We start from the raw sequence: 142,292 nt of genomic DNA, 5'->3' as shown, positions 1-142,292 counted from the left end.
GGGCCGACGGCGACACGAAGGTCGAGGTAGCGAGTTTGGAGAGCGTCGTCTTTTGAGAGGCGCGTTTGTCGGTGCTTCCAGTCGTTCCTGTCGCGTTAAGCGACAACGCTCTTGCTTCCCGCGAAGTCTTCATGCCGGCGGTGGTTGTCGGTGTCCCGGAAACTTTGCCCCGCGACGTCGTCTCGGCGGAAGACACGGTGGTAATTGCGGTGCCCGTCGAAGAAGCGAACGTCGAGCCCGAGGTCGCACTAGCATACGACGGCGAAGAGCCAAGCGTCGTCGTTCCTACCTTCATGATTGATGAAGAGGCTCTTTCCGAAGTCATCGGCGAAGAGACGGGTGCCGTGCCCACGTTGACGAGAGCCCTGCCGGGTTCTGGCGAGCCGAGGACTTGGCTGCTTCCGTTGGCCTGCAGCGTACCTCCCAACAAGGCGAGCGCCTCGTGGAGAACCTCCGGCTTCTTGACGACGACGGCGAGCGCGCCAAGGCCGACGACGATACAGAGCACGCTCGAGACGAGCACGACGCGCACCTTGCGGCTGTAGACGGCCGACATGCGACGCCGGATGGACTCCGCCGATGAGCGGATGCGCAGCTCTTCGTTCATGGCGCCGCTCTCGTGAACGAGGGCCGCGGAAGGCCGCCTCGGGCTACGCTCAGGTTCACGGCGGGAGTCGAAAACCCGCCTCGGGAAGTTGCTTCTTCTTCCTCTTCATACTCTCACTCGTTTCGGTAGGGTTTCCTTTACTGACGGCGCGTATGTGTTTCTTCAGGGGATAGCCCCAGAGTCGGGTAGCATTAGAAAGATACATTTATCGATTTAAAAAAAAAAAACTGAAAATTTAGGGAAGAATTAAGTTATTTTTCTCTCTTTGTCATTTGTGAGCGTTTGTATGCTTGTATGTGAAATACCTCACTCGTTAACGTCTCTTTTTATCTGCGACAATTATTCTGTTCTTGTCCGGAAAGAAAATTACCGGGGTTCCCTATGCACTTAAGACGACTTAAAAGCGAAAGAGTGTTTGGGCTTTCCAACACGGCGCTTGTATTTTCACGCGAAGGTCACAAAGACGAAGAGTGAACGAACCGACCGCGCGCCTCGAGCCACAATATTAATGTTTTTGTTCGTGCTGCTTTTCGTACTGTTTCATCGATCACGCCGGTTTTTTTTTCTTGCCTGATGAGGTATACAGTGCTTTCGCCTTAAGAAAAAGAAGTGGGAGGGGGAGGGGGAGGGGGACTATATAGACAAAATATAAAGGTGGACAGATCCAAAGCTCTTGTAGTGTCTCTAGTCTTATACAAGCCTGACACTGTGGGTATGCGCCATTAACCCCAGGCCAATAGTAACAGTTACGAAGACATCCTTTCATCGCTGTTAATTGTTAGTGAGCAGTTTCGGCAATCTATGCACCATTCGTTGTTGTTTCCCAATCCTTATAGCATAGAAAACAGCTAAAGTTACATAAAAGGGTGTCTAAACACGTCATCTTGTTGGAACATCAGCATGCAGGTTAAGTGTCATATGGTTTAGAACCTGTTCACTTTGTAATAAGGAAGAATCAATGGAGCACTATTTCTTATCATGCAGTCGATTCCATTTACTAAAATAAAAACATCATCTCAAAACAGCATTTAATCGAATAGGACTAGATCTTGCTATTTTCTGTCCTTAGGAGCCTCTTCGTAAGGGCATTGTCACAGGGATGTTGTCACCGCTCTTGGTAAACTTGTAAATAAATCAGGGCGATGTTGACGCTAAATTCGCAAATCGACATTATAAACTTATAATGGTTGTTAATGGTTAATGGTTACGATGATATGATGGTTTTGGATTGTTCCAAAATTCCACAACAGGATCTAGAACTTATTCATTTCTTGGCCAATCCTATGGTATAGTGTTCTAGAATAGAACACTTTACCTACGGCGTGGGTGTGAGCCACTAACGCAGGATTTAATCGCCATCATCATCATCATCATCATCCATCTTCGTGACAATCAGGCGATTTTGTGAAGCGATGGTTTCCGCTGGACCTCGCGTATCCCACAGACGCGGCAAGCGCTCGACTTCGACGGGGCTCGGGCTGCCCCTGTACGCATGCGCCCTGCTGAGTGGTTCGATCACGCTGGCCGCCATAGCGGCGGTGCTCGTGCTGCCGGAGTTGGTTCGCGCCCTGCGAGAGCAACAGCGCCACGTCGTCACCGCCGGCACCCAGACGTCGTCCGTCAAACGGAGAAGCGCCGTCGTCGCGAACGTGGAGGACGCGCTGCCCAAGGTCGCGGACAGCTCCCCGCAAGTCGCTCCCGACTACGCCGCGGGAGACGAAGTCGACGCCGTGGAAAATTCGAAGCCGCTAGGCGACGCCGTCCGGATCCGAAGCCGTCTGAACGAGTCGTCGGGTCCCGCCATTGACGCAAGACCGCTGTTTGTCTAGGGCAGCTGCGCCGGTTGCGCGTCGGTGAAGTTTATTAGAAACTTGCTTCGTGAATTCGCGCACTTGATGACTCCGTGTGTATATACGTGGTGTTTAGACATGATATCGAGGAAGTGTCCTTATCCGTCTGTAGAAGTGCGCTCGTTTTATTCTGGCTAGTGCTGCTCTGACGAAAGATTAAAAGTGTGCGATCATATTACTGTAGCTCGATATCGAGAAATGTGTTGTGTGATAAATATTGCCGAGGATCTGTCCCGTACTGATTAATTGATTGAAACCCCAACACTATGGAATATACCCACTCTGGGAGATTGGCCAAGACTGCGTATCATAACATTTCGATGATAACTTGAAGAATGCTAAGGTTTTGGCGAGCTACTTGCCACCACCATTCGAACCACCGGCAAGCTAAATTCAACGACCTCGCTGTGCCGTCAATAGTTGTTTCTCTCGCTCTCTTATTAATAAAAAAATCAAATAATTAAAAAAAGAATATAAAAAAAGAAAATAACAGCTATGTCAACGAAATTCTGCAATTATTGTGCGACTGCGCGAGCAGACCAGACAGCTGTATTAATCTGACGAGAACAATATTGAATGGATATGTTGTTACGAATATTTGTTAAAGTAGAGATTGAAATGGGATACGTTTAGTAGCTCGAATAATACTACAAAGCGCATCAAAGACGCCACCTGTGGCAATATCCCAAAACGGAGGCACCGAAATTTAGTACAGTTAAAAATAAATAAAGAAAGAAGTATAGAAAAAAGGAAGTAGTATTCCGTCTTCTTCTTTTTTCATTTCAATTCAATTGCTGCCAGAATTCTTCGTCGCACATATCGCGCAACTAAGTAAACGTAACCTGTGCAACTGCACCATTAGTTCACGAGGCGGCGGATCACTGTCGGAGGAGCGCGGCATCCATAGCGGCGGCGTGCGGTTACCTGTAAAGCGTGCACTGCCACATAGCGGCAACTCCTGCGGTGAAAACAACCTTGCGCGTTGAGTTGTTCTGCGGACCTGTTTTGAATTTTAAGCCGAAAGCATTAGGTGCCTCATCAGACGCTGACCTTGAAAAACGCGCCGTGGGGTGCAGAAACTCACGCCACCTGTAAGAACTGAAGCTTGGCCGAGTTGAGTTATCCTCTACTTATCATTGCCCACAAACGCTCAATGAAACCTCTTTTTCATCGCCAGACCCAGGCATTATGGGTGGCAGTCAAGTGTTCTACGACCGAGCCATGCCAGCGCTTGAAGCTACTTCGTAAAAAGGGCCCCATACAGGCGTCATGCCGTGCGAGGAATCACGTTAACAGATGTAATATAACGTGGTAGAAGAGTAAAATAACAATCAGGCGTCATACCACTTGAAATGAGTAACGAGCGAGAGGTCTAAAGCTTCCCACCCATTACTAAGCGTCCAGCCATTATTCCTCACCATCATCATCAGCCACACTATCGACATACCGTGCTACTACGTAGGTACACGTATGGCCTTACAGACGCATTGTGGGTACTTTGCTGAAGTCTAGACACCTCTGAAAAAAGTCATACAAAGACAAAAGTGTTCGCACGAAGCGTTCGAACGGTCGATTTAATGCAAAACATGTGTATTTGCTCGTTGCAACTCATGCTTCGGGTTAAATCTAGAGCGCCAGGAGTTCCTTAAGGCGCACTTCAACCTAAGCACACGGGTGTTTTTGCATTTCGCCCCCATCGAAATGCGGCCGCCGTGGATAGAACCCGCGCCCTCGAGCTCGGCATTCCAACACCTTAGCTGCTGAAGTACCTTGGCGGGTAAAAGAAAAAATAATGTAAATTGAAACAAAGTTAGTCAGCTGTAACTGTGAGGAAGAAAATATTACACAATGTGCGTGTATACTAGTAAGCGTATTTATTAGTAAAAAACAAAATTATTCAAAGCAAAATAAGAATAAAAGAATGGTAAATTTTAGCAAGTAAAGCCATTTGTCTCACGTAGAAAATTATACTCGGTGTCAAAGCATTCCTGTGAATAAAATCTAGTAACACGGCAAGATACCACCAATTCCGAGTGGGAAACGAACATTTCCATTGTGTACATCAGCATAGGCACGCGCCGTGCAGTATGTTCTAGTCGCGGAAGAAGAGGGAGGCGTGCACACGACAGTGCAGGTCATCATTATCACCATCAGCCAATCACGAGGGACTTCATCTTCAACGAGCCACATAGCCACACGATGCTTTCACTTCATTAATCCCTAAAAACTTGTGTACAGTGCGGTTGGTATGGGTACCAGGTTATCGTGGCATATTTCTTAACGAGATGGCTGATGCTCTCGCGCGGTGGTCTCTAGATGGTCCTGTAATGACCATTGCTCCTGATACAGCTTTTATTACTGAATCCAGATCCCGCAGATATTCCTTACTTCAAGATTCCATGGAAACTAAATTACCAGGTCAAGAATATGGTCATCTTTCTTTTGCTTGGGATAATAAATGGTGTCCTACGCGCAAACTGGACGTATCTTTTACAAAATTGCGATGCCGTATACCTCCTCTTAGTTTTTATTTAAACAGGTCGGGTCTGGTGCCATCTCCTCTATGCTTTTACTGTCAAGAACCTGAAAACATCGATCACTTCTTGCTTGTCGTCGTTTCTCTAGCCTCAGGGAAAAAAAAAAAACATTTCGAAATGTTATTCAAAAACTGAGGAATTACTCAACTCTAACAATATTCTTTCCCTTGGGGCATCTTCCTTGGGCCACAGCAACAGGAACGTTTGCTTAGCCGTATGCAAATTTCATAGGAACACAATTAAGAATTCCTTGTTAATTATTCCCAATCCAGATTTGGTACATCGCACTTCCTCTCAATAATTCATTGTATTCCATATGATTGATCTATTCCTATTTTTATTGGTACATAAGCTAATAATTCTTCCATTTTTCTATGTACCCTAGACGGCCAATTAGTTCCTTTTCCTTCGTCTAAATTCTAAATCCCCCCCCCCCCCTTATATTAACCGCCGGTTTCATGGCCAATCCCCCATAGTGGGTAAGAGCCAAGCATTAAGGGCCAAGCAAGCAAGCAAACGATGTCCGACTCCGACGAATCCGACGAGGCGGCAAAGGAGACCGTCGGTTTCGCTTGGACATCGCAAACGTGCCAGATACGCATCGTCATCTTCCTGTTTGTGCTGTCCATCTTGCTGGGCGTCCTCACGGCGTACATCATCATTCCGCGCCTCAGAGAAGACTGCAAAAAGTACCACTTGCGAAGGATGCTGTCTAAGAACAAGCGTGGTCTGGCGATCCCCACGAGAAACCGCACCAGCAGAGGAGGCAAGGCCGGAGCGACGAGCAAGGACGTGACCATCGTCTCCAACCACTTTCATGGTTTGACAAGCAAAGCTTCGTCTTCCATTGAAACCCGAGGTCCGTCAGTCACGACAAGAAGTCCTCGAGGTGACGTGGCTGCAGACGCGAGTGTCCTGCCGATTGACCTCCGTCCCGACAACGGAAGTGATAGCGAAGACGTCGTAGTTATCTTGGGATCGGATCGAAGACCAACGATAGGTACGAGTACCGTCGAGGTCACAGCAGTGGACTTCATTAACTGGACCACGTCACGTGAGCTGTCGACGTTTGTAGCGCTAGAAGACGTCGACCCGAACGTCGTCCAGAATACGGCGACGGGCGCCTTCCGAGATGAAACCGCTCGGACGTTCGATCGTGAAGAGAATAGTGTAAGTAACGGGAATTCCGAAGAAAATTCGGCAAAATCTCGGTCCGAAACAATTACAGCCGCTTCGCCCACTAGCATGCCGTCTGATGTTTCGTCCTTAGACAATAACTCTCCCGGGGACGTCTTCGGAGCTGAAGTCACCAGTGAATACTACCTGGTTAGTGAAGCTCAAGGTAGTAATAACACCGAGAATGTCCTGATAACAACGGGCTTGGGCCCACCAGCAGACGAAAACGAACAGCCAAGCCTCGCAGACTTTGGCAGTAGCTTGAGCGGCACTGGAGCCTCTACGTGGTTGGTTGAGTTCTTCGAGACCAACTCTAGCGCCGCTCCAGTTGCACTATCCAATGAGCAGTTTTCTGCAACTAGCTTTTTCGGGGACACCGTCACGTCTAATATTTCAGAAGGACTAGCCGCACAGGCTGAAACCAACGGTGGTTCACATATCGACACGAGCGTGCCTGTCGCCAGCTCTGGTACCGCTACGTCGGATGATCGTCAAGAGCCATTATACTCGTTACTCGATTATTCTACTTCGCACAGAAGCTATTCTGCCGATTTCAAAAAGCACAACTCGCCAAATCAAACCGACATATCCGCTCTGGTGATTACTAGCGACATGACGGCAGATGTGGAAAGGCATTCACGCGTCATCACGGCGGCTAACGGTAACTCGGACGGCACTACCACCGATTATGAAGCAGCATTTGAAGACGGCAATTCTGTGGGCACAGCTAGCGACAGTAACGCTACCCAGTTGCAACAAGACCTCAAGTCCACAAGTATGGGACAAGACACTGCACATTTTAACGACACAGAAGGATTGAACCGATCCCTCACAACCCAGCAGTCGAAGTCGTTAGTTTCTGAAGGTGAAACGAAGCTCTCTGAAAGGGCAGAGACGACCACAAAAACAGGGCCAGGCCACAATACAACAGCAGACGTTCCACTCACTTGGGTAGTCAGTGTCGGTCAGCATGGGAGCGTGATGTCTGAAACATACGTATTTAATTTTACGGAATTCGATATGTACGCAAGCAGCAAGGGGAACCTTGAAAACGCCAGCCAATTCTGCACGCATTGCGATAAGACGACTATCGAGACGTCTTCGCCTTCGAGTGCTTTCGTGCCTAGACGCCTAAGCGAAATGGCATCCACCGAGCGAAGTACTTTTCTTGGTACGGCGCAGCATACCGACAGCGAATACGACGACATCGCGGCATCTGCAACAGTATCATCAGCATCATCATCATTAATCACGAAGCTAATATATGACAAAACCCCTTTTGCGACGGAACCAGATGACGACGCTGAGGAAGAGACGGTTTCCGTAGCCAGATCTGACGTGACAGTCCGCCAAGACAATTACGGTGAGCCCGATGCCATGGACGCTGATGACGACGATACAATGATTCCGGATGGCGGTGTTCGGGAGGTCAGGGAAGCCTTGCGAGGAAACGTACCGTTTCCAAACACTGAACGCCCGCTCATCCAAGAAAGGAATAAGTCGAGAACGATTCATCCGAAAGCCGTGCAACTCTCAAGACGCCGCGAGGCTCGCGCGTAGTCAAACGGGCGTCGTGATTCCAGAGCACGGCCGGCACGGCGTCACGCGAAACACACAGAGCATACGCTAGCGCCACGAAAGGCCGAGACTCACAGCTTGGCGGCAAAGATGGCACTGGGAAGTACTCTCGGGTACAATTCTAGTACATTCTACCTCAGCAGGCAACGGTCACTACTGCATGTGCGCCTTTGATTGTGCTCTGATTAACGCGGCCATTTCGATAATGTGACTGGTGTCTTAACGCTTGGGTTGTAAAGATGCGCTTTCGTTTCCGTGCACCTTTTATCAGTAAATTTCGCCTTATATTCGGTAAACATTTGAAACGTGGTTATTCATTTGGATCGCACATACGTCAAAACGCATATTGTTGGGCTGGCTGGCTCAATGTAGGGACCAACGGTGACATCGAATAGGAGCAAGAACTTTAGGCGACCTCAATGTTCTATTTATGTGTACTTAATGACACTAGATAAAGTTAACCTAGTGTTAATCTAGTGAGGCGAGTCTAGCTGTACTATTCGAGGAATTAGAGGGTGTTCAATGGGATGTAATAGGGCTCAGTGAGGTTAGGAGGCCACAAGAGGCATATACAGTGCTGAAGAACGGACACGTCCGATGCTATCGTGGCTTTGACAGAAGAGAACTAGGGGTGGGATTCCTTATTCATAAAAATATAGCTGGTAATATAGAGGAATACTATAGCATTAATGAGAGGGTGATATGTATCGTAATTAAGTTTAATAAGAGGTACAAGATGAAGGTGGTACGGGCCTACGCGCCTACATCCAGCCATGATGATCAACTGGTTGAACGCTTCTACGAAGACGTAGAAGCAGCAATGAGTAAGGTAAAGACACAGTATACTGTACTGATGGGCGACTTTAATGCAAAGGTAGGCAAGAAGCAGGCTGGAGATCATGCAGTTGGGGAATATGGCATCGGTTCTAGAAACGCCAGAGGGGAGTTACTAGTAGAGTTTGCAGAACGCAATAATTTACGCATCTTGAATACCTTCTACAGAAAACGGGCTACTCGTAAGTGGACGTGGAGGAGTCCTAACGGCGAAACTAAAAATGAAATAGACTTCATAATGTGCGGCCACCCGGGCATTGTACAGGATGTGGAAGTAGTTAACAAGATCCGATGCAGTGACCATAGTATGGTAAGATCTAGAATTCAACTAGACGTGAGGAAGGAACGGCAGAAACTGATACGCAAGAAGCCGATTAATGAACTAGCTCTGAGAGGGAAAGTACAGGAATTCAGAGTTTCACTTCAGAATAGGTATGCGGCTTTAACCGAGGAAACCGACCTTAGTGTTGACGCAATAAATGATAATCTGACTAGTATCATTAAGGAGTGTGCAGTGGAAGTCGGGGGTACAGTCGTCAGACAGAACACTGGTAAGCTATCCCAAGAGACGAAAAACCTCATTAAGAAACGTCAAGCTATGAAAGCCTCAAGTGCAACAGACAAAATAGAGCTGGCGGAGCTTTCGAAGCTAATCAATAGGCGTAAAGTAGCCGACATAAGAAAGTATAATATGGAGAGAATTGAGCATGCTCTAAAGAACGGAAGAAGCCTCAAAGCTATGAAGACAAAACTGTGCATAGGCAAAAATCAGATGTATGCATTAAGGGACAAGGAAGGCAATGTCACAAACAATATGGATAGAATAGTTGAGGTAGCGGAAGAGTTCTACAGAGATCTGTACAGCAGCCGAGACAGTCAGGATGATAACGTAAGAAGCAGTATTAGCGCAGAGGAATCTGACATCCCACCAGTATTGACAGGAGAAGTAAAGAAAGCCCTAAAGGGAATGCAAAGAGGCAAAGCAGCTGGTGAGGATCAGGTAACATCAGACCTGTTGAAAGACGGTGGAGAGATTATGTTAGAAAAACTGGCCACCCTGTATACGAAGTGTCTCTCGACGGGGAGGATACCAGAATCTTGGAAGAATGCCAACATTATCTTGATCCATAAGAAAGGGGACGTCAAGGACCTGAAAAATTACAGGCCCATAAGCTTACTGTCCGTTGTCTACAAGCTATTTACAAAAGTAATTGCTAACAGAATTAATACGACATTAGAGTTCAATCAACCAAGGGACCAGGCAGGATTTCGTACAGGCTTCTCAACAATAGACCATATTCATACTATCAATCAGGTGATAGAGAAATGCGCGGAATACAACCAACCCCTATACATAGCCTTCATAGATTACGAGAAGGCATTTGACTCGGTGGAGACATCAGCAGTCATGCAGGCACTGCGGAATCAGGGCATCGACGAAGCCTACATAAACATAATGGAAGAAATCTACAGCGGCTCCACGGCCACTATAGTCCTCCATAAAGAAAGCGAGAGAATCCCAATAAAGAAGGGCGTACGGCAGGGAGACACGATCTCTCCAATGTTATTCACCGCGTGTTTACAGGAGGTTTTCAGGGCCCTAGATTGGGAAGAATTAGGGATAAGAGTTAATGGAGAGTATCTCAGTAACCTGCGATTCGCTGATGACATTGCATTGATGAGTAACGCGGGAGGCGAATTACAGCTCATGATTACTGAACTGGATACGGAAAGTAGAAGAGTAGGTCTGAAAATTAATATGCATAAAACTAAAGTAATGTGGAACAATCTTGGCAGAGAACAGCGCTTTGCGATAGGTGGAGAGACACTGGAAGTTGTAAAGGAGTACGTCTACTTAGGACAGGTAGTAACCGCGGAGCCGAACCATGAGAGTGAAATAACTAGAAGAATAAGGATGGGATGGGGCTCATTCGGCAAGCGTTCTCAAATCATGAATGGTAATCTACCACTATCCCTGAAGAGAAAGGTATATAACAGCTGCATCTTACCGGTACTTACCTACGGAGCAGAAACCTGGAGACTTACAAAGAGGGTTCAACTTAAATTGAGGACGACGCAGCGAGCGATGGAAAGGAAAATGATAGGTGTAACCTTAAGAGACAGGAAGAGAGCAGAGTGGGTCAGGGAACAAACGGGGGTTAAGGACATCATAGTTGAAATTAAGAAGAAGAAATGGATATGGGCCGGGCACGTAGCACGTCGGCAGGATAACCGGTGGTCGTTAAGGGTAACTGACTGGATTCCAAGAGATGGTAAACGCGTGAGGGGGAGACAGAAAATTAGGTGGGTAGATGAGATTAAGAAGTTTGTAGGTATAACGTGGCAGCAGAAAGCACAGGACCGGGTTGATTGGCGGAACATGGGAGAGGCCTTTGCCCTGCAGTGGGCGTAGACAGGCTGGTGATGATGATGATGATGAATGACACTAACCCCGAGCGCTTGGTTCACTACCCTGGCACATACCGGCATGTCCAGTACGGGTATTATCGCTAATCGTGACGTAACTGACGAGCATGTCAAGTTATCGATGTCACGACCGGTCGTAACATCGATAACAAATTTGACTAACATGACTGACAGGCCTGTCAGTCATGTTAGTCAAATTCGTACCCTTCCATGCTAATTTTCTTTTTTTCTTTTGCTGGTTCTTTTTCTTTCTTTTTAACAACGCACATTCGGTGGCGAATCTGCGGTGCTGCACAAGGAACAATGTTGCTAAGGTCCTCCTAGGTGCCAGCGCTATAAAAAGGAAGATTGAACGGATCAAAAGGCGCACGAACTGAAGGTTTATTTCTTGAACGCGCAGAATAAGTGCCGGTTGCACACAAATAGAAAAAAAAAGAACGCAGAAATACAAAGAGAAACGAAAATGGACGAACCTAATGTGTGTTCAAAACGGGTCCTGCAAGGAAGCAGACACCCTTTTCTGATAGCACAACACAGGCGGACCCAGAAAGGGAGTTCGGATGTCCTTACACCCCCCATCCTCGTTTAATTTGTGAATGTATACCCTCAAGAAGAGGGCCTATCAGGCATCCCGTATTCTAACCTCCCCACCCCCTTCCCCCCTTTCCCATAAGCAGATTCCCTCCTTGGTAATGTCCCGTATCAGCCCCTGTAAAGCAGGTGACACTCACACACATTTTTTGACCAGCCTTTATATCTCTTAGCCATAATTTCTCGTCTCCTATCAAAATACTGGCAAATACCATAGCGTCCTATATCCGAGTCAACTGATCGGCCGTAGTAGTAAGTGGTTATTTCTTCTTATCTCAAAAGCTATGGAGATAGGAAGGCTGGGTGAATCATTTGTCAGAATACCCTCCGATATGCTATCAGAGAAGAGCGTCTGCTTTCTAGGAGGCCTTTCAGTTGTTTTGCCTTTTTTTCCCTGCTCTTTGTACTCGATCAAGGCTCCCCCCATAAAAATAATTACCCCTCAAAATACCCCCTGGCTACGCCACTGCAGACTACCTGGGTCTTATCACTACGGGCTATCAGGAAAGCTCAGATGAATGCATTTTTTAAACGTTTTGCTTCCCCAAAGCTCAATGAGCTAACACGCTTGTTTGCCCAAGAATAGTTGCCATATTTATCAAACACCAGCATATTGTATTCCACCATCAGTCTGTATGTTGTCACTCACGATCATTACACCAGAGAGAAATCTCCTGGCATGCAGCAATAAGCAAAAGTACGAAGGCATTGCTCATTAAAATAATTCTGCATCAATGTCATCTGCCTGCAAAGGCATAACCAGAAACTTTTTTTTTTTGGGGGGGGGGGGTTATAACCTCCCCCAACTACACCAGTGAGTGGAATCAAGACTAGTTCTTAGAAACAAGCACCACTGCACTAAGCGCAATCTAACGGCGCTCGCACATGGTAAGGCACTTGTGCATTCTAGCTCGTATGGTACTTGGGCGTGATCATATGTACGAACTACTTATTTTTATGCAGCCACGTTTTTCTAAAAAGCATTTGGAGACTAACTCAGTATTGTGAGATGTTGCATTGGCATTTATTAATTGTTGGGGTTTTACATCCCAAAAGCATATGATATAATTATGAGGGACGCCGTAGTGGAGGGCTCCAGAAATTTTGACAATCTGGTGTTCTTTAACAGGCACCAAAATCTAAGTACATGGGCCTCTAGCATTTCGTCTCCACCGAAATACAGCTGCCGTGGCTGGGATTTGATCCCCATCGGTATTTGTTTAAACTGCGCAATAATACTAAAGTTGATCACAGAACCACCAGTGCTCGAATTGGCAGTAATGTCTTTATTAGTACTTTGTTACATCATTTTCTTATTCACAGACGTTAAGATAAAGCAGAAAAAAATATGATGTGAAACGCGCTTCCTGCAGCCATTATCGCACACATCAAAATATACACTTTAAACATCCAAGTGAAGCAGCCTTTTTTAATGTCTACAACCACACAACAATTTTGCCGCTGCCCTGCACACACCACGGTAAAAACAATAGACCAACAGAGTGGTAACAGCTTCAAATACAACAGCTACAACAGAGCTAGTTGACACAGTAGGGTTCCTTACTGGATGGCCCAGCCAAACTGCAGTAACACAGGAAGAGTCCAGATTCACCCACTTCAATCGGGCACTGGTAAAACTAGAGCAGCACACAGCTGTCGCTCATGACATGCCTTTTTTTTTCTTTCTTCAAAGTCCGGACAGGGTGCTAGCAACTTCGGCAGCAGGGCTTCTTGGACCTCACCAAGGCTGCAGTTGCGACAGCACACCCAAGCGCAAACTGTTTTCACGACGGCACAGTCCTTGCTGTCTGCAAATCCTTGGGCCGGGGAGCGAGGGAAATAAATAGCACTTTATTACCTTTTACTTCTGCTGACTCCACACGACACAAGCACGGGAGAAAAATGGTAAATTTCACATGAAAGGGAGGCGACATAAACCAGTGGCGTTCGACATTCTGCAAATGGTGATACCGTGGGGATTGACTCTGGGGGTGCTTGACACGACGCTCAGATCTGGAAAGGAAATTACAGCCGGCGTCACAAAATGTGGCTAACCGATACTGCGGCTAAGATGCTGCTAGCAAATTGAGCAAAGTAACAGCACGACGCTTACCCCTTCGATATCCTCGTCGCCACTGACTTCGTCGAACTCAATGTTGTCGTCCTCCTCCTCTTCGCCAAAGTTGACAGTGTCGTTGATTTTCGCTGTAAAAAAAATTGAAGAGATTGTAATGCCTACTTAAAAATAAGTTATTCTCAACACGCTTGCAGTGCACGAAACCAAAAGAGCACTACCCTCAAAACCCTGGACATTTGAAAGCACATTCACATTGAAGAAAATTGCGAAGAAACAATTATAAAACACTAAGAATGACAGCTCTATATGTTGCACTGGAAACGTTGCATACAACATTGCATAGGCTTCATATTCAGGAAATCAACGGTAACACAATCAAGTTATAGCTGCACAGCAGAGATAAGAAAGTGTAACCCAAAACATTTCCAATCCCTGCTGCATTAACCACGTATATTAAATATAATGCTGCTCAAGAGAGATTGACTACCGTAAAATCCCAAGCAAGTGCCCTCCTCCCTTTTTTTTTTTGAGATTTGTAATATGTGCCAATGATTGAGCAAGCGCCCTCCCTTCCCCTCTTGTCATTTTCACTGTTTCATTCACTGTTTTTATTCGCCCGACGAGGCCGAATAACGACAGTGAATGGGGGGGGGGGGGCACATGCTCAAGAATTTACGGTACCTTTTTTTTTTAAGTCTGCTATGTTTAAAGGGACACTAAAGGCAAATAAACAATTTATGTTAGAGTGAAAGCCCAATGTATGACAACTTCTAAAACGGCAATATTATCAACAGCAGTGCCCTACTTACCGAGAAATTAAGCTAAATGTATCACATGACGAGCGCCACGAGTGGGACATTTTCGAAGTGATCCCGATGACGTAGGGAAGTCGGCCTACAATAAATCCCTAGTAATCAAATTAGCAGCAGTAAAAAAAGAACATTCCGAGCATCAAAAGACGTAATAAAATGCTGTTTGTTCGTTTCCGCTTGATTCATGGAAAACAACCTCCGTGGCGTTGCCATGGGGAACGGCGCGCGTGGTTCAAAGGTTCCGTTTTCGCCGAGCTGTGCCTCGCCCGTCTCAGTGGTAGTTTCGGGATCGCGTACTGCCGTGCGTGTTTTGCGCGCTCGTGAAGGTCGCTCTGACAGAAAGTTCGACAAAATGCCGCATGCGTGTGATATTGCCGGATGCCCGAATGGTGCACAACGCCAGTGCTGCAGCAAGGAAACCGGTGTGTCTTTTCACTGGGTGCCGCGGAATGAACCCTTACGCTCGAAGTGGCTTAGTGTCATGCCATTGCGCCAGTGTGCTAAACAGTCAAAACCTCTGCGTGTGTGCTCGCTGCACTTTCGTACTGAGGATTACGAGACCAACCGCAACTTGGTGACGGCTTTGAATGTGCCCATCCGAGCAAGTCTTTGCCGCAGCGCCGTTGTTGCTACTGTGGGTCCCGCTACTTCCGCTCGGCTGCTACTAGTGTCGGCGGCCGCGCAGTAAAAGCGGGCAACGTTGGGCATGGCAGCAGTGACGTATGAGAGTCGTATTTTCAGGCGGGAGATTTGAAGCGCGCTAACGCTATGCGGACGACTAAAAATGTGATTTTATTTCAAAATAAGCACTTCCTTGGCACAAAAGCAGCGTTACGAGGTTTCTGGACCGCTATTTCAACAATCACCGTCGACTTAATATTTGCCTTTAGTGTCCCTTTAATGCTCACTGCTGTGCCCACATTTGATTTATCCTATTTTGTCAGACCTGGTTGTTCAGATCTCTGGCACCTATTACACTACCGAACAAAAGTAGCCATTGGGTGAAACTGATACCTGAAAACAAAGTCCCTTTATACATTCAATTTCAACAGCACTACAATAAAGCACCGTATTTACTCGAATGTAACGAGAGTTTTTTCAAAGATTTTTGCTACCTAAAGTTGACCCTCGTGTTACAACCGAATACCAAAATTCAATTTTTTCTTCCTGGACACAACGGAAAGTCAGTTACAATCGTGGTCGCATTACAATCGAGTAAATACAGTGATATGACAAGGAAAACCAGACTGCCTTTCAATCTGCGGCTTACCGTGCTCGGGCAGTTCTCCGTAGGACTTCAAGTTTCGCGCTTCGTCTGGGTTGTATTTGAGGATGACATCTGCCTTGGCATCTTGATAGTCCCGCAGACCAACTAAAATGATGTCGCCCTGGTTTATCCAAACCTGCAACCAGTATAAGGCGTCACAACACAAGTTCACAACTTGTCATGCAAAATCCGATTGCCTTGTTCATAGCTTAGTATCTGCAACATGGAAATATGCGTGGTATCGATAATATGGTAGTGGAATGTATATACTGATTAAGTAACCTTTAGCACCAAAGGTACACATTGGCAAGACTGTGCTGTGTGAAGTCATGCAGGTAAACAGTAAATTGCCATCTGCACGACAATGGCTCTGCCATAAGTGACACCTGAAAGGTGAGCAAATATTTAGGCTAGGTTAGGTCAAGTGAAAAGTGCCCAAGTCAGTAGAAACAAGGGTGTAGGTTGTACCAGCCATGTCAAAAACAGTTCGGCAAGCTGCAAGTTGTACAGAGTAACTTCTTAAATTTAAGTTTTCTTCAGAGTTGTCACAAGGTTTCTCAGCTGTGCTTCTTTTGCAAGTTGTACAGTTCAAAAATTTGCGAGAAAGTATACAGCCACCAACAGATTTACGCTGAACAGTGTAAACTCAGCTCTTGCAGGCGCTGTATGAAGAAAATGTGAACTATAAAGGGCACGCATCAAACCCAACTTTGGAAGGACAGTGCGTAATGATAGCACATTCAAGGCACTGCCAATAAGAAATCACCCACAATTTCTGCTAGAGAAGTAATGAGGTGCTTAAATGCATACCTGCCAAGTTTGGAGGAACGGAATCCGGGAGATCTACTCAACGGGGGGGGGGGGGGGGGGGGGGGTACTGCGATAGCAATTATATGGACACTGTCAGCGGGATTTTGCGCTCGCCGCTGATCTGTACAGAGTCCAAACCGCTAACATCGCTTACGCATCGTCTGTTTCACGTGCGAGTAAATGCGCGCTAGTGCTAGGGACGAACGCGGTTGAAGCAGAGATGAAACGACCCGGCCGTCACCGTCGCGTGAAGGGCACATGTGGTAATTTCGCTCCGCGTGCGAGGCCTGTCGTCGCTTGCTTACCAGTTATTTCGTCAACTTTGCTCATGTGGCCAGACAAAGCACTGTACGCGCGGGGGAAAACTGTATTTCCGGGAGATTTTCCTATGCCCCGTACAACCGGGAGAAACGTTCAAAATCCGGGAGTCTCCCGGGTAATCCGGGAGACTTGGCAGGTATGTAAATGGCATGTTTGATTTAACTATACCTACACATGGCCAAATAAGTGATGGATAATGTGCACACAGTTATGTACAACTTTGTTTAAAAGTTACTTGCTTTTTTCCTCAGTTTTCCTCGGATGTGACAGAGTCTCTTCATGCCGTCAAAGCACATGGCCTCTAGCCGTCCGTTGCCGAGCATTTTGATAACTTGAGCATATTCTGTTGGAAAAAGGAAGCCATGAAAAGCAAGCTGTTAAGTAGAAGCAAGAGCATGTGCCACTGGGCCAATGAAAATCAACACTGAAATGACCACACACGTTGTAAAGCACTGAAACTTAGTAACATGGGACAATAAAAGGAATACTACTACAGATTAGCACGATTTAAACTGTAGAACTAGTTGGAGTCATACAGACAATTGGTAATTCAGAATACTTCTGCTGTAAGAATTTCTGCTAAGGAATTGTAGGAAGAAGCGGCATGCACCACCATTACACCACGGCAACATATAAAAATGGTCTCTTGACAACTACGAAGTTGGATGGCAATGAGCACTAGGTCTTAAACCCAGTTCAATGCAACAAGTTTAGCACTAGTTTAGGTTAGACGTTTCACCAGACCGAATTTACTACTATATTTATTACACTCTATAGCTTTAACTCTGACCAGGTGCAAGCGTTCCTAAAATGGCTAGCCCCCATGTTCTTAAAAGTTCGCAAAACGCCTTAAATGGATCGTAAATATACTTGGTAGTAGCGTGCCTTACCTTGACCGTCCTCCTTGAAGACGAGTTCTCTCTTTTCTGTTTCATTTTCGTTCTTTCCTCTTCTCCTGTTTTTACCTCCCTTTCCTACGAGCAAAAAGAAAGGAGCGTGAAGGCGCAACCATGACACAGCAGATACTGGAGCCACGAAACACGCAATCAGGTGTCACTGAGAATGCGTAATTCTTTACGAACTGATACAACCATGTATGGCACGAACTGATGAGAAAATGTCTTCATGCCCAACCACATCCCCTAAGTTACGTTTCATGTCATTCTTCGTTTACGGTCATGGCGATGACACCACAGTCGAGGCACTGCCCTACTATTTGGCAAACATCGAAATTATAAGCATCCCTATACCGCGAAAAGCGCTTCGAACGGCTACAGGACCGTTCACCGTGATATGGAGATTGCGAAGGCTTTGTGGAAGAAACAGTGAATCACACTTTCAGACAAGAGCTGACGAGGCAAGCCGTACAGCATACGCATGAAATCCGGTACCTCAGCTCCGGCGTTAAATGTCACGCAGTGTTTGGAACAGCCTTGGTACGCCTTCACGTAACAACAAACAAAAACACGTAGTAGGTTTTTTGCTACTAAAATATAACGCTATGCGCATTACACCAGACCCCTAAAAACACAACCATTGTGAGCCGGTCATCAGTCGCCTCGTACTAGCGCGCAAGGCACAGTTCAACGACGATTCGGAAAGAAATTGAAGGCCTAGTGCTCACCCTTGTTCTTCGGCATGTCAAGACTGCTTAGTTGACGTTTTTCACAATAAAATTCTCACAAATTTGGGAGACCTACTTGCGCAGCACGCAATATGGACGACGCACAAGTCCGGAAAAGATGGCGCTACCTGCGCAGTCTCAATGTTGCTTATATTTGCTGTGCCATGTCGCCTAAATCACCAAAATCAGCAATCAAGAGTCAAGCGTTACCAACGTCACCGCGGGACAGGCAAAATAAAGCCCAAAGTGCAGCCGTTTTGCTTCATAAGACATTTTTTTTTGCGGTTTGGACGTATCTGCAAAGAAGTTTTACTTTGAACAAATTTTTTGTTGTTGTCAATTTCAGCCTCTGAGATTTTTTATCAGCGCGCTAGCAACAGTAGAAACTCACGGAGGCCAGCTTTCAATCCTACACGTTTTCTTGTTTTGGTTTCCCGTATGTAAGGGTGGCGCCGCAGTAGCCACTACTCTCCCTCAGGCACGGGAGCGACTAATAAAAAGCCACCAAAACATGTCCGCGTTGCCAGACCACTTTTTGGTGCTGTCCCTAGGAAATTCCAAGCGAGATGTACCTAGCCTAGTCCCGTGGCTGTGCGTGCGAGACGTCGATCATGCGATTTAACCATGGAAATGCAGGTGGCTTGATTTAATGGACGCACGAATTAAGGTGCATACTTGCTGCTTTCTTCGGGAAGGGCCACTTTTTGACTAAGGGTTACGCAGTTCGCAAGGAGGGGGAATCAGTTTTGTTTCAGCTGAGATCACTGCGCAGGCGTAGCCGCACAGTCCATTAGGTTTCATTTTTGTGTTAACCTGGCTGCCGTATCAAGCGCATTAGTTTACGAAGCTGGTTCTTTTTGGACGACGAAGTTTGAGACATGATCGGAACATGAGCTGCTGTTTGGGCCTTGTTTCGTGGTTCCAGAAAAGCCAGCTTTTCCCAAAAGGCGCCTTAGAAAAACGTTTAGCTCCAATATTCCGTGAGAGTCGCCGAATAATCAATATTGTTGCTTGTTTTAAACAAATGCTTGTGGCGATCGAACCACCACGCGAACGAGCATCACGCCGAAGCCGGCCTCCCTACTTGGAGCACAGTATGTGTGTATTAGGCGCAGCGATGCAGATTGCTTATTTTCTCATCAGATCAGTGGAGTTCCCGGTGCCTACCGAACACATCGTGGTGATGGATCTAGGCCATATCCTCAACCGATATATGTCGCATATGCATGCATGGCTCCCATCGCATGCGTGCGCCGTGCGGTATCAAGCCGATATATGAAACACGTGCCATTGTGAATAACCTTTTTTGCCTAGCTGTTCTTAATGAAATATTTTTTTTTTCATTGCTGTGCTTTTCACATACTCTATCATCAGTGAAAAGGAGTAGCCGGTGCTATACAGAAGCACCAACATCTCCTAAATATCATATGACGAAAAAAAGTATTTGTTTACACCAGGAAAATCAATGCTCCTCACCACATAATGCTTCGCTGAACCGACCAATGTGTTACGAATGCACACTGTCGGCTAAGTGTATATACAGTAAAACTCGCATACATCGGAATCAAATGGCATCGCTAAATAGTTCGATATACCCGTAATTAAAAATGCATAAAATGCCTGTCTGAAGCTTAAATATAGTTGGTACATGTCTTGATATATACTGAGTACGCGCAGCTCAATGAAACGAAGACAAGAGGAGACACATAAACGACATAGCCAGTCTATGTCGTTTATGTGTCTTCTCCTGTCTTCGTTTCATTGTGCTGCACATACTCAGTATATATCAATAAATATTAATGCGTCTCTGACTGTCCCTCGAGACAATTGTTCATTCTAAAGCTGTTGTGAAGCCGTTGAAGTTTTCCCATTACTTATTCTTCATCAACCTGCTCGTGTGAAACGTGTACGTATCGGACCAGACAACACTTTGCGCCACTGAAGCAACCTGGCGATACGTCTTTCCGGCAATTAATTGCAGCCGCAGGTAGCAAGCTTCACAGCATGGCATTTAGTTTTCGTCGCATTACACCCCTGTGTAGCGGTAAAACTTACAAAGCAATTCCTTCATTGTGGAGCGCAAAGAAATCTGTGCTGCGCACGCCGCGCATATTTTGACTCGTACCCTGCTTGTTTACGCCATGCTTGCACTGCCCCTTGGATTCAATGCACTATGTATTTACATTATATATACGTGCTACAAGATGACAGATTCACTACAGTCAGCTTTATGGCACTGCAGCTGTGTTATGCCACAAAGCATGTACTGTGCATCGACGATTCGTTGTGCAGCGAAGCCCACCCGCAGGGAAATCGTAACTGCCACATACGTTACTAGCTGATGCTTTGTCTTCTTTAATTACAAAAAAGGCGCCCACGCAGTCTCCATGCAGTCACCATACGAGCACGCAAACGTCTAATAAATGCGCAAGTGCATAGTAAAGGTTTCTTCAATTCTTCTATCTGCCACGCAAACGAATTAGCAGCAAACCTCTACATTAGAGAACAGACCAAGTCACTTTTTGAAATAGCTTGGAATAGTGTCATGGAGAAACTTAAGTATGCCAACAGAGATTATTACAAGATACCAATGAATCAGGTGGTCTGAAGCGTGCTCGCATAGGGAACTTTCTGCACAATTGCGACGAGGCGCCGCTACGGATGTCTGCATCAAACGCCAGCTGCTACCTTTCAGGTCAAATAATAAATGCGCAGATGATGGATTTCTTAGCACTGCTGATAGTCTTAACAATCTGTATAAATTCAAGCGAACACTCGCGAGGTAACATAAAGCAGGGCATACACAGACATTTTAACGCAAAGCACGCTCTCGGGTGCTTCAAGTTTCACCTCACTTGACGACCGTCGGACACATTGGATTCGAAGGGGATCGCGAAATAATTCGATATATCCATTATTATGAATCGAAAATACGCCAGTTGCTTCGAAGCCGTAAATGTTTTATCAACCACTTTGCGGCAGCGAACCCTTCTCGGCCACGAAGGGCTAGAGCTTCACAGCGTGACGTTTAGTTTTCTTCGCATAACGCCACTGTGCAGCGGTGAAGCTTAACAAGGCAAATCCCTCATTCTGGAGCGCACTGAGTTATACCATGCGCTTACATCGGAACACCACTGATACCTTGAAGAGTGAACTTGTTGGCTAGTTGGTTCAACATAACTTAAGGGAGCAGTGCGAAAGACTGGGACAGAAAAGGCACACATACACCCACACGTAGCGCAGTATGTGTGGTTGTATGTGTGCCTTTTCTGTCCCTGTCTTTCGCGCTTCGTCGTACTTGAGGCTGCTGGTAGTCTTAGCAATCTCAGTCACTTCTAAGCGCATACTTGCGAGGTAACACAGATATACAAAATCTTTAAAGAAGACACGCCATCAAGTTTCAAACAAAAAGTTTCAACTCCGCCTCTCTATCTCTGCTCTCGTCAACTTGACTAGGGAATTTCTGGGTACACCACGGCGCTAGTTTTGCTCGGCAGCACAAGGTAGCCAACATGAAACATGCTTACACCGCTAACATTGGGTGATGTTTAGGTGGCTTTTTAGTCTCGTGCCTCAGGCACTGGCCCTGACGGAGACGAGCGTTTCTTTTCTCACAGACTCCATCCGGGTAACTTGAGATCTGGAGACATTTCGTCCGCTTGCTCCTTGAAAATCCCTGTACGTCTGGGTACTACCTAGGCAACTGTTTATCCCTAAGAAACCCAGCCACTCAGCTGCTTGTTAAGCGCGCGCGGATGGTGATCTGCGGCCGAGGTGTGTTTACTTTCCGTCCGTTCCAGTTGTTACACCCATCGAACGCTTCGAGATTGCCCCTTGCTTTAGTTAAAGGGCCTCGCAATTTCTGAAGATGCCGATCTTGTAGACGACGAACTTTTTGCATGTGGGTACGCATTTGTACTTATAGTAGCGTAGCTGAAAGAGGCGGAGCGCACGTGTTGCGTCCGGGACGCGTGTTCACAGTGAATGCGCTGCGGGCTCAGCTCCCCGAGTGACAATCCACGTATGCTGGCGAAGTGAGAGTCAAGTGCGCTCCGTGAGCGACACCCTGGACGTTACTTTAGCAACTGTTAATCGTTACGTCTGGGCGTAACGCTAGACACCGCCTTTACATCGCGTTTGAGCCCTATGGGTATTAAATTTATGAACAGCGATGGCCGCCTTCTTCAGCTTGAGTAAAAGACCCAATCATGATCAAGAAATTCGATGTGGATCAGGCCCGATTGTGATCGAAAGGGGTTGTGTGACACCGGTATTATGTTTTTCACCGCTTGTCTGAAAAGGCTGAGTGAGGAAATCGGTGTCATATTCTCAAAACGCTGCCTAATGCATCCAGCAAAGCTGCTGTTGTCGTGGCAGTGAAATCATGCCAGCTAGACATGTATTCAAATGTGCATGGTCATTCCTTTTAGAACTGATCTGTTTCATTGGGCTGTAGTTTTCCTGCAAATTATTCGATTTTAATGCAGCTTACGGTCAAAGATTCAGGAAGGATGAAAATTTACTGTCTCGTCCCATTTTTTTATGCACAGTGCAAAAAAAAAGAAAGAATAAATAAGAAATAAGGAAAAGTGCGACAAAAAACTCTGAATGTCATGCGGCATGCCACACACGACTCGTAAAGGTTTGTAAAACTTATAAATCACTTGCCCTACCGCAGGTGTTGAAATGACCACCCTGCATGATCACACACTTTTTAATGCATTTATTAGCATGCACAAATTTTAATGGACAAGTGGCATCGGTATTGCAAATTATTTGACACCATGATGCTGTCACCACATGCTCTAACTAGGACTGTTATATTTTTCATATTAGTGTAACGTAAAAGTTGCCCATGCAGACTTGCAGGGAGTACTGAAAAACCCAAACGACATTACAGACAAGCACAAGCAAGGTTTGGGGCTTTGCGTAGGCAGAGTTGCTTTGGGGGAACGCAGCATATAAATATGCAAGAATTGGGCACACACCCAACAGCCAGTATCAAGCATGCTCTTTACCTTTCCAGTGAGTTCGTAAAAACTTGCTTCACAATAGGTAAGCAGATATAAACACATCACAAAATTGAGTAGAAGTTTTGTTTTATCTGTTAGCAGGATACTGCAGGCCTTGAGCCCAGAACAGCAGGGCAAATGAACAGATGTAGTTATATACTTAAGTTCCTGTGTAGTAACGCCCTCATATTTCAAGTATCATGAATTACCAACTCACCCAATCAGCCATTCTGTTAGGTATAGTGGATGTGTGTGCATGTGTGTGTGTAAATAAGTAATGAACATAGAAAAAAAATAGTTGGTTTAATAAACACATGAAGCACAAGGCTAACGAATACACAATAAGAATAAACAATGATCAATAAAAACATATCATTCACATGCACCAACATCATAAACAAATGTACGACATGGAACCATACAGGTGTATTACAGTTCAAGATTCATAGTTCTCATTCTCTTTGTGGACTGGTGGTAGTTTGTCCCAGTCACTCGATCGTTGAAAAAAAAAGTGTTTAAATGTCTTAGTGATCTCATTCATCTGATAGCTACAGGGTATAGATACGTAAAATGCAGCGATCATAGGCTAGTGAGTGCAATCCTTGCCCCCAGTTTGAAGAACACACACAAAAAAAAATAACCACTAATGCACAGGCCAACCCAGGAAAAAAACAGAATACTTTAGAATTCCCCTAGAAAACAAATACGACACCTTAGAACAAGAAGAAACAAAAGACATAGAGGAAACCACAACTAGACCGATTTCTGAATCTGTAGTCGAAGTTGGAGGTAAAGCATCAATGCAAGAAGTAAGCAACATCTCTTGAACCACAAAAGACTGGATAAAGAAACAACAGATAAGTGGGTGGGCATAGATAAATAGAATTTGCTTAGCTATTAAAGCTATCAATAAGTATAAGCCCAGTGACATATGGAATTATGATATCAAAGAGCAGTGAAAAAGGTGATGGCATCGAAACAGCTACCAGGCAACTCTATAGGAAAGACCGAAATGCATGCAGTGAAAGATAAGCATGGCAATATTAATGGTAAACTGAATGATGTGGTAAACTGAATGAGTGCATCACTTGTTACACCACTAAAACAAGATAATTTATGAGCTCGTGGCGATTTCTATTCAGGCCACATGGTTTTGAGAACACTGAAGAACTGTTTTTGGTGCAAAGTTAAAAAAAGCAATTTGTACCATTCTTTTCCCTCTTAATAACATACTGCCATGAAACCAAGGCGAATAAAAGTCCTTGATTACTTTATCAATAAAAACTGATTCAGTGTTTCAGATTAGCAAGCCTTTAATGTTGAAGTAAGGCCCGTATTCTGAAATGCTCCTTGCCTCAGCGAGGAGGCCATAACTGCTTCAGGACGCCTTGCCATGTATTCTATAACGCTTCTTACCAAGGTTCCCTCACTGAGGCCTTCCTTGGTGCTCTCTTGAGTTAAGGTAGCACTAGGGCAACCTTCGTGCCTCCTTACCTCGCTCCTCGCACTAAAAGGGTGCTTCTCTGCAGTACTTTGTCAGTGACACTGTGTCCGATCTTTTTTTTTTTTTTTCGATCGATTCCTTGTACTTCTGCACGAGCTCTGTAATTATATCCTTCCTATTGCCGATCAAAAATTGCTTGTCGGGCATGTTTTTTAATGTGCGGCTCAACAGCGGCCAAATTTTTCATTAAGGTGGTGCAGTAGAAGAGGACAGCGTACACAGAGACGACGAAGATGGAACGCTTACTGCCAACTCATGCTTTGTACCTCAAAGGGTTAAACATTCTTTAGCGAGACCCGTATTACACCTTTGAATGTGTACCACCCTGTGTTTGTGACATCATATACTACGTCCTACCTTCCCGTGCAGGCAGTCAAAAACAAATGGTGATCCTCCTGCACACAAATCGTTATTGCAGTCACTGCTGTCGGGTTCCCAAAAGCTGTCGAAGCTCACTGCAGTGTCAAATGAAAAAGAACCACATGTCCTGCATGGTTTCCTACTTGTCATTCGGGCTGGCTATCACAGGAAAATATTAGCAACTGTCTTAAAACGGGCGAAATTCAGTGAAAACAGCTCTCAGTGGCACAAAATAAACTTCATACCAGTAAGCACACATAAAGTGAGAACAGCTAAAATGCAAGCATTTATGACAAGAGAAATCAACAAGAAAGGAGACATGGTGAGAAAAAAAATTTCCACACTCCATTAACATTGGTCCTTGCCTTATTAACTGAAACGTCATGCTTCCTTTGTTTAGAGGGTACAGGTATATGTGGCTTTGTTGGTAGGTGGGCAGCTGCAATTTGAAAACAACTACATTTTTCCATTTGTGTGAATGTAAAGAAAATGCTGAAAGTACACGGTAAACCATTCATGTGTGTCACTTTGTGAACCATTAAAGCAGCATATGCGGAATCGGCAACAGACAGGCAGGTACACTCTTGCGACAGAGCATCGCAAAAGCAAAGGTAAGGGATGAAGCAACACAATAGTCAAAGGTCACAGGTTCTCAGTCAGGAAACAAACCAAACAACATAAGTGACATTCCCATTTCTGTTGTTTTGATGTCAAGTACAAGAGCAACACATGAAAAAAAAAACTAATTTCAGTATAACAAAGGAGCAAGCATTTGCAGCTACAAATGTTGGTTGTGTGCATCTGCTCTAGTCTGCAAATGGCAGTTGTAGGTAAAAGAAAGTGCAGTAGCAATTGAAGGGGTGCATTCGCGGAATGGTGAAAGTTAGAGTGCTGGGCTGAACTGAACCAAATGAAGTATCCCATGCCTATAGAAGTGTGTCACCCATCTAGAAGTTAAATGTACCATCTAATCTAATGATGGTGCATTCAACTTCACATTTTGCATTAAGCCAGTTATAAAGTCTCATGACCAAAGGAAAACTTGTCCTAAAAAGGTGCACCTTTACCAACCACCAACTGTAGAAACAAAGTTGCAGGTGCATTCACACCACTGATACACCCATGCGACATGAATGAAAGCAGTCATGCTGCTTCTCAAAACATTTCGCTTCTCTTTATCTACTCACCATGTAGAGTAGACGAATCCTTGTCATTGTATGTGCAAATATTGAACACTAGCAATCTGATGTAACCAGCAGTTGCAAATATTTCTTATTACCACCTGGCGTCTAAGGATCCTGCTCGGCTCTTTTTTTATAGAAGCATGGACACTTTCATTACTTTGAGTGCACGTGCCCTAGATTTTTAGCATCAACTATATTAAAATTCAATCACATGCGCGGGCAGAATAGCTATTGCAAGTACTACCGGTGACACGCAGGCAGTTTTGATTGCAGTCAAGGTTGACCCGGACCGGATTTCTTGATCACGATCATCAATCATTGCTGCTGCTCGGTCCAGACTAATCCGGATCGAGTTTGACGCAGACATCAGTCAAATCGCGATCTGGGAGCCAGATATCGATGCGCAGATCGCAATTAAAAGTGACCGTGTAGGTACACCTGATCAGGATCGAGCCCAATCCCGATCGGTCGTGATCGCGATCAATTGCCCGCGTGACACCGGTATAACGATCAGCGAAGTGCTTTCGTTCATGCCAATTTCCAAAAACGCACAATATTCTCAGCTACACTGATAATGGCAAAGAAAAGGCATCTCGAGGCGTTCGACGGGATTAAAGACAAGGACGGACGGTAAGTGACAGCGCCAACAGCGCGACTATGGTGGCTACCACAGCGCGACAGGGCTACATGGGATCATACACACCCGGCGAGCACCGACGCGCCGTCCGCCAGCAACGTCAACAACACTAGAGTTACTGTAAAGGTAGCATATACAGTAACTCTAAACAACACAAACCTCGCACGCCACAGCAAACAACGAGCAGCTGAGCAAAGCTGAGAGCTCTCCTAGGGATAAAAAGAGCATTGCACGTGTTCCTAGGTAGTACCCAGACATAGGGAGATCTTCAAGAAGCAAACGGGGAAAATATCCCCAGATCCAAGTTACCCGGATGGAGTCTGTGAGAAAAGAAACGCTCGTCTGACGGAGAATGCAAAAGCCGTTGCCACCACAAAGACAAGGCTCCAACAGTGGTGGAAGTGGTGCCAGAAGGGAAATCTTTCGTGCCTTCGTTCTTTTTTTCTTTCTTGTTGTCGTTCTTTTTCTTTCCTTTTTTTTTCTTCATACCCAGGCTAGAACACACCATATGTGTCCACCCGCTACAAAGGGAAAAGCCACAAATCATCATCATCATCATCAGCCGCAGTATCGACTAATCTCGCAAGTGGAAAGTGGAGTATTTAAACGCAGCGAGGGGCGGGGAGAGAGCGAAGTAAACGCCGGTGCGCTGTAGTGAGCCAGTTCGTTCAGGAGACGCGCCGAGTTTACTGCGAAAACCACCGGATTTCTAATAAGAGTCGCACCTTTCAGATAGACGTTGATCAATACAGGTTTTTAGTATGCCGATCAAGGCTGTTTGCGTGTTGTCCGGATCGGACACAACCAAGGGAACCCTTCACTTCACGCAGGAGGTGAGTCGAAAGTGGCATAACGGGATTGCTAGTATACAACTGATATTCGCCCACCTTCGTAGTTCTTAAGCAGGTGGCGGTATTTGTGAGAAAAAGCGTACACACAAACCATGTAGCGCGTACCGATACCATAATTATGTCTCTATCTTTGCAAAACATCGCGTGCTTGTTTTCTTTTGATGTCTGGGCCGGTCTGGGGTGGGCTCTGCACACGGCACCATTACCTTGTGTCTCGTCGGTTTCCTTCTCGAGTGCTTCCGCGACTATCAAAAGTTACCAATGGCCTTGGGTCCCGCTTCCAAAACGACCACTTTGTTTTCTAGCTTGTGTCAGGCGTTGTACTAATCGTACGGCGGTGTTCTTTGCAGGGTGACGGGAAGCCGGTTAAAGTTGTTGGCGAAATTACTGGCCTCAGCAAAGGAAAGCATGGGTTTCACATTCATGAGTTCGGAGATAACACTAACGGTAAGCTGTTTAAAAACACCGGGTAACGTTCAAGTTTCGTTACGCTCATTTCATTGCGGGCGCTAATACGTGCTTGGTAAGCCGCGCCCGCAGAGTTGTTGTCCAAGAGCTGAAGTTCTACGCCCGACATCTAACAGGTGGTTTGCATCCTGCATTATATTGACTTTTTTTTTTCGCTTTTCATTTTCAGGGTGTGTGAGTGCAGGTGCACACTTTAACCCGCATGGAAAGGAGCACGGCGCACCTACTGACGCGAACAGGTGATGTGTCGGGAAGTTTTGATTGACGCATCGGGCCGATGCTGTTTGTCGGCTCATTGCTGTTTTCCTCTGCCCCTTGCACTTCGTAAACAGGCACGTTGGAGACCTAGGCAATGTAGAGGCTGGCGACAACGGAGTTGCGAAGGTGAACATCGAGGACTCTGTAATTTCGCTTTGTGGAGAGCACAACATCATTGGACGATCTCTTGTGGTGAGTGTTATTTCACGCAGTCTCGCACTGACCAATTGATTAACACTAGTAGCACTGAAATACGCATTTACGATTTGCTACAGCAATGTTCAATTTCCCGGGCAAGGCGCCAAGTTCAGTGAAGGATCATTTCTCTGCTGTGTAATTCGACCGTTTTGTTCTAGCAGTAGGCACGAGTGTTTACATACTTGGGCATCACATAGTGACTCATCACAAACTCTTCAACAGGTCCATGCCGACCCAGATGACCTTGGAAAGGGAGGCCATGAGCTTAGCAAGACCACCGGGAATGCAGGCGCACGACTTGCCTGTGGCGTGGTTGGCATCACCAAATAAGCTGAGAAAAAAGCACCTAATATACCTTGGTCATGCGTTCAACATTCGGACTAATAAACGCCATTGTTTTTTTTTTACCAAGAGTCTCTGTTCTCTTCATTGCTTTGTGCAAGATGCATTCTGCATCTTTCGCATGGTAGTCTTCCACAAATGCTGCTCAAGCATACTACACTGTTGCTACAAATAGTCCTCTACAGTAATACCTAGTAAGTGCCACCCTTAAAGCATGTTTTCTTAGGCAGCCAGGCCAGTACAAATTTGTATAAGCCTTTGCTTCAAGTCTCTCATTTGAGCCGCTATTAAAGTTAGTGTTATCCGATATTTTCGTAAGGTGTGCGCGCAATGGCTTTGATAACTTGCCAATTGTTTCATTTCGCTGAGCTAAAATCTATGGGTATTGCTGATGTAAAAAGGGGCAGCCAAAACATCTTCCCATTATTTACGTATTGCTAATAAAGCATCAAAACCCCCATGCGTTGTGCCACAAAGCAAAAAAAAAAAAGCTGGAAGGTTAGTATTGAGACACTGTCGATTTCATTTATAAAGCATTTAAAGCTACATGACTTGGTAGATAAAAACTTTTCTGGAACCCTACCGAAAACTAAATTGTACAATTTGTAATTAAGGGCAAGCAAGCCGCAAGATGTTTTTGCGTGTTTTCAGCAAACAGTGCTATGTCCCATCTTCATGTCTTTTTAAATGACAAGGTGGAATATGGAAAAAGAGGCTAGTGCATGGTTTTACACCTTTGATGAAGACAAGACAGGTACAAACGTGCTCATCTTTCAGAAGACTTGAAATGTAATTTTTGCAGTAAATCAGTTCGTATGTGTTAAGCTTTTCAACAGTGCATAAAAATACAGCAAGAGAAAGAAAGTGTCTTGAACACTAGTAAGTCAACAATGTATCAAAGTGTTTATTGTTTAGCAATGTCATCAAACAAATGCTTTAGAGGAAAAAAAAAAAAGATCACATCAATACAGGTCTAACGAACTATGAAAACATGACAGCAAGGAAGCATTGTATAGGTTACGAGGTTTAAGTATCATGTCCATCAAAGGATTCCTACTTTACATCATTCACACGAGTGCATTTTTGCGTCCCGGTGTGGGCACGTCTTCAAAAAAGAACATTCGTGGAAGGAAGGGCAAGGCCCAAGTCGAGATGTATGCTCTCTTTCGAGACTTTGTTCACAGGGGGAGTGCCCCGGCATGACCTGAAAGAGCCTTTCGATATGGCATCCACACTGTCTCTAAAGGATTGCAAAAGCTTAAAAGTACTTCAGGGAAGCATTCGAAGAAAGCTACACGTGAGCCACAACACAGATTTTTTTTTTAGGACGTTCATTAAGTGTCAACACACACGAGACGGTGGTCAAAATGTGAAGTGGCATCTGACATCCAAGCCTTGTCAACCTGGACGGCCATTAGCACTGGAATGAGACTACGACAAGTGCTTAGTGCCACATTACGCGCTTCCAGCACGACAAAGTGCACGAGTGAAGCACTTCCGAAGAAGCAGAAATATTGTGGTGTGTGTACAGTGGGCCATCTTGACACGCCGAAGTGGCTATGCTGTTCTTGCTGTGCTAATTTGTAAATCGTGCTACTGCCGCTAACTTGACTGCAACATCGTCGGCAGTCAAAGCCTTACAGGGGGGGTTCTTAAACTAAAATACAAATTGTTGGCACTTTCCCCCAGTTTGCTGCCTTCACATCTGAGCTGCCACCTCTTTGCACGCTTCTACTGGCGCCTGTACTTCAATCAAGGCTACAATTTATACCTCAACAGCTTAACGATGAAAGCATACAATATCAGAACCTGTCGCGATGTCACTCCATATGCCTTGTCAAACATAACACAGGTATTGGAGGGTAATTTTTTTGTTTCAGAAATTTTAGAGAGCGCACTCAAGAATTGTGAGGAGCAACGATGCAAACCAGGTATCCCTAGATCAAAGAGTTCTCCTAGGCAAAAGACTAAAACAGAAAAACAAGTATTTCAGTATTTAACTGGTTCCGAAAAAAGCATTAACGTAGACCTGCAAACCAGACATTCCGGTATTTCTGCAGGCAATGAGGCCACATTGGACTGAACATGAGCACTTCAGTGCACATACTATTTACAACCATGATGTACCTAAACTGTCAGAACAACAGGCTATTTGTCATGGGAGTGACAGCTATAAGCTTGCTTCTTAAGCACCCCGCACTACTGTTCAGCATTGAAGGGGGACAAATGAAAGCCGTTCGTACTCAACACGAGTGCTGTTCCAAGCAATGACCACGGGGCCTACAGTTTGGCTCCCACGAAAAACGTGGCTAGCTCCACCAACATGGAAGCACTGTAATCACTGTTGTTCCGTACAGAACAACTTTTAGTGCACAACCCACTTAAAGCAATGTCATGTTCAATTGCGAAATTTGGCTTCTGTTGCCAGACATATGGTCTTCAAGACAAAGTACAACAGCAACGTCTGCATGCTTTCCAAATTTCCTGCACAATAAATTTTCATTGGAACTATACAGGCAACACAAAATTATATGCACCAAGTGCAGTTGGAAAGCAAGGAAAAAGATGGCATGCATGCAATGCTGCATGTAGAGTTTGAAAAACTAAAACATAAAGCTATTCACTGTACTTTTTCATGAACCTTTCAAACTACAGAAACATGCTGTGTTGTATCTGTTCTAACAGAAGCTGTCACCTCTGGTTTGCCATACAGATATGTCCAAAGAGAATAAAAATGAAAAGGTGTTGAGGGCCTTGCACTAGGTCTGTCATAGCCGTTATTTCAGCCTTTTCCATTCAACACACATACACAAGGTGCACTTGGTGCCAAGCTGTTCACTCTTTGCGCAACATCCACGGCTCAAACACACATGAAAGGAGTGGCAGGCTCAGCAAACAAAGTGGGAAGAGAAAGTTTGTAGACGAAAAACTGCATTTGCTGAACACCTAGCAACACCATTTCACAGTGCGCTAAAGACTACTACAGAACGCAGAGAGAAAAATGCAGCAGCTAGACACAACTAAGTGGTTTGAAGAATGTCTGTATACACACACACACACACGAAGAGAACTTTCACTATGCTTTCTTCTCCTTATAGCGCACTGTAGAACACAAATGGTGCTGCACATGGATACCAAGTGGATAGTGCAATTTCAATCAACAGCCATCTGGAGAACAGCAGCCGATGCTGATGCAAGCACAGGGGTGCATGCCAAATGCATTCTTCTTGCCAGCCAAGACAACTGCCAGTCTTTCTGGACATTGCGAATTGCTCAAAGACACAAGCTTTGCAAGATAATCTACTACTGTGGATCATACTTCCGAAGAAACGTGCCGAGCTGCTAACGTAACAGCTCTAGCAAGCTCCTGTTCGGAAACCATACAAAAAAAATATTTGTGGTGTCCTGACTTCTTTCTTGTGTCTGTGTTTGCACGCCCTGTCTTTTTAGAATGAAAAATATCCAGGCGTGGGAACAAAGCAAAGTTTCTGAAGGAGTAATACAACTTAAAATTATTAGCAAAAATCAATCTTTGCCTATAAAAAATCTGATGGCACATAACCGTAGGTACTTCAGTGACAAAGAAAAAAAAAAGAAAACACAATTAACATGTACGACATAGATATACACATATACATATGTATCTTTAATTATACGCTATAGGGCGTCAAGGTGGAACTAAACACGTGACTCTACAGCCACCAATCAGTTCCTCAGGTCAAAAACAGAAGACTTAATACAGCAATTAACGTCCACTTATGCTAACCTGCGCACAGAGGCACTTTCCGAGCTCTTTGAAGCCCAGGCAGCTTTTTTTTTTTTTTTTTTTTGCCTGCTTGTTTCTAACGTCTTACAGCATTTCCTTACCCTGCGCTGCCCCATACAATCCATCGCAGAAGCCCGCCTCTTTCGAACAAAAGCACGCACAAATGCACGTACGCTACTTGATGACAATGAACAAAAGAAAAGACAAGTACACACGCGCAAACATAAGAATGGGTTTCGGATGGGCAACGAATGCACGCTGAACTCTCTACTGACGAGTCCAAGGAAGCTGTCACTGAATGTGTGCAAAAGGCAACAGAGTCGATGTCTTCTTTTGTTTGTGTGTCTTCCCTTTCCTGGAAAAAGCAGGGGCCTGTCAAACCTCTGTGGACGAATGGTGCCGCGCCTTATTGGCCCGTCTCCTGGCCAGTTCTGACGCCGCAACGGGTTCCAGGTTTGGGGGCTTGGGGTAGCTGTTGATAGCTCTGAATGTGGCTGCCATGGCACCCTGCAATGCATACCGTATCAGAATGAAAGCAAAGATCTAGCTTATAAAATTCCAAAGATTTGTGCACTGTACACTTCGACAGCACGTTGGGAAAAAGAAAGAGGGAAGAAAAAGAACACTTACTTTGCAATGGCTTTGACTACCAAACATGAAACCCAAAATATCAGGAAAAAAAAACCGAAAGAAGCACAGTAAAAGTAAGACAACACTAACCTAAGCCAACTTAATCGAGCCTAACCCTATCCAACAAACGACTCTTGACTCAAGATATGAAACTTTCAAGAAAAGCATGAAGTGACAGACTTGAAGAACACTGTCCAATACACGCTCTGCTTGAGGGCAGCTTCTTACCTTCCAGTGACTTAACCATCCCAACCCAAACAAATTAAGATTAGGAGAAAGAGACAAACCTTCACCAGATGAGGCTCCTGATGGGAAAGCCTGCTGACTGGAAGATTATTCTTGTTCACAATCCAGGCATGTCCCAAGACATCAGCTGCCCTGTATCTTTGCTTTGGGTCCACATGCAGCATTTTCTGGACTAGATGCTGTAAGCATGACATAATCTCGGTTAAGAATGAATACGCTGTACAGACAAGTCTGCCCAGCTCTGAACATGGGAACAAGCCAACAAAACAAACCTTTGCCGGACTCGAGATATTGGCCCAGTTTCCCGACATTAGGTCAAACCTCCCTTCTCCAATCCGGGCCAATATATGGTTTGGTGTGTCGTTCGGTCCATTCGCAAACGGTGTGTGCCTGTTGGGAAGCAGAGCATATGAGGATAAGCAGGGGACCTACAATGTAAAAAAGCTGGGGACAATAGTCAACTTTCATAATGCAACAAAGCAAGCTTTGGTGAAGAGTATAATGCAATAGAGAAGAATGTACATTACAAAGTTCTCAAATGGAACTCTTATTTCGCTTTGCAGCAATATGCACTAAGCAGGAGCATGCATGAAGAATTATGAGCGTTCCATTCCTGTAAGTTTCATGTCACTCAACTAAAACATAGTCAAAGCAAAGTAGTTCAAGGTACTGGTGCCACTGAGGCTCCCACTACCATGCACCTGAACTGCCAGGCAATCGGCAAAAAGCATTTACTTCGCAATGCTGCATCACTTCAATGACATCATTGAAACCTGGGCACACACAAGTTATAGGTACTATAACAAAATGTGGTGGCCAGGACATACTTTCCAGCACCTATGGTACACAAGAATACGGCCTTCACGACTGGTTTTTGTTATCCAAGGAGGATGTCACAGAAGGATGTAATATGGATGCAACGTATTGACTCTTGAAATAATTTTCCTAAGCCTATCAATAAAAACTCGGCCGTAGCAGACATGAATGAACTCTCGTGTACTTCCATTTTTTGAAGCTTGCAAACAATATCTGCCGTCTATCACAAGTTTGTTAATATAGACACATGGGCTCAAAGCAGGGCTGCTATTGCCAAAACAAGCTAGCGGCGCCTGATCCATGCATTTTTGACAATCAAAACACTTGTGCGAGCTGCCAGCCAAACAGGCAAGGTAGATGGTCAAGGCTTGACCCTAACCTGTTCGCGACATCATTCAATCACACCCTTATAAAGAGACTATGTGTAGTGGTCTACAAACATTAGTTTTGCTTCACCTGATCCCTTGTATATCACTTTGTAGGAGTTTGACTAAATTTTCGCAATAGGCTCACCCCGCAAGCATGGTGTACAGCAGCACACCCATACTCCAGATGTCACAGGCCTCATCATAGCCCTGCTTCTTGAGTACTTCGGGGGCAACAAAGTTGGCCGTGTAGCACGGAGTCATAAGAAGTCCATTCTCGGCACGCATCTGCTTTGCAAAGCCGAAGTCACAAATGCGCAGGCTCTCCGGACTACCACTTTCGTCTGCATACATGATGTTCGATGGCTTCAGGTCACGGTGAACCACCTGCAATATTGGTCAACAATGCACCAGTTAGTTTTTCAGTGAGTTGCTGAAACTTCTGACAAAATAAATGTGCGTGTCCCTGGTACAATGACCAGAACAAGCTAACATGTACTGTATCATCAGACACATAATAAATGATCACACAAAACTGTAACGGACCAAACTGGCAAGTTACACTACATCTGTCTGGTGCAAGGCAAGCTGGTTCTAGTAGTTCTTAGCAGGCTAAGAGCAACTATGGTAAGGAGCATATTGTGTCTGTACCATGGCAAACCCATTCATCCCTCTTATATCAAGATACTGGAAGGGGAGAATAAGATTCCACAATAGTTATTTGCAGCTTTCCTCTAAAATTTACAAGAAAACCAACAATGGCATTCTCTTCGGTATTCTTCTCAATGTTGCCTTGAGCCCAAGTAAAGCAGGTAAGCATGCATCTTGCAAGCATGCAGCCAGCCGGGCAGCTGCATATGTGCAGGGAACATGGCAAAATTGGTCTGTTACAAAAAAAAGAAAAAAAAGAATGACACCTAACAACAACTGCACACGACTAGCATGTGCATCAATCACCTTAAACACTAGATAGAGAAACGTGAGCGCCAATGTGTTTGAATGCAGAAAAAGGGGAACTGACCCCATTGTCGTGCAGGAACTTCATTGTCTTTGCAATCACTTCCAGTACAGCGCTGGCTTCTCTCTCACTGAAGTGCTTCTGGTTTAGGATCCTATCCAGGAGCTCCCCACCCTTGAGAAGCTCCATGATTATGTACACAGAGGCGGCATCCTGGTAAACCTAGTTCATAGAAAGAAAAATGATAGCAAGTGAATTCTTTGAGCAATAAAACATCTACTGAGGTGACGTCAGAGCAGAAAATTGGATCTGCCAGTACAAATTAAAAGAACAGCAGCACATTTCTGTGTTGGTTTGGGTCAGCTACCCGACTGGTTACCAACTGTAATACAAAAGCTGCGTTTAAATGTTTCAACAATTTTTTTTAAGTTTTTGGATTCTGCCACTATTGATGCACTAACTAATGAATTTGCATGCATCCTAGATCATTATTTTGGCCATAACAGCCTTTTATATCACTTCAGTGACAGACAGTCTTGTTTTTTTGCTATTTGTTTGTAACCTTACAATCTACTGACAAGGTTTTGTCAGCCTTCGAGCACTTAATTCTGATCTCTTTTTTTGTCTTGCTAAAAAACTGAATGTTTAGAGAGTCAACAGTTACTTTCTGAAGTTACAAGTGTTAAGAACGCGTGAAACAAGAAAAGTAAATTTTCTCAGTCATTCAAGTGAGGACTTTGAAGCTTCACAACTGTTCATTCTAAAAAGACAGGGCGTGCAAACACGGACACAAGAAAGAAGTCAGGACACCGCAAACTTCTTTCTTGTGTCCGTGTTTCTAGCTTCTATAATAAAACGCTTTATAGCACCTTATTACACTTTATTGCCACTTTCCCCTTAAATAATTCTGTATCTGTTAAATAAATTAGTTATTCCCTGTAGACTGAACTTATTCGGAACACAGTACATTTTCCACCACCTTTTCCACAGTGAAAACGATCAAGAAATGATTACTTACATCGTACACCGTGAGTATGTTAGGGTGCTGGCCATATCGCAGCAGTATTTCCACTTCCTCTAGACAGTCTCTCTTGAACTTGTCAATGATCTGAAGAATAACAATGCTTCGTTCACAAAACAGTCTGGCCCATAAAAAACAAAGTTCCATTTTATTTGTCACACTTTCCAATAAAAGTGAGTCTGACAGTACAGCTCAATATTTCGACCTTCCATAACACAGACCAAAACCAAAAATTACACCAGCAGCAGTACTGAGATGACTGCCAATGTTAATGTCGTTAGCAGTCACACAATGTAGCTACATATCATACTGCTATCACCGAAATGCATGATTTATGGGCAGTGTGTGATATGTACTTGGGCTGCCATCACCCACTTCCCTCTAGACACGTTGGGCTGTTTGGCAATATCCTTGTGAAGTCCCCTTCTTTTCCGTGGCCTCCGAGATGCACGACGCAATAATATTGCTTTTGTCAAAGGATCGGGCTGCTATGCTCAAGTAGCCTGTGTGATGTGGGTTTTTTAAAGACGATAGTCTTTCTTGGGGAACTTAAACGCAGAAATTTTGGTCTGTCTTTCTGTTTGTCGGCACATCACTCGAATTAGCCACCCGGCCAATATTGAGCCACTTGCCCAAGGGCCAGCCATCTTGAACGGCTGACTAGGTTCATACTTGTGTACATTGTTGATCAAAAAGCAAACATTACGCATATCTGCGGCGCAACATCACTAGGTAAGTATTAGGTGGTGTGTTCCTTTAATAGAAAATACATAGATACATAATTCTAGAGACCCTAGTTTCTTAAGCTGCGCTGAAACTTGCCTTCCTCCGTGCCCTCTGCACGAGCTCATTGTTGTGTTTCGGTTTCGGTTCAGTATTGCACTGTACGAATGCCATGGGGCGCCGCTCTGGCATTCCTGTTTTACCCAGGCGACGTGTAAATAAAAGAGTGTGTGGAGAGTACTCGTTGAGTGCGGACGTTTCTTCTGCTTCGGCGCTTTGCGCCAAACCGCGTGTTCGGGCTGGCTGGCGTCCCCGCCGGTCGCGTTGGTCACCGCCGGTCTTCGCCTGCTGCTGTGCCGGGACTACCAGCCCGCAACACAGCACTCATGTTTCCCGACGTATTGCTAGATGGCATCCATATCTCACGCAGCACCTCTTCTATCGTCTTTAGACGACATTTGCAGCGAAGCACGCAGATACGCGGCCAATTTTTCAATCCAGCACAACAGAAATATATATATATTTTTTTTATGTACTAAACACTGGTGTGAAGAGCATAGGTTGGAAAACTCATGCATGAGTCGACTCACTCAGACACAGATCGAGCCGATGAGTGAGTCCGGGTGAGTAATGTTTTGGCGAGTTTGAATCCGAGTGAGTCCGGTTGACAAAAATATAAGAGTCTGTGCGAGTTCAATTGAGCAAAATTTTGGAGAGTCTGAGTGAGCCCGTAGCGCAAAATATATTTATTGAGTGAGTCTGAGTGAGCTCCACATTTCTTCGCAACCTATGGTTTAATCTACTCAACTTCAGCTTCACTATAAGCCTTATGTCGGCTCACGTTTATACTCGCACCGACTCATACATGCTTCAACGCACTCGTGTTAATATGCCAGCTCAATATTTATTGATCAGAGACGGGAGTTAAGGGGAGGGGGGACACCCTCTCGCAAGCTCTTTCACGAGTAGTTCTTTATAATATTATCTCGTGTGAGTCATCTCTTTTAACAAAAATGTCCTTACTGGATTGCAACCACTGATAACTGATATTTGAAGGTACGAGATCAATAGGTGCCAAATGGAGCACCGATTATGCAAGATATTAATGTTAAAGAGCATTGACACAATGGTCGAAAAAGTCAATTATACGCTAACCAGGGGTGCAACAGCCAAATTAGGATTTGGAGCAATTTTGGGGGCAGCAAAATGTTGCTTTTGGAGCACAAAAATCAAAATTCCAAATTTGGAGCAGTACAAAAATAGGACTTACATTCAAATAAGGAGAATATATGTAAAAACTGTTCAACATCAGCTAACTCATGCGCAGTGCACGTGAGCACTGCTATTTCAATAAAAGCAGTCTGTTGAACCACACTACAGTGCGAACAATGTCGAAGTCCACATTAGCATTTGCAGAGCCTGTTAAACCATTTGAAAGGCGCTGCATGTGCTATTGTGAATCTGCCAACCTGGCGACCTCAAAATTCAGGAAATTCGTAAAGCAGGAGCGAAAGGGGGTGGCGAAGAAAGATAAGTGGCGTACGTTTTTGTTTACCATTTCTCAGGGCCGCAGAAACGTCATACACCGCTCTGAATGATTGCCAGTAATTTTTTCGACATCAGCAATCATACTAGTACTCGTTATTATATGGCGCGTGCACACGTGAGTAATTAAGCAACAAAATGTGTTGTCCTGTGAAAGCGAGTACTAGTAGCCCCTCCTAAATCATAATACGCTTTTTCACACAGCAAAGGTGTCCTGTGGCAAAAGTGGCTTAAAAGGTGTTCTGCACGTGTTCCCGCCCCTAGTCACCTAAGAGGGCGGACGCACAAAGTCTGCCTCATACACTAACTAGGGGGAGGGGGGACGCTGCGATGACCCTTTGCCCCCAGGCTATTCTTGGGATGAAAAATACTAGGGGTGTGCGAATATTCGAAAGTTTCGAATATTCGTCGAATATTACATTCGAAATATTCGTATTCGATTCGAAAATCGTGTATTCGAAAAGTTTCGAATATTCGATAACTTCGAATATGCGAAAAATTCGAATATGCGATTCGATTATCATGCATAAAATAACTCGTCCTCCACATTTCTGCTGCGTTCGTATAGCTAAAAACGTTGCCGAGAGGAGCGATAAACATCGTAAGTACACGGAGGCACGATATCTGCCTGCGACGAGCGCCCCAATACGTATGATTTATTGCTGGTGCATTTCCGACGTGCAGCGCTGTTGGCGATCATGTAACCGTGCATTTTCAATATTATGCGGCCGTAATGTGCCGCACTACCACTCGTTCACTATGCGGGACCACTTCTGAAGAAAGACAGTGACCCACGTAACTGGTGGCGGACTGTTCAGATACCCCAGTCTGACCAAGCGAGCGTGCCTTTTCAGTGGCAGGGGGGGAGGGGGGGGGGGGAGGGTGTCTCCGTTACAAGGGAGCGCCTGCTGCCTGATCATGTGGAGCAACTCATATTCCTTCATGATAACATCTAGCCATTACTTTCATTGTGCCGTGATATTTGCTTGTGTTGTGATGTGCATTGTGCTAGCTTGGACATTGTGTTCTGGAGATAGCAGTGTATGTTGTGTTGCCAGTCAGGCTGTTAATGTTTTTTTTGTTTTTTTTTAAATAGCTACATGGTAAATAAAATATTGGTACTGTTGAGGCATTTTTCCTTCGATATTCGATATTCGATTCGATATTCGAAGGTGGGTATTCGTATTCGATTCGTATTCGAAAAATTTGATATTCGCACACCCCTAAAAAATACATGCTGAAAGCCTTCCATGGGTTAGGATTGCTGGGGTCATAGTCAGCAAGTCAATGCACTCAACAAGATGTCAATTTCCTTTGTTTCTTTTTGCGCTTGTACAGCGGCTGTCCAATGGTTCTCAACATTACAGGAAGAATGCACACAAGGCAGCATACCTTGACGGCATATTCCTTGCCAGTTGCCCTATGCACAGCCCTCTTGCAAGTCGAGTAGGACCCTAAGCCAAGGTCCTCCTTGAGTTCATACTCCTTTGCGATACCTTCCTTGAAGTAAAGGCTGTACTGCAATTTGAAAGGAAATAAAATGGAATAGGTGTACATAAAATTAAGAAAAATGGTTTGAGTAAGATTTCAGGGGCATTTCTCATACGCAGTCATAACACTAACCAGAATCCACTCACAGTCGTTCATATGATGCACTGTTTGCACTTGGATGTGTAGCAGTGAAACAAGCAGCTGACTAAAAAGCATGCATTGCAGCTTGATGTAAACGAGAAAATAAACAGCAAGACACTGTTTTAACGCCAATAGCAATCATGTACGACTCCATGCTAAGTACTCGTATATGAGAAAATAAAACCTGGAGAGAAAGACTTGCAGTGTTTTTAAACATGTAAAAACCTGGAACATATTCCCGACTTGAATGTTATATTTAATGACTAGCACGAGCAGTGTCTTCACAATGTATACTTCCATATCGTACACACATTTTGTAAACGTGCAGCTCTCTGTATTAGCCTCCAACAAATGACAATCCCACACACATAAGGATAAGTTCACAGAGCAGGAGTACATCTTATAAGGCCCAAATGTGCAGCTCGGAGTTAGTTCATGAATGCTGTTATTTCACTTGAACATAAGAATGCACACAGATAGAGAAAACGAATTGATCACTCGGATGATGACACAATAAAAAGTACTAACTCTATTCTACAATGGCTTGCATAAACAACATACAGAGAAATTCACAATTTCTACATTTGTAAACAAACTGATGCATTGTGGGGTGAAAAGAGAGAGCGAGAATACATAACTATGTTCATACTTTTCTCTTCGCGGCTTCGTGCCTTCAGCGACTACTTAAAACAAGATATGGCAAACATTGCCTCCTGAGAAAAGGCCAGCCACTGGAGCGTGTGCCTTGGTGTCATGTTTTAAATACTGTCAATGCAGAAAAAACTCACCCGTTTGGAGGACTGATTGTCCTTGCTTTTGACATAATCTTCCTCAGTCAGACTAGGCGCCACAAAACTGAATCCTCGAAACAACTCGTGGGCATTGGCACTTGGAGGCACTCCAGGAGAGTCTGAGGTGGACACCAGTCATGGCAAAAAGAAAGACGCAATATCGAAAATAACGTTCAGACAGGCAACTTGAATAAGTGAAAAATATAGAAAAGAGCATAAGTATGGGCAAAAAAGGAAATGTTACCTGTAAACTCTTTTGCGCAACACGAGGTTTGTTGCAATAGAAGAAAAGAAAACAGGCGAGGTGAGAAAATGGGTATAGGGAAGAGTAGGCGAGATGGAACAAATTGTTCGTTTCGAATATTTGCACTGGCAGTGAGGAAAGGAAGTGATCTAACAACACCATTGCAATCTTTAAGATGATAGCCTTGAAATAACAATGCAATGTGTAGGTAAAAGGGCGTAAATAAGGCACTGGGGGTGTGCTAGGTCGGGTTGACCACTTTAACATAGAGTATTGGTCAGAAATTTCGAAGTTGCCTAAGATATCAGAACGAAGTTGCCTAAGATACCTGAACGAAGTTGTCTCAAGGCACTATGTGAAAATGAAAAATTTTTCACTAAAGTAAAACATGTACAAGCTATCTTTTCTTTTTTTTTCCCCAGACATATGCATTTTGACCAAACACTTTATATGCACTGCCGTAGTTCTTTTAAAAGCAATCATCAACAGATGAATGAAAGGAGAGCTGCTGAACCAATGAAGTGCCACCCCGTTTCTCATACCACATAAGTGGTTCCAAAAAATCAAAATGCAGTGCTCTTTGTGTAACATATTTTACTACCCCTATACAGTATGCCCTATACCTCAAATAACAACTTTCAGAAACGGGTGAAAATTTTGTGCACTGTAGCCCACATAAACTACATACACCAGAGGTCAACCCAATACATCAATAACCTAACAAAATTATAGGAACAATGCATGATCCCCATAAACAACCTTGTTCTGTACCTGCAATTGCTGCCATTTTCACTGCTAATCAATGCAGTACACCCTACACTAAAGTTTTAGACACACTGCTATCAGCATAGATATACATCTGGCCACATGGGAAATCTTCCTGCCAGGCAGGACACACACAGTTCCTCCCATTGTTATATGGTTAAGAAAGCAGACCACTGTGTACAGTGGTATGGCTAATAAATCAATGTAGTGCGTCAGAAATTGACTGATATTAAATGAGATAGATTCATGGCGATTCTGAGCTCATTGCTGCAAAGCTGCACCACATCACATAGCTTGCTTCTTAACCTACACTTTGCTTTAGACTGAACACTTATGGGTATAATACTCAAATATACACGATGTATTAGGCCAAAATGAACAACTTGTACGTACAGTCTGCAAGCATTTCAGACTGTGCCTTCCTCACAAGTGTACCAACACTTATTATGCACGAGTTCTGCCAACAAGCCTTCAACGAGCAGTTTCTCAAAGCTGGGACGCAGGTACAGAAGCGGCTCTTCCGAAGACCAGTACTATACAAACCTTCTGGAGTCTTCGATGTAAATTCTCGGTCGAAATACAGTGTGTTATCCGGTCTTGAGACAGCCGGTATGAAAGGAGGCACCACTTCCCTTCTGTAAAGCTGGCCCCAGTCAATAGTGGCAAAAAACGGGTGCGCTTTGATGTCGCCGATTGCATTTGGACCGGAGCCTTGCAGAAAGAAAAGCAAGAAAAAAATCAAATACAACGCAAGTCTACAGGACACTAACCTTGCATCACAGAAGTAAAGTTACATAAGTTCTCTTGTCTGCATTCTAGAATATATGCGATCTCTCATTTGCTTACACCAATGCATTTTATTACGACTGCACCCTGCAACAAGTGCAATGTCCTTACATAATCCATGCTGTTCTACTACGTCTTGATTTGGCAAGGAATATTGTCATACGAGTTCAAGATTCAGTGCTCAACATTAAGGGGGCCCTGCAACACCTTTTGAACATGGTCAGAAAATGCTGACTTTCGGCAGTCGAGGCTCCTCGGAACATGTGAGCCAAACATTATAGCGCAGCACGTTGCCAGGAATTTACAATTAATTCTCAAAGTCAGCTAGAAATTGCTCGCTCTTCTCTCGACAAATGATGCCATAAACCCAAATGACTGCACCACAGACCCAGAGTACACAACCATTGGCTGATTTGATCATCGTGAGCTGCACCATTACCACAGCCACCGCGATATGCCTGCACGCTGACAATCAAAGTGAAAGTAAGTCGCGCGTTCGAAGAAAAAAAGAGGAAAAATGCTCAAGGTCATGACGCACACTGACAAATGCATGTAGCTTCTTGCCCTCTTGTCACTGCCCCACGTAGCTTTCAGCACACTCGCTGGTACGAAAGGAGATAGAAAGCGCTGAAAGCATGCGACGAATGTTAGTAACTCCGCTCATACTTAATAGGCACCAAGGTTGCAGCCTTCAAGAAGACAAGTCGGCTTGTCGGAACGTCAGCTACAGCAACCACCCCGTGTTCACAAATTTTTCATCAGTACAAATAGTAGATGTTACTGTAGATGTCATTCTTTCCAGTAGTCTGCGTTTACAACAGATTATTCCGTTGTCCAAACAAACATGTGCCATGACTAAAAGCAGCATACGGCATCACAGCGGGGACTCAAAAGCATTTGTTTCCCAGTCCCAGTTCGTGCACATTCGAGTCCCAATTCGTGTACGTTCGAGTCCTTGTACAGTAATCACATCATGTGATAAATAGCGGACGTGGCACACTAAAGTAGGGACGGAAAAAGCTCACCTAATCTATTCGCAGGGTTTCTCTTGAACAACGCTCGAAGAAGGCTCTGTGCTTCAGGACTGAGGAACTGTGGCATGCTCAACTTGGCCCTGGGCAGAGCAAAAGAACGAGTGTCAAACACACACTCCATGAAGCTGCCATGACAGTAGCACTCACTTGAGTATCTGTATCATTGTCTCCTTTCTATTGGTTCCTTGAAATGGCAGGCCGCCTGTCAGCATTTCAAACTGGAAAGAAAGCAGCAACAAATGATAAGCGAAATATGCTATCAAGAGTGTTTCGTTGATTGTATTCTCTGGTTTTACGTGCAAAAACCATAACATGATTATCAGGCATGCTATAGTGAGCGATTCTGGATGAATAAGTGCATGGGTATTTTTGCATCTTGCCCCCATAGAAATGTGGTCACTGTGGACAAGAATTGAACCCATGCCCTTGAGCTGAGCAGCGCAACGACTTAGTCACTAAGCTGCAGCAGCAAGTTATTTTGCGATAGAAGGCGAAAACCCTAAGTAGAAGCACAAGGTCCTTGCAAACTTGAGTTTTTCAACTCAAGCACCTGGAAACACAAAAACAATCTCACAAGAAAATTAAAGAATTGAAGTGAATGAAAGTGGTTGCACTTAAGAAAAAGCTACACTCTAACAAGTGCTGGAAGCAGAATTTTTAATGAAGTCGTCAAGTTTTTATTATTATTTTTTTTATGAATACTGCTGAAAATAGTGAAAGTTGATGGGGAACTAAAAATAAATAAATAAAGAAAACAGTATTACACTTCTGAAAGTACTATATCCACTGTGAGATCTGAAGCAAACAGCGACATGGTATTATTATGCACAACGTTGAAGTACTGTAAAACTAATACGCAAGTGAGATCACAGCAGCACTTGCACTAACAATGTAGTATAGTATATAATTTCACAAAAGCTGTAAGCTAGCGCATAATATAATTGATATCAACAACTGTCACCAATTATAACCACCAACAAAACAGGACGACACAACGTTTTAACCTTACCATGAGTACTCCGAAAGACCACCAGTCGGCAGCCATTGTGTGACCCTTGCGGTTGATGACCTCGGGTGCCATGTATTCGATGGTGCCGCAGAATGAGTATGCCTTCTGGTCGTTGAGCGCTTCTTTGCTCAGACCAAAGTCTGTTAGGCTTATGTGGCCATCAGAGTCCAAAAGTATGCTGCAACACAAACCAAATGAACACAATGTAGCCAAGAAAGCTTAACAGAACTGCTAAAGCTGGTCAACTTTACAAATTACAACATTCTCAAAGATGTACAGAAAGAAAAGTTAAGTCTCATTTTCTTTTTTTTTTCTTTTTTTTTGCATTTGACAACTGTCGACCAAGTAGGTACACTACAGCGCCTCCTACCGTCGAGAGTACAAGCTTTCATGTTGATTTTTTTAAAGGCCATCTACAATGAAATCTTGGGCTGCATAACAAGCCTATTTTCAGAGTGAACGCATCACCAAAGGCTTGCAAAAAGACGTTTACTTTCATGTCGAAGGAAAATAAAAACCACCATCACCATTTGCTATGTGTAACAACGTGGCCTCAGAGATTAGCTGATGCCCGCCGCTTGTCTCAGCTCACTAATAATATTGGACGCAACATGCTGCGACTTGTGTAATGCCTGGCAACAACCACATGCACATGTGCACTATGTTTGCTTGGGTACTACTCATAACTTGCTCACAAAAAAGTTAGACCAAAACAAGGCCTACTGCTTTATGAAGATTGTTAATTTCATTGCAGTCAATCTTTAATGCAACTAGTTCAAAAAAACCACCAAGTGCTGCTTGGCTTCAGATGCAAAGAAGATAAAGGATGAGAAAGAAAGGAAAAAAAAATTCTAGGGTTTCATGTGTCAGCAACACAACTAACTTAATGTGACCCTTTCATTTATGGTGTCTTCATTGGATAGGCAACCTACTTTTCAATGATTCCTATCAGCAACCATGCAATATAGTTTCTGACATTGCTGAATGTAAGTAAGCACAACGATCTGCTGATGTAATAGATGATACAACACACATCAGTATAGAGTTACATGCGAAATCATTTAATTTTTAACGGGTGCGTTGTAAGGTTTGACAAGCTCGACACACAGATTTGTATGACTGCTGTTAATGAGTGTTCTTTTTGTCATCAAGTCACTAACTATATAAAAACCAATGCATCAGTGTAGAACAAAAATTTCTGCTGATTTCATGATGTAATGCTTTATCTACGGTTCCTATACTAGATCAACATTAGTAATTAATCATCCTAACTATGAAGACTGATGATCTGGCTCAAGTATCTAAGTTACATGTTCCATTTTTATCATTTTATTTGTGATGGGCTTCCAATCTGATCCGAGTAAAATATATAAATATGTATGGAGGGTGTAAAAACACTTGACCTTTGTGACTAAAGTGGAAAAAGGCAAGAAGCCATATTGGGGAATTGCAGATTTAATTTTGAAAACACATGGGGTTCTTCGACATGCATCTAAATACAAGGACATGGCCATCCTTGCATTTTCCTTCCATAGAAATGCGAGCAGGATTGAACCCACAACCTCAAGCTAAACAAGGCTACAACACAGCCACTTGGCTACCATGCCAAAAGGAAAGAGAAAGCCAGCTCACTTCTCCGGCTTGAGATCTCTGTAGATGATGCCCAGGCCATGCAGGTGGTCCAGAGCAAGCGCAAGCTCAGCCAGGTAGAACTTCACATCTTCCTCAGTGAACATGACCTGAAAAAGCACAAAAAAAGCCATTTTTATTGGGCTATATTTTTTTTAAAACTAAATGTAACTGTAGGCAGTTAGAAAACAAAAGAACTTTGAGGGAAAAAAAACATCACCTAATTAAACGAAAGACTGCTGTACTTACAGAATGCATCGTATGATGCAGAGTGTAAATTAAGGTAAAAGAAAGCAGCAGCATTGTCAACTGTAAAAAAACCCAGCAAGCCACATTCTGCAGCTGTTATTTTTATATGCAAAGCAGTCAAAACACTTTTGGCTTTTCGTAGACAGACAGCATGCAAAGGAAACAGAGCTAAATGAGAAAATCTGCAAACTCTATAAAACCGAACTCGGTATACACGTATTACTCAAGTGATGATACACACCTTCAACAAAGAATAAATAAGCAACATGGCAGCACACAAGAATGAATAAACAAAGTCATAACGATGACCTTAACAACGAACATATGCTGAAATGTTGAATACCCCATAAAGGAGCAACAGCGCTCACCTCTTTGCTTAGCCTTGTGAAAAGGTCTCCACCCTTTAGGAAATCTAGGATTAGGTACAGTTTTCCTTCAGTCTGGAAGGCTGAAAATAAAAAAAAAGGGGCAAGTAAGCATCCGTTAAGCATAGTATTGTATAAGCCAATGCTTCCATAATAGGCTGGGAAGAGAAACGTACCATAATGTAGCTTCACCACGAATGGATGCCGCACTTCAGCAAGGATGTCTCTTTCCATTTTTGTTCTTAACCTGTCCCGTACTACGGAAAGAAAGGAAGTCGACATGACGAATGATACGCAAGGGGCACTTCTCGGAACACCAATGTGAAAAATTGAGACAAACCTTTTAACGTTGCTTTCTTCAACACTTTCATCGCATATAATGTTCCTGCATCTGGGCCCATAATCTTCTTCACTAGAAACACCTGGAGGTGGACAGGAACAAATAAATGACGCAGTCATCTAAATGCCCTCCAAATGTTTCGCATTAGCAGTGATACAGAAACAAGTGAGCAAGATGTTTAAACTGCAGCTGAAAGCAAAGTTGAGGGTACGCCCACATCCCCAATGTTTGCTTTCCCATATGGCTCTCTCAACTCCTGTAATCTGGCTGGTCCTTTATGCCCAGGTTACACCCAGTTCGGCGAAATCGCACAGTACAGATAGATAGCACCAGTGTTCTCACGGTGGCACTACTCGACAATGAGGTTACATGGGCACCATGGGGAATGAATGAATGAATGAATAAACTTTATTAAAGGTCCGAGGCGGGGGGAAGAGGAGATTAACCCGTCTCGTCCCACCCTACGTCGATGACGATGGCATGGGGAAGGGTTTTTTTTTCTCTCTGGCTCGGGATAGGCGTAGTGCATGGCCAACCTTGCGTGCTCGGAGGGGAATTTCGTGGGACCATCCCGCAGATACCTTCCCATTCCTTCGTATGTGCCTCCATTTGAGATATCACCCTTGAACAGGATAGGCTTAGGTTTCTGGCAGGGGCAAACATCAATCGCACATTATTCTGGAGTAAAGAGTCAAACTACCTCAATTCCGCAACATGTTACAGTGGCATGAAACACCAATTTATTCAGCTAGCTGACACACTGTATGGAAGGTGCAAATAAAAGCCCTTTTGTTGGCTCGCAATTCAGTGTACCGTTGTTTACTTCATTCCTTGAGGACAAGAGACGGCACAAGGTCCATCAAGAGACAATGTAAGTAATGAAAGTAGTGTCTACGAACACAATCTTTTTTTTTATAATTTAAAGTATTTTGGGAGCTCCTAGAATGTGGCTACACAGGCATGGCCCAAAACTTCAAATTTTATTCACGTAAAAAATAAATATGGCACATGGCTGTGTAGAAATGACGAGGACAGCAGAGAACCTTCCTTCAGCATATGTCAAGTTATAAAAATATTAATAAATTAAAAAAAAGCCAGTGCTAACGTCAGTGCAACACACATCCCATTTATTACCCAGATTTTGACGTTTGGTCCCTTTTCTCCTTCTTAAAACAAACTTCACTCCCTGCCAAGTATAAGATTGCCGATAAGACATAACTAAACCAAGCTCAATACTACAAGTAGTATGTTCATAGAAATCAGCTAAGACCATAAAGGTACTCTGCCTCCACACATTAGTTAATGCACACTGACTATGAAAACAATTAAAACAAAACTCTGACCACGATTAAAAGCAAATAAAAGCACGACGTTTCCCTGACTATGTAACCCTTCACCAATAATAAAATGAACAGGTGCAGCCCTAGCAGCCTGAAGAACTTAATCACTAGAGTGTGGCTTAGGGACCTCAAGATAACAAGAATGTCTCTTTGTCTTGGGTGAACTCGATGACTGAACAAAATTATGTAGAACTTGCCTTTCCAAATGAGCCCTGTCCGAGAACCTTGAGGAGCTTGAACTGGCTGGGATCGCCCTTTGGATGGCCTTCTTTCGTAACATTTGTGAGCTCAATCTCGTGCGTCCCTTCAGCCATGTCACTAGTTTCCATGTCCTGAAGGAAAATAAAACACCCAATTTAAATCAAACATTGTGAAAGATTTACGTCAGAAGGTCTGTTTTCCCTGACGACTGCAGGAATTCGATATAGTAAAAAGCAATACATTACTTCACATCACTACACATAAAGCTGTTCCATAAGTCCATGGAACAGCCCTCCCAAAAGCGTAGTTGTAGGAAATAACGCATAAAAATGTTGGCAGTTGCTTAATGCACGTATCAGTTAACACACACTAACATTTTTTTATTTATTTTGCCTACAATAATTTATGCATTACAGTACTCCGCCTCATATGTATTGAATTGATTACTTTGCTTTTTCTTACTTGGTTGTTTGACAGTGATATGTGTCATGATTGTTTCTACGGGTTAAATTATTTCTTATTTATATTTGCATTATCTTTCTTCGATTGCATGTCACTGATATACCTATACAGCCCCCTTACATAATGCTCCATATAAGGGAATCTGCAACATACATTTAAATAAATTAATACGAGTAAATTGTACCAAGGTCAAGTTACGAAATACATACTTTTTTCAGAATGGTCAAAAAACAAATTAACTAAGGTAAATTAGAAGTAAGGAATCTAAATGAAAGGGTTTCAATGAGAGCAACACTATGTAGGTTTAAGATACACAAGATGCATTTGCAAAAACAAAAGGAATGTTGACCCCTCACCTGGGTTTCATCATTTTCATCGACAGCCATATCTTCACCTGGCGGACCCTGAATAACAAATAACGCAACATTTGTGTTAAAACAATTCATTTAAAACACACATCGCACTGGCGCAAAAGTGACAAGAAATTATAAAAGTCAGATCCCTACCAATAAGAAATACAGTGACGGCTTTAAGCACATTCAAAGAGCGTGCAAACGGACGAGAGGCTCTGTTTAACAATTTCTCACTATCATTTGGTCAACACAACTCTTCATAAATGTGATATTTCTTATTCCTATGGCCTATATTCAACAAGGTTTTATGCTGCAAAATGAAAACCGTTCTAATTAAGATTTTGGGGTATTATCGGTGCCGAATGTTTACAAAAAATAAAAAATGCTTCAAAAAAACACAGCTGCAGCCCTGCTGTGGTAAGCATAAACAATAAGTTAAATTCTGGAGTTTTATGTGTAAAAACCATTATACGATGATCAGGCACTCCTAGTGGAGGTTAGTTTTGTCCAGTGGGGGTCCTCTAACGCGCATCTAAATACACAGATGTTTTTGCATTTCGACCGGTTCGAAATGCTGCCAGAGTGGCCTGGAATGAAGCATGTGCGCTCAAACCTAGCACAAAACATAATACACCTATGTATCACACATTGTTCAAAAGAATGTATTAATGAGTATTACCAGTGCCAGAGTGTACGCCTATTTACCTAAGCAATGCAATACGAACAGATGACCGAGAACAGCTTTCCTTTTATTTTTCAAAATATCCACATCCCCCCCCCGTTTTTTCTTTTATGTCTCTTTAACGAGGCTAATAAATGTGTTAGAAACGAAAGCTGCATTTTACAAATTATTACAAACTCGTTAATGAGTTTACTAAACCAGTCGAGCCAAAATTCCGCGAGGTTAAGCATGAAGGCGTCCATTTCCGAACACCACGTAATGAAAGGCGCGGGCTAGAGATACTGTAAGATGAAACAGATGATCAAATGACAATACTTCAGTATTCCGACACTGGCGCCACGAATATTAGTCACCGTAAGGGATCGGTAAGTGGAACAATGTTTGAGATCTAGAATTCAACCCAAAAGGTGTGATACCGTAACAGAACGTCGGCGCGTGTTTAAAATAAAGGGGACAGAGATATTGAGAAATTACATATATATTCGAAGGAAGAAATATGCCAAGCCCCCGGCCCGTACTGCGCGCAAGCACCTACGGTATGCGTTCCTATCATTCCAGTAGACACACGTACCGTGAAGAACGCGTCAAGCGGATATGCGAGAAGTCTGCACGACGTCAAAGTTCAAAAAAAGAAAAAGAATTTTAACTACGTGACATGCCGGCATTCACAGCTCCCTGCGCCGAGGTTCGTTCGCCCTGCGGAACCTCTATTCAACTTTTCCGATCGTACCAAGTGCCTGTCACGCACTGCTAGACACGAACGGCACTCCTTCAAAGAACGTTAAAACGACGATAGATACGGACATTGAGGGAAAAGAGAAGAACGGGATACAAAGATTGAGATGCGCGCAGGTCTGTATCTTATCAACGTTCTCGTATGGCAGTGCCTGCGACCGAGGATTACATGTTTCAGGGACTTGTCGCGTCAGCCTTTCACACAAGGCAAACACCCGAACACTCGGATCGTGCGGCGATACGCAATCCCGAGACAAGGTAAAGCTCAAGACGGTCGCACGAAAAAGAGCTATTAATAATGGCCAGATGCGCAAACATGGAATCCGCCGTGTTTAAAAACATCTCGCAAACGGGTCTGTCAAATACGCGGGGCGTTCGCCGACATCAGGCAAGTTACAGCGCTACTGCTATGCCAACAAATATCACGGCCACCATGCGAAAACAAGGCAAATAAAGCGAAGCCGGTCAATGTTTGTGTTACAGGGACGTCGGGGCAGCGACGGTAAATAATGAATAGGCGACGGGCTCACTCACCCCGCAGTCCGTTTTGATCTCGACCCAAGGGTCCGCCGCAAGCTGAGCTAACGGCATTATGCTCGCCAGCGTAAATCGTAATATGATTGAAACCTTTCGCCCTCAGACACATATATATGTCATCTGTTTCCTGGCGGTAACTTCCGCCAAGATGGCTTGCGCTTCGGAAGTTCGGCCTTTCAATGCCTTTGCAGCACGGGCGGCGTCGCCAGCCGGCACAAGACTAGCTCATTGGCTTCCGTCTACGCTTCGGCGCGAACACCGAACGCGATGGATGGATGCGATAGATGTGGCACGTCGATTGCGTCGATGCGCTGAAACCGCTGAAACATACCTCGCTATCGAACTTAGTGCCGCCTTGCCGTAACCTTAAAAAATAGGCAGAATCACAATATGGCCTTTGAGATTTGTAAGCGTGCAGTTAGATCTTAAAGGCTATAACTGTGCCGTAATTAGTTTTACTTTAGTGCTAATAATTGCCAAAAGATGACGCCACTAAAATAACAATATTTCACATAAAAGACGCATTTAGTGGACGTCCAGAGTTTTGAAACACGTTAATTGATTTCGAACTAGAGCTTCATTTGCCTGTGTTTGAATAAAGTATATATGTCATTATTTAAGTGTACTATTCAGTTATAAAATAAAATAGGCTGAAAAGTGTTGCTATCAAACGGGCAACGCGCCAACTGCGTGCAAAAACCCTTCATTGTTACGTGGTTACGTCCACGCTTTCTTCACTATACTTTTGGAGCATCTGTGCCGGTTGGCTGTGTTCTGCTGTGGAAATGGTGCTGGACTGCTGCTGTGAATGTTGAAAGACGTTTATGCCACGGCGATTAAACGTTGATCACACGTGTTGCGGGTTTCTGCGGACCGAAGTGAAGTAATCATGCACAGATTTCTACACCAGAGCATCGGCGACGCCAAGTGACACCGTCGATCCGTAGTGTTCCGTGGGTGAAGCAGTCAAAAGCCCTCCTTTTGATATCTCTGCAAAACAGCTTATTCTGCATCAACGCCAGCCTAAACTGCAGGTACCACGATGAAGTTATTCTCACTGCACGTAGTAAATATGTGAACATATGCTCGCATTCATGATCGCTTTTAACTGAACTCATTGTGAGCCTCTTTGGCGACCTCTTAACCACTGAAGTCACTTTAGTACGGGACACAGTTCCTCCACAAGGAAATGAACACCGATTTCGTCCTTGAACGTAAATTATCTTAGATCGGCGCATTGTTTGGTCTGTGTAGCAAGCACAAACCCTTGCTGGAAGTGACATTCGATCTTAATCGGTGCGCGCAATTATCGCAGAAAACATGTCAGAAGACGACAAGCCCGAACTTCAGTACCCGGCCTTTCCCGTGGAGGACACTGGGGAAGAGTACGACTTGGACCTCCCTCCTACAACAGCCAATGAGTACTTGAGGAGAGTGCAGTAAGTGTACCCAACATTTCCAGTATTGCGTGCAATCCAACTAGAAGGGGCTTCTTGAAAATCAGGTGCAACTTAACACTCTCTCATTAACACACAAGTACTCCACAAACAGCCCCCACTGCCAACCGTAATCACATGATCAACATTATCGCGTAAATCACATTATCAACTAGCCCAGCATCAATAAGTAGGGGCAGCCTGCAGGTAACAGTATTGTTGTGTTTTACTGTGCTGAAGTTTCCTTCCTTCTTGCCTACTTGTGAGAACAGGTACTGATGCAAACACCTACAACCAGCTTATTCGTATGGTGCGACGCGTTGAAGATCGGACATTGGCAAAGAGAGGGAGAGTGACAGACCAAAAAGGGACAAGAGGCCAAAATCACATACACAATTAACTGCCGATGCTTGCCTAAACGACTGATGTATAGCGCATCCAGGATGGGACCAGAGCAAGAGACACATAACACACACACAGCACTAACTTTCCACAATGTAGTTTATTCAGAGAAACAGCAGTACATATGCCCTAACCCTGTGCGTGACAAGGCACGTGATCAAACACCAATCGTACATCGAATGCAAATCATCATGTCACACCCAAATATGGAGGGCTTTTGTAAAGCCACATGATGGGTGTGACGTGATGATTTGCATTAGATGCATGATTGGCTCTTTGATCACGTGGCTTGTCACGCACTGGGTTAGAGTATATGTACTGTTGTTTCTCTGAATAAACTGCATTGTTGAAAGTTAGTGATGTGTGTGTGTTATGCGTCTCTTGCTCCGTCCCGTCATGGATGCCCTATACATTGGATGCTATGGATAACCAACAAGCCCGCCGTGCAACCTTAGTTGCATAAGCAAGCTGCACAGAATCTGTAATGAGTTCATGTTGATACAGTGGTATTTTGCCGCAATGATGTAAAGTGCTTCTTTGATCTCCCCGACAAACTTGTGACCGCCACGTGCAAAAAAACTTGGATCGCAGAAGATTGGTGGCATGACCATTGCAATTGTCGACAGTGGTGTTGATGTGTGCGAAGGTAACAGTGTTAGGGGGATGCGATAGACGACCTTCTCAGCACATTGCACAAGTGTGTCCTTGTTCTTTACCGTTTTTACACGAGACACGGAGGAGATGCATGCAGACGTGTGCACAGTTGCATGTTTGTCCGCAGTTCCTTCCTGACCTTTGTGTGAAAATTCTGGTTGTGCAGTGGTCAAACCAGAATTTTCACACTGCACACAGTGTTAAATCAATCACTGCACACAGTGTTAAAGGGACACTAAAGGCAAATATTAAGTCGACGTTGATTGTTGAAATAGTGGTCCAGAAACCTCGTAGTGCTACTTTTATGCCAAGGAAGTGCTTATTTTGAAATAAAATCACGTTTTAGTGGTCCGCATCGCGTTTGCGCACTTCAAATCACCCGCCTGAAATCCGACTTTCATAAGTCACTGCTGCCGTGCCCAACGTTGCCAGCCTTTACTGCGCGGTCGCCGACACTAGTAGCAGCAGAGCGAAAGTAGCGGGACCCACAGCAGCAACAACGGCCATCGAAACCATCGAAGCTTGTCGCAATCGCCGCAGTGGATGTGGACGGAGAACTTGACAATGAGACATTGGCTCGCGACGCTGGGCTCCAATTCAGCGACTTGAGCCCCGATGAACGCGGTATGCTGCTGAGGGCTCGTAGTGCCGGCGTCGTTGCATGCGGCATTTTGTGGATCTTTCTGTCAGAGCGACTTTCACAAGCGCGCAAAACACACGCGGCAGTACGCAATCCCGAAACTACCACTGAGGCGGGACCGCGTGAGCTAAGCAGGGCGCCGGACGAAGCGCAGTTCGGCGAAAACGGAACCTTTGAACCACGCGCCATTCCCCATGGCAACGCCACAGAGGTTCGTTTTTCCATGAATCAAACGGAAACGAACAAACAGCATTTTATTACGTCTTCTGAAGCACAGAAGGTTCTTTTTTTTATTGCTGCTAGTTTGATTACTAGTGATTTATTCTAGGCATACTCTCATACGTTATCGGGATCACTTCGAAATGCCCCACTCGTGGCGCTCATCATGTGGTACATTTAGCTTAATTTCTCGTTAAGTAGGGCACTGCTGTTGATAATATTGCCGTTTTAGAAGTTGTCATACATTGAGCTTTCACTCTGACATAAATAGTTATTTGCCTTTAGTGTCCCTTTAAATCAATTGGCATGAGCTAGGCACACTGCTCACTATTTGCATCGCTGAAGCCGCAAGCTGTTGCACATGCCATCCTCATGCCAGGGCTGATTGTACCTGTCAGCTTGGCGTTTCTCCATGTTCTCGTTACAGAATAGAAGCCAGCAATTGCCCTGATGTTGTCGTGGCGAATTTGGATACTAGCAAGTTTCTGGCAAAGCAAACTGTATCGTTCAGTGATGTAAGTAACAACGATCTTAAAACAATAGCTCTTGTAGGAGCTGATGCTGTGAAGTAGTTATCTGTGTTGCCATTTCAGTCTAATGATTGTCCGCCGCCTCCAGAGGGTTTTGCACCTTCACGTGAATGGCAGAGGAAGCAGGTCTACAACTTCCATGTCGCTAGAGAGGCGAGTATACTTAATGAGCAAATATCGAACTCGGGGAGGGAGAGGTGTGGAAGTTCCTGCACTTTTGCAACCTGCTTTTGCTTTTCTTTTTTATAGAAAATCATCAAACGGAAAGCCCTTTTAAAGAGGAACAAGGAAAAATGTCCCGTGAAGCTGGTAGGTCAATTCTTCAAAGTATTTTCTGAGAATCATCGCTGAACTTTAGAGGAGTACTCTCACCACTTCTCAAAGCTGAGTTCATGCCTTCATACAAATCTCCTGTACACCAAGATGGCTTCAAGCAAGCGTGGAGCTCAGTAAATGCTGACACTAGTGTGACGTCAGGCTACACTATCAACTCTAGTGATTTCACGCACCAGTGTAGCTAGTTATGATGACATCAAATACCAAAACATACAAAATGGCTGCTTCCGCATCACCAACAGCTTATCAAAGGACGCACAGACAGGAGCAGCCGTGGAGACGTCATAATATCTTGTGCAAGCACGCGACGAGAAGCTCGTACCATGTCGCAATGTCAGGGTACAGTAGGTACCAAAACTAGCTTTTACAAACAGGTTGTAATTAATTTTTCAGGCCACACTAACGCTTATCAGTACATTGTCCAGGCTCTTTAGTGCTTGGCCTTTAATGTGACGCAAGAAAACAGCTGAAAATTTTTGTGTGAGTACCCCCTTTAAGAGACAAAGCTAGTTCAGAAGTGCAGTGCTCATGGATCAATACGCAACATCAAAACTTTTATTATAACCACTGGTATGTGCCATTGCTCGAAATGTCACGTTCGCCATGAATCTGGCCACTAAAGCTAATGTTGGCTCTGGTTTAAGCGTTCCAATGCGAAATTAGGTCAATAATTAATACAGTGTGACACATAAAAGGTCTGGGAGGCTTAACCCTTTCGGCCCTGGCGGTGTCAATTGACACCATCACACAAAATTTCCCGTGGCGCCTCGGAAATCAAACCAAAACTGTCCATTCTTGGGGGAATACTTCTTCAATGATCCCCACTGCAAGTGACACCAAAATGGTGACATGCTTGCGGAGCTGGGAGCCACAAAGAAGAAGAAGCTTGACCGAAGTCGTGGGTGACGCCTTGGCGGGTCAGCTGAGGCGGGTAAGCGCAATTTTCGGGTCGACGTACCGAAGCTGTTTCAGTGAGTATCACACTGAAAAATGAGGCGTGGTTCACATTTTGTGTACTCTAGAGAATAACAGGAAAAAAGATGCCATTTTTCTCATTTCACAACCGCTGAGCCCTGATGACGTAATTTGATGTCATGTCTGTAAATCCATTAATACTTGCACCACTGGCTCAATTTTTCGTTTGTGGTCTTCTGAGGTCATAACTATTAGGTAAACAAGCACAAAAAAGATGCCCGACCAAAATAAAAAATACAGGGCTGAAAGGGTTAATACTAGTTCTATGATTATATATCTGCATATATTACGTCACGACCTCTTTGTGGCTGGCAAAGCTCGTTGCCTACAACAACTTTCAAAGAGCCTTCCACAATGATTCAAACATTTGTTGTTCTTTTTTTTTTGCCCTCCACAGCCAAGATTTGAAGAGAAGGACCGATGGAAGGTTGTTTTCTGTGGCTCTGCTTCACCCAGCATTCACCCTCTAGTCAGCATTGTCACTACCATCCCACAGGTTGGCCTATTTCTTATAGTACAGCTAATGACAAGAAAATTCCATGCCTTTTTTTTTAATATGCAGCAAACAATTGAAGCAGTGATCAGCTACAGCGCACGATGGATTGAAGAGGAGGGTTTCTCTGCAAATATGGTATGCTTTTAAAGGTGGATTTTTTGTTGGAATTATGAAAAATATAGATCCACTTTGAAACATCACATATCTAAAAATGACTCACCGAACGTACAAGCTGTTTACCACTTGGGGGGAAATATTGGAGCGCATAGCATCACAAAGCCGTAAGCGCTGCGGTCGTGCGCCGCCAGCAGCTCGCATAGGTGCAGATGCTCGTAGGGCACAGTGTTGAACCGCATCGCCGTAGCAGATGATGCGCGCTGGCTGCATTGTTGGGAAGCATGCTACCGTCAGGGACAGCGCTCGGAGACCAAGCACGTTGTTCGCACATTTCGGTGCCTCTTGTCATTGCGTATTACGGTACCATACACAGTGAAGAAATATATGTGCACGCTGCAGTACCCTGGCTTTTCGGGCGAACATACGAAGCATGCTGTCAAAAGAGGTTTGTAGAACCCCACTTTTGCCAACGAAGGCTCGGAGACTGGCGTCGCACAAAGTTTGGTAAAGATTATCAGCTCAGTTCCCGCAGTAACGATGAAATCCACACACTGGCCCGGGAGTAGCACTTGTGCTTTCAAAAAATGCAGCCTGCGCATGTGTGAGCTGTTGCCTCCGCTCGACTCCAGCGCTCGCCACATTGCGATGCCATACACTCAAGGGTTTTCCCCTAAGTGTGAAACAGCCTGTATATGTAAATGATTACACCCTATTAACATTAAATATCCTTATATACCATGCATGTGTGTGCCTGCATGTGCAGAAGAGAGCCGCTGCAAATATAAACCAGAGATTTATGAACACTAGAACAGTCAAAGTGCCTATGGTAATTGCACCATTAAATCATTTATGTTCGAGTAATAGGTGCACTTATTGATGTACTTATATGTGAACGTGAGATGAGTCAGTAACACATGCTAAATGGCCTGAATATATTTTGTGTATATTTTTGTAGTTGGGAGCACTTTTACTAAGTGTAAAAATTTTTCTGTTAAAGGGAAAGTGGCTGTACGCCCTACTCGCTTGTGTGGAAAAGCCACTGCATCCGGATATGTGTTCTAACATCCGTGCCTTGGCTCGTGCTTGTGCATCAGCAAGGAGAAAACTGGTGAGTAAGAGGATCGGAAGCAACATTCGTATTATGGCTGCATCATGACAGTTTCATTGGCTTTCACTCACTTTACACAAGTGCTTCCTTTGCCATGTCAATTTCCAGGATGTGTTAATATAAACCATTGCCATTTGCTATGCGACAAAACTGCTCAAAGCTTGCCAACTTGATCCAACAGCATGGTATCATCAACAAAGATATTCTTGCCAGCAATTGATTCACGTATTCACTGCCGTTGCAGAGCTCCAAAGATGATCCCAACCTTCCACCTCTGAACCTCATAATATGCCTCATCGCTTGCTACTTCAACCAGACTGACTTGGCTGACAAGTGATGAAATGGGAAGAAAGGCTGCATCCAAGACATTGACACACTAGAAACATCGCCATCCTACATCATGTTTTAATGTTTGTTAAAAATAAATATACATACAAATTCTTTGTGTACATTATTACACAGTCGTCACAAAATGTTAAAAGTACGACACGATAAAAAAAGCACATATGCTTCCTTATGTTTTTGCTGTGAAGTTGTAAAATAACACACGCACGTCATTTAATAACACTGAGATCGGGAGACTTACAGAGCCTTTTTCTTCGGTCACCAAGCACAGGCGTACTGCTCTGAGTACCACTTGGACTAGACAGTGATCGACCGAGTTTTTTTGCAGGCTGCACAGTCTTTGCTGGTTTCTTAAACTCGCCATCATCCGTGTCTGAATGCACCGGTGAATCGATGACTGGCGATGCCAAGTTTTGTGGTGGTGAGCTTTGTACCGAGTCCGTTTCGCCAAGTTCGATTGGAAACCGCCTCCTTGGCGAGCGAAGCCTCCCAGACGTGCGAACTTCAGGAGATGTCCGAGTCTGGCTGTTCTTTCTTATTCTTTTCTTAGTTCCACCCGTGGCATCTTCGTTGGACAGCACACTGATGTCACTGAGATCGGATAAACTGGAACACCGTGACAGCGGGGAATCCGGTGCAACGTCTTCCGTCGGAACGTCTCCTTTTGCCCGCTCTTGTACTTCACAGTTCGCTAGGTCCATCGCAAGCCCCTTTCGTGCCGACTTGTTGGCACGGCTGTTGGAACCCCTCAGTGATGTGGCATCGCAAGAAGACTCACTGGCTGCAGACGCTGTAGATATGTTAAGTGACGAGTTCTTCGGTCGTCCAGTTGGAGTGGCTTTGGAGCTACCTTTGCTGGATCTGAGGCTAGCCAACGAGCTAGCCCGGCTGTTTGTCCGTGTCCCGCTGGGTGTGCGTTTCGAAGAGGTCTTGTCGGCAGTTGCTTCCTCTGGAGGATTAGTCTCGACACCATTTTCTGTGGCAGCAGTTGAATCCGGAGGATTACTCTCAACACCGTTTTCCGTGGCGGCAGTTGAATCGGTGACTACTGCATTCGAAACAGAGAAAAAAAATTAGCTTTCTCGGCACTACAAAAACTTCTCAAAGACCGGCCTAAGTAGGGACTAAAACAGATGCTGCAAAAGTCCACCCCAGGTGAGTGCAAAGAAAGTCATTTGGCTTTAGACTGTCTAGGGAGAGCATGACAAGTGTTGTGGCCATTCACTGAATGCTTTTTACTGATTTTCACTACGGTTGAACCCCTTTATAAGAGACATGCACCGGGGAGCTCTTCTTGTCCCTTACATGAGATGTCCCTTAAAAAGCAGGGTCCCACTACCTCACTTTCTGATCAACCCCTCTTTCGATACAGGCACACTGGTGTCTCTCATACCCGTTTGTCCCTTGCAGCAGTGTCTTTTATAAAGGGGTTCAACCGTATACACAAAGCCAAATAGTAGCTGCAAGTACAAGGCAGTTCACTAGTAAGCTTGTATGCATCTGCTGCACAGTCCAGTCATCACAGGGCAGTAAATATTTCTATCAAGCGCTATTAGCGCTAACCCATGCAGCTAACCATATTCATGCTGCCACCATTCTGACATGCATATGCTTTATTGCCTCAATTTAAGTACGTATGCACTGTGCTACAAACAATGTGCACCGTGCATCCTAATTTTTCACTCCAAGTGCATGTGCATGCATATCAATTGAGGATGTCCACGTTAATTCAGAATTTAGATTCCGTTGGAACTTACCAATATATTAAAATATGCATTTATAATGTGCTGCTTGAATTTGGCAGTGTCAACAGACAGCATTTCTCTATAGCACAAGGTCACTAGACACAACCCTCAAGTAATGTATGTAATACTTGCTTCCCCCAAAAAGGTGCAGTATGAGCACTCCTAGAGTGGCTGGCTGTGAATTTCTTGGGTCACGTCACCCTCTGCTTGTGTGGTGAAATGCTTCTAATTTTTAAACATTGCTATGTATGAGGAGAATGCCACGTGTGCTGACAGGAAGACCAGTTACTAAAGGCTAAATATTTGCTAATGGCCAATACCGCAAAATCACTGGCCCACATCAACATATAAACCATCTTATGGCATTGTTGCCAGAACCAAATTCAGTGAAATACTCTCGGAAAACAAAAAGTAATATGGACAACGTGGAAGCTATTATCTAATGAATATAACTATATCAATCCTTGTCTGAAAAACAATTGCTATCCTTGAAGCATAAATACTAATGTCCTCAGATACCTCACACACTTAGCGTTTGCTTATCATCATAGTTGCCCTGATAACTGCCCAGGATGCTTCAGGAGATGTTGAATGAAATGAATATACCTTGGATTATAGTGGCACAGATAGTTGAAAAAAAAAAAAAAAAAAAAAAACAGATGCCTTGGTTTGGTGCGACTTGATGGAATTATTATTCTGATTAATGTATACAGGCAGCACTTATTCATAGTGTTTAAAATTACAGTCTTTATACCATGCAGGCATTTGCACTTTATTCTATATTCTTCTCTGAGGTAAAATGTTCACAGCAACTAGTGGAATGGCAAGCCTATGGTAAGATGTGTTGCCCCTCACCATGTGGTGGTGTACCCGAGTGTTCCTGCACGTGCATAAGCTTACAAATACAGTGAGTACTGTAGTCTACATGCGAGATACAAAAGGCCATGGACTAACTCTACCATACAAGGTTCCCGGCACTACTGGCATTTCTAAACACCGCACTCGCTTCTAACTATTTCCAGCACGCACTTCCATACTCACTGCAGATTTACAGAATGCTGTTAAAAAATGTTCAACAGCATTTGCCACATAGCCACTGTGTGACTGGACACCCTGACGGTGAAGTTTTCGATAGCAATGAAGAAAAAAAAAAGGCTACTATAAAAATTGATTGTCAGTTCTGCGAAACACAAAAGGAGAAAGCATTAAAGGGATTGACAACTGGCCAGAACGTGTGATTAGAGTCTGGTGGAAATGAAAAGACTGAATTATAGTGACAGATTAAAGTACATTTCTTACTCAAGTAGGATTTATATTTTTGAACTGCATTTATAAGTCACAAAAAACCAGCATGTGGAGCAGCCGAACAGAAGAACCTTGAAGCTGGATTATGGAGTTGCTCACTTTGCTGTACGCCATTCCGTGCACACGATAAAAATCGGTGCTTAAAATTAACGGGGTACTGACAAAATTTCGCGGCTGAGATAGCCCGAGATAGCCTGCGTATATCATCTGCAAAATATCAACAGCGGATATAGCTTGAAAGGTATTTTAAATGAATCTTGAACTCAATTTACAGGTTTGCGTGAGCGATCGACACCCTCGCGCTATTGACACCCTCAAAGGTGACCCTCGCTGACCCCCCTACTTCCCTCAACTGACCACGTTGCACAACAAGTTATGAAAACGTCATAGCCGCCACTCTTTTTTTGCCGCGTTCGCTACAGCAGCCTACTTCTCGGCGGCTGCTTGCGTACCGCGCGGAAGTGCATCACAGTTCTGTGTGCTGACGTGATCGAGCGCAGCACCCGCTAGGTGGTGATAGTTGCACCCGAAGGCTTGTCGTTTTTGAAACCGAAACTGACACTGGTCAGTAATGAAGAGTCTGTAATTATCTGTCGCATGCCACAGCAAACGATGTGCCGTGTTATGACTAACAGGCCCCCAGCAACACATTGCAGCAAAAAAACACGAGGCCAAGATGTTTATGTCAGTACCCCTTTAAAGTATGTATATTATTATCTATCCTCACTCTATTCTTGTGCTGCTTACAAAGTAAAAGGAGTTGCACACTGAGAAGCAGCGCAGCCTTCGTGCAGAGTGCACGCATGCTGCACACAAACACGAACCGCCCACACAAACACGAACTGCTCTCACGGTCACCTCCCACTGTTCGCAGCATGTGTTTTGTGTATACGACTTCATAGTCGCCGCAGATCAAAACATTTAAAATACAGTAAAAGCTCGCTAATTTGGATTTCAAGGGACCGGAACAATTACCGAATGCCGAATTATCAAAAGTATGCATCAAGAAAACAATAAAGAAGTGTATATTACATCACTGCATTTTCATTTTCTGGATGAATACGTAAGCCCAGTGCTTATTTTGCACAAGAGCAGTGTAAAAAGCCTCAATTTTCAACATTCGCGTTTTGGCTCACAATGTGACCGCGGCTCAAGACCCCCGTGTCTTAAAGGGGTCGTGAAACGTCCTCCAAAAATTTTCAACTGCGTGTGTATTCAGAATCCTGGCCGTCCATTTAGTACTATACATCGACTCGTTTGATGTCTGGGTTCGCTGAATTACTAAAAAAGCGCAATTTCGGTTTCCCCGCTCACGTTCCAGTCAACTGTGTAGCTGACGTCATTTTAAGACAGCCAATGAAAAGTCTCTGTCGTTGACAAAACATGGCAACGCAGCGATGTTTTTGAGTTTTAGTTGACCGTGGTTCGTAGCATCATACTGTTTAGATTGTGGTGCCGGCAACACCATAACATCATGGACACACAGCGGGCGATGGCTGACCTTCCCGAACTACAGCGTCGTCTGCTAGAGCGGAGTCGGCTGTTAGGCTTTGAGCCGTACGCCGACGCACCCATGCGGGTGCGAGACCGGCCATCGTCAGAGCAAGACAGCGGCAGCGGCGACGACGGTGAAGAAGCCTGCGCCGTGGAGGCACCTGTATCGAGACCACGTGGAAAAACCTGCGCTAGCGGAAGCCCCGACCATGACCTCACACCTCCTGAGCTTTTTCGGTGGTGCGTCGAGCAAGAGGTTCTGCGTCGGTACGGCGTCACACTTGAGGCGAGCGTTTCTTGTGTCCAAACCGAGACTCCGAAGGACATTGAGGTTGGTTTGGTAGTCTTCTGGCAGAAAGTGGTCGGAACACACGAAACCACTCTCTGAGCCCAGACCATCGGGGCCATCGCGGTTGATAGCTCGAAGCCACACTGCTCTGCGCTGTGGCTCGCTGGGCAGCTTGTGAAAGCGAACGTTGTTTGCACTTTCATAAGTTGTGCGGCACTGTCTGACGACGCACACAGTTGGCATAGCGAGGACTAAGCCACCGAGAACACACAGTAGAACACAACTTGCGACGCTGCACTGACTGCACCGACCGAGCCCAGCAAACCGACGGGAAGGCATGGATACACACGTGAAAGAGCCCGGATGTACTTGAAAGCGGAACCGAGCAGATCACTCACTGTGATTGTACAGCTTAGAACTCAGAGCGCCAAAATAGCTCTGCTGCTTTTTCTTTTTTTAGTATCCTATAATTATATTACTTCAGAGCAAAATAAAGCGAACGCTCTCTTTGTAACTTCTCTTAACATGACGTATCACTGACGTCACATTTTAGTGCTTTTAGCGGCCGACGGTTGCGCATGGTCGCTAGCGATCTCCAAAGAACTGTGATTTCAAATGGGTGTCATTAATTACAGAATGGATATTGTGCCAAAATATTTCGGAATTGGTATGTCTAATCCGTATTAAATCAGGGAAAATTGCAACCGGGAAGTTTCATTTTCGTTTCATGACCCCTTTAAGCCGAAACGAACTCTGAGCCCATCCCTTATGTACCCCCACCGCACGCGCGTGACGATAATTTTTTCGCCGGAAAATTGCCGGCAACTGATCGATTGTTGAACAATGTAGCAAGTGAGTTTTATTCCAGCAAACAAACTGCGGCTGAAGCTCTTCATCTTCAACAGCTTCTAGAATGTTTGCGTTTTGTGACAGCGCGCACATTGCCCGAAGTCTAAACGAAGCTACTGAGTGCCGCAACCACTGTGGACGAAATCGTGGTCGCTAAAGACACGATCATAGCACCCACACAGTTCTGAAGGCACATGCAGCATGCGCGTGGCCTACGTCCAGAGTTGCAAAAACTGCTGAGCACTGCATCTGCTGCTGAATGAACCTGGCTCGCTAATACACAGTCATGGATGGCCACTACGCAGTTCTGAAGGCACACAGCAATAACGATACTGCTTGTCACAGCTTTGATCCCAGTCGCTATCAAAGCAATCGTAGAGAGCGCCCACGCAGTACGTGTGCGCCGAGTGTGAAAACGAAACAAGTTTGCCGCAGCTGCTGAAGCCTTGGTTACTAACAACTCGATTGTGGTTAGGTTGTGAATGGCGACCACGCCTTTTTGAATGCTCACAGCCATTTTGGTTGTTCGGAAACGCCGTTTTTGCTTATTTGCACTGCACATTTGTGGCGCTTCCTGCTTGGTGCGCTCGGACGATCATTCGAATCGACCAAGTTGCAGCCTAATATGACCAAATTAATGAAAGTTTGATGCCATTAAACAATACATATGCTTGCCGGGACCAAAGAACACGTCGGAACTATCCGATGTTCCAAATCTACGGGGGTTGTATTAACGAGCTTTTAATGTATAAATGTTTCACTGCATTTTCCATCTTACCATTCCGTGATTAGATACACTGACCGGTAAGCTTCCTGTTGCGCTAGAGAAAACGGGTGCCATAAAAATTCGCTGTCGGTCCCTTTAAGTATATAGCAGTGATGAACAGTTTTTCAGAACTCTTTTTATTAATTATGTAGCAAAGGGTTGATTATCAAAAAGAAAATGAAGATAAAACACACATTCTTAAAACTCCCCACCTAACCTCCATGCCTGTGCACCAGTCTGATGTCACATATTTCGCAGCTATGTTTTCGTATTTGGGTTGTGATTCAGTAACAGTTCCTGCAACTCCCCATAATACTCGTTTGCTTATCCTGGAATACAGTGGATCCATCTTTAAAACTATAACAATTTAACTAATCCCTCGTTTCACATCATCACACCTCATTCTTTCATCTTTTCCGGCTTACAGACCTTCTTGTCACAGTAAGAGCGGCTCCTTTTGGTACTTAATTTACTAATACAGCTCTGGAGGGCTACAGATACCAGTATCGTTTCTAACGGTGATGGCACGGTGAAATCTCTGACGAGATCATTCTAATCGAATGTTGCTTATAGAAATGTCCTTCACCTTCGGTTACGGCCTCGCCATTGCCATTCTGTTGCTGTGCAATCCCTTCCTCGGATGCCACTTCTGGCAGCACCACAATAGAACGCCGTTTGATGGCCTCTTCTCTGAGCTTACGCGCCGTGTCGAGCAGTTCCCTGAGCTCCGGGTTGGCAGCGCGTGCAGGCGTCTTTGGTGTTGCAGCCGGGTGGCCCTCGGCTGCGGCCTCTTCCTCTTCCTCCCGTTCCAGGCGCCGCAAGTCGAAGGCGACCTCGCTGGCCAGCTTCTTGTCCGCCGACAGCATGTCCTTGACCTCCGCCTTGTAGTCGCGCATCAGCTCGCGCAGGAACATGAGCAGTGACCGCAGCAGCGGTGACCGGGCGGCCTCCAACTTGTTCTTGAGAGCGATGACCACGGGAATCACGTTCTCCACCAAATTTACCCGCACCTACACAAATTAGTGCACAGAAGCTTAGTCGAGCGAACTCCAGCATGCTGTAGGATTTGATGCAACAGCATCTTTGGCTCGGGCATGAACTAAAGAAACAGACCCTCCCCCCCCACAAACATTAATGAAGCACATGCTCTCTCTTCTGTACTCCATAGATGTTCACCTGGTAGTCACACATGCAACAAAACAAAAGCTGTGCAGCAGAGTCAAAGAGCACAAGTATACTACTAGACATATGATCAATTTTAAGAGAGTCGACTGTTGGGCAAGTTGGTGTTTTGACATAGAAGCCATCGTAAGCATCGCGCACCTGTGCTCGTCTGTTCCTTGCTGTGTGTCCTGTCTAGTTGCGCTACTTACGGTGGTTTCTATGACATATGATCAAGCATCACCCCTGCAAAAACAGATGTTCAGTGAAGCTGCACAACAGGCCTCATGTTTGTGCATCCCAATGTGCTCTAAACTCGTAATACAGGTGACATGTGTAGTCAGCCACGGGTAAATAATCTAGAAAAGGTTCCTCCAACAAAAGCATGCTGTACCTGTTCTTCTGAAAATGGTTAAATATGATAGCAAGAGAAAAACAACTTGCCCAACAAGTCTATGTATGGAAGTAGCTTCATATCAGCAAAGTAAAACAGTATAAAGTGCAGCACTGACCGGACTAAGAACTGCATGTACTTAAAGGGACACTAAAGAGCAAAACGATTTTTCTCATATTAGTAAGGTACTCTTTCATGATACCAAAAACACTACGCTTGCGGCGAGAAGACGCTTAGTAAGCGAGAAAACGCGCAAAAACAAAATGTGGGTGGCGACGCCACCTTGAAGTTTCCGCACCATTCGCCGTGACGTCGCACGTTTTGACGGCGCTTACTAGGGACTACGTTGTTCCTAATCGGTAAAAATGGAATACATTGTCCTCTGAGGGGGCCATAGACTTAACATACCAAGTTTGGGATAACTTTGTTCAGCCAATAGCGCCAAAATACAATACACTTAGAAATCCATGACGTCAGGCGGGGAGATTTGGGCGGGAAATTTAAAAATGAAACTTTGAACGTGATTTTCTCCTCTATTAGTAAACCTATGCTGGCGAAAGTAACGACATTAGAGTTCTCAGAGCACAATTTACTAATCTAAACCGATTCATTGTATCTCTTTAGTGTCCCTTTAACAAAGTTAATACATTCTAATGGATACAGCTGACACCTGAGCCCGGCAAAAGCCATAGAGGTACTTACCACAGTGCTAAGTATTGTTTTGCGTGTGGTGTGCAGCAAGGCCTGGGCAGGGTCCTCCTCTGTAGCTGCATCCTCAGCTGCAGCTGCAATGGTCTGCAGTTTAATCTCTTCGGAGCACAGCACCCACAATGTGTCGTGCAGCAGCTCGGGACACTCCTCTTCCATGCCGGGGCCTGTGTTTGTCTCGTCCGCACAGGGCACAAGCACACTCTGGGTCAGTGCAAGGGTCAGCTTGAACCTATCTTCATCCGGCATGTTGAGCAACATGAAGCGGTACAACGCCATACGCTGGTCGCGCCGCCCTTCGCCTTCGAGGCTGAACAGGCGCCGGTCCCGCTCGGTCGTCTCAACAACATTTTCTTGCGACGCCTGGCCACTGCAACCTCGGTAAGAGTTGAAGTAGCAGAGGCACTCCACGAACCGGTGGTAAAAGACATGTGTATTCCGTTTCAGTACACAGTCCACCAGCCCAAACTCGGCTAGCTCGCGAATCTCTCGGTTCTCGTCGGTAAGGGCTGAAAGTAGACGGTAAAAGAGCCGTCCGTGCAGCTTGACAAAATCCTGCTGCAGCAACTGCAGAAGACATGTCAGGACCAAGCTGCGAATAGCTGGAACTGAGTCTTTAATGCACCGTGTCACAACGGGTAAGTACGGATCAACCAGGACGGCGTAACGCTTGCACATGTCAGTCAGTGCGACTATCAGGTTGGCACGCATCATCGGGTCCTGACTACTTGACAGGGAATTTCCCATGGTTGGCACAACAGTCTTTGCGAGCATTTCATTCTGTATGCAGAGCATGCCCATCACGACCACTGCATGTGCACGAACACGCCGTGTGGCTCGTAGGCAGCTTTTTCCGCCACCCGGCAGTCGTGCCCGAGATCGCCTGGCTGGTTTCTTCTCCTTAATGTCATTTTTCTCGGCGTCAGGCTCCGACATGGCAGCATCCCCCCTGGAAACGGGCTCCGACATGGGCTCTGGACTACCCGAACTGGTCATGCACGCTTGGACGAGTTCGTGGAGCTGGCTGGAGACGGCGCGAGGCGCGGGCTGAGCTGCCTCCCCGAGGAGCACGAGATGACGCACCAGTTGCTCTTCCGTGTGTGTGCTGTCCTCGCCCTTGGCTCCCATGACGGCCTGCGAAAGGAATGTCTGGCACTTGTCCAGCATCTGCTTGCACCACACCTGGACGGCACGCTCGCCCAGTTCGGGGCGCTCACGGTGCAGGTTACGCTTGAGACAGTGCAAGCAGTCCACCGTGTTAGCCATAACCTCCACAGGGAGACTCAGCTGGGAGAGCCGCTGCTCCAGATCTGCAATTAGCTCTCGGAGTGCATTTGATGGCAAGTGGCGAGACACTTTCTTGAGGACGATGAGCACGTGGTTGACCGTCTCGTTGGAGGCACGCATGTTGTTCGACCCTTCCGGCTGCTCCTCCCACTGCTGCTTCCAGTAGCTGAAGGCAAAGTTGCCCTGGCCAAGGTCACAGCATAGAGAAAGCTTGGAAAGCAGCAGCCAGACAGAGGCGTCGTTGAGACCCCCGACATAAGTTTTGAGGACGTTCAGCTGATTGGACCGCAACTTCTCAGAACGATTCAGCTGCAGGACAGCTTGCTGGAGGTACTTGTGGTGTTCACGGAATGGTCCTTGAGATACCTAAACGTGGGCACAAGGAACAAAGAAATAAGATACTGTTGTTGCAACTGATGTACACCTGAATATAAGCCGTATGCCAACTGTGTGCATGACAATGCCACACACAAAAAAAATGTGGGGACAGTAGCGTGACGCTACACTAAACCGCCATATCAGCAAAGGCATCACCTCCTTGTTGGAGCTGTTAAGCTACCTAAATGCACCAAAGCAAGCAGTGTGGAAACCCTCACTATGAAATGAATGAAAGAAGGGAGTTGAATCAAAGGGCCCATTTTTTTCCTGACCACACGAAGCCAAAGAAAGCATAGGAAGTTTATTTGTAGCTTTACGTGAAATGTAGTAATTATAAAACCAAAGAAAAATAAGTTTTTGTGGACGAAAAGCAGATCACCACCATCAGGGGCCAAACCCACAATGTTGACACAACGCTTGTGATGCACTACCAGCCTCTCTATCAACTTTCCTACCAGCTTCATTATCTGATGTTACAACAAACTTCAACTCCCATATTTCCAAGGCCACGTTGCCACCCTCTCCCCTTTTCATAACTTATTTCATTCTGCATTTCATGCGAGCCTTACATCACCCGGGCCACTTCTCATTGCACTAGCCACATGTTACAGGCTGATCATCCACATGTGCACACTAAAGCATTCATCACTGTTATTTTTTCCAGAGAGACCAGTGCATGGAATGGACTTTCTGACAATGCTTCTCTTGCCATGTACCCTTAAATTTACACAACATAAGTAACTAGCTGTATTTCACAATTAAATGATGTGACACTCTTTGTTATTATTTATGTAGCCCCCGCTCCTTCCAATGGGGGTCTTCAAGAAAGATGAAAGGAAATGAACACGCCCCCTTGTACCTGCAAAACTGTGCACTGCGCCCTTCGTCCTACACTCCGTTTCACACATCAGGTGCAACACTGTAGAAGTTATGCAAGAAGTTCGGTCAGCAAAATGTATAACTCCGCGTGCCTCGTTCTCGGTTTTTGCCATTGTAAATGCTCACATGAGCCTCCGCGTGACGCGTCGCGACGGCCTGCAAATGAAATAAATTTTAAAAAAAACAAGAAAAACAACAAAATGTAAGCAATCCAGCTATATAATAACAACCGTATAACTGGGTTCATTTATTGGTAAGGCACTAAACATCTTCATTTATTACTCAGCCCAAAAACGAAAAGAAAAATTTATTCTCGGTGGTAAAAACATTGAACTATTTCTTAATGCGAACGCATCTACTGCAGGAAGCTCGCTAGCCTTCACAGAGTTGAACCTGATGTGTCAAACGGAGTATAGAGCTTCTGAGGGAACAACTACTACTTCTGAGGCACTTACCTGGGCCAGCAAACGCCAGGCCAGGTCGGCGTCAGGCCCCGGTACCAAGAGGCACAAGGGCCCCAGGATCAGCTCCTCAACAGCCTCAACAGCCTTCTCCATGACAGTGTTCTCTGCATCCAGAACCAGCGGAAGCGCCCCTTCCAACCAGAACCGCAGCAGCAGCTCCTCCTCTGGGTGCGCGCGCAGGCACTTGGTTAAGGCGTGAAGTGCCTGCTTTCGCACCAACAATGCCAGGTCCAGGCAGCTCTCCTTCAGAATCTGTGCGTGAACAGATGCACGTGTGTGTGAAAATAATCGGCTTCTTTCACGATGCCACGGTGCATGCGCCCTTCCCCTAGTTGAAAAGTTGTGGAAAAGATACCGGTTGTCCAAGCCCCTAACGAAAACCCGACCAAAACAGCAGAGGGCAGCACAGAAAAATGAAAAAGGTGGATTGACGGCTATAGAAAAAGCCTTGATTCAATAATAATGGCACTACTTCCTTCAAGTACAATGTGACATGCAAGGCTGTATTCACTTAATACTTGAACCCCCCCCCCATCACTGAAAACATTTCATGCCACATGCTCTGTTCTTCTATGCCACATGCACTGCACAATGAAGCACAATGATGGTCCATATGCACACCACCAATGCACTGAGCACTTGTGACAACAGTGGCGCTGCAAAAAGCAGTCACTGCCTGGGCATAAGACGAGCGGCCAGCTCCAAACCCCTGAAATTTCTTTTCAATAAAGTTGTATCCCCCTCCTCCTCTGCGGGTGCAGTGAGGGTTCACGTATACAGATCAATCGAACACTGCCAATCTTTTGACATCTAAGACATTGCACGTTTTTCAATCCCTCTGCAATTACCACCTTTGGTAGGGCTTTTGCAACAGATTAATTTCAGTTAGAAAAGATAGACAGTTAAGGAGTATTAATTCTCTCAACCTCAGCAATTTCAAGCACAGAAAGTTTGACGGGAACCTCATCAACAAGCCTTGTAACGGTTTTGATGCACATGTTAAACCTAGCAGCTTAGAACACAGTAGACTCCTGTTAAAACAAACTCAACGAGATCATAAAAATGTTTTAGTCTTGGTGTCTGTTTGGCATGCCGAAGGTGCCACTCCTGTGGGTTCTGAGATGCCCAACGTCACTAGCGTAGTTGTTCAACCCATAGAAACACCATTTGCTTCTAGCTGGCAAAGCCGCCCTCGCCGAGTCTGGCGATACAAGCCTCCTGCTGAGCGAAGTATCTCACATCAATAGTGACTGCAAAAATTTGGCATAGCCAAATTTTCTATTAGTGCTAAAGCATCTGTTCTTTGTGTCTAATAGAAGCAAACAAAACATTCATCAAGTGCTCATATAAAATTTTGCTTGACACGGTTCGTATTACCAGAAGCCCTGGCGTTGACCCACTGCTATTAATTACACCTGATACATAACTTGCAACTACGTCAAACTACGGAACTCTGGGATATGATCTTGGAATGCGACGCCATCACCAAGCACATGGCAGCAGACACCGAGTCAAGATGCGCGGCTCCCGCACTTCCCGTCAACGCCGTACGTCGCAGCGGCGATCTTTATGTGATATCTGGCTGCCGCATAAGAAGTGTAAATCAAATGAAAAAGGACCAGACGTGGGGATGTACTCTTTGCCAAAGGTGATCACAAATCAGTGCGACCGCAAAAAAGAGCTGTCCGAGAAGCAGAGAAGCATATTGTGCGCATAATCAAGAAGGACCTCAAGACTCTGAAAAACGTTTGTATGCTGGCGTCACTTCATAATAGGCAAGTTATGTTTCCAAATCTCCCCACCTTTTTGCTCAGTGTAGCTCAGAGCTGACGAGTGCTGAGTGCGTTATGCGCGAGGTGAATTTTTGTTGAAACGTGACACACCGAAATGAACACAGCGAATGCACCTTGCTTTTCAGGAGCCCCGCTAAGCTCTTTAATGAAACAAGCTCCGACTGTGTGCCAAACGCGTTATTGGACCATGGTCGTATGCAGCAGTCAGCAAAGAAATCTGCACAGCTTGAGCACCATAAAATGCGGGCGGTGAAGAGCTGTAGGCGACTCGTACAAAGTTGTTTCACCACGTACGACACCATAGACTCTGACACTGCAGACACAGAGGACCTGAGTTCCCCAGTCAACGCTGCTTCACCAGGCTGCAGTTTTACTGATCCAACAGGGGTTCGTTATGCCCCAAGCTCGTAATGCCCCATCCACTCATAAATTAATTGTGTGAGTCTAGCGACTTATAGGCCTTCATCTGGTCCAGTGAAACATAATTTGTCAATAATACCAGATAATTTATAATGTCGATATGGGTAACTGTCAGCAGCAGGCTTGCATCAACAGCGGCTTGCGCACCAGCCAGTAGCTCATAGGGATCCACGCCGTCGCACAGGGCGATTCTTCCTTTGTATCTAGCCCGCATTGGTCCTACAAGTTCATCAAGGTATGCAAGGCAATGTCCTGAACGATTCTCCTTCGACATAAGCGCAAGGCAAATGATTAAAACACGTGTGCCACGCCAAACGACCTGCCGCACAAACATAAACACGAAACGTATGTGCTCGACGTATGCATACTGACATAACGTGCAAGTTATGTATGCTGCTATTAATTACATGTGTTTATCATTATGGACTACATTATTACAGAACTCATAGCAAGAGAATGCAGACTTAAATAATCAGTTACATTCTTTGTGAATTAAGTGGCTGTCTGGTGTTTGTGAAACTCAAACCTCTGCTTTTGTTTTCAACCAACTGGTTGAGACGCGAAGAAACGGTGACATCAGATTAGTTCCGGTGCCCCCTCCAGTCCTTTGTGTTCTCCCTTGGCGCAGCTAGTGAACAGAAGAGAGCGGGGAGAGCACAAAAGAACGGGGAGCCACAGGGTGTCCTTCGCTGAAATTACACTCTAATGAGATAAAAAAAGTCACCGTGGCCGCCATGTTTGTGAACCAGCGCAGAGAACCTGTCTGTGACGTCACGTGCAAGCTATGTATAACGAACAACTAATGTTTAATGTGCTCAAATGTGGCAAAAATAAATTCAACTTGACTACAGTACTACTGATGTCTGCATACAGCACAGCAATGCCAAAAAAACTACACAGAATGCCACTAGTAAAGCTCTAGGCAACCTTTGTTGCCAGCATTTGTTGAAACACAGGAAGAGTTGGCAATGTTTCGAGAAACAGCCTTTGACTTCTAGCACAGCTTGGGCAAAGAAGCAGCGCTACCGATGTCCAAGAAGCCATCCATTTGCAGCTGTTAGACAATATCACAATACAACTTTTTGTTCCTGCAAAGCAAACTTCTCTGCAACACAATGAATGCAGCAGTTAAGCAATCTACATTTCACCTAAGGGGGCATGACACCTCAAGGGGTACTGACAATTTTCGAAGCTGAGTTTACTCTGCCATACAAATCTCCTGAAAACAGAGACAGATCTGAGCAAGTGTGAAGCTGAGCAAACGTTAATAAGACAGTTTATTTTGACATTAAAGCAGATTTTTGCATGGTTCACCTACCGACGTCAACACTATCATGACGTCAGGCTATGGTATCAATCCTGGTGACTTCATGCACCAGTATGGCTAGTTGTGATGACAACAGGTACCAAAACATTCAAAATGGCCGCTTATGCGTCAGCAACAGAGCCACGGGGTGGAGCGGTCGTGGAAACGCCACAATATCTTGCGCTATGTTTTAGTAAATTTAGATTGTACATTGTCCCGAATAATTAGCTTTTTCCCGCATTCTTCGCAAAAACGTCTAAACAAGGTCCCGTATATGATATGGCCTTCACTTTCTCTGTCAACAATAAACTTCTTTTAACCAATCGAATGAAACGATTTTTTTCGGGTACCATGCTCACCTCCACATACTCCTCCTTGATGAAGTCACCGCTGGCGCAGAGAACGTTCTGCAGCAGAGAGAGCGCCGCTTTGCGCACGTTCACTTTAGAGTCTTCCGCCCGATACTTGAGCACCTCCATGAGCTGAGAGAGTCTGTCGTCCTCAACGGCCACCTGTTCGCCTTCACCCTCGTCTCCAGGCTCGACCGGGTTGGACACCTTAAGCAGGGGCGTCCACAGGTCAGGCTGTTCATTCGTCACACTCGCAAGCACGGACAGTGCCTTGGTCTTGACCGTAGCTGCCTTGTCGTTGCACCGCTTCATGGCAGCAAGCAGCAGTTCCGACCGCTTGTCAGCCACCCTCTCATCCCATATGAGGGCCAAGATCATCTCGAGGGCGAAGATGCGACGGTTGGCCAACGGCACAGTCGTGAGCTTGATGAACCACTGGACGACTCGCTTGAAGCGCTCCTCCGTCAGCTCGCCCATGATCATGAGTACGGCGTGCGTGGTCTTCAGCCTGAAGTCGGTCCGGTCCACGGCGTGGAAGGCGACGTTGTGGATCAGTATGATGGCCACGTCCTGGAAGCTGTCCTTGAGGGTGTCGTCACACGTCTGCATCACGTGACAGATGAAGGCGACCGCGTTGTCCCGGATGTTCGCGAAGGGCCGGGTCACGGTCTGCGCGTTGCCGGCGGCCAACATGAGCAGGTGCGGCATCAGGCTCTTGGTGATGGTCCGGAAGTTGTCGGCGGGCTCGCCGTGCTGCGGCAGGCACAGAAGCTTGAGCGCGCAGTAGGCGTACGAGGTCAGCTGGCGGTAGTGGCAGCCGCGGAACTGCTGCTCCAGGCCGACGTTGAAACGCACGTCCGCACCGGGAATGTCGAGCTGCGCCAGCTCGCACATGTGTTGGATGAGGAAGTCAGTCACCTCACCGTAGGAGCGCAAACTGAACGTCTGCAGCGCCCAAACGAGGTCCTTCAGCGAATCAGTCATACAGGTCATAAAGTCGAGAAGCATCGACTCAGATATCGTCTCACTTTCGACAGTCGTACTCTCATTTGCGTCAGTGTCGTCAGCAGGGGTAGCCGTGGCAGACTGCTTTCGCCTACCGCGACCGCCACCTCGCGCGCTCCCGCTCTGAGACGAGTTTCTGGCTCCTGTTCCATCTCCGCTCAGGTTGGTGTTCTTACTCGGAAGACGAAAGCACTGGATAGCGCTTTGGAACAGGCTCTCCTGAAAAATTCTGTACGCCGAGCTTCCCGGCACAAGCACCACATTGAAGTAGAGCTTAGAAAAACGCAAGGCTATCTTCTTCTTGACGAGGGTGGCACCTGGCGAGTTACCTTGCCCGATTCCCAAGTATACCAGGCCCAGCAGCGCTTTGTAATGGACGCCATTGTCGACGAGCGTTCTCCAAAACTTGTCGTGACTACTGTCTTCCTCGCCTACGTCGACATCAGTGTCCGAAAAGCGACACCACTTCTGGCAAACGTCGCACGCAGTTGACAGTGCGTCCAAGAGGGCATAGCTGTTTCCCTCGACAGCTTCTAACAAATCGACATCGGGTAGACTTATATCGGTGTACCTGTTATCCCACGCCGCGCTGATCCACGTCTCTTCAACAAGGTCGAAGGGCAGTTCGCCGAACACTGTAAGTGTCCAACTTACGAGAGTGTCCGTGTCGTCCAAGTCCATGGTCGGTAGGCTTAACGGTACACAACGGGCAAATATTTTGACTCAAACGTATGGGCATTAAACGACGAAAACAACCATCCAGTAGCAAAGTGTGCACAACTTCGCCTAACACAAAACTGTTGTTTGCATTTCAAGCACCACGCCTCACGAAAAAGCTTCAGTTCCACCACAAACTAAAATCGCGCCAACGCGCGACGCGCCAGAATGGCAGATTTAAACCAATGCCTGTTCTGTTTTGTCTTGGCTTCCTTTGTATTTATCTTGGCTTTGGCTGGGTCTTGATTGCTTGTGCACTTTCGGTTTCGTTGCTAGATTCATGATACTTTCCGCGTTGGTTGCCGGCATAAGATTTTCTGATAATTGTGAGGAATCCTATAATCGACGACACATTGAAATAACCACAGGATGTTGCTAGTAGGGACTCAACTACAGTGTAATGTTGCGCTTGAGAAAACGCGGAGGCCATCTGGACAAACCGACAGGTTCTACAAACGTTGGAGCAACCGCGACCACAACCTCATGTCGTTCGATTCTCATCCAAAAAGCATCACATCAGATGGCATACAATAAACTGCATCGCTATTCTTCCTTTAAAGTAAAAGTGAACTATTGTGAGGAAATATTTATTTATTTATTTAATAAAAATAAAGCAATTTATGTCACTGTTTGCATGTTTCGTCAAGCATTATTACAATGCATCTGCAGCGGCTGGATCGCTTCTCATACAGCTTTATTTTCTTAAAATTTGTTTTTCTGCAAAATACAAGGCATGCATTACGTGACCTAACGAGCAATGCAGGCCAAGATATGCAAACATTTCAGCGAGAACGAATCAGAGAAAACATGGACCATATATCAGGGGGGGGGGGGCGAAGGTTCATCGCAGTCCCCCCCCCCCCCCCCCCCTACTAAGTCAATGTACGAGGCTATAGCACAGCTGTTAGAATAATTATGTACGGGTGGGTCCACTGTTAAAGGAAACACTTGCGTTTCGGGTATGTCCGGATTTCGCTCTCCTACAAAAGCACAGCTAGTGGCTGAGATTTGCATAACACCACTGGTGGTTGACAGTTCCGAAGCCTTAATTATGATATAATATTAACGTGCACGAACAATCTTTCCGCATCCACTAGCCGTTAGGGGGCCAACAAAATGAAAGTTGCTCATTCGAGTGTTCCCTTTAACAGTGGCATATGCTAACAGAGGCGAGCTTGTGATGTCGACGTCAAGCTCCGCCGTTCTCTTTCGTTCGCTTTATTATTTCTGTTTCTCTCTTAGGTTTAATTGGCACTTACTTCTGTGATTACCGGACTGAACTAACCAACATTCACGTCTGTGCACAAATTGGCGCACGTGCCTATATGCAAAAAAAAGAGGCTCAAGCTGTGAAAGGTCATGCACAGCAGGGAGCACGTGCTCGGGCTCAGCGCGACTGAGTTGGCGGCGACGCGTCAAAAGGCAAAGGCGCGTCGTCGCCGCCCTGAGTAGAAGACAAAGAAGCTAAATACACACATGCTACAAGCAAACGCTGCGCACCGCGTGGAGTGTGCAGCTGCGTATGGCTGGCCGCGCGACGAATGAAGAGTCCGGCTCCCTGTTGGATATCGTCCTCAACAGCAGCCTCTGCTCGGCGGAAGCTAGCTCCTACTCCAGCGAAGACACGGTACGCGCAGAAATCGTTGCGTCTGTTCCAACGGCAGGCCTTGCATGGTGTGAGCGAATCGGAGCTGTGAAATGTGTGTGTGCGTATTTTGATAGCAGTAGCAGGCCTTGTTGTGTTACTTACCTGTAACAGCAGTCACGAACAAGAAATTTTGTATGCAAATGGATAGACGCGTTTCAAGAGCTATTTCGTTTAAGGCCGGGCAAATTAATGCGTCTTAGTATACATCACAAATAAAGACCTGAACAATTAATGCAAAAGTCGGTAAAGTACGCACGATGTATCGGTGATTGGCGCACACTAGAGTCGCACATAAGTATAAATGGGTGCTTAACAACGTTGTGCATAGAAGTCTGAATAACAGCAAATGCCCATGTGCGGGCGTGCCTGCTTTTGAGGTCATTTAAGCGTTATGAATATTTTTTTTTTTTTTGCTTGACGCTGCAATGGACATGTCGAATTCGATGCGAGTGAGTTTCGTTGAAGAAACAATAATGCGACAGAGTGTACCATTGTAGTCACGTGATGTATTTTTGCATTTGGGAGGCGAGCTCGGCCACAACAGGATTCTAAATTCAGTTTCAGCTGCTATCTTTCGCGGTTCGTGCCGGAACAGTGCAGCTGTGCGTGAGAATCAGACAGGAGAAGGACTTGCCGCGTGACTTTACATAGAAAGAAAGAAAGAAAGAAAGAAAGAAAGAAAGAAAGAAAGAAAGAAAAAGAAATAGTATGAACACAAACACAAAAAGCGCACACGCGCTTGTGCGCACGAGACAGAAGAGCAGACGACGTTAGCCCGCGCGGCTTCGGTTTCTAGAGTCACTGCATACGCTACTCGTAGAGTTTCACAGTAACTCAAACTATTTCCCCTTTCCTAACGCTGAGTAGCCGATCAGAAAATTGATTCAGGCCGACCTCTCAGCTTTTCTGTCTCTCGCTCTCTCTATCAATTTCCGTACCGTGGCGCCGCCTGCCGCCTACACACACAGGCCGCCTGAGTGACGAGTTAAGTTGCAAGGCCTCAGTGATTTTTGCGCGCGAAATCACAGAGGCCGTCAACGTGCCGAGAGAGTGATAGAGAATGTAATTGTGGAGAGAAAGAGGCGCTATTTTCAGACGGCCTTTGAGTGCTGCTGCTTTACAGGGACGCGGAGTTGAAGTTTTTGTGGTTGGTTGTGCAGCACAGCGGAGGTCTACAGCCTTTAATTATAGTTTGAGCTGAACGGTCGATGTCTTTGTTGTCAGTTCATGAACAATCGAGATTTTTTTTAAAGTGAACTCTTTCGAAATCGCAACTTCGCTGGGTAAAATATCTCCGCTCGCTGCGGAACAATGACAGGTTATTTTTTTTTTTTTTTGGGGGGGGGGGGGGTGGCGAGGGGATTTATGCATGTTCATGCAGAACTGAAAATTTTCGGGCGGGGGGGGGGTAGGAGATCAACCCCCCCCCCCCCCCCCCTGGCTACGCCAATGTGGGTGACACAAGTTCCGACGCAGTATGGCAGCGCCGACGCTCGGTGACCCGCACGCCAACATGCTGCGTTATTTGAGCTAAAGCCCCTTGTAGCTTTAGCAAGAACGGCACGGTGTGCAAGTTATTTGCTACCGTTCAAGGCTGTCTCGAGTATATTCCGGTGTTACGCAAGCGATTGCGTTTGTTCTGCGCGCCCCTGCGAGGCGCGCTTTTGGCTACCAAACAGCATCCGGTCACTTCCTGCCATATCTAGACTTAGGCTGCTCAACAAGAACAAGCACGCGCAGTAAATAACGTAAAAAAATAATCATCATTACCGCCGTATGTAAATGCTACCGCGTGGCCGTTTCCGGCCGCGGCAAAAAGAAAAAAAGAAAAACGATTGAACACTGCTAGCTGTCTGGCACCAGTCAACTGTTCACAAGCCGACCCACGAACGCGCTCAAATTTGGAAACATTGAAACATTTCCAACTGAGCGAGTGGTTCGCAGGACACTTTCCGCACACACAGCAGAAAGTATATCTTTAGAGTTATATATATATATATATATATATATATATATATATATATATATATATATATATATATATATAAACAATTAGCTCGGATATATAACAAAGGCGGGGCGGTGACATGAATGTGAAACCTGTATACCACATAACGCTTCGTCACTACTCTGAACATTGCCAACAAACTCCGCGAAGTGCAAGACCGCCAGTTTCACGATAAGCGCGCGGTTCTTGAAGCACGTTATGGGCCGATTCAAGGTTAAAGGGACACTAAAGAGAAAAAAACAATTTTTCTCGTATTTGTAAATTACTGTCTCACAACACCAAAATCACCACTCTTATACCGTAAGAAGACGCTTGGTAAGCGAGAAAACGCGCAAAAAGAAAATGCGGGTGGCGCCGCGACATTCCGGCACCAATCGCCGTGACGTCACAGATTTTGATGGCGTTTACTAGGGCCTGCGTAGTTCTTAATCGGTAAAGATTATGTACATTGTCCTCTGGGGGGAAGGGGGAGGGGGGTGTAAGAGACTTAATATACCAAGTTTCAATGAATTTCGTTGGGCCAGTCGCCAAAATACGAAAACTTCACTTTGAAATCCATGACGTTACGAGTGGAGGTTTCGGCGCGAAATTTAAGGATGAAACTTTGATCTTGACTTTCTCCTCTATTAATAAGCCTACGATGGTGAAATCAACAACATTGGTGTTTTCAAAGTACAATATATCAATATAAACCGATTCATTGTTTTACCTTATCTTTAAGGATAACTTCATTAAGTCACATGCGTATGAGTTTTGGTTTGTGAATACGGATGAGAGTATAATAAGAGTCAGTTATGCACTTAGTAAACTGTCATATATGCTGCAAGCTGTCGACTATCATACAGTATACAGGGATATTAGTCAGTATATATATGTGCATATGAAACCCTTGTACGAGCACCCCACTGCTGGAATGCGGTACACCATGCATGTATGGCCTATTCACGTACACCAGGATCCTTATACTACAGCAAGAATGCTGGTTTATCCTCGACATTTATACACGTGGAGCTGGTAAATAAGAGGTCGGTGAGCAGCAGCATATCGAGGCAAAACAGGAGCTCGCGAATTTTTGACAGTTTTTCTCTGCAGCTGCTATACATTAGTAGCCACATATATATAGAAATAAATTTCAACGTTTGTTACGCCGCGAGGAGTTACAAATATTAGGGCTTATATACGCATTTTATACTTTGCTATCTGGAAATCCAGAAGTTCTTTACAGTGATAGGACAAAAAAAAAAAAAAGAGAAGAAAACTGCATGTTTCTTGAGACGCAGGTTCACTGAGTCGTGTCGGTTGTTTCCTTTCTTTTATCTTTGTCGCTGTTTCTTAAAAGGGCATGTGTCGAGGCGTCCCTTCCCACCGTTCGACGTAGCAGCCAAAACCACCCCTTTTTTGTCTATTTGATTCTGTAGATTCAAGCACGGCTAATTGCCGATGCGGTCTTGCGAATGACTCGGAACTGCCGCCAACTCCTGCGAGGAAGCGGCACGCAGTCTGCAGACCGCCTACCGCCGTTGCGGAATCGGCGGGAAATAAATGCGCGTATCGACGCCAGATCTGGGCAGCTGGGCAACGCCTTTCATTGATTGCCAATTCTTCGTGTACGGGTGGTACGGGCCGTGTCGACCGTTCGGTATACAGCAACTGCAGTGGTCGTGCTTCGCAGACGTATACGGTCACTGGAATGGTTTGTTATACGCTAAGCGGACAACGCGGACCCCCCCATAAACTACGAGACGAGCCAGAAAAAAGGAAGAACACGAAGAAGGCAAGAAGGGAGTGCATCTATTCTATACCGTGCAGCCTTGAGGAAGTTGGGGAAACCGTGAAAGCAAAATGTCATTTGTCGCACTCATCTGTTACGTCATATAAAGAGTCGCGAGCGTGGACCATACGCTCGATCTATTTAATGATTCAGGCTAGATTTACAATCCACGAATATCACTCGTGCAAGAGGTCGATTATTCCAGAAAGTGTAGCGCTGATACCTGTCATATACAAACCAACGTTGATAATCGGGATCCAAAAAGAGTTGCCTCACTAAAAAATTCGTAATTAGTTTCGACACTATATATCGTACTCTTTATAGCGCGCAACGGGCACGAAGTTTCAGTATACGCATGCGCAGTGTGGTTATTGGCACCCCATACTTAGATTTAGGTATGAGACATTCCATAAGCTGACACCCGCTTCGGAAAAATCCTGTATCCGTCCTTAATACTATTGGTTGTACCGGAGGGCCAGAATGAGATTGCCCCGCCACCCGGAACCGAACCTCCGAGATCCACAAACCAATAGCGAGGACAAAAAGTTGACCACAAAGGACGACAGCTGTCATTCTGCACACAACATAATTACTAAACTTGCAAATCACCTTATTCAAGTAAGACCTCCACCTAGCCGTCCCGTACAGCAGTTCAGTGACGTAGCCAGAAACTTCTTACGGCAGGTGGGGGTTCGATTCCCCTCCCCTTTATGTATTTTCGTGTGTGCGTTGTATGCTTGCGCCTATATGTGCACATACAATATGTAGAACTAACTTCCCCTTGCTATACCACTGCAGGGGCTGGATTCGTGTCCTGCTCGTAGTAGACCTCATTTGCCCTTATGTCCACAACGGGAACACTTCGCCTGTCTTGTCCAAACATAAAGCCCATCTGTAGTACTGTAATGACATCACCTTGTCCTTGCGTCCACATCAGAAAAATAACCCCATTTGTCCTGTCCACAATCTGGTAAGATACATCGTCTGTCTTGTTACAGCAGGATGCAATCGGTCTTCTTCACGGCAGAAAGACCCCATTCAGTCTGAATGGACCCTCGCGATGCGATGCTTACTGCCTGAAAACCACTTCATTAACCGTATATACGTTGCACGGATTTACCGGCACAACCAAATCGTACCCGCAAGCGACCGTGCCCGAAAGGGCAAGCTGAGGATACACGCGCGTGCGTTTCTCTATGTATGCTCGTTCCTGGACGGTCGGGTGATGTTTGGCCTTGGCTGAGTTCTCGGCTGGGCGGGGTCTACACGAGCACTGCCGTGTATACATACGTATACGTATGTTCGTGCGTGCGTTCTCCACGGTGCTTCCTTCTTCCGTATAATATACGCTGACCGCTCGCGTAAATGACCCGTGCAAGGGGGTTGGTGCCTCGTGTATTACATGCGGCTGTGTGTGTATCATGAATGAATCAGGAGCTGTACAGGCGAATTTTGTGTCAAACGAGTTCGATTTCCGAGCATACGACCTTTTCGATTGCTCCAGCTAGCAATGCCATGAAAAGAGGACGGCCAAAAGACGTCTTTCTTCATCTTTTAACGACCAACATTTCTGTGTATATGCGTTGCCATAGAAACGCAATGCGAGCAGCGTTTCTTTGCCTTTACACCACTATAGATGTACTCGTAGCACTGTTCAGCGCTATCCGGACCATGCACTGCCCTGTGTCACCTCCACCGTTCTTGCCAAATTTGTGTAGCTCGCAAAGACCGCAGTTTCGCTGTCGAAAATGTTCTTTTGGGTCCCGCACTGCACGGAGGACGCGCTGAATGCGTATGCTCATGTCAAGCAGGGTTCGATGTCTTTGGATGGATGCACTGAGCAGCACGCTGCTTCTCGACTATCAGCGATCTTGAAGCCAGGGCACTGTTTACGTTGTTTATGAGGTTATTCCCTATTTTTTATTTAAAAAAGGATCGTATTAAAAGAACAGGCGCTCGTAGATAGAGGAAGAAGACGATAATATTCGAGTCCTGTCTTCGATTCTGGACCCCCTCGCGTTTTTAATATTATACTGGTGCCTAATCATGGGGACGAACCAGGTACCTTTATCTAGCTGGAATAATCTTTACGGTGCGTATAAAGGTGCACATTTTTCATTGAACAAAAAAAAGCGTACGTCATCAGAATCACTGCATGTATGGGTAGTACACATTTTGAAGCAAGTGACGTGACGTGGGTATATGATTGTTCTGGGGTGTCCAATGCAGCATGAACCGTTCGTCGAAGTTACTGCGTTAGTGTCTATAGCATAGAGCAAAAGCCGACACGCTGCTCTTTTGAATTAATACAAGAGGAAGCCCACGTGTCCAAGCAAACCGCATCATACGAACATTTCGTCATAGCTGCGTTTTTTTTTCTTTGTTTTTTGCCCGTACCTTGCCGCCGTATATACGGAACACGTCGCGCGGTAATGATGCGTTCGTGGGTTGAGACGCTTGATGGAGTAGCAGATAGGAGTTTATGCATTGCAATGGCGGTTTCTCTTTGACGTCGTGGCCGGATGACTGATGGTTCACGCATGAGTCTTTCCTTTCGAACTATCGGTGATTGTGTGTGTACGTGTGCGTCCAAAATTAGACACATACGATGGAACGCTATAACAAAAACGAAGCAACAAAGACCAGTCGTCGTATCTCTTTTTTAAATGTGTTCTTCTGTGTGTACGAGCAAGCATTAGCAGCGAGGCAGTTATTTCAGTGATGGAGTACTTCTGAGGTGATAGTAGATTGCCCAGATATATTAAATGCATTAGCATGTAAGCGCGCGCACGCTCCACCCGTATACGCGAACCACAACGGAATAAGCTCTCCTGGTCGTTAACAATCCCAAATCCTAATATTCAAATTAAATGAACTTCCTTTGAACAACGGTACAGCCGTACTGTCGGCGTAGTATCCCTTTCTATCCTTTGAGCACATTTTTTGATCGTTTATATAATTGAATATAGCAGAAGTTAGCAATCACAGGGAGTCAGCAAGCTGACAGGATTTTTCTTGTTATGCACTGCTAGAAGCAACAAAGAGTGATGCCTAAGACCTCTCCCCACCCTCCCACCCCGCCTCACCCCCTTTATACTTCTCCGTATGGAATGCAATGAACGAACGCGCTCATCATAAACAGCGGTCGTTCTTTTCATATCATAGGGCGGCCCCATAATGAGAATTGTAGCTTGTAGACGGAAAGAGCTGTTTTTTTTTTTTTTTTTCAGAATAAAACATAATTTGCTCGTCACGTTATCGCAGTCACGCTATCATCGTCACCTTGCTTTCGTCACAGAAAACGTTCGCATCGCACTCGCAACTGCTATACTTTCACCAGCGTACTTGTTCATCAGGCATAACCGCCTGCCCCCCCCCCCCCCCCTCTTTTGTGCGCAAGCCTAAGGCGGCTGACCACATGCACAAAGCCATTGCAGTGTCATAACCGCACCCAGTTTCCGCACCGGACGCGACTTTTCGGTCCAGCGGCGTCTCTTCTGCTCCATAGTGAACAGAAATAGCGAACTGGCTGCAGTGGTGACGAATAGGGAGGAAAAAGAAAAGACACAAATCTAAGCAGTAAGAAAAAAATAATAAAACGAGGCCTGAGACAAGAACGACAGAAAAGCAAAAAAAAAAGATATTGCGCTAGTCGAAAGTGCGCAGAAGGGAAATATCATTATACTTTGTTTTTAAATATATCTAGGTGTTCCTTTTGAGAATCACAGGCGTGACGGTCTTAACGTGATACACAGTGCAGTCGACCGCAAGGACTCCTGGAACGGGACGCAAGGCAACCAGTGAGCACACAAACTAGATTGGGAGGTGCTTAGTCTCCGTCAAAAATTGCGCAGGCAACGAGCTCAGAAGCACAGTGAGAGTGTATGCATGCTAGAAAAGCGATAACGCGTACATCGATTAATACATAAAAGGTGTATGACACGAAAGAAGGCAGGAGAGTCAGAGAAGAGTTACGATAGCCGGATAAAACTTGTGTCGTTCTCCTCTTTTCCGTCTACATTTCTTGCGCTTCGCCCGCAATGAAAACTTCAAATGGCAGCGGCATTTATTCCTCAACGGCGGATGAATATGAACTTGCACCAATGGGCGCGCAATTCATACTAACGTCATGAGCCAGACCGCCGGTCACTCTGCCTTCTGGCTCATCAGCGGGACTATTTCTGTAGTATCCCCGGTCACGCTTCATCCATCTGGGCGGGGCCTCTCCTGCCTTCTTAAGTTTTATCTGCATCTGAATTTAAGCCTATCTATCTATCTATCTATCTATCTATCTATCTATCTATCTATCTATCTATCTATCTATCTATCTATCTATCTATCTATCTATCTATCTATCTATCTATCTATCTATCTATCTATCTATCTATCTATCTATCTATCTATCTATCTATCTATCTATCTATCTATCTATCTATCTATCTATCTATCTATCTATCTATCTTATATAACTAACTAACTAACTAACTAACTAACTAACTAACTAACTAACTAACTAACTAACTAACTAACTAACTAACTAACTAACTAACTAACTAACTAACTCCAAAGTATAATAAATTAATGAAGTGGAGGAGAGAGCACGGCTCGTGTATACAATGAGCCTCGAATACATGCACGAATGAAGTATTCGTCCTCGGAATTTCATTCGTGCAATTTCATCCATGTATAAAGCGGGAGGAGGGCCTATTTTTCGCTCCTGCTGTTGTATATATGTCATAAAAATGTCTGTGAATCTAATGCATAATCGGCCAATGTAATTCACAACTTGTGAATGTACTGCACAGGGATGGTTCATACGCCCCTGCCACCCTCCACATACAAACACACCCACGAACATAGAAGTGATCGGGCCTCCCAGAAATAAAATTCCGGTTGTGCGCTTTGTCAGTTACCCTATAAGCAAACCACTTTTTCATGCACACGACTATTTATACTATGCGTAAGTGTATGCGTGTACGCATTGTTTAGCGTTGTCTCGACAGCTACACAGAACAATAAAGCGCAGCTTCCTGCATACGAGGAAAGCGGCATGTGCAAGTGCCGTGCTTTGACTTCACTAAAGCGTTATATATAATCACTCGCCATTAGCGGAGAGGAAACAGTTTAAACCAACTTGTCCGCATTAACCTTTCTCCTTGTTCCTGCGCGCGGACTAATTCGTCCCTCAGGCGCTCTTAAAACGTGCCCACCCACCGAAGCGTTTCGAGACATCGACCACAAATGGATATATAGCTAAACGACCACGCCTCCGTGAGCGAGAAAAGCGGTGACAAAACGTCCGGTCGTTTTCTCACATGACCCACTTTTTTTTTTCAGCATGCAGCGACGCAAACTGAGCTGCTAGCGAAAGTAAACAAAATGAAAAAAAAAAGGATTGTCCTCCACCGTCGGCGACGGCAGTATAGGCCTTGCACCGCGAAACAATGGTGCATTCAGTGCCGCGGCATCGCGTACAATTGCGCAGAAAACGAGTTCTGACGTGGTAGTTTAGAGGGGCCGCAGCCGAGGAAGAGACGACTCGTGTAGTACGTGGTGCCGAGACAATGACAATCTCGCCACATTTAGTATGGTGACGTGGACAGAGATAATTGGGGTTATTTCTTTGCGGGATATTCCAGCCGGGGGGAGAGGGAACCCTGAAATTGAAGGCCACGAGCCGAGTCTTTCTTTCTTTCTTTCTTTCTTTCTTTCTTTCTTTCTTTCTTTCTTTCTTTCTTTCTTTTTCTTTCGTTCGTTCGTTCCCCATTAGTCGCCAGTATCCGCAGTGAAATCGGTAGTACTTAAAGAAAAAAAAAACACTTTTTTGCGTATAAAAAAAGTGTGGATTCCAGAGACGGAATCAACTATAGACTTTTCGTTCATGTGTAAGTGCCGTTCGACTTCGCAGGATGGGCTGCGCCAACTTGCTCTCTTCGAACACTGGCGTAAATCACGAGGGAAGGTGGGAGGGTGTACCAGGGGGTTTCTTTCTAGCCACCCCCCCCCCCCCCCCGCTTGTGTTCATTGTGGACAGGGTGGGGGTTACACCCCTTTGCCAGTTACCCTAAACAAACCACTTTTTCATGCACACCTCCTTCAGATTTATCTTTCAAACGTCACGCGCTCCGTAAAAGCAACTCAGAAATCTGAAGCTTTTCCAAAGAGCAGAAACGAAGCACCAAAATGAAGGCAGCTTTTTGTTTCAAAAGGCACTGTAAGCTCAAGCTTTCTGACGTGCCGCAAATGTTTATTATGCTGGGCTTTCCTATGCCCTGGCCTAGCCAGGTGGAGAAGATTGGGGGGGGGGGGGGCGCTTCGACTCCCCCCCCCCCCACACACACACAATTGCTACGCTCCTGGTTCTCTGACCCAATATGCGTTGTTTCCGTTCACTTGTAGTGGCCGCCAGCCAGGGCCTTGGGTCCCGACCGAAATTTCCTTTTCGTCTCTCTGGAAGTGCGCGCGCCCCTCTCCCCAGAAAAAGAAGACGCGCGTACTCCGGTTTTCCTCCAAAGCGTTCGCGCCACTGTCCACGAAGAACTCTCCACCTCCCTCCTTCCCTCGTTTTTTCGCGCGCGAAGCGGGGTGCGTACGAGCTTGCGTGCGTGCGTGAGTGTACGTGCGTAGACACTACACGCTGTGTGTTGTTCACGGCCGAGCCTTCCGCCGCCCAATCGCACCACCACCAGCACCACCACCACAAACATCCTAGCAGGAAAGGAGAAGGCAAAAAGTCAGACGAGTGAGAAAACGAACCTCGGCGTCGGTCCCTACCAGAGGCTCACTTGTCGTGTGACTTCTACGGAGCCCCTCTAAACACGCTCCTCGGGAATTCGCTGTCTCCTCCGCCGAAAAGAAAAAAAGCACAGGTGCGCGCGCCCCCGGGCCAAACAAAAAAGAGTATGGTGAAGTCCACAGGACAGGTAAGACCTGCGCTCCGCGGCGCTGTTTTTACGTGCGCTGTTCTTGTAACATGCGCGACTACCGAGAGGCTACGGCAGTGTCGTTTTGTTTGTTGTCGCGGCTTAGCTCTTCGCTCGCTCCGATAGGTCAGCGATAAGGTACCAGTCGTTTATCTTGAACATACTGCATGCTCTTAACCGATGCGCCTGTGCCTCTGGCCATGCATTCTCGCACGTTTGAGCCACAAAGGAGGTCGTGGTTTGAGCACACGGGTGCTTATGTGACAAGCAGATCAATTTCGAAATATACGAACTGTTTCAATACGCGTGCATCGCTTGATGTGTATACAGTTCATGCTACGATGTCTGCTCATCCGCTGGCGTCGCGGTGGTCTAGTGGTTATCGTGCCTAACTGCTGACCCGAAGGTCACGGGATCGGATCCCGGCTTCGGCGGCCGTGTTTCGGTGGAGACGAAATGCTTAGAAGCCCCTGTATTTAGATTTAGGTGCACGTTAAATAACCCCATGCGGTAGAAATTTCCGAAGCCCACCACTACGGCGTCCCTCATAATGATATCGCGGTTTTGGGACGTGAAACCCCTGCAATTATTATTAGTGCTTATCCACCCGAGAGTGTGCTAAAGATAGAACGTGATCCTGAGCAGACCACGCTCTAAAACGGCGCGCGGCGTGATGACTGGCTCAAACAAAAGGTGCCGCTTCCACCGATACCGGTACTCGACGTCACTGAGGTCATGAGCGGGCATTTCGGACGCGACAGCTTTTGACCTTGTATTCAGTACTTTCGTTGTCCATGTCCAGCCCTCGTCTTTCCGGCGCAACGCTGTCAATTTCAACGTCATATTTCGTCGTGACATGACGGGGCTGCCATTAAATTATTTAGGTTAAAACGCAAATAGGAATCTTCTTGTTTCTTTTGTTTGTTTCTCTCTAAAGCCTTCTGCAGATCCGCAACAGAAAAGCAGGTTTGAGGCCAGTGATATCAGCGAAATTCACGAAAGGACTTAGGAATGGGAAAGAAGGTTCCAGGGTCGAACAGAAAAAGAAGCTACGGTTACAAACGGATACCAATGAGAGCGGAGTATGTAGGATAACCAAACAGAAGCGGCAATTTAGACGCGGCACGTAGGCGAGAATGTTATGGGGGAGGGGTAGCCTTTTGAGAGGCCTCATTAAGGGACCCGCCCTTCTGTAGCTTCGAGGTCACTTCTCGGCGATCCGAAACCGGGGTAACAGCAGTGCTACAGGTGAGCGAGCAGCGAGCGTGTGGCCTAAAGCGCACCCAGTCCATGAACCGGACAGCCGCCGCTGCAGAAAACCGGGCATGCAAGAAAAAAAAAATAATAAATGCAGGGGGGGGGGGGCATACTTCTATTTAATTGTATACCAACGGGAAAACAGAAACAAGTGTCCGCATACCTGTGTAAGGTTCAGCTGCATATGCTATCGGCCAGGAAAAATTAGCGCGAACACTGAGACGAGAGGTGCACAGAGCACGTGGAACACATACACGAACGATTTTGTTCGGATTATCTCTTCCCGCTTGGTGTTCCTGGCCTCGTGCGGTCCATATCCACGGTCTTGTGACGCGCTCTGGCGAAGCGATATCCGTATTCAGTGTACTTGTACCTACGTGTTTCCACGGCAACAACCCCGTGTGATTATTTGAGGGAGTTAAATGAATTGAAACAGCTATCCCTTATCGTATTGATCTGCATGGGGTCAGCACAAACTCTAGGGTTTAGAACATTATCATCTCGCATGCACTCTTACGCCCTTGGTGACATCGAACGCTACTCAATATGGAGCGTTCTGGATGCGATGCAGAACCCTAAACGTTAAAATAGATGGACTAAAACGCGAGATATTGCCCCACAAGCGAGTGCAACTGACATTTTATTCCCGCGAGCACAGGCGTGAAAAAGGGGGGAGGGGACAGAGAGGCGCTCCCCCTTCCTTGTCACCTAAGAGGGGGGGGGGGGGCGCAAAGTCTGCCCCATACATTGACTTAATAGGGGGGGGGGGGCTTCGATGAGCCTTCGCCCCCCCCCCCCTGAATGGGAGCCCTGCGCACGCCTGCCCGCGAGGAGTACATTTCGTATTTAGGAGAGAGATGCTTCGGCTCCTCCCAGAGTTCCACCATGATACCGAGTCAGAAATGTGCGGGTCAAAGTAATTTGAATAACGCATAATGCGTTGCTGGCAAGATAGAATGTCATCGCGTTTGATAGGTGGCGCGCTTGGGAGGAGCAAGTGTGCCGCCAATATTTGCAAGACTATACTGCGATTTGAGGTTACAGGAAAGACGCGCTAATTTCTTCAACCCATAAGGAAACACGGCGCAGCGTCGGATGAAGGGAGGCGGAAGGTGCAAAATGGAAGATAACGGAAAGGACAGGCCACCATATATATGACCCTGAGCCGTGCTCCCGCAAGAGTTGCAAAACGTATACAGACCATGCTTCTCAAGACAAGTGTATACCACAAACCACCGATCGCCAGGTGGATACCCCTCTTACATTCGAAAAACGTGGTGAGTTCCCGGCGGTAATGGGTATCCAAACATCAGTATCACACGAATCGGAGGCGTATACGCTTTACCATTCACTTCACAACGTCTGACCAACCTGCAGGAAACAACGCCAAGCCACCGATATTTGGATGTCGTCGTCCGCATGGAAAATCGCGCATATCGTGACTGGCCGGCCGAATAGCAAGCGCGATTTTGTACACTGAGATGCACTATCAAGTGAAACACGTGACATCAGTGTTGAACGCACGCGAATTTTCCTATCTGGCCGGTGTACAAGTCACCTGCTTTGAAGCCGATGACTTGTGGTTTGGTGGGTCTGGTATCCTTAATTATACTAAACTAAAATTAGCGCAGTTTGCACTAATTCACGCAAGGCTGGGTCACAGCAGAGCTGGTTGGCAAGTTCCAGCTCCTCTTGTTATAACCACGTCCACCTGTACAGAATGCTTTGGCGGTCATTGAGCGCGTGCCGGTTCACAATGATGATAACTTTCTATCTATATACGACACACGGCAAACATCGGCTAGAACAGCTATGCTGTAAAAAGTTTTGCTAACTTGACCAAGTAAGTCCATGAAGCCCGTCTTTCATTTTCTTTAATTCTTTATCAACCACGCAGCGTACGTATCTGACCACTGCAAAAACCACCATGCATCTCGATTAACAGTCGCCATTGAGCCCGACTCCGTGGAACAATTATGGAGGGATTAGCTGAAGCGCAAGAGAGGCGAGCTTCTTTGTGTGCATCCAGTTATACAACTGTGCAGCGCAACTATCAAGTTTTGTGCAGCACAACTTCGTATATATATCGCGTATGATCAAGGACCGACTATATGGCCTATATACGCGCTATACCGTTCGTTATATTCAGTTCCCAGTGCACTTCACAACTGACCGGAGGACTGGCGAGAACTGAGGCTTTCGAGAAATGGGCCGAGGACGCCGCAGTGAAGCTCACGACCGTTAATTATTTACGCGCGTGCTCCTTCGTGACCGATAATATGAGCGACACAAAAGCGCGTGTGTATACATGCAAGTGCACGATATGCATTGACAGCAAAAATATACGTGCTCGCGATGGCGGCAGCGCGGTGCTTCGCTGAGCATCGTGCATGCGCAATTGTGCAGATACAGAATATTTCTGAGGGGGAAGGGGTGGGGGTGAGAGAAGGGGTCAGAAGTTTGATACTTTAAGCTGACTATAATATGAGGCGTCAACACCCACACTCAGCTTGCACATTCAAAAATTAAGGGGGGAGGGATCACTGCAGCATATCCGAACCCCACCCCCTCTGGATGCGCCCGTGACCGTGTTGTTTTTTGTATACGTTTAAAAGAAACGACGTTGATACTTTTTTGTCCTTAATGAAATAAAAAATTAAATGAAGGAGTTGTCGCCATTTCTTGGCGACGGCTACCCCTTTCACTCGTTTGTTAGGATATAGTAAAATTTAAGCTAGAAAAAGAATATATATACATATACACAGTCCTGCATTTGGTGAGTTCAAAAGTTGTCGCAATTTCTCTTTCTTCCTGCGCGTGCGTGTGCGTGTTGTGAAATGTATAACGCGCAGATAATGCATCATAATCGAATTGCCACACCACCCTCCTCCTTTTAGTTACACTTACTGGGATTAAGGCGCCGATCGCAGACCAGCGATGAGAACCGGTTCAAGGATTTATTCCGTGCCAGAAGCTCATTTGTGACACGTGTAATGAGTTGTACGATTTGTTGCGAGATCAACGAACGCGCTGACGGTCATATATAGAAATTACCCCCCTCCCCTCGCCCCGTATGTAGCGCTATTTCAGCAACTAAACAAAAGATTGTCACGATCGCCGACGTATAATACATATTCACACACCCGTTGGAGTGGCTCAAACATGCAGGTGATCTTTTTTTTTTCTTTGTCTTAAGACGTGAGCGCTCGTTTTCTGCGCATGCATACTTTCTCAGCGCATATCTCGACATCGCCTCGTTTTCACCGACGCAACGGCGCCGCCTCGCACACGCGATCGCAATCTTTCGGAATAAGTGGCGTTTTTCGCGGATACTGCCAGATCTCGACAGGCGGCATGCTTGTGTGAGGAATGCGAGTGTTGGTCATTGTGTACATGCGTATATATTGTTTTACACACCATGTATTCGTTGACTCATCGTCGTCGCATCTCGCGCTTTTGATGGACGCTGACCATTTTAGAACTTAGTAATTAAATTTTGTAGTAGCGAAAAGACGACTTGTAAGCGCGCGCACGTCTTGCCTTTATATATAAATCCGGTATGCCGCGGCAGAATTTGCAATGCATTCATATTGGCACTCGCGTTTATCTCGTTATTGCGATGTGATTGGGTTTCGCCCCCAAAACTGTAACCACCGTTCGGCATAGGCCGCGCCAATGCTTGCGAAACTTCTCGATTGTTTTAGATCATTCCAGTAAGACTGCGCGCACGACACGAACGCGAGCCCCGGCGACAACGCAGAAATTTTCGAAAGTTCATGTATAAAAGATGACTTCTTCCGTCGACGATGATATTACCGACAGCGTGAGAATTGCTTGTACTTCGAGTTAGTTTTCTGGGCAGGTTCGCCCAAAAGAGTGATTGCCGCCTTCTTCACCGTCATTATACCACGTGACAATATTATACAGAGAAGCAGAATGAACATTCACTACGTATTGTACAACGTACATTATCACTCGAATGTATTACGAGAGTACGGGGAACACGATGAGCGCGCTTTGCTTATGCCAGAGGAAACGTTCGCGTGGCCGCGAAAACGCACATATACACTACAAATACGCGGAGCGCCTCACAGGGATTTCGGCGTTAAGATTTGGTCCAGTTACATAATTAAACTTTAACAGCGCCGGCCTCCACACATAATGAAACCAGGGTCTATAAACCTAATTAAACTATAATGGCGTCTTCCGATATTGCTTCGAAGTCCTATACTTGCCCGCTCTTAACTTCGCTCAAGTTCGCAGCGTCGGCAGTTCTCACTGTTGATACTGTCTTGATGGTAAATGCCGCATTCTTAGCGTTGTCCAAAAGACTACGCTGACATCGCCACACACGGGCAGCACGACAAGGACTTCGGATAACTGTGTGACGTAATGAAACCGTTCGGAGCCAATTATATAAGTGCGCTCAGCCGGGGACACGGAGCGCTGCGGTGTCGTGACGCGCAATCGTCCGATCGGTGATAAAACCGGACGACTTGTGGTCGTCGTCAGGCTTAATGTTGTTGTTGTTTACGCTCACTAAGTAGCCCGCGCTGATGTCTCTGCAATCACCCGAAGAAAGAGATTTCCAGAGGGTGCACCGTACGAGTGATGATGTTTGTGATCAATGCATCGCTATACTCACTAATTGTGAGTCTATATTTCAAGACTTACTGGCTCGCCAGATGTTGTGTGCGAGACGCGCAGACTGGCCCAAATAACACGTTTGCGTTGCGAACAAACACGTCAAACTCACTGGCAAAGCCGGAGGGGGTGGGGGAGGTCATTTTACTCTTCTCATCTCGGTACAAAGCCTCCGAGATGAAGACACGTTTCGCGACTTTTCCGCTAGGGGAAAGGCGCATGCGCCGTGGCATCGTGAAAAAAGACGGATTTTTTCATTTTGCATGCGTATATACGCGTGCACACATACAAATGCGCGCACGAACAGACGAAGTGTGCTTGAGCCCCTACCGAAATAAATTTCTGGCTATACGCTCGTGGTCACACTACTCCCTGCGAATCTGGAACGTATAATAGGACAGACTTTGTGATGTGGAGGACCGTAAGAACGGTAGTACATAACCTGACCTGTGTATGTGGTGTTTACAGCAGAATGCAGTGAGAGAGAGAGAAAGAGTGAGAAGAGAGAGAGATTATCTTGAATAACTGGAGAGGGTATACGACCTGCCTTTAGAACTTTCATGCACAGATGAAGCAAATAAGCAGAAAAAAAAAGTTAAGGAAGAAGAAAGAAAGGGTGGGATGAAAGGTGCCTTAAAAACAGACAAATATACGCACATACAAATGTAACAGACTCGGCGCATGTTTTTTGCACTCCATTTATCGTCCTTCGTTTTTAGTGAGAAAAAAAGGAGGGGAGGGGGGGCGGTGACGGCTCTGTTCATTTGCGCCGGTATGGATGGCAGGACAGGTGAAATCACAGGACCACACAACGAGGGCAAATATGCATGCGATGGACGACTAACATTTGTGCTTTAATATTATTAGAAAATCTTTGAACAACATTCGCGGTTGCATTACGTTCATAGCAGGAAAAGCTTTAAAGGACCCCCCCGGTGGGGTGGTGAAAGGGGGGTGACAGTTCTTGGGATACCCCCGCTATACGGTTGCTTCATTATGAGGTCGTGGTTTCCATAGGCGTGCGCACAGGGGGGGGGGGGGGGGGAGCAGGGGGGGGGCTGCCGCCCCCCTATTCACCTAAGAAGGGGGGGGGGCAATGTCAGGCCCACACATTGACATAATGCGGAGGGGGGCGCTGCGATACGGGGGGGGGGGAGGCGCAATGTCAGCGCCATACATTGATATAATTGGGAGGGGGGGGGCGCTGCGACGAACCTTCGCCCCCCACCCCCTGAAGAGGAACCCTGCGCACGCCTATGGTGGTTACGGAACGTAAAATAGCACGCAATTTACTTTTGTTATTTCATATACAGCGGTCGGGCTATCCGTGTTATCTTGTAGCCCTTTCTTGTGAAACCGACGTGCGTTTATTTTTTTTAGCTCAGTTTATGCATACAACTCGTGGTTCCGCTTTTTTTTTAAGCTCTCGACGCGAGCAGGAACCCCGCCAGCCGCGGAGTGAACAAACGAACGAATACGAACGAACTTGAAAGAAGGAAAGAAAGAAAGAAAGAAAGGAAGAAATAAATAAATAAATAATAATAAATAAATAAATAAATAAAGAAGGAAAGAAAGAAAGAAATAGAAGAAGGAAAGAAGAAGAGAGAAAGAAAGAAAGAAAGAAAGAAAGAAAGAAAGAAAGAAAGAAAGAAAGAAGAAAGAAAGAAAGAAAGAAAGAAAGAAAGAAAGAAAGAAAAGGCCATCCGGGCGACGACTAGACTGCGTGATGTCCATAATAAATTGGCGATAACAGCTGTCAGCCACTTCCGCGAACACACGGATGTATGTACACAGGCATGCACGCATGTCTGCTGCGTCCTCGACATTGAACAGAGGCGAAGAAAGAAGGAAACGAACGAGAACAAACAACGATAGCTAGGAATAAGTATGCGGGAAAAAGTTAACCGAGCGAAGGCAAACAAAGCGTGTCTTATATAAGACACATATGCTTTCACGAAATTCACACAAGTGTACCCTCGTGAAAAGTTGTTGCGACTTGTATACGAATGAGTGAGTGAATAAACTTCATTTCCCTTTTCATGAAAGGGGAAGGGCCGGAGGGGAATTGCCTTTGTCATTGACACCTTCAAGGAAAATACTATACGCTATATATGCCCGACGCTATACTATACGCTATATGCCTCTGTACATGGGCGTGCGACAATGGCCGCCGAAAGCACCTGATGTTGCATTCCAAGAGCTGTTTACTTCCCATCTTTGATCCTGGAAAGCCAGGGACCAAAGGCAGGCCATTGTGGGAAGCACTTCATCGCTCTCCTCATTTTAACTTTTTCACCCATATGAAGTGAGGCATGTTGTCTTTTGGACTCGAGCAGAAGAGGGGGGGGGGGGGTTACAATGAAACTTTGCTCCCCCCTTCCTCCTAATGGGGAATCCTGCGCACGCCTATGACTGCGTACCAATTCTGACCAGCTGGCATAGGAGTGCGCACAGGGGGGGGGGGGGGGGGGGCGGCCGCCCCCCTAGTCACCTAAGAGGGGGGGGGCGCAAAATCTGCCCCATAAATTGACCCCCCTAATCACCTAAGAGGGGGGGGGCGCAAAATCTGCCTCGTACATTGACTTAGTAGGAGGGGGGCCGGGGGGGCGCTGCGACGAACCTTCGCCTCCCCCCCCCCCCCCCTGTTGGGGAACCCTGCGCACGCCTATGCCATCTGGTGCGCATGAAGACATCCGACACGAAAGTTCTTACAGCGACAGCCAGTAAGTTTAGTGCGGACGTGGGGGAGAGGGGTGGGCATTCGCACGTCTGCGACCTCCATCGATCCAAAAGACGAAATGCGCGTCCGCTCCATCATGACTATTGCCACATGAATGTGTGGATGCGAAACGAGCAAGAAAAAGAAACAAATTCGATCCTTCACGTGGCGAGTTACCGGATCTCGCGTTCGCACGCCCTTCTCGAGACTCCGCCGTTGGCCCAGTTCGATAATGCAAACTACGCTGCCGCGGCTGGACTTCTTGTTTTCTTTCTCCAACGCGACCGCCTTCTCGCGTAAGAACGATGCAGCAAACTACAACGTAAACAATAAGAAACGCAGATAAAACGAAGTGGAGACTGGAATGCAATCTGTCGCCGGGTTAAAAGGGTTGAAGAAAGCGGCAAATGGAAAAGAGAGTGCTTTGTACCGCTTGAACCGTGCAGCACTGTGAAAGGCAGCGTAAACCAATGAAATATAAAGAATTAAATCCTCGGGTTTTTTCTTGCCGCGGAACGACGACCTGAATATGATATGCACGCCATATATACAATGAGAATATCTAGAATAATTTTCGACTTGTTTGGAGTTCCTCAACGTGCATCTGAATGGACGGTTCTGAGCATTTATGAGCGTATACGTAAGCGCACATGAACGTTTATGCGTTTCGTTCCCTCGATACCGTTAACTCGTGCACGTACCTAGCATATAGTAGCAACACCATAATCGCTAAAATTTATCGTCAGTTAATAAGACAGCCTTTATCCCTAATTCAAAGAACTTATCTGTTGACCAACGATTAATAGTACCTTTATGTAAACACACGAATAATAATAAAAAAGGGAAAGAAAAAAGACACAGCAAGTGTATTTGAACTCTTTATGATCTACAAAGTGTTGCGAATTCATTTCATAAGGGATAAATGCGGTACTAGCCATAGCGATGGACTACAAACATCTGAATTATATATATTTTTTTCGTTCGTATAATAAATTAACGGAAAACTTGCCGAAGTAGTTCACAAAAGCGCGATTTCATATACGCCCATCCGTTGTCTCGAGAAAGTTTGTGGGCACAAGACTTTAATTATCATCGCTCGATTGTTTATATCGTTCATATATTATCAAATTTATGAACGACAGAAATTCCGCGTAAGGGGTCTACGAGAGCTTGTAGAGTAATATAAATATAAATGTTTATATTGGATTTAAATAGACAGACGAAGCATCTTCAAATTCTGTCTGCGCAACGGAGCAAGCTGAAGAATGTTCTGTTTAGTTTGTTAAAGGTTCCTTCACTAATGGCCAAGGCATTTTGTAGGCGCGACTGCCTGCACGATTCGTACGTATGCAATAAAACCGTCAAACTGTTGGCTTGGCCGAAGGGGAGGGGGGGGGGGTCAACGCTCTCTAAATTTTTCAATTATACATGTGCGTATATACACGCACACATACAGACGCAAGCACGAAGATACATTTATTTATTTATTTATTTATTTATTTATTTATTTATTTATTTATTTATTTATTTATTTATTTATTTATTTTCAAATACTGCAGCCCAATGCAGGGCTATTGCAGGAGTGGGGTACATACAATAGGAAAGAATAACAGTAACAGCACAACAAGTTCTTCTTCAGAACAAATATCGCCACCTCTTGCGCACAACCGGGTACATAAATGAAAAGAAGAAGAAGAAGAAGAAAAAAGGACAACAGTCATTCAAGTGCCTCCAAAAAATCTGACATATTCATTTCACGAACAGAACCGGGTAGATCGTTCCAGTAGACAATAATTTTCGGAAAAAAACTTGTATTTGAACATATTAGTACGTGCGAAGAATGGCCTTATGTTAAGATTGTGACCACGTCTAGTTGTAAGAGCATTAGCATACACGATGTAATTATCATTAGATAGCCGGCATGATGAATGAACATAAGAGTGCAAAAGTTTCAAAGAGTCAATATCACGCCTAGCGCACAATGGAGATAACTTCAAAGATTTCATTGCAGATGAGGGCGAAAAATCATGGTCATAGCGATGAAAAATGAAGCGAACAGATTTCCTTTGGACAGATTCAATTTTATTCACGTCACACACTTTGTATGGATTCCACACACACGAAGCGTACTCTAATATAGGGCGGATCCGTGTTATAAAGGGTGGTTGAACACCTCACCTTCCGGAAAAACACCCCTGCGTCAAACGTGCACCAGCGTGTCTTTGCGTAACGTTGTATGCGTATACCTGCGCGTGGTGTACTCAGTGCACGAGTAAGTTTGTCAAGCTCCTTTGATGCAGATTAGCTAAAGGTTGCATCTGTTTATGAAAAAGGCTGGGCGTGGTTGGGTTGGGATCAACTCAAGTTACTCAACGAGAGTTATTTCACATTCGGAAAGACCCGCGTACTACAAGCGTGTTTTCACTGTTTACGTGTTTGATCAAACTAAACGCACTGGTTTGACACCCTCGCATGTTCACGTTGTGACGCACGTCCTGCGAGCTCTCAGCTTTCCATACAGCGATCACTTTTCGTCGCTCACATGCAGTAAGCACCGTCGAAACGGGGTCAGTTGCGCGCTTGCGATGTAAATGCCACATAGTTCACTCCAACCTCTCTGTGGAGCGCGTTCGATAAACTCGCTCTATAATCCTGAAGCCTTGCGCAACGCAACAGGTTTGGTGACCATGCTGGTTAAGCCAGTAAGCAGGCTTAGATGAACACTTATGACTTACGCTTAGAACCTTGCAAGCGAACCCATATCCCGTTAAATATTGCATACACTTATGCGGTCACTAAAGTGAAAGAGGGCAAATACCATCAACAAAAACTACTAGGCCTGTTAGGACTGGCCTGAAACCTTATCCGCTTCCTCGCTGATATAATTCAATAGTTGAATACTAGTCTATAGCTTTCACCTCCCTGGTTCGAATAGTCTGATGTACTCCGCACAAAAGAGCTTCGAGCATTGCTGCATTTCCAGCGCTTAAACGAAATAGGAAAAAAAAAACATGCAAACATGGAAGGAAAAGGGTACAGTAAGAACCAGTAGCGTAGCCAGAAATTTTTTTCGGGGGGGGGGGGGGGGGGGGGAATCAAAATACTTTATGTATGTTTGTGCGTGCGTTTGTATGCATGCGTGCATACATGCACATGCAAATTTGCAAAATTGCATGTGCTCAGTACATAACTAGCCCAGCAAGCTGTTTTGAGCTTCGAGCATACCGCCTGCGGCAAGCAAAAAAGTGTGTTTCTGAAGCGTTGTGGAAGTTTCTGAAGCGTTGCAGCTTCCACAACGCTGCACGCTTCTAACGGTGCGCGGAGGAACGCAATCTGCATCGATCAAAGCCGACTGGAGAGAGGAATACGACAGCGACTTCGAGAAGCGAATAAAGTAAGCTGTCGTAACGGGGTCTTGGCACGCGTGCACCCTTCGCAAGTTGTGTTCATACGAAAGTGGGCACCTGTTTGCGCTTCGCCGACGCGCATTGCAGCGAGCTCGGCTTTTCTTTTGTGGTCGCTCGCGCGCGCAGCAAAAGAAGTCAGCGGCCCAGATCGCGAAGTGCGGCGTTCGCATTGCGAGTCGGCAAACGAGGCGGCGTCGTTGAATAAATCACCGCTTACTTCGCGAACCGGGAGGAAGGCGCCCAAAGACATTTTGTAAGCCTACAGTCTTAGAAAAAAAAAAAAAAGTCCTTTGACTCTTTTGTAAGTTATGACTTATATACGACAGTCAGTACTTACACCCTCGTAAGTAATGACTCGCCACGTATATGACTCTCTTTAAAGAGACCCGTGAACTCCCTTTGGAGATCATACACTCCCTTCGAAGAGTCGCGGCACCAAAAAGAGAGTTCACGTCTCTCTTTAAAGAGAATCACATACGCGGCTAACCAGGGCTCACCGATAAGAGTAACATGTTCTTCTTTCCTTTCTTAAAGGTGTGTGTATACCAAGGCCAAATTTGCAAATTGTGCCCGTTTTATGAGGCTCTCTGGAGGATGGTTCAGTCAATATAGATATTTCTTTTTTCTCGGATTTTTTTTTTTTTTTGTGTGTGTTAAATGTCGTTGTCAGAAGCAGCCTCCCTACAATGCTAACATATTCTGGCCTTAAAACTCCTTCCCATCTTCCCTCTGTGCCGAACATATAGATGAAGCTTTGTTTGGTAGCTTTTCTTCAATCTTACGGCAATGTTTGTGACTACCAAAAACAAAAATCATCGCGGCAACGCCTGAATCGTTTATTCTTCTTTGTAAGCTTGTGCATTGACCGCTTAACTACTATTATTATTTCACAGTGACGTGCGCAGCAAGGGCTCCAGGTTGACGTGGCTGTCTTAAGACTCAAACCCCCACATGGAGGGCCGCTTGTATACTTTTTCGTCAGTTTACGTGGATTGAACTAGGACACCCTAAACACCCGAAGAATCAACACCCCTTGACCGACGCTTGAATGAAAAATACGAGCGTCATGGAAGGGGCCACGCTATTGTGGCCCTCATTTCTTATTTTACTTACACTTCTTTATTGAAGACAGTCATAAAGGAGTAAAAGAGGAGTCACGATATCGAGGGCCTATATTTCCTGTTTTACTCGCATTCTTTTTAATACATTTAGAAAAGTTTCTCAGCCCTTCGCGACTCTGTAGTAGGTTTGTTCTTGATATGGGTTTTCGAATGTGTTTTCGAATCGAATACAATATGCACAAGTAGTCGAAAAAAATAGTCAGAATTTTCTCAGAACAGTGGTGACTTTTATAGCGTTATCTGCAACGTTTCGATTTTGTTCGCTTTAGGCCATTCTAACAGGTGGTGACCCAGTAACGAAGTTAATACTTCATTTCTTTTCCCCCTCCCTGTCCCAACGTGGGAGCAGCCCGCAGTCTTGCCCCTATAAAAACGATGTGAAAATTCTTCCGGATCCGAATAAAGTTTACTACCTGCCTACCTTAAAAGCTTAAAAGTTCCGAGCTTTGTTACCTTTTGTACAGCACTTGCAGGAGTTACAAGAGTGCTCTCGGCAGGCGCTATACGAAATTATCGTTTAACCTTGTTTATGTTAGAAGTCCTTAAGATTAAAAAAAAAAGTATCAACTTTTAATACTTCCGTTCGCACATAGCCTGCACTTGCAGTGGTATCGACCGAACGTTTCGCGCAGTATCTGGCCTCCGCTCGTTCACCATGGCAACGGACGATGCAGTTTGAAGCAGTAGTAGCTGCTTTGATGTAAATCATATACTAATAATAATAACTAATACTGAACGCATTTACGGCCGAACGTTACAGGTCAGTGCTTGTATCAGTCTCGGAGTTTTGTATGTATGAAAGCAAGCAGCGTGGTGAATAACGGCGAGTGTAGTGGTGATGTGAGTGAAAAAAAAAAAAAAAGAGCGCATGTTGCCTACTTTGAATCACATGTAGCGGGTTCGAGTCACAACAAATAAAATAAAGGATTTCGACCTGTTGGGATAAGGTAAAGACTGAGGTCACGACGGGCGCTTTGCAAGGCCTCAAGTTGGTAAAATTTTTTATGAACCTAAGCCCCACACGTATTTACAGCAAAAGGAAAATTGTACTTTTGTCCTGGAGCTCCCGTCTTTCACCTAATAGGCGCGCGGTCACTATATAATTGACGTAGTTCGTTGATGAGCGGCGTGCAAAAGATTCCGCTCCCGATACCAAGGCAACGCGGACGCTTGGAATCCTTTATCGGTGAAACATTGATGAGGGTAGCACCGAAGTGCAACAGCCGAGAATGGGTCGCCGTCGGCAAAAAAGAGTTGCTTTCGGAGAGCTGCGAGGACACAGTATGGCGCTTTTACCCGGTCAGAACGGGGTTTTTCCCTCTGGCCACCCGTGTTTGCTTGCTCTTCTTGGCTGCGTCCGTTGTAAGTATCGAGATCCGTTTCGGACCAGTCTACACGCCCACGTAACATGCTGCTTGCGTAAAAGCGCTCGTCGTATCAGCCGCATTGTGCTCATCGCAGGAGTACCCGAGAGCGGCTATAGAGTGCTTTAGGATGTGTCCCATATGTCGCGGCTCAGCTGCTTAAAGCAACATCATTTTCGGTCGCTCGACCGGGCGGCAACGAAATTCAATTTCAGAACTGTCAATCAGTCGAGCTACCAGAGAGAGGCACGGTCGTGTTGCTCACATATACGTCGCAAATAGGAAGGGAACGAAAGCAGCTGTCGCGTCGCTTTATCAGTGCCTGTTTTTGGGTGTGCTGAATCGCGCCACACTTTTCCATTTTTAGACTATCACTAAACGGCAGCCGCGCTCCTCGCAGATCTCCGCGTGACAATCAGACGACGCGACCACGCGTAGATGAGAAGGGATGAAAGAGAATACAAAAGCGGTGGCACTGAGCGCACAGTACTACGAGAGTGCTTGACAGCGCACTCGAAAGCCTATTTGATCGATACCTATATCAAAACAGCCCATACCGCGCCAGTCGGCCCAACGGAAGTTGGAGCACGCGAACGCGCGATCAATCTAGGCGCCCGTATAAGCAGTACACGACTACTGGCCAGCTGTTGATCGTAGAAAAACGATTGTTTAGAGGAGCACAACCGCGACAGGTAAAAGCGAAAGGTAGTTACGCCCCTCCCAAGTGCCAGCCAAGTTTCTCCCTTCGCGCTCAGGGTCGCAAACCAGTTTAGAAAACAAGGGGCGGGGGGCACCGTCCGGTTACGACATCACTCTCGTGGGGGCCTGCGCGCAACATACTTACTATCGAGAGCGCTCGGGGAGAGCAGAAGCCAATCAGCCAGCGCGCAGGCCGGTCGTACGCAGGTTCCGTTGGCTTTTCCAGCGGGACGGGCACGTGCCCGCTGGTGGCGTGCGTCAAAGCGCCGCAAGAGCGCCGCTCATCCGTTTCCGCTCGTCCAACCGCTATCGCCCGCCGCTGCGGCCGCTAGCTACAAATAGGGAAAGTACGAGCCATCGACAGCCAAGCTGGGCTGCGTACAGAGCGGCTCGCTTAAGCCTTGCGCCTCCGTTGTTGCCGCAGAAGCCACCGAGATGCCTCAAACATCGTTCCCGCCTTCTCTCTCTCCTCAGTGCATCGCTCTCCTGAAGGAATCGATACACCTGTTCGAGGAGCCTGTGCAGGAGGGACAGCAACACATCTTCGTCGTGCTCGGCGCTTCGGTGAGTGGTCAGAGGAGTGGTGGACTCACAGGGGACCACCCCCCCTTCTCATTGGCTTGGTTTTGGTTTTGCATTTGCCTCCGCGGCTCCGCGGTTCCTCCCAATGTTTACCGACCAGCGCTTAGCGACGGACCCGAGCTTGGCTCGTTAAAAACAAGAGCCCCACGTGGGAGCGGGTTTGTCTTCGAAGGCGCGATGGGAGTGATTCGTAGAGAAGTTGCCGTTTCTCCAGCTCCGGCCGGCGATGCGATCAACGGTCACTCTGCGAACGACGAACTAGCGATTTGTGTGGTCTTACACGAGCTCGTAGGTTTTCGAGGCGATGCATGCAGTGGAGTGTTCGGTGTGCCTGCATGCCGGTGTGGTGCGCGGACGCACTTGTGGCTGCACGCGGTAGCACTTCTTCCCATTGCCCGCTGAAGCGCATCGTTTTTTTTTTCCTCCAAGTAGGTGCACGCCAGAATTAAGTAGCTGCACTTTCCTTGTGTTTTCCTTCTCTGTGGTTATCGATGGAGAGGTGTGACGTTCGACTTGCGCACATGCGTGTGCATCGCGCGTCTCGGGCACTTATTCCTTGTCCGCTTCTTTTCTTTCTAGGGGGACTTGGCGAAGAAAAAAATTTACCCAACATTATGGTGAGTGCGTGAAGCCATTCCGAATGTAGTGCCCCCTTTCGAAGCATGGCAGGCGAGAAATAAATGAAATTAGCGGTTAAATGTAAATTAATTCCGCAGTGATTTACCATTGGTACAGGTAATTGGCATAAGTAACTTAAGCATTCCGGAGCCCGAAACACCACTTCATCTGCCGTTAAGGCATGCTGGCAGTTATGCATGCATCATACAGCTGTAAGTGATCCAAAATGAGTAAATGACTGTTGAAGCAAGGATAACGGCTAACCCAACCTGTATAAGAAGAAATGGAAGTAAGATGTTGCATGCATCTAAGGCGCAGGTGCTTACAAATTTTTTTTTTTTAAATCTCGGCATTCAGGCTTTTGCGTTGTTATAGTGGCATTATGTACACCGGCATAAAAACTAACATTTGTAAAGGTTCATAATCGAAGATGCCGTTTCCTCATTAAATTACAGGGCACTGTTCCGAGACGGTTTATTGCCACCAAAAACAAAGTTCGTCGGGTATGCTCGCACCAAGATGACCTTGGAGGAGCTGTGGGAGAAGGTTGTCCCTTTTCTAAAAGTAAGTTTTCTGTTTTTGTCTTACCTAAAGATGTATGAAATAACATTCTAGTTAGGTTTGCCAAGTTGTGTGCATTACTAGTAGTTTGCAATGAGCAAAACAAAGAAAACTAACACAAACACGCATAAAAGCTCTTGTTAAAAACTGAAACTCGGCCCCTGGCAATGCGCTTCAACGAGTGGTGTCTTGCCATTTTTATTCTGTGCGTGTTTTGCATCCCTACCATTGCTTACCACGAGTCTTTGGTCGGTACCAATTCTCTCAACTTCCTGATGTCTTAACTAAATTATGATAGTTTGGTACTCATTCACTTCCCTGTAACATTTCTTTACGTAACAATTTTGTAAAGTGTAAAGCTGCAGCAACATTCTGGAAAATAAATAAGTAGGCATCAAACGAAAATAAGTTGAATTAGTTCTTTAGTGTTTAGAGTTGCTCAGGGAATAATCTCCCTTTGAAAATGTTTTCTGCCTCAGGTGAAGGACGACGAGAAGAGCCGGTTTGCCGACTTCACCCGCTCCAACTCGTACTTGTCTGGCAAATATGATGAGGGCAATGACTTTGCAGCTCTCAACAAGGAAATGGAAAAACTTGAAGGCAGTGCCGGTGCTAACCGAATGTTCTACATGGCTCTGCCACCTACCGTTTTCCAGCAAGTTGCCAGCAACATCAAGCAGCATTGCATGAGCAAGCAGTAAGTGGAGACAGTGATGGTTCATTTTCGTCTAAACTTGAGAGGATGATTAAGTTCAAGGCCAACTCCAGCTTTCCTGTGCACAAATATGCGTTAGTGGTTTTATGCGACAACTGCGTGACTGATTTGAATGGAATGCATTAAAAAAAAAAGGAAGCTACAGTTTAGCAACACTAGTGACCAGAATTTTTATTTGGGCCTTGAAATCTTTTCGTGGAATTTGCGGAAAATGCCACAAAGACACTGCACCAAAGGCAGATGTAGCAGTTCTGTAAACATGTCATAGCAACTGGAGTAGACAAATTTGATATAAAAATTTTCAACTTGTGTGAAATTATCTCAATATTTGTGGAGGTTTCACAAGTGTTACACTTTCAAATTATTTCGTTTTAAAGTCGTCTATATTACTGCAAATATGAATATTTTAGGTGTGTTATATTGTGAAATTTGCAGAATTCTGATACGCTTCTTCATTGCAGAATTATGGAAATGTAAACATTATAGCTAGCTTTTTTTTTAAATCCTGAAGAAGAGAAACGGGAAAAGACAGCCACAACAGATAAAGCTGCACTTCCTACTGTTGCTAATGTTTTAGCATTTTCTTCTAAATGAAACTCTCGTCAATTCAGGTCCAATGGTTCCTGAGAAAAATTATTTCATATTCCCATGTATTTAAATAGGGGTTATCAAGTTAAAGCACTGCTACTTATAGCTGCCAGACTTGGAAATTAACAGGAATTAACAGCCTCACTAATGAAATAAGGTATGTGCTCCTACTCTTCCTTCACTGCCGAAATAATAATCACATTTAAAATTTTCTTCCTCAAATTTGGATATGCTTACTGCGAAACAAGTATCGTAACTTTATGCTAATCATTCGCGTCATGTATATTTTAAAAGTGAATAATAATAGCTTTGAATGTCTCTCCTCTTGTTATGTTACATAGTGTTTCACGTGGTAACTTAAATTATTTACTGCTAGTGCCAGTGAGAAATATTTAGGCGTTGTTACGCTAGTGCTTCTGGCATAGCCCTTCATATTGCTTTGATCTGTCAAACTTGCTTCTCACGTTTTTTGCTGTTGAGTGCTTGGTTACAAGTATGATTTCCAGTACTGACAGGCCCATGATAAATCACAGGGGCAGATTTCAAGAAATGGTGACAATGTTAGTTTCGAGTGCATAGTCAAAAACCTTGGGTGCTTGAAATTGATCCCGAGCTAACCACAGTGATGCCTCCACTTGCCCCCAGTATTGCTTTGGACATTATAAATCTCTTGATTCGATCAACCGATCATTACTGCCGATACTGCGCAAATGGGCTCGCTCGTTTTCTGTTCGTTTTAGTTGAGCCTGCCTTCAATATTCCAGGGGCTGGACCCGTGTTGTGATTGAGAAGCCATTCGGCCGGGACTCGGACTCGTCGGCTGAGCTCTCCAACCACCTGGCCTCGCTGTTTGAAGAGTCTCGGATATACCGCATCGACCACTATCTTGGCAAAGAGATGGTTCAAAACCTCATGGCAATTAGGTAAACAGTTGGAAGATGTTGCACTACGTCGTCATCTTTACTAAATGCTCCCCGATAAAAGCTTGCATGCCCTTTGTTATCGAAGCATTACTGGCTCTATATTTGACATTTAGTGAGGAGATCTTAAAGCTGAACCTGTCGCGCTTCTTCATTCCTATACTCTCAAACTGTACACAGGAAAGTATATTAGCATTTTGAGGTTAACCTAAACTTGTTTCTATATTCTTCCAAAACTTTATTGGATTGAGCAAGAATAGTAAGGGAGACCAAGGGGCTCCATATCTTTGTAAGTAAAATCTAGGTTAAGTTGATGACAAGGAAGCGCCAAGGAAAGCATAGAAGAAATTGGTTATTTTTGCAATTGAAATAAGGAAGGGGAGGGTGGGTCAAAAGACAACTTGTCACGTGTACTAAGCTCCACCAATTTTGTGTGTACTGCTTCTAGCCGTGAGACTTTGTGGTATAGAAGGGAAGCAATACTTGATTGCAAAGGAAATTAAAAAAAAAATACATCTCTGATGACTTTGCATTGCTTCCATTGACAATGTAGGGCTTGTACTGCTACAGGTATTATATCAAAGCTTTGAGTTCATGATGTCTGAATACATGGTGCTGCCTCTGTTATACCTAATTGTTAAAGTCGTACTTTAGTGTGACCAAAGATGCGGCCCTTCAAGAAGGCACCACGCTATACGTGCAGACGCTGGTTCACTTAACTGGCGATTCTTTATTAATGACCCATGAAATGGTATCTAGTGAAAAGTGACGAGTGAGCCTAGTGACGTGGCTTTTTTCGAAATAAGTGATGGATAGTGCTGGCAGCCTACTCACGATTTCTCTTCATTTCTTTCTATCCCTCCTCAGGTTTGCAAACCAGATCTTTGGTCCTACGTGGAACAGAAACAACATTGCCAGTATTGTGATATCGTTCAAAGAGCCATTTGGAACACAAGGCAGAGGTGGTTACTTTGACAGCTTTGGTATTATCAGGTGGGTACTATAAATTGGCATCAAAAGGCTGTAAATGCCTGGCATTAACAGTGCATTAACTACTGCATTAAAATTACAGTAGTACAGGTTATTTGCAGTGGGTGAAATGGTTGTCTCAAATACAGGTGTGATGGTCTGAGTGAAATGGTTATGTGTTGTAAATGTTGGGGTTGACTTCAACTGGTTTATAAAACATATGGCTTTTGTTCGTTTTTGCTAGCAAATTTTTAAGCATTGATCCTACACTTGGTTCACTTGAAAGCCTAGTCTACTCTCTGCTGTTGTAGGCATGCTCAATGCCTGTCAGGAACACATACACAAAAAACTCACTTGCTCAAACTGCATTCGTTATTTGCTCTACAAGAACTACAGCCAAGCACTTTCCGAAGCTAGTTTGTAATGTGGTTGGACACATGCTCAAACGGTTTTGTGAAACGCAATCGACACGTACATTTCTCGCTTGCATTGCCAATCGTGCATTTTGTTTGGAGTGGTTTCAGGGCTGTTCATCAACATTTATACTGACATAAACGAGCTTCCATCTACTGTTTGCAAAATAAAGTTACAAAAACTGATTTTGTACTCGCCCCCTTGCCTTTAATGTGTATGTTTGCTGTTATATAAAAACTGAGTCATCCCCTTATGATTGCTTACGTTGCTTGTTACAGGGATGTTATGCAGAATCACCTGTTGCAAATTATGTCCCTTGTGGCCATGGAGAGGCCAGTGTCCACAAATGCAGAGGACATCAGGAATGAGAAGGTTAGCAGTCTTGGTTGCTTGCACTTTGCGTGACTGTGCGTGTGTGCATGCTGATAATCGGCAACAGGACGGCACACTGTTTCCTGCTTCCTGCTCCAGGTTTCAGAACAGGAAGTCTGCGCCTTATTTCCTTCTACAGTAAAAATGAGAGGTTTGAAATGTTGCAAAGTTATTGCACACGTTACTTGTGTTGAAATCTCTTAATGAGAAGTCAGATTTATGTTGTGCAAGTGGTTATTTATTGCTTTTTGTTGTACATTTTTCAGGCACATGAGTTATATGCAGAGGCAGGTCATATAGTAGGTGAAGATATGGTATTACTCCAAGGACTCTAGCTGGTTGCTCTTTATGCCAGATTGCTAGGTTTTTGGGGCAAAACAGTGCGCATGCATTTGTTTGAAATGCTGAGAACATGACTCTGGCTATTATATGAAACGCTAGATTTATGGGAGCATGTGCACAAGCACAACTTCCCTGAAGAATTTTCTGTGTGTAATGATCTCTTTAGCAACCTTAGTGTGCCGTGTGCACTCTCTAGAAACACGTCATTTTAGGCCGTCTCATGAAAGGATGTGACATTAGTGCTACACACGGAGGTGGGTGGGATTGCTTCTTGTGGTTGCAGTGCTGGGAGAAAACGTGTATATTTGTTAGCACTGTACAGACATGAAACTAGAGTCCACTTGCCTCAACTGATGAGTGTCGAGCAGCATTGGAATGATGTTGGTGGCACTGTGCAGGTGAAAGTGCTCAAGTGCGTTCCCCCTATTACTATGGACAACGTGGTGTTGGGCCAGTACGTGGGCAAGCCAGGCGGCACTGGAGAAGAGACCCAGGGCTACCTGGACGACCCCACGGTGCCAAAGAACTCCCGCACGGCCACTTATGCCACAGCGGTAGCTTACATCCACAACGAGCGCTGGGAAGGAGTGCCTTTCATCCTTCGATGTGGCAAGGGTTCGTAGGCATTTGTCGTGTAAACTGTGTGTGTATTAACACGAAGCAGTGCCTTCTTTGTACATGTACTACTTTTCAGTTGGTAGATTCCTTTCTCGCATTGTTTGCCCTGTGTTACTTGCCTTTTAAATGACACGAAGCATATTTGAGTTAGTGAGGTAGCTGTGTATGACTGGAGTGCAGCTTTGTTGGCTGTAGCTGCTGGCCGTCTACACTACGAGAACAAAGGCACTGTCTGATGCTTACGAAAGAGGAAGGGGGGGGGGGAGAGTTTTGACGAGAGTTGGATGTGGATAAATAGGGAGGTATGGGCATATAGAAATTGTGTCGTAGAATAGCACATATGCTGTTGTATGTGCCAGTGCTGAAGTTTGTTCAGGCATGTAATCGGTGCCCCAAGTTGTCCATGCATATGCACAAATATATATGGCGAAAAAATGAAAATGAACTTTAAATCCTGAAGATGTAACCAAAGCTGTGCTTTAAAAAGAAAGAATGCGAGTCCGATTGTGGTATTTGGAGGAGGGTCTCATGGCATAGTAGCTAAATACTCCACCCATATTATCATGAATGGCAAGTGAGAACTGCTCATACAGAACAGCCACTGGATGTATTAGCCGCAATATGTCGTATATACCGCATAAACAACAGTTACCTGTTGCCTCCCTTTCACTGTTGGCATTACGTTTTCATGGCAATTTCCCTAGGAGCAGCAGGCTTACTCTCTCAGTACACCAATTTGCTGGCATGTTAGACTACCTTTTGCTGCGGATATTTTCTGTGCAACTTAATTTTTGTTTGTCCCGCTTTACATTTTATACTATGCAGCACTGAATGAACGTAAGGCAGAAGTGCGAATCCAGTACAAGGAAGTTGCTGGTGACCTCTTTGCCGGGGAGAGCAAGCGCAATGAATTGGTACTGAGGGTGCAGCCTGACGAGGCCATCTACGTCAAGTTCATGACTAAGAAACCTGGAATGGCCTTCGACATCGAGGAGACTGAGCTGGATCTTACCTACGGCAGTCGCTACAAGGTTATTGCTATTTTTGTACTGCATGCTTTTGAATGATTCTGTGCAGTTAAAGCAACAGAGGGCCAGAGACAAAAAGATAAAAAATTTTCAATATTGATAAAACCTAGTGTGCTGAAAGGTTCAAGAAGGCTCAAACTTCTTGCAATTTTTTAATAACATAAGCATGTCATCACCCGCATTATGACTGAAGACCTGCTAGAGCACACTAAGAATGTGCATTCACAGATTCATGCAAAGTCATTCATTCTCTCTCTCTCTCACATACAAGCAAAATAAATGGGCGAAATCCGCTATCTTTGCACTTTTGCGACAAAATAAATTAATAATGCCAACACTGGCAGTGAAGTTACTTACATAGGGCCGTATTCTGGAACGGATGACTTATGGCAATACTTTCACTTCCACAAGATTTCGCAAGACTGGTATTGGCTACGTTCAGTCACATACAGGTCATAGCTGCTTGGCACTGCAGCGGTCGTGCTAGGACATAGGACCGAAAAATTCATTTGTAGACACCGACACACCAGGTGCTAATCTCGTGAAAGTGAAACTATGTATTGCCGAAAGAAATAGTCTTTGAATACCGCCCTTTGTGCACAGGAATGCCACGAGTCTAGCAGTGTGTCGGTTGGACACACTGCTAACAAATGAGACGAGGGCAATCTCTCTTTATCCCGGTCTTGCCCAGTCATTAATTTCATCATTATAGCCTAGCTAGCATGCTGCTAATTGAAGTGATGTTCCGCCAACTTACCTGAAACGTGCACGCCGCCTTCAGCTGGTCATGAAGTGGTTCATTCTTCCTTGCAGGGCATGGTCATGCCGGATGCGTACGAGCGTCTCATCCTGGACGTGTTCTACGGCAGTCAGGTGCACTTTGTGCGCAGTGATGAGCTGGCAGAGGCCTGGCGTATCTTCACGCCCCTCCTGCATCAGATTGATAGGGAGAAGCCCAAACCAGTGCCTTACGAGTATGGCAGGTATGTTGCTTTGCTCTTAGACCATTGGTGGACACTGTCAGATTGATAGAACATTATACTCCTGGAGGTGTCACTCCTTTAGAGTCACTGCAGTATTTCTGGCAGTGGCCCAATCATACATTTCTTTCATGCACCACTCATAAGTCTTTTCAAATTTCAGCCGAGGCTTCAAGGAGGCAGACGATCTCTGGAAAAGAGCGGGCTTCAAGTTCTATGGCACATATCGTTGGACTAAAGCTTAAAATCCATCCTCGTTTATTTATAATTATCACGTACATATAAAAACATTATTTACAGAAAGAAAGCAGAAACTACGCTTCTTTCATGGTTCTTTTTCAAAAATAAACATTGAAACATCCATTCTCAAGTGTCCGATTCCTTTTAGTCATCCACATTCCAGCTGGAAAATGTGTGTGCACATGTTTGCAACCATTGGACTCAAGGTATGTGTTTATTACCTTAATTTTGTGTCTTAAATTACAGATTAATAATACTTTTTAAGGTGAAAATGTAGCTGAACCCAGTGGCTCTTAGTCACTGCTGCTTGTGCCAATGCTTACCCAACTGTAAATCGTGCAATAAAAGGGCAGGTCTGCTTCGCATCCTGTAGGGGCGGCCCACGAGTCTAGCAAAATGTTCTTGTCAGTGTGAGGTTTCTGTGCGACTTTTGGTTTATACATCGGGTGAGTACTTGAAAAGGGTGCTGCGTATACACCAGGAAATGCTAACGTTGGAAGCTCCACTGCCAAAAATTGTGAACATAATCGCAGATATATTACCCTGCTGTCTTGTCTCGAAAGTTTCTAGAAATAGGTCCTGTAATGAGTAAGCAAGCTTCTGTGCTGCTTCGAACATAGCACTACATTTAGACAGATAGTAAAAATGAACGTGTGGTGTTTATTGAGATCACGCGTGCTTAGGAAAGCGCCAAAGCGAAGTCATGCGACCTGCCGGCTCCGCAAATAAATGTGCTAGACGGTTTTTTTTTTTTTTTCTTTTTGCGGGCGTCGACTATTACCAGCTGCTACTACGGCATAGGTCAGCCTAAAAAGGCACGCTGACTTGGCTCCACTGAGAGGAATGGAAACATAATATAGCAAGAACACAGCTTCGCATAACTCGTGTGGGATTTGTTGTAGTACATTATTTCGTAGCAAAGCTTTCTTTGCGAACCCTCCTAAACTTTTATGATCGCGTTGACGTAGGTCTCGCCTAACAGCTACCCCGAAGAGCCCGATACATCGCTCTCATTGAAGTAGCTTATATAGCGCGTCACAACACCACTACAAGTGTCCTAAGAGTGCTGATTATGTTCTCTACGATAGTGCGCAGTAAAAAGGCAAACTGTTGCAGGATATCCTGAAACTGTTTGTCATTAATTAAGAAGTACGGACTGCTGGGAGAGTTGGTAACTCATCTTAAAGCTGTGGTGCGCAAAAGGGCATTAATTAAATTGCCGTTTCACCCAATTAATTCAAATTAGTGAAAACTTTATTGAAGATATTTGACAATTTCGGGCGGCGCAGGGCCATGTAAGCACCCCATCCTAGGTGACAATCTCGAGTCATTAGAGACCAGCAGCTGCTTCGGTGCCGATTTAATTTAATTATTTAATTAAAATAATTGAAGCTCATATTTTATTAAAGGAGTTCTTTCTAAGCCTCCTTCTTCCCTCCACGGAGATATAACGTATATAGATCCGTCATGCCGCAGTTTTTCAAAACTTCACTTGCAATGAGCGCAATAAAAGATTCGCGCGGTTTTAAGGTCCCACGCTACGCGTAACTACAGTGTACCGTAACCGCAAATTTGGAAATGAAGCTACAGAACCGAAACTTGCGCGCGGTATGCGCAAAAGACCGCAACGACATATAACAGTGACGTCATGACCCTCTGCTATATACGTCACCATTGTTTACAAGGGCGCCATCTTGTCTTGTACAAATTAATGGTCAGCGGCGCGACGCTTGATCTGGCGTTCAGCACTAATTACAGCCACTGCGCGTCTCACGCTACCGCGAATATTTGTCGTTTTATTTGGATGACGAGAAGCGAGAGGAATTGCTTGGGCGCGTTCATTTAAAGCAGCAACTTTTGAGACGGACGCGAAAGGTAAGTTGGCCGCGCTTGCCCTCAACTGCGAAACAAGAAGACACCACGCGATGCAGAGACCCGTTTTCCGTCTACCTGCGTATTTGTATTTGTGCTAGCTTCGAGTCGTTTTGTGAACATTGCGGTATTGTCTCTTTCAGGGGCCCGGCGACTCGTTTGAACGACAATGTCGCGACTCAAGGAAAAAAGAGGTTGGTACACGCACTCTACGTATTTTGTGTTGAAATTCCGTCGACGAGGGGCGGGGTGCGGGTTTGGAAATGCATTCTACCGTAATGTATTTCTAGAAGTTTAAAGATGCATTTTTCCTATTTTTCAGTTTCGGAGCTTGAGCAGGCGAGATCGAAGCTTGATGGCATTCTACAAAGTCTCATGGAAAAAACCGAAGAAAGGTAAAAATCGCGAGTTAAATATAGCGTCCCTCAGTCACGTTGTTGTTCTTAGGTATGATGCAAGACTCCGGTCCTCGCGTAATAACATTGTGTAAATTACTATTTTTTCGTGAACAACCGAAACATTTTTCACTTGCTGTTTATACAACCTTAAGACCTGCGAAGCTCGTAGAATTCAGGATTTAACCGTCTAATAATCTTCAAACATAACCGAAACAATTAATCAAAAATGTGAATTTACGATGTAGCCTAGCATTGGAAGTCCTAGCCTTTGAAGCCAGCAATCAATCTGCCTCCTATTATGCATAAACATCGATAATTAATGCTTCTATTTTATGATGTATGAATGTGCCATAATCTCTATTTCAGTCAAAGTTCATCGTCTCAGTCAGAAGACGAATCAAAAGCACTGGATTCTGCGACAAAGTGAGTGTGTGACCATTCTTTGTTGGCCTAATGTCCGATTACTTGCGATTACAGTGCATCTTATATTTGTCTTAGGGATGCATCTCCCAAAAAGGTTCAGAAGACCCAGAGGAAACGCCGTAGAAAAGATGACTCAGCTGTACAGAACTCAAGTATGTTTTGCTCATGAAGATGAGATTGGACTTTTATCTGTATATGAAAGATGGGATGCGATAAAGGTTAGGGATAGAAGCTCTTAACATATGGAAACCTCTAAAGTAAATCTTTGTATGTCACATTTCTCATTGAAATAAGGTAAAAATATCACATGTACAAGCAAGCATTCATATACATCATCTGGATACAAACAAATGTTTCAAATATTTTGATGTTCTATTATCTCATTCTTAGCGGAACAGACATGTTAATGAGATTTAGGAGTAAGGGGCCACATAAATTGGGGCCTTAATGTCGAAATATTTTTGTAAACTACCTGAAAAATTTTTTGAAGGATACGTACAGTACTTGAATACGCATATACTTATCGTGATCTGTATATGGCGCGTTAGCGTACTTATATGAAGAGATCCAGCACAGGCGAGCCCAAGTCCTATTAGGAAATTATCATAAAAATATCCGCATAACAGAAAGTAACGGCAAACTTAAATGGTAGAGTAAAAGACTGCAGAAAATGGCTCAGACTCATAATTTTTTTCACATTTGGTATTATGAAGCAGGCATAGATAGAGAAAGTATTTTGGCCCACAAACTTTACATCTATATAATAAGGACCATAGATTAAAATGAATTTCCTTTTAGGGGCGACACTTTCCATTAATCATTCTTTTGTTGGATGATAAGAGAGTCAAATGTTTTGCTGCCAGAAACTATACACATTGTGTAAAATGACAGATTCTGTCATGCTTTCTGTAATTGAATTGGTTGTCATATTGTGTTTTGAGTTGACCTCCCTGCTGTAATGTCTGTAAAGGCGAAGCAGGCACCAAATAAAAAAAAAATAGCGTTTCCCTTAATTGGCCTTTCAGAGAGGGAGCTTAATAAATGCCGAAAAACTGTACATGGTGAACACCTTTCTTTTTGTTACAGACACATACATAACCAAGATATACGGCTGCAGCGTAGATCTTGCACAGTTTGACGAGAATTCTCCGTTGTATTCGATGTGTCGTAGCTGGATACAAAATAAGCCTCTGCAAAATTTGGAGCGAAACCACAGTGGTGAAGACATAGACAAGAAAAAGGTAACGAACATGCCTTGCATGCATGACAGATGTAGCATACATTTTGTGCAAGAGCTTCTTGCATAGAACTGCATAAATGAGTGGCGAAAGCTTCGGTACAGCAGAATGACCCACAGTACGGTTAGATAAAGCGCGCAAATAATGGTACATTACTAAAGTGAACAATGCCGATTTCGTACTGTGTAACAATGCCATTGTTATTGGCTCATAGTTTGTTCACTTGGTGCAGGAAAATTCTGGGAAAAAAGAAAGCTCGCGAGGACTTGACAGAATCGTCTCGTCCGAGACTCCCGCTGTCCATTTCTGTGTTTGGGCTTGAAACTGCAACTGTGCTAACTCGGCATGTGGAAGTTCACTTACTAAATTTATTTGCTTAAGTTGCAGCATAAAAGTGCATGCAGCTGCTTTTAATATTGCCTTCATGTGCTGGCTAGTATGCTAGATTCTAACTAGTGAGAAATACGTCAAATGTAGTAAAAGATCAAAGCGCAATTGCGCAACTACATGCAGCTTACTCTATTTGATATTTGACGAAGGATGGAAGTAGCACTTATATACATGTGGCAGTAAAACAGGGCACTAAACTTTAGCTAATCAGAGAATATTCTGCACCTCACAAAAGCTCTCGATTACCTTTATTAGGAGCGAAGCTCCTTAGGCCAGCACTTCTCCGCACCGTCGAAGCTCTGTTCTCTTAAGCATCGCTTTAGGTTGCAGTGGCCGGTGATTTAAAAGGAAATGTTTAGGCCTTTAGTGGTTTGGTTGTAGCGCACCAGAAATTCGAGGTTAAAAGAAATTAGCTCTGTGCACAACTGGTTATAATGGTCGTCTTCACTTTCACCACCTTTATCGTGGATTTTGAAATGACAACCATCATTCTAGTGCACTACGGGCACTTTGTCAAAGGTTGTAGCTGACGGTTTCCCCACCCGGTGCTGGCGCAAAAAGACAAACGCTGTGCGCACTGAACACCGCACGCGGTGTTCCGTCACTACCGTCGAAGGTCTCCGCCGCATCACTGCTCGCACCCCTCTCCCACCTGTCTCCCTCTCCCTGTGCTGCGCACGCCGCACACACACTCGCTCCCACCACGGAGCGCAGCAGACGCTCCCCCCCCCCCTACCGCCTTCATGAAGCCAGCAGCGAGATCAGGCGCATAGTCGTTTGAGTCCCATTTCTAAGGAGCTTAGCTCATCAATTGTATTCATACATGGAACAACTGCTGATTTTTCTACTGTGAGACATTTGCATGACAGTTAAATGAAGCTAGAATAGCTTCACATGCTTCTTAGTATTTGTCATTGCCCATTTAGTGCTCCTGTTCCTTACTTTGTGTAAATAAACTGGTATGATATGAGCCCCCCCCCCCCCCCCCCCCCAATCTACTTAGTTATAATCTCCCATTAAAGCCACTTGAGCAGTCCACTCATGATCGTTGTGCTACTCAGTTACTGAGCGTGACAAATCAACTAGCCCGAATGGCTGCTTAGTATGTTGCTTGTAGAGTAGAACAGTAGTTCTCTCTTGCAGAGCACAAACGACATTACAGATGAGGAGGATGTAAAAGGAATTCTCTACCTGCCTGCACCTGTGCCACCTCCCAAAGACGATGACGGCAACGTCAAAGACCTTCGAATACCTTCACCTGTTCCACAGCCCAGTGAAAAGTTTTTTATGGCATCGGTGAGGCCTTGAGGTTGTCTGTGATTGGCCAGCATTAGGTGCCAGATGGGATGAATGGAAGAATATTTTAATGGTCGTGGCATTTTTTGATCTTGTAATTGGTGATCCAAAAAGATGGTTTCATACATTCTGGTCTATAGAGAAAACGACCTAGATGTGCAAGTCTGGGTGTGGGTGCTTTTGATGATTTGAGAACCATGTTGGCAGTGCGACTGGATTCACTGCCCATTCCCAAAAGTGAAAGGCATCCACATCTCGTATGTTGGCCCACACTCGTATTTACCCTTTCACATGTTTTTGCAAATGTCCATTTATTAATTACTCTGCATTTAATTGTTTAGTGTTAGAGTTGTCTTGTATCAATAAAAAAATTGTCACAGTCAAGAGAAATATTCTTCAGCTTTGTTTAGCTATCGGTAGCTTTTATACTTACATTGAACCTAGGGGACCTTTTCTTGCATGTATGCTGTGTGTAATTCATTTCAACCAGGATACGATAATAAAGAACATCTCCAACTTAAGAACATGCTGGTTATAATTTCAGGATGACAATGAGGTCGTACCTGTGAATGTCTTACTGGCTGGCCATCAAACACGTTGGAAGAATGTGCGGCAAAAGTAAGTGTGGGGACTGTCCTTTTCTAGTTGCTTTGCTTAGTTTCTGTGGTAGCACCAGTCTGAAATCTTTAATTTGAATTTGAGGACAAGTTGACAAGTTTAAACTTTGTCATTGTGAGTGCTGCACCAATTAAAGGATGTGTGCTGTCAACCCCTGCTACACACTGAAAAGATGTTTCGTCTATCAGCACAGCTGACTGCTGTTATACAGATTATCTTGAGTTTGCATGGAATGTAGAATGTCTGTTTATGTTCTAGAAATATCTGTAATCGTGTGTAAGTGTGCAAGTTATTTGCATAAGATCCGTGTTCACCTGAATGCTTTCTGCACAAATTCCTAATGATGAATGACAGTTACATTTGGTGCCTAAAGTCAACCAGTGATTGTATGTGCTCCACAAATTGATGTTGAACTCATTTTTTTGGAGTCATTCTCTTTTGTGAGAAATGTTTGTTAGATACCAACTGCTTATGGCGGTCCTTTTTTTTCTGCCAGGTGGAAAGAGGCCGCTATGGCCAATGAAGAGCGCTATAAGGAAAGTGCGGCAATTCTCCACAAGGCAATGAGGCAAGTTGGGGATGTGTAAGCTATTAAAAGTGTCAATCTCTTGTCACTGGCTGGAATTTTTAACCTATCATGCTATCACCAAAAACACTTCATTAACATACAACATTACATGCTTACTTTCTGTCACTTGCGTGAATAATTCGCTTTTCTATCAAGATGCTTTTGGTATGCACTGCCTGCTTCTGTCAGCTGTCCCACTGAGCTAATGTACGCTTTTAACAACACTGTTAAGTGTTAGAGACATTGCTGCACAAGAGGAAGAATGCTGCGATATCCTTGCCATACATTTTTCCTCGTGTGATGTCGTTTCTTTTCACATTCCAGCCATGACCAAGATGCACCATCACAATGGGAAAGTGCACCAGCTTAAGAAAGAGAAAAAAAAATGTGGTTCTACTAGCATCAGTCTGGTCAATTACAAGACGTGTCTCATCACAGACTTGAATGCATCAAAATGTATGGATGGGCTTAACTGAAACAAAGGGTAGTGCAGTAAATAGTATGTGAACAGTACAGAGCAGTTGCAGTGCACTGACCTCATATCAGTCAGGGACTTAACTGAAGTCACTGAAAGTGCCACATTTGCTTTTCCATACACATATTACCCCTTTGCAGAAAACAAACTTACCAAAGACTTGGACAGTAGTAGCAACACTAGTATACCATGTTGTGGCTTATGGTTTAAACATAGAAGACGAAAGCTTAACCACTGTGGTAGCATAGCAACTAAGGTCTACTGCTGCACTTGAAAATGTGGGTTCGATCCCCCACCACAGCAGCCACATTTCAATGGGGATGAAATGCGACACCTATGTAATTAGATTTCAGTGCACATTAAAGAACCACAGGCATTCAAAATGAATTCAGTCTCTCCTACTACGGTGTCCCTCATAATCGTTATAGTTATGGCTCATAAAACCCCACAATTTAGCTTTGTGTTAGAAACAATTCTTGAAATGCAGTTTAAAGATTCTCAACAAGAATACCCATGTAGCAAAGATGTTTCTAATATATGTGGTTGCACAAACTGCCACGATGCATCACTGTCGCCATTGTTACCAACAACTAAGTCTCCAGCATTCTGTAAAGGGTAACCTGGCTACAGATAACCTAAAACTAAATGCTTCTCTAAGATTCCTGACAGGCTGCATGAGAAAGTTATCCATCCTAGTGCCTTTGAGCTGAGACTGAGAAAGCCTTGTAACAAAACCTATTAGGGGAATCGCTGAAAAGCACATCGAAATACAAGAAGCACTTTATTTGAATGAGTGGTGTCCTCTACTTTATGGAGAGTGGGAGATTCAGCTGTAGTATCAAGTTGAGAAATGTTCAGATTATGGCAACATGGGAGAGTCTTGCGTCAATGAACCACACTGATAGCTTATACACACTGCACTGTCTCTGCTGGACAGCCACCATGTTTTATAAACTTAGTCAGCCCTGAAGACACTATTTTAACGTAAATATAGGCTAACATTTCCAGAATCTGGCAGAAAAATGGCAGTGTGCTTTGGTTGCAGCACCTTTCCAGGCACCCAATATGTTAGAATTAAAGGGATACTGACACCATTTTTCGGAGGCGAGTTTACTCTGCCATACAAATCTCCTGTATGTAGAGACGGCTCTGACCAAGTGTGAACTTCAGCAAACGCTGATAAGGTATTTTATTTTGATATTAAAGTAATTTCTAGCACGGCGCACCTACTGACATCGGCACTAGCTTGACGTCAGGCTACAGTACTAATTCTGGTGATTTCACGCAGTCATCTGGTTAGTTGCGATGACGTCAGGTACCAAAACTTCCAAAATGGCCGCTTCTCAGTCATCAACGGAGCCACGGTGCGGAACTGCCGCGGAAACGTCACGCCACATTGCACGAGCACGTGACGAGAAGCTCATACCATGTTGCGACATCGAGGTACAGTAGGAACCGAAACTAGCTTTTAAAAAAACATACTGTAATTACGTTTTTAGGGTGCACTCATGGTTAGCAGCACATTTTCTAGGCTCTTGAAGGCTTGGCCCTTCATTTGACGCAGAAAAACGACAACTAAAAACTTTCGTGTCAGTACCCCTTTAACTATTCACAGCTCTCTACAGCTTAAACCTTTTGATATATCACCCTGTCAGTTACAATATCCTCTCTTTCTTGTCTGGTCTTAATAATACTCTTGAGTGCCTGAACTTGTTACTGTTGCTTTGTGGGCATTCTAAGTCAGAAATGCTGAATTAACAGGGATGCCACGATGAGAGCTCTGAGTTAACTTTCATCACTAGTTCATTGTGCACTCGGTACACGAGTGTTTTTGCATTGCATCTCCACCGGAATGCAGCTGGCTTGATCAGAAATTTAATACAGTGGTGCAACAGCCAAAATAGGGTTTGGAGCAACTTTTGGAGCAGGAAAATCTGAATTTGCAGCAGGTTATAGAAAAAAAAAGCAATTTTTTAGCACCAAATCCTAAATTTTGAGAAGTATAAGAAAGAAAGCTTACTTTTAGAACAGAAAACGAATAGATGTTCACTGTTCAGCAGCAGCTGACATGTGCACAGTGCCTACAAGCTCTGCTACTTCAACAAAAGCAGTGTGTTGAACTACCTCACAGTGCGAACAATGAGGAAGTACACATTACCATTTGCAGTGCCTGTCAAAACATTTGACAGGCGCCACAAATGCTAATGTGGACCTGCCAAGCTGGCAACCTCGAAATTCGGGAGATTTGTAAAGCAGGGGCGAGCGTAGGTGGTGAAAAAAGGAAACTGGCATACTTTTTTTAATTTCTTGTTTCCCGAGGCTGTAGAAAGGTAATTGGCAGCTCTGAATGAGTGACTAATTTTTTTTAGGTGTTGGCGATCATACTGGTACGCGTAATTATATGGCTTGTGCATGTGTAATTACAGAACAAAATGTGATGTATCCCGTGACAGCTTGTACTTGTAACCCCTTCCTAATCTCGGCATGCTTTTCCGCAAGACACCAGTGTACTGCGAGGAAAGTGGCTTAAAAAAACAAACATGGTTGATCCCTTCGTCATAGGAATCAGAATAACACGAAAGTAAAGCGTGCCCTTACAGAAGTAACTGAATGTTTACTGTACATTGATATAAGAGAGTTTGTACAATGTATATTGATGTCTGGCAGCTATAGCACCGTTTAACGTGGATGCACCCACTCTGATGTTTGGTGATACATCTCCATGCCGACGACTAACGTCCATATTAAATTATTGAACAAACCCTTGTGGTAGCTGTAGTAGTTAACGGTGCAAGCGTAATCAGAGAACGAGGTGTGATAGCTAGAAGAGCGTCGCTGATTGGACACAGAACTTAGTCGCCATCACGCGGCATATTAAAATGTGATTGAACACCACTGCCGGACTAGAGGGAAACGGAAAGCGCGTCGCGCCGCCCCAGTAGCCCGGCCGCGATTTTTTTCGGGGTGAGCACGTGAGCGGGGAACCCGGTGTTACAGCCAGGTGAGGCAGGCACGCGTCGCAGAGCTATTTTTGGTTTGGACTAGCGTGATGCTATGAGCGACGCCGACTCTTTTACGATGCTTGGACTGAGATCGCCACCTCGCGGTGTGTTAAGGCATTGACAAAATTGAACTTCTATTGAAAGTGCGCCGAATGGGACAGACGTGTAACGCGTTGCAGGTGCTAATCGCGGAGGCCACAGTAATGACGAATTACTTTATCGCTCCCCGAGGGCAACACCACCCTGCCAACCGGGAGAGTGGTAGATATAAAAGGCATGTCTGGGAAGCCTCTATAGAGTCTGTGACAGTGGCGCAGCGGATAGCGTGCCCGGCATTGTTGTTGCGCACAGAGCGGTCGTGGGTTGGATGCCCGTTGACGGAACGTTTTTTTCTTTGCCATCTGATCGTGTAAATTTTTTCGACGTCGTTTCCGTGACGGAAATACGTCACTGAAGTCTTGTAGGACCCCGGCATAAAACACTTTCGTGTTAAAATGTGTTCTTCATGCTATAGAACAAGGCCAAGGCAAGGAAATTTTAGAACCGCTGCGTTTTCCGTCTCGGTGGGATTAGGTCTGTTTATCGGAAGATTTATGGCCATGCTCGTACAGTCGGGAGGATTGCTCAAAATTCGGGTGTCTCCCAGGCTAATTGGGTGATTTGGTTGGCGGGCAAATCGCCAACGCGTCCGTCGATTACAGCAGCAGCATGTTGTCAACTGTTTACGCGGAGCTTCCACTGTAATTTTCAAATGTCCATGTAGAGCAGCGTTGCAACCACCCGAAAAAAAATTTCCCGGCAGCCAAGCCAACGTAAACCACGCGCACGCCTTTCTGTGAGTCTGGATTGCAATGATGTCCAAACTGCAGATGGCCAATGCGGCCCCTATTTATTGCTAAAATTGCCACAGCTTAGAAAATATTGAGGCTTTTTGGGCATTTTGACACAACAATAAGGAATTGTATCGAATTGGCGCAACTGTTGCACCTCTGAATATGCAACCTCAGCATCAGAATGCTATGGCTGCGTGGTGTTATTAAATTATGTTGAATGAATAAAGGCTCTGCTCCAGGTAATAACTGCACAATTGTGCAGAGATTTATCATCAGATAAGTGTTTCAGGTTCCCTGTAACCACAACTGCATTGTGGCAAGATTATGGAGCTTGCTATATGGCAGCACCGTGGCAAGTGTGTGGGGAAGCTAAGTCAGACATTGCCCTTTGCCACAACGGCTTACAACCAGGTAAAATGGATCTCCACATTTCTATCGTGGATGAAGTTCATTGCTTCCAAGAAGCCTCTGCCTACTGTTCAATCACATGACCTGCATCAAATAAATCCACACCATGGCCATGAATTTTTAAATCTTTTCATCTAGTGCTCCTCTATCAAGCTCTTTCCTCTTGGCAACCATTCTGTTTTACTTTATAATAGACAACTGGTTATAAGCTAATACGAACTATAAAGTTGTAAAATTTCAATTTCTAATCTTTCCTCATCACATAGACTAGCAAGCGGCCAACATTAGTGACAATGTTGAAACAGCAGTATGTAAGGAAGCAATGAATGTAGCATCAAGAGCATACGATAGGCCTGACCTACCACAGTTTACTGTGATATCCATTAAATGAAAAGAAAAAATGGAATCTGCCGGAAAGCAGCAAGAAACAACGCTCATTTCGGACAAGTGTACCATGCATAAAAACTGCAAGAAATCTGAAAATTTCTGCCAGTTCTCACTTCGAGACCTTCTCGTGAAACACTTATGTGCTATGTCACTTGTGTTATTACATCACAATAAACTTTCAACAGTTAAAAAAAAAAAAAAAACTCAAGAAATTTGGGATTAAAGGATAATTCAACTCTATGCTCCGCAATCAAAATTTTAATGTCTCGATAAAGCACAGGCAATGGGAGATACTGGGGGGCTCCCAATTCATGGTGTTCATGAACATCCATCCCAAACATGGCACATGATAATCTCTAACAATAGCTTTCAGGTGTTCATGAAACTGCTGTAGAAGCACATACATGAATAGAACACAAAACTCAAGGCAGTGCGACTATGTGCAAGTCTCCTGCCTTTTTGGTCGTTCACTTGCACTGAAAGGATTCATTTGCAAGTTCGACTGGAACTGCACATTACTGATTTTGCATAAATGACGCATTCTCAGCAACAAATATTGCAGTTACTCAAAGTGGACTGATCGTTGCACCAGCCCAAGCATGCTGAAAATTGTGTCAGGCTGGAACCACCTCCACATTGTCCATTGTGGATCTATAGAATTTCAGGAATGCAGTTTTCAGATCGCTTGCTTTTATTGAAACAGATGTTTCAGCTTTGTTCTATTCTTGACTGAATGCTGAAGAATTTTCGTGCTTTCAGTGCAAATTGTTAGATTTCACTTCACAGCACATGACAGCAGATATCCGATGTGGCTTCACAAGCCATTCGTGCTGAAGTTTGCATACAGTCTTCACATACACTTGTTTCTGTACCCAAGCCAACACAATCTGCAATGCCCGAATGGTTGAGTAAAAACCCACTTCTTGGTCAGTTTGCTAGCATTGAGCTTTATTGTGTAAATGGGGCACAGTGTACTGCCACATGGCAGTTACTTTTCATGCCGCTGTACGATGTCAATGGCTCAGTGCCGCGACCTACGAGCTGCCTAATTGAAACAGACTGAAAACACCAGGCTGCAATGACTAATCACTGCGCTCGCCAAGATAATTTTGAACAGCTCTGCTTTTGATAATGGTAGCATCCAATTCGACAAGCTTTTAAGGGCAGGAAAGTCGAATGGTCGTTCGAACATTCGTTGCTGTCCACTGCCAAAGTGCAAAGATAAAACTTCATGTCATCAAATGTTTTATAAAAATATGTAATAATGGCATGCATTGTAGAAAAAGTATTCTTGCACTTTTTGTCATAGCCTGGTTTGTTCCCATGTGAGAGTTATATATTTTCCCCTTTTTTCCTTGTTAATACTAGTGATGTGTGCGAGTTGTACGTGTAAATTATCCTTTGACTAATTCCAAATGCTTCTTTACTGAACGAAATAAAAAATAAACACATTTATACGTCATGCTACATCGAGCTTGTTTTGCAAGCTCCTTTGCGTTGTCATTTATTTCGCCCGGCTTCATCACGACCTGTACAAAATATTCCATAGAAAGCATTCACATCTGATGTCAATGCATAGAAAAACCCAATATCGAGTGCAATATACACAAAGGCCCTTAATAATTATTGTACACAATCTGCAGAATAAGGAACCAGATTCGTCACACTGCTAAGATTGGAGAAAACCTTTCCCCGACTGTCAAGATGTCCTCAGCCTTTGGAAGAATGCCTGCAATAAAAACAGTAGTGCCTGTCAGAAAAGTTATGGCTGCACATGAGTAATTGATAAATACAAGTCACAGCTAAGCAAGCTCTCACAAGCCCAGCATCAGATTCATACATGAGACTAAAGTAGAGAATGTCAGTAGTATCTAGGTCTCTATTGTGCAGAGTCCAATGAACAGCTGACAAATGTTGATATATGTTCAAAACTCAAAGCTTTCAAGAAATTATGCCCGAAAAAGCACTTGTTTTAAAAAAATTATATCACATTTTAAACAAATAAAGGTGAAATCCGCTTCTAAAAACATCAAATTTATAAAACAGCACACAATGTAGCTAGCAAAAAAAGGATGAGGCCATTGTGTACAATTGGGACAGAACAGCATTTGTAAATCAAGCAATAGTTCTAATACACTTTGTACAATGTATAACATTTTGTGCAGTATTTGACTTATGAAGGATTTATAAGAGGTATGGCATCATTCATGTACTATTTACTTGGTTTCACTGAAGTGAGACTCTGAAAAGTAAAAACCCATACATTTGAAAAAGCAATTTCAAGGCAGCAATACAGAGTAGAGTAAGGAACAAGCATAATGATTTCGGGGGAAAAAAGCACTTCACAAAGATGTGTAACTAGAAAATGCACTAATTATGAAAGTGGCATTGTGAGTAACAAGTCACGTGCTAACGAATAACACACTGCTCACCTTAACATAGTTTTTGAACACCTTTGGATCACCCTGCAGGTGCATGCAGTAGTCTTGGATCTGCTGTGGCGACAGCCTGAGCAGAGTTGGAAGGTACTGGTTGCGCAAATACTCCATGAACTCGTCACCCTGAAATGGAGGTTGCATGAAGTGCCCAGCTCCTAGCAGATTTTGGTCAAACACAAAATGGTGCCAAGGCACGTTTGTAACCAAACGTCGCTGTGGTAAGCACCAATGCCTCCAGTAACAGCCCTGACCACGACTTTCGAAGTCACTGCTACAGAGGGACCACTCAACAATAAATCTACAGGGGTCAAAAAAGAAGAAACTAGTAATATACTAGTTCAAGAAACAAGAAGTGTCACACGAAAAAAAGGTTGTGTTAATAATGTCGTGACACATGCTCAGCCAATTTGCACTCTGAAAAACCCGCAACTGTACTTCTCTACAAGTGGTCAGCTTTGAAGGCCTAGGATACAAATGAGACATTCTCCTTTCTCTCGCACACTTCAGTGCACTGGGTAAGTTGTGTGCATCTGTTTGCATGATCATGGCCTGGATAATTTTCTCCAATGCTTCTAACGTTAGAGCAGCCTATCTGCATGGGAAGTTAACATGCGTAATAAGATCAATTTTCTTATACGGCATTGTAGCGAAATTGAGGCAGATGCAGGAGTAGTGGTACATACCCGCTTGGCAAGGATCATCTTCATACAAAGAGCACTTTCAGATAAGGCCTGGGGAAAAAAGAAAAGGTTATCAAGGCTGATATTGTTGCATCTAGTTTACAAGCGCACAAATCACCTGAGAGATTACGTATAGAGCAATGCAAAAGAGGATTGTACTCGCTTGGTGTAGACAGAGCTGAGAAACTAAACTGTAATTTCAGTAGGCTGACATTGCAAACAGCATGCTCCCGCGTGTTTGCACTCCCGTGTGTTACTTCCCTTTTGCCAATAGCTTTTGACCCGCACAAGCTCTAGTACTAGTTTACAAGTATTCATCTCTCCCCCATTTGATCCTTACTCAGGCTACAGTTCCCATTCATATTTTATGTATGACACACGACCGTACACCTTAGCGAGACATCTGGCACGTACCAGGATGGTCTGAGCATCGGTCAGGTCAAAGGTGTCCTTGAGAGGGGCATGGAAGCAGGCTGGTACCACAGACTTGTACACAAAGTCCACGAAGTGGGGCTCGGCATCTGGTCCACCCCAGAGCTCCACCATTTTCCGCAGGATTGTGAAGCAAGTCTTCTGAGCCTGTAAAGTAATTGCAGCCCAACGGTCTGAGGTTTACGAGATGTGTGCTATGTCGGTGAATATTTCAAACGTATTTCCAGAGTGGGTACTACTGTACTTTTATGCACAAAGCAGAGTTCTCATGCAAAGAAAGCAAACTGCTAGTCAACAAAACAAAACTTTACGCCGGGTGTCTTGGAAGTAGGGATGGGCGAATAGCAAATTTCAGGTTCGAAGCGAATCCGAAGCGAATTGTGATTTGGTCGAATAATTTCGAATCGAATAGTTCGAATAGTATATAGTGCATATTATGAAAAATGAGCGTTTTTGTCATGACCCTTAGCACAATATTTTTAATAATTGGAACTAGGTATGGGTGAATGTCACTTTTTTGGTTTGAAATGAAGTGGAAGCAACCTTAAATAGCATCAAGATTTGAATAGCAGTAGGGTGCAGGTTAGAAGTGGTACAATATGTTACAATTTAAAAATTACTATACTTAGCGCATATAAGCCCATATAACACGATTTAAACTTGAAAAAAAAAAAAATTGTACACTTAACCTTGAAGTGTGGCTTCGCGGCAGTGCAGATTTCTCCTGTGAAGGTGGTTTCACGGTACAGCAACTTGACGCTGCAGTGAAACCACCTTTACAGGGGGTTATGTGCGGTCAAACATACATACACTGAAACCTCGTTATAACGAACACGGATATAACGAATTAACGGTTATAACGAAGTAAATGAAGAATAGTCTTGTAATAGCTACAGTGTTACAAATAAACGTTTATAACGAATTTTCGGATATAACGAAGTTATTTTCATGGCAGATGCGACTGTTATAATGAGGTTTGAGTGTATATTCGTTCATTTCGAATACTTCGAAATTTCGAATAATATAAATTCGTATCGAAGCGAATTCGAATACTGTAATATTCGTTAGAATATTCGAAACACCCGAATATTCGCCCATCCCTACTTGGAAGGCCCGCACAATATATTACTATATTGGATACATTATTACATTGCATTATTAGAACTACATTAATTAAAGTGGACGGTAAGATGACCGCTGCTGTAGCTCAGTGGTAGAGCATCGGACGTGTTATTTGAAGGTTGCAGGTTTGGTCCCTGCAGGCGGCAAGTTATCTTTTCATCCACCTTACTTTCTTCACATTCACATCATAATTACTACAAATAACATCCCCTATACTTTCCTTGGCTTTCTTGTCTGTTATTCTAATTAATGTTATGTCTAGCAAAGAAAAACATGCCCTTAAAATTCCCCTTCTTTCGTTTATATTGGACACTATATTATTATGGCTACATTAGATTACTAATTAAACATGCACCTAGCAAAGCTTCAAAACTATGTAAAGTTCACACTTTCAAACAGCCCTATGCTAACGCTAAATCTGTATAGTCACTAAACACTTGTTACCCAGTGTGGCATGATAGAAGTAAATGCCGTGGTACCTATTAAAGATGCTACTGAGGAGTGCTCTGATTTTAGTTTCTAAGCAACATATTGGCAAGTGCACCTAAAAGCAATGCTTGACTAAAGAAATTGACAAGAAATGGATTTATCCTTTTTACCTACACAAGCAAGTGACAAGATATATCACATGTGATATACTGAGTACATACACGTCATGCAATATAAATGACAGCCTAGTCTGAACAACTTACCACTGGGTCAGGGAATTCAACAGCACCCTGGATGATTGTTGTGAAGACTTGTTCCAGGCTTTGTGCATCTAAAATGACAGAAGAGGAGTAGGCAAAGGAGTGAAACATTGAATTAAAAAAAGCTTTCACAGGAATAACTGACCAGCCAAAGTTCAGTCAGCCATCCCACAAACGGAGCACCTTTTAGCATTTTATGCCCTGCAGAATGTCCGGCTGTTTAATTAAAGTTTTGTACAGTACACATCTGTGCAATAAAAACTGGTGAATTCACTTTCCCCTGCACAATTTATGTTCCAACATTCAAACTTCCACTCATTTTGTCTGCTGCAGGACAAAGAACTAAATAAGATTCTCCTGGCAATCAACAATTACCCAGTCTCGACATGAATCTAAAAATTTCACCAAACCACCTACTTATTACATTACCAGCTGCAGTTCCCTTCTCCTGGCACTGCATTTGTAACAAAGCATGGAAATGCATGGCTTTGTTGTTGCTGATTTTGTTAATTTAACTTGCATGAAGGAAGTGCCCATCTAGAACTTATGCTGCCTTGCGCCACCATGAAAAGGGTGATGCAGGTACTGTCCAATCTTATTTTTACACAGAAGTAAATATACACATATATACAGTTCCTTATAAAAAGGAACATCTATGGAATGGAAAGATATGTTCTATTTAAGAGAAGTTTCATTTATTGAGATACGTGTAGACAGGTCTGCAGCACCCAAGTACAAAACCAACCAAATCAGATGCAGTTCCAATTAAGCAGCAAATCTGTTTAATTGATTTCTATTTACGTAGATTCTACGGTGCAACTCCTTCAACACCTCTCAAAACTTTTCCGCTAAACAGAATGCGAATTTTTCGTAAAACTCTATGCAAACTCAAGCAGTCATAAAAACTTAGAACAAGGCTAAACTCATAAAATTTACGACAAATTCGGGAACATGGGCAGGCACGGAAACAAGCCATAAACAAGAATGTGAACTAGGATAAACACTCAACCTCGTTCACATCTTCCTTGTCTTCCTTCCACAGTACAAAACGTATGACAGTGCATCATGGATCACCAACTATCCTACTTACAAGCAGCAGTTTTCCGTCTTACGCATTACATTTCATTTGAGGTCAATTAAACATAATAAAGCACAGTATGAAAGAAAGACAAGTCACAAGTGAGCAAAAAAAAAGTGTATGGTAAGACAGTCAAGGTTAGAGAACAGTTATTACGGGTAGTGATGTCTGAGATAATTTATGAAGACTGCAAGAGACATTGTTTGCCAGTGTCTCAATGTTATGGTCATTATTTTTCATTCCGCAGGTCGTAGCGCAGTCCTTAGTCATCCTAGCTCACACTGTAGCGATTGACGAGTAAAGTACACTAGTATACTGCGATTCTTATGCGTAGTCATTTGGGCCACAGCGTCCTCACCTTGCGAGGCGACCACCTCAACCACGTTGTTGGTGATGATGGCAGCCACGAAGAGGAAGTACGCGCGCTGCAGAAGCTGCCGGTCGCGCAGTGCCTGCTCATCCCCGGGCTCCACGGGTGCAGCCAAGGGCACCGAAGATGACCCCGACCAGCGGCATGAACATCCGTTGCAGGAAGGGCACCACCTCTTTCTGGAACACCCAAGACAGCTGCCCCCCTTGCAACCTCAGGTGGCCAAACCCCACAGAGCCTGTTTCCAGGTTCCTTCCAAACATGACTGGCTCTCCATCGTTAAGACAATGTCAAACTAAGCTTTTGCTTAGTTTCACTTCACTATGAAGATAGTAGCATTAGCCAATGATTCGTTGCCATTTGAAGATTAAAAATTGTCCTCTTCTACACTGTTAGACTGCAACAAAAGACACCAAAGTATTTTTCTGCTGTGCCATCACTATTATCCTGAATTCTGGCCAAAAATGGGCAAATTCTTTGTAAAAGACCCCGACTGGCAACATGGCTCACTTCCCGCTGTCTGAATAAGGCTGTTCCTGCTAGCAAGCCACCATCTGCCAGAAGCACAACAAAGCACCAGGTTGTTCGTGTTTAATGAAAAAATAGCGCGAAGAAGCACAGGCAAACTACAGTAGCTATGAACAACTGTGCTAGAATGCAGCACTTGTTTACGTTGTTTCCTTATTTGTTTGCATTTTTCATGCTGTGTTTTTGTTTTAACATGGATACACGCAAACTCACCCGTAATAATCAGGTTTTATGTGTCAAAGTCATGATACAGCTACAAGGCAAGCCACAGTGGTGGACTCCGAAATAAGTTTGACGGCCCAGAGTTCTTTAGCATGAACATGGGTGTTCTTCGCATTTCATCCCCATCAACTCGCCCAGCTCATAAGTCTTGATTCACCCATGACATTGCTAGAAATGAAGAATACTGTGCAGAAGGTAAGCTTTTCCGTGGACATTTTGACCAGAAACTAATAGAAAAACCACGCTCATCTATGGCTTTAAAAGGTTAACTAATGGCCAAGTGTTGGTGACAGGGAACACTGCGGAAAATTTCCCCGAACGTGCAGTTGCAGTAGGCCATAGCTATCTTATATGTGCCCATGCTAACAGCCAGAACATTACCAAACCCATTAAATGGCGCGTGGTTTGGCTAGTTGGACAGTATTGTGGGCTGGCAATTTGTGACTGTTGGTTAGATGAAAACGCGAATGTTCAGCTAGAAGCAACAAAGGCAGCAATTTCCAGGTATGGACAAGCAAAAGTTGAATTAAAAGAATTTGTGCAATGGGGCACTTTGAATTAAGCGGCTTCAAAATACATTGAAAACATAGCGGGCCAACCAAAAATTTAAGATTTGTTTGAACTAACCAAAACTTAGAATTATCAGAGTTTGAATTGTCGAGAGTCTACTGCATTTGCCTCAACACAGTGTTAAGTGTAAGCTTTGGAGACATCGCAAGTCCTCCCACCTTGAACTTGCAGACGATCTGGTTGATGAGCGGTATGAGCTCCTGCACAGAGCGGACGTCAGGGTTGCGCAGAAGCTGCTCGCAGGCACGAGGCACTAGAGGCAGCACTTCCTCTTCGAGGCACACAACCATGCGGTGAAGGAACTGCCGCACCCCTGCCTGGAGCAATGGTTGCTCGTACGGAAGCTGCAGCACCAGAAGACAATAGTGGTTACGGTGGTGATTACAGCCTATGCACAGCCTGTGCACAGTCTTTCGTCTTGAGCTATGATACTTGTTGGATTATGCATTTTAGCGGGGTCACATTATACATGAATCACTGTCAATTTTGTGTGACATACCATTTCTTCCTGTGGTTTCTGCTTCTACAGAGTAGACCACTTATAACGTAACCGCATATAGTGCAGGACCGGTTATAATGCGGTTTTTTTCAACTCCCGTTTACCCTCCCATAGAACCGCATGTATACGCATACCGCTTATTGTGCAGTCCCCCAAGATGAAATACCGTTTATAATGCGGTTGCGGGAAATATTTCTGACAAACGGGGGTAGCGAGTGCGGTTCTCAAAGGAGGTACGGCGCTGGGGAGGGGAGCGACGAGGTCGTTACGAAGGGCGAGGGCACGCACAGTGAACAAACGAGGGGCGGAGGGAGGAAAAAGACCGCGGCAGCGCTGTGCGGGCTCGCCGAGTGGGGAAGAATGGTGGTTGCCTAGGCGACGGAGTAGCCTTTGCACCGGCGGTGGCGAGGCGGCAAGGCTCCGCGGCCGCTTGCCGACAGCGCGTTACGCGTGGAACGTACGATCGCGTCCTCATCAAGTGCGCTTTAAAGTAAGTGTCCTGTCGGTAAAAGCGTCGTCGTTATCACACTTGCTACAGATATCGCGTTTGCTACCTCGTCCGCAAATTGATAAGTTTTGCGGCTTCATGACGCGAGCTTTCGCCTTTTCTGCCAGTGCGCGGACTTAAACGAGCTTGGCGGGCTTTTGTCGCCGTTGATCTCCCGGCCGCGAACACAAACTTCGTATCACGCGCGCGCTGTTCTTGGGTGCTTGAGTGCGATCTTTTCGACGTCCGATCTTCATGTTGTCTTGGACAAACTTCCCACGACAACATGCTGAACCGCACGCTAGGCCTAATCAGCGTTGGTTGCTTTTTCGGTAGCGGTCGCGGGCGATAAAAGTTGCGGTTTGGTGCGGAATCAACGAAACTTTTTGCGATGGCTGCACTTGAAGGGAAGAGAATCATATCGTTAATGAAAACGAGGGCATGGTTGGCACATGCAACTCTCGAATGGTGGTTCCGGATTCGATTGCATTGTCGGACATCGTGTGCGCGCCCGTGAAATCGAACGATCGGTACCGCTCAGCACGTGAAATTTCGGTCGCGATTCGACATGGTTTCTGTGTAATGCGCATACCTCGAGATGGCCTGAAAGGTAGTCGGCGAATTTCCGCGATGGCACTTTGTTTTGTTTGCTTTTTTCCCCCGTGTTCATTTCGTTGGCAATGCGGGTCTTTGGCGGTTAATTTTTGAACATTCGGAGATTTAAGTGGTTGTAAGCGCCCCAAATCGCATATGTCGATTATCGGACACGCGAGGCTGCATGCTCAACACGTTTTGCGCAAGTGCAGCCTTTGAAGAAGGTTTGTTTTGGTTATAGTGCGGTACCGCTTATAGTGCGGATATTCGCGACTCCGGCGACTTACGTTATAAGCGGTCTATACTGTACTTGTTCAGCCAATCAATGCACTCCAAAAGTAATGTCAGATCAAATTGGCAGATTTGTAATGCAGCCACAGATACCAGACACTAATGAGTACACAGATACTTTTATTCAGCAGGAGCCGATGTTTCATGTGTCAAAGCAATTTTGTACCCAAACAATTTTGTACCCCATAGTGTTCAATCACACGTACAGTCGCACCCAATATGAGTTGCAACATGCCGCATGTGGTCAAAGTGGCGTCAACACTGCACGGTGTCGCACACATAGAGAACCCATCAGTGACGTAAACAGTTTTTCGACTGCTGGCATTTCCAAAACCAATTTCACGTTTCCTGGTGTGACAGTTTAGGCTTGGGGCCCCTTCAACTGTGGTCACCGTGTTGGAACTCATATTGAGTGCTACTGTACATGCATTCATGAGCACTCACATCCAAGGCCTGCAGGAACACCTGAAGGGCTTCCAGGTAGATGGAAACACAGCTGCAGGCTTTCATTGTCTGCTGGTTTGAGAACGCCTTGCTCGTTCGACTGGAAAGTAAAATAAAAGGTTTCTATTGGGACAAAAACATTCACCATGTGTAACAAAATTTTCACTTCATTAACACATTTGACAACAGATATAACATCCGAAATTGACTGCAATGTTACGAGCATATAAGGACTCAGTGTTGGTTTGCAGCCAAACTGAGCCCCACTCACCTGGTTACTGCAATGGCATGATTCATGCACTCATGCAATGTCCCGCCGCTTCTCTTCTGATGGTTCGAGAGGCAACCGCTGGGCCAGAGCCTCGAACTTGCGCATCACAGGAGTCAACTGGTTCTTCAATAGCAGCTGCTTCTTCTGAAAATACAGCAATAGGTGTAGCCAATACACAGCAAGTGCAGACCTTCGGAATCAACATCATCATCGGAACTCAACTAGTATAAGGGCCTTTGTTTGGCAAAGGGCAGTAACTACAGTAGACTCTCAGTAAACAAATCTCTTAAATGAAACTGCCGCTTAAGTGAAACAAATGCCTTTATTATAATTGGTTTCACACATGAATTCAGCAACCCTGTTCACCTCTCAGTAAACGGAACTCCTGTTAAAATGGAACACATTTTCCTGGTCGCCTTCAGGCTCTGTTCAACGAGTCTACTGTACTGGCTTTCAGCATTCAGCAATTTGTTCTTTCAGTGTTCCACGTGCCCCCCACTTTTTGACCTAAATGACATTCCTTACAATTCTCTCAACTGCATTATAATAGTTTATGAATGTTTATGACATTCAATGCTAGAACCAAAATGTTGTAAATACAGAGGCCGCTATTGTAATTGTGAGCACTTTCCATAAAAGCACTCTGCTTCAAACTGTGCCATAGTAAGAGCCAGAGAATGACACACAAATTTTTTCTCAATTAGCATGAACTTCCTCCACAATGAATATGAACGAGCAAGTAATGAAAGCCACTGTTTCGGCAGCTTGATAGGTTTTCATCCCGCCAAGCTGCCCAAATGACTCTCTTTATTTCTCACTCCAAGTGCTTTTGCGACATGAATAGGCATGGTTGATTACACTGATTGCCACTGCTGCTAAAAGATGCTGTTTCATTTCCATCAACACTCCTGCACAGGGTCTCACCTCGGCGTTGAACTGGCCCGACACAATGAGCATGGCAGTTGCCTCAAACAGGTACAGCTGATCGTCAGGCGACAAGAGCGAAGACATGGTGACCCCGTTCTCGGTGGGGCACAGAACCAGCAGTTCCTGCAGCTGCTTCAGAATGTCCTCGGTGAAGTTCAACATGTGCGCCCTATGCAGAAGAAAGCAGAGAAAACCGACATCAGCTTACTGTAAAAAAAGAGGAACATCTTACGTTGCTGTGCGGATTATGACTATAAAGTTAAGAACTGAATTGTTTAGTTCAGAGGTGTGTCTAGACACCACACAGCAGAAACAGCACAATCTATCAGTACAATCTGTTATTGGTATATTACATGAAGGAAAAAGCATGAGATGGACTAAGTGTGCATATACAATATACTTGCACATGTGACCCACCAATGAATATAATTGTCCATCTAAGTGCAGCTCTTAAAGGAAGAGGAAAAAAGACGAGCTAAAAAAAAAAAATTCCTAGCACATAATTCTTGCAATGTAGTCACACGCAATGTTAAATTTGCTTTGTATATCATTTTGACATTATTAATTTAATGTTCACAAGTTTTCACTAACGATGTGAAGCTGCAGCTAAAAGCTGGAATTATGCTGCAAATGATCTTATATAACTGTAAGCTTCGGCGACTAAGAGGCTTTATTTCTGAGAAATCCGTATGGATTTCCTTGTGGCTTCGTGCTACAAATGAGTGGTTGTCTATTTTCCCTTTCTTACATATGACTCGTGTACAGCCGGTACACCCAGTTATAATAACAATTGCTGGGGTTTTGCATCCCAATACCACTACCTATACATGATAATGACAGACGCTATAGTGGAGGGCTCCAGAAATTTCGACTACCCGGGGTTCTTTAATGTGCATAAAAATGTAAGCACACGAGCCTCTAGCATTTTGCCTCCATCGAAATGCGGCGACTGGGGGGGGATTCGATCCCACGACCTTCAGGTCAGATACACCCAGTTCTGGAAAGAGAGCGAGTTATGCAAGCTTACTTGTGCGACTTGATGAACTTCGAGAAAAGGTAAGACACCCGGCTGCGCACGCTGGGACTTGGGTGGCGCAGGCCCCTTTCATCCATGAAGGCAACCTAGCGAAAAAAACAACAACAAAAAAAAAACAAGAATGATAAAGTCCTTATTTTTACAAGCAAAGAGTGCTTTTACGAAGTCCCCTGCATGAGGCACACACTGGCCTCAAGTGAAGAATGAACCTGGCTGAAAGTGTTGCACACATTTGAACTAGTCCAAAGTTAAGCAAGACACACGATGAAATTAGTGTGGCCTAGTGCATCTTTATTTTGTCAGGCTTGCCCGCATCCCTACTCACTATCTCGTGTAAAGATGTGTCTGAAGCGCCCTGGAAGCGTGAACACAAAAGGAAGGCCTCTACTCACGCAGTGCCAATGTTCTGAAATCATGTGCTACGAAAGATGACTGCACACTTTTGCAAATAAATGAGTATGTGTTGCACCTAACTGAGAAAAGCCAGCAATGCAGTATGTGCAGTTGCCTCCAATATTAGCTGCAACATGGCAGCCATGGCCAAAGGAGATTGAGCGCTGCATTGCAGCTGCCAAAATATAAAAATTAGAACAGAGTTCTAATTGCTGCAGTTTCTTAAACACATTTTTTCGGCAGCCGGCACTGCTCTGCAGTCTAAAAGCCTCTCAGACTGAGCTTCACTGGCCTTTCTGCTTGAAACAGTTTCGAACGGATTCATAGAACATTCTCATATGCCACTACTTCAGAGTTAAGGTGAGACCTAACCCTTTTCAGGCAGTGCAAGTGCCTGCTCAGAACATTATGCTGTGTTTGCCTATTCACATGTCATGTGCATTTAGAAGCAGTGAATAAACCATTAACCATGTTAACAAGCAGCAATTGAGTAGAACTTCATTAGGCATTGCCCAGAGAGCAAGAACACAAAAATATTCAGCATCAATCACTTGCTTGCCCGTGGCAAACCATTCTGTCATTAGCATTCATGAGCTAAACTTACGAGAACATCTGGAATGGTTTCTGGCTCCTGGCTGAAGAACTTCTCGTACCTTACGATGGTCTCGAAGAATTGCAATGTCACTGCAGGATGGCCACAAGTGCTTACACCACTAGATATGAGCTGCCATGAAAATAAAAATAAAAATCACATGAGTGGATGGAAACTTGTTATTGGCTTTACATGACATCAATGTGAAGCACTGCCTCAGCAGTGTGGAACAACACAAAGAAAATGAAGAATCATAACTGAAATTACTCTTTCCGCCGTGCTAGGTGTGCCATGTCTCACAATTTCAACTTTTCAAGGTAAATATCTCATGAAAGTAAAGTGGCAGTGAGCAAGAGAAACTTGGACGTGAAGTCACTGCCACAGAGTAGGTAAGCGTACATCCCTCACTAAGAATAAGCAAAACAGGCAGCCAGTCAAACAAGCCCACTGCAAGATTGTCAAAAGTGCTGTCCAATTCCTTCCAGTTACCTTCATATCAACTGGAGGATCAGTTGATCAGCTAGAGCTGAGGATCAGCTATCATCCCTGGTGTGGTGAGCGGCAATATACTGCGCTAAGAAGTTCATGAACTAATGATACAAAAGCTGAGTACAGCAGATGGTAAACCTTACCTGCCGCATGATGGCTACAACTGGTGGAACGCCATCGGGGGTCCCAGTCATCTGAGCATTGTGAAAATCCCTGTAGGAGAGAGAAAATGGCAAAGTTGGTTCAATAAATGGGTAATACAGTTGACCCCAGATATATCGAATCTGAAGGGGGTCACAAGAGAGTTCTTACATAGGTACGTAATTTGAAATATAAAATATTTAATATATTGAAAATATAGTCAATATATATATATACTACTGTTCGATGTACAGAAAAATTCATTATACATGGGTTGGAAATATGCGGGCTCAAGTGTACAACAATTAAAAATGCATACATCAGGAAACCACTTGCTCATGCATCCAGCCTTGGCAAATTCACCTGGTCACACTGAAGAGCTCTGGCAGTGCAAAGGCAGTGTTAAAAGGAAAAATGGGCTGTAATGGTGATGACTACCCCTGATTATCACTGCAATACCTGCTTATTCCACCAATAAAGATTTACGGTTGTCTTTAACAACTTCAGCAGTGCAACCAAAAGTGCCACAAAATAGGGGATTGTAAATACCAAATTTCCAACTTCGAAGCACATTCGAAACAGAAATGAAAACTGATTGTAATAAAAGTTTTCGAATATGAATAGTACTATTATTTGATTTTGCAAATTTTTTTTTTTTTACCAATTTGATGTAGAAAAGCACAGCAGATAATGCACACCAGATATATTGCACAGCAGATAATGCACAGAGAAAAAAAATTCAACCAGCTCTGCTTCGCAGACACCGAAGAAACAGCAAAGCTGGTGGCCTTCCCTTCATCAGGCTAACACACTTCTATGTTTTGCCAGTCTTTCACATATGTTGTACCAGTGCTCTTTATTAAACACTCTTTGTGAAGCTTTGAGGTGGTAGTATAGTCACCGCCTTTCATAACCATAAAGTATCACGTGACAGTGGTATGTCTATGGTAGCGCACACACCATTTGTTGGGCTAACTGTTGCCTTCATTTTTAGTGAACCAGTGGTGAGTAGTGGGATTTAACCAATGTCTGTGGCGCATACCCGTTTATGATGCCCACAAGCGTTACCACGGATCCCAGACATGAAAGGCTAGACCGAGGGCAGCTTTGCTGGTAATATGCACTGTACAACGCAATAACGGTATCACATCTGTAGTTATTTATGGTGTCATGAAGGAGGGATAGCTGCCCGACATATTCTGGGAACAGCAACACTCTCCCGCACGACACAGTTTCCTTAGACATTAAAAACAGTTACACACTAGACTTACCAGTGCCTATGTGTTCTGGCTTGTCATTATAGCTTAATCCCCGACATACGCTATCACAATTCGGAGCACCAATGACAGCTTTATTTATTTATTTACTTATTTATTTATCATAGTACCCACAGCGCCCAAGGGCATTACAGTGGGGGGGGGGAATATATTTCGATACAGAATACAGATTCCAACACTTCAACATTACAATAAACACAATTCACTGTCAACTTACGTAGTGATACATGTGATATACACAATGTAACTCGGGTTCAAAGTACAGTTTTGGCCTTACACAACCGCGCGAGTACACTACTGGAGACCCAGCAGTGAACTTGAAAATGCTTCATGTGAAGTAATTTCTGCTACTTCAGGAGACAACTGATTGTAATAAAATAGTTTTCGAATATGAATACCGAGTACTATTATTTGATTTTGCAAATTTTTTTTTTATCAATTTGATGTAGAAAAGCACAGCAGATAATGCACACCAGATATATTGCACAGCAGATAATGCACAGCAGGTACAATCAATGTTCACTGTGGGCACTTCGTTATAGCTTTGCCTGAAAAAGTGCGGGGTTTCCTCACTTTATTATCGTTTTTCAATGGCTGCCTATTCGATTTAGTGAGGTGACTGTTTGGGCACGTTGGCAAGACACGAATGAAGCTTTTAGTGCTCGTGAATCTCCTTCATTCAATTGTGCGCTACACCTGCACATTTAGAATACTATTTCAAGCAAACGTAACACAAGCGGGCTTGGCCCCCGCAACACTAAAGAGGACTTACAGGAATGGCCTCGCCAAGGAGGTAAAGGAATGAGATGGCAACTTCCACGTCTTGAAATGGGAGGCTCCGCCAATTCTGCAGCGTTGTGCTTATCATGCTCTGTGTCAGGGACAGGGTCATGTCTTTATCCTAACAAACAAAAACCATCCGTCAGAAACACTGAAAAATTTTGTAGTATTTAGCAGCTTAAACAACGATGACAAAGCTCCTTTCTGTCTGGGCTCTGACATTAAGACTATAGGTAGGTTTGTGATTGCTGCCATTCTACTTGGACATTACCAAGCTCGCTGTCTGTTGTTGAATTGCTATGTCTAAATCGTCAGCCAAAACAGCAAAGTGTGACCAGAGGCTCCATTTCACTGCTAATGAGGTAAGAGACCATCGCAATGCAGCAAAACAACGTTCACCATCCAAGTC

General features: G+C 44.8%; 8 protein-coding genes across 15 annotated transcripts in view; 4 read left to right on the top strand and 4 right to left on the bottom strand.

Moving 5' to 3' along the window:
• Positions 1–12,866: 12,866 nt before the first annotated feature.
• On the bottom strand, positions 12,867–18,703 carry LOC119396645 (eukaryotic translation initiation factor 1A, X-chromosomal). Of its 2 annotated transcripts, XM_049417181.1 has the most exons (6): positions 18,512–18,703; positions 17,778–17,861; positions 17,127–17,230; positions 15,760–15,892; positions 13,708–13,805; positions 12,867–13,606 (listed from the first exon to the last, which is right to left on the bottom strand). In XM_049417181.1, exons 1-6 carry the CDS (start codon positions 18,525–18,527, stop codon positions 13,385–13,387), a joined length of 657 nt encoding a protein of 218 aa, XP_049273138.1. In that variant the 5' UTR covers positions 18,528–18,703; the 3' UTR covers positions 12,867–13,384. The 2 variants fall into 2 exon arrangements, 1 of the variants encoding a protein (XP_049273138.1); XR_007416638.1 differs by lacking the exons at positions 17,127–17,230; positions 17,778–17,861; positions 18,512–18,703 and having other exon boundaries at positions 12,867–13,613; positions 13,714–13,805; positions 15,760–15,925.
• A 9,078-nt stretch (positions 18,704–27,781) lies between these two features.
• LOC119396644 (superoxide dismutase [Cu-Zn]) lies at positions 27,782–29,387 on the top strand. Its single transcript, XM_037663934.2, has 5 exons — positions 27,782–28,041; positions 28,410–28,506; positions 28,697–28,766; positions 28,860–28,977; positions 29,206–29,387. Exons 1-5 carry the CDS (start codon positions 27,970–27,972, stop codon positions 29,311–29,313), a joined length of 465 nt encoding a protein of 154 aa, XP_037519862.1. The 5' UTR covers positions 27,782–27,969; the 3' UTR covers positions 29,314–29,387.
• An 822-nt stretch (positions 29,388–30,209) lies between these two features.
• On the bottom strand, positions 30,210–52,802 carry LOC119396642 (ribosomal protein S6 kinase alpha-2). Of its 2 annotated transcripts, none has more exons than XM_049417180.1 (19): positions 52,547–52,802; positions 50,599–50,646; positions 49,777–49,911; positions 48,240–48,321; positions 48,076–48,156; positions 47,903–47,982; positions 47,289–47,395; positions 45,657–45,834; positions 44,795–44,865; positions 44,639–44,727; positions 43,362–43,538; positions 41,816–41,937; positions 40,788–40,913; positions 37,125–37,214; positions 36,170–36,328; positions 35,297–35,535; positions 34,240–34,357; positions 34,009–34,146; positions 30,210–33,598 (listed from the first exon to the last, which is right to left on the bottom strand). In XM_049417180.1, exons 1-19 carry the CDS (start codon positions 52,601–52,603, stop codon positions 33,467–33,469), a joined length of 2,229 nt encoding a protein of 742 aa, XP_049273137.1. In that variant the 5' UTR covers positions 52,604–52,802; the 3' UTR covers positions 30,210–33,466. The 2 variants fall into 2 exon arrangements, with proteins under 2 accessions (XP_049273137.1, XP_037519860.1); XM_037663932.2 differs by having other exon boundaries at positions 43,371–43,538; positions 52,547–52,801.
• Positions 52,803–53,777: 975 nt separating this feature from the next.
• On the top strand, positions 53,778–59,901 carry LOC119396643 (gem-associated protein 2). The gene is made up of 8 exons (XM_037663933.2): positions 53,778–53,988; positions 56,328–56,415; positions 56,494–56,583; positions 56,680–56,739; positions 58,139–58,237; positions 58,304–58,372; positions 59,352–59,462; positions 59,707–59,901. Exons 1-8 carry the CDS (start codon positions 53,870–53,872, stop codon positions 59,797–59,799), a joined length of 729 nt encoding a protein of 242 aa, XP_037519861.1. The 5' UTR covers positions 53,778–53,869; the 3' UTR covers positions 59,800–59,901.
• On the bottom strand, positions 59,848–77,259 carry LOC119396641 (condensin-2 complex subunit D3). 2 transcript variants are annotated; one of them, XM_049417179.1, is made up of 5 exons: positions 75,405–77,259; positions 71,518–71,778; positions 68,513–70,171; positions 66,842–67,265; positions 59,848–60,852 (listed from the first exon to the last, which is right to left on the bottom strand). In XM_049417179.1, exons 1-5 carry the CDS (start codon positions 77,079–77,081, stop codon positions 60,017–60,019), a joined length of 4,857 nt encoding a protein of 1,618 aa, XP_049273136.1. In that variant the 5' UTR covers positions 77,082–77,259; the 3' UTR covers positions 59,848–60,016. The 2 variants fall into 2 exon arrangements, with proteins under 2 accessions (XP_049273136.1, XP_037519858.1); XM_037663930.2 differs by having other exon boundaries at positions 59,848–60,855; positions 75,405–77,258.
• A 1,365-nt stretch (positions 77,260–78,624) lies between these two features.
• On the top strand, positions 78,625–113,740 carry LOC119396636 (glucose-6-phosphate 1-dehydrogenase). 5 transcript variants are annotated; one of them, XM_037663922.2, is made up of 12 exons: positions 78,625–78,744; positions 105,153–105,242; positions 105,840–105,877; positions 106,334–106,442; positions 106,919–107,136; positions 108,507–108,665; positions 109,530–109,655; positions 110,324–110,417; positions 111,158–111,374; positions 112,203–112,408; positions 113,219–113,388; positions 113,549–113,740. In XM_037663922.2, the coding sequence occupies exons 1-12, from the start codon at positions 78,640–78,642 to the stop codon at positions 113,628–113,630; spliced, it is 1,614 nt and encodes a 537-aa protein (XP_037519850.1). In that variant the 5' UTR covers positions 78,625–78,639; the 3' UTR covers positions 113,631–113,740. The 5 variants fall into 5 exon arrangements, with proteins under 5 accessions (XP_037519850.1, XP_037519851.1, XP_037519849.1 ...); XM_037663923.2 differs by lacking the exon at positions 78,625–78,744 and adding an exon at positions 89,432–89,467; XM_037663921.2 differs by lacking the exon at positions 78,625–78,744 and adding an exon at positions 103,798–103,977.
• Positions 113,741–115,285: 1,545 nt separating this feature from the next.
• On the top strand, positions 115,286–123,451 carry LOC119396638 (protein lin-37 homolog). The gene is made up of 10 exons (XM_037663926.2): positions 115,286–115,500; positions 115,641–115,691; positions 115,820–115,892; positions 116,262–116,318; positions 116,394–116,470; positions 117,405–117,559; positions 119,090–119,242; positions 119,787–119,860; positions 120,357–120,428; positions 120,753–123,451. Exons 2-10 carry the CDS (start codon positions 115,667–115,669, stop codon positions 120,796–120,798), a joined length of 732 nt encoding a protein of 243 aa, XP_037519854.2. The 5' UTR covers positions 115,286–115,500; positions 115,641–115,666; the 3' UTR covers positions 120,799–123,451.
• Positions 123,452–126,984: 3,533 nt separating this feature from the next.
• The window catches only part of LOC119396640 (exportin-T-like), a 31,394-nt gene continuing 16,086 nt past the window's right edge, over positions 126,985–142,292 (bottom strand). The window contains 16 exon segments of the mRNA XM_049417163.1: positions 126,985–127,262; positions 127,966–128,094; positions 128,655–128,702; positions 129,066–129,230; positions 130,898–130,965; positions 132,331–132,457; positions 132,459–132,521; positions 133,821–134,006; positions 135,978–136,077; positions 136,249–136,280; positions 136,282–136,392; positions 137,173–137,344; positions 138,203–138,297; positions 139,209–139,328; positions 139,829–139,888; positions 141,867–142,004. Of these exon segments, the coding sequence (XP_049273120.1) occupies positions 127,233–127,262; positions 127,966–128,094; positions 128,655–128,702; positions 129,066–129,230; positions 130,898–130,965; positions 132,331–132,457; positions 132,459–132,521; positions 133,821–134,006; positions 135,978–136,077; positions 136,249–136,280; positions 136,282–136,392; positions 137,173–137,344; positions 138,203–138,297; positions 139,209–139,328; positions 139,829–139,888; positions 141,867–142,004 (1,644 nt within the window). The 3' untranslated portion in view covers positions 126,985–127,232.

The sequence above is a fragment of the Rhipicephalus sanguineus genome, chromosome 6, assembly GCF_013339695.2.
Source record: "Rhipicephalus sanguineus isolate Rsan-2018 chromosome 6, BIME_Rsan_1.4, whole genome shotgun sequence".
Classification (NCBI taxonomy): domain Eukaryota; kingdom Metazoa; phylum Arthropoda; class Arachnida; order Ixodida; family Ixodidae; genus Rhipicephalus; species Rhipicephalus sanguineus.
Note: the sequence above shows the minus strand (reverse complement) of the source record. Positions and strands in the feature narration are given on the sequence as shown.

What these genes read in the sequence shown, in the direction of transcription:
- LOC119396645 (XM_049417181.1), bottom strand. An exon ending in CTTCAAGGAGGACGGTCAAG is followed by an intron (nt 17,231 to 17,777) that starts GTAAGGCACGCT and finishes TTTTTCCAACAG; the next exon opens with AATATGCTCAAGTTATCAAA. An exon ending in GAGGAAAACTGAGGAAAAAA is followed by an intron (nt 15,893 to 17,126) that starts GCAAGTAACTTT and finishes TACTGGTTGCAG; the next exon opens with GTTTGGATAAACCAGGGCGA.
- LOC119396644 (XM_037663934.2), top strand. Translation starts at nt 27,970, where the DNA reads ATGCCGATCAAGGCTGTTTGCGTGTTGTCCGGATCGGACACAACCAAG. An exon ending in GTTCGGAGATAACACTAACG is followed by an intron (nt 28,507 to 28,696) that starts GTAAGCTGTTTA and finishes TTTCATTTTCAG; the next exon opens with GGTGTGTGAGTGCAGGTGCA. An exon ending in GCACCTACTGACGCGAACAG is followed by an intron (nt 28,767 to 28,859) that starts GTGATGTGTCGG and finishes CTTCGTAAACAG; the next exon opens with GCACGTTGGAGACCTAGGCA.
- LOC119396642 (XM_049417180.1), bottom strand. Translation starts at nt 52,603, where the DNA reads ATGCCGTTAGCTCAGCTTGCGGCGGACCCTTGGGTCGAGATCAAAACG. An exon ending in ATGAAAATGATGAAACCCAG is followed by an intron (nt 49,912 to 50,598) that starts GTGAGGGGTCAA and finishes ATTTTCCTTCAG; the next exon opens with GACATGGAAACTAGTGACAT. An exon ending in CGTGGTGAAGCTACATTATG is followed by an intron (nt 47,983 to 48,075) that starts GTACGTTTCTCT and finishes TTTTATTTTCAG; the next exon opens with CCTTCCAGACTGAAGGAAAA.
- LOC119396643 (XM_037663933.2), top strand. Translation starts at nt 53,870, where the DNA reads ATGTCAGAAGACGACAAGCCCGAACTTCAGTACCCGGCCTTTCCCGTG. An exon ending in GAGTACTTGAGGAGAGTGCA is followed by an intron (nt 53,989 to 56,327) that starts GTAAGTGTACCC and finishes TTCTCGTTACAG; the next exon opens with AATAGAAGCCAGCAATTGCC. An exon ending in CATCAGCAAGGAGAAAACTG is followed by an intron (nt 59,463 to 59,706) that starts GTGAGTAAGAGG and finishes CTGCCGTTGCAG; the next exon opens with AGCTCCAAAGATGATCCCAA.
- LOC119396641 (XM_037663930.2), bottom strand. Translation starts at nt 77,081, where the DNA reads ATGGACTTGGACGACACGGACACTCTCGTAAGTTGGACACTTACAGTG. An exon ending in TCAAGGAGGAGTATGTGGAG is followed by an intron (nt 71,779 to 75,404) that starts GTGAGCATGGTA and finishes GTTCACGCACAG; the next exon opens with ATTCTGAAGGAGAGCTGCCT. An exon ending in AAACAATACTTAGCACTGTG is followed by an intron (nt 67,266 to 68,512) that starts GTAAGTACCTCT and finishes TAATTTGTGTAG; the next exon opens with GTGCGGGTAAATTTGGTGGA.
- LOC119396636 (XM_037663921.2), top strand. Translation starts at nt 103,813, where the DNA reads ATGAGGGTAGCACCGAAGTGCAACAGCCGAGAATGGGTCGCCGTCGGC. An exon ending in CAAAACCTCATGGCAATTAG is followed by an intron (nt 108,666 to 109,529) that starts GTAAACAGTTGG and finishes ATCCCTCCTCAG; the next exon opens with GTTTGCAAACCAGATCTTTG. An exon ending in GTGCCTTACGAGTATGGCAG is followed by an intron (nt 113,389 to 113,548) that starts GTATGTTGCTTT and finishes TTCAAATTTCAG; the next exon opens with CCGAGGCTTCAAGGAGGCAG.
- LOC119396638 (XM_037663926.2), top strand. Translation starts at nt 115,667, where the DNA reads ATGTCGCGACTCAAGGAAAAAAGAG. An exon ending in CTCAGCTGTACAGAACTCAA is followed by an intron (nt 116,471 to 117,404) that starts GTATGTTTTGCT and finishes TTTTTGTTACAG; the next exon opens with ACACATACATAACCAAGATA. An exon ending in TGGAAGAATGTGCGGCAAAA is followed by an intron (nt 119,861 to 120,356) that starts GTAAGTGTGGGG and finishes TTTTTCTGCCAG; the next exon opens with GTGGAAAGAGGCCGCTATGG.